This window comes from Hyla sarda, chromosome 5, assembly GCF_029499605.1.
Source record: "Hyla sarda isolate aHylSar1 chromosome 5, aHylSar1.hap1, whole genome shotgun sequence".
NCBI classification, from domain to species: Eukaryota; Metazoa; Chordata; class Amphibia; order Anura; family Hylidae; genus Hyla; species Hyla sarda.
The window spans coordinates 213,522,237-213,644,132 of record NC_079193.1 but is presented as its reverse complement, the minus strand read 5'-3'; the positions used below and the strand labels follow the sequence as shown (position 1 = coordinate 213,644,132).

General features: G+C 41.5%; 1 protein-coding gene across 1 annotated transcript; it reads right to left on the bottom strand.

The window, feature by feature from the left end:
• Positions 1–3,836: 3,836 nt before the first annotated feature.
• On the bottom strand, positions 3,837–80,551 carry CDYL (chromodomain Y like). Its single transcript, XM_056521076.1, has 7 exons — positions 78,607–80,551; positions 38,940–39,600; positions 24,524–24,777; positions 19,606–19,778; positions 16,088–16,298; positions 5,489–5,632; positions 3,837–5,401 (listed from the first exon to the last, which is right to left on the bottom strand). The coding sequence occupies exons 1-7, from the start codon at positions 78,628–78,630 to the stop codon at positions 5,243–5,245; spliced, it is 1,626 nt and encodes a 541-aa protein (XP_056377051.1). The 5' UTR covers positions 78,631–80,551; the 3' UTR covers positions 3,837–5,242.
• Between the last annotated feature and the right edge of the window lie 41,345 nt (positions 80,552–121,896).

Below are 121,896 nucleotides of genomic sequence, written 5' to 3'. Positions count from 1 at the left end.
ACATCCTTTAGTATGCCAATTACTCAAAGGCATTCGATTTCGTAGTCCTCCCCTACCAAAATATAATTCCACTTGGGATGTAAATAACATCCTAGACATGTTCACTTCTTGGGATGATAATGATTCATTATGATTAAAATATATTTCTTTTAAACCTACTACCCTCTTATGCCTAATTTCAGTTAAACGCATTTCAGATGTTAGATCTCTTGATATATGTCGTAGGCAATTTACTCCTCACGGAGTAATTTTTTCTGTCTATCGTCGTACTAAAACTAACCTTCATTCTGTTTTCTATCCTTCCTTTCCACACCATGAAAAACTCTGTGTAGTGAGATGTCTTCGTTCCTACGAATCAAGAACTGAATCTCTCAGAATTTCTTCATCTCAATTATTAATCTCGTTCTGTAAGCCTCACGCTCCTGTCTCTTTCACCCACACTCGCTAGATGGGTTAGACAGACTATGCATCTCGCTGGCATAGACATCTCTACATTTGGTGCTCATTCCACAAGAGGCGCGGTTTCCACTAAAGTTTTCCAATCTGGAGCATCACTTTCAGATCTAATGAAAGCAGCCAATTGGCCTTCGGATTCCACCTTTAAAACCGTTTACTTTTGACCTGAATCTCACGTTTCTGTTATTGTTATAAACTAATTTTCTATTGTATATTCTACATTACATGATACATATTGTTGATGATTAGCTTTAAACTAGCATAATACGAAGCGTCTTGCCTTGTTATGAAATTAAAATCCTAGATGACGGAAAATTTTGATTTTAATAAAGACAAGACACGAGTATTATCCCTCCCGGAACCCATCCCTGTAATTCTTTGTTTCTTTTTTTACAGTTCAACAATGATCATCATCTTTCTACTTCCTCTACCAGACCTTTAAGATGGGATGTCATGGATTACCTTTTTCCTACGATTCTCACAATTTTATTTTCGGTAGTTTACTTCGGTTGAATATGCATCTGATACACCTTTGCAAAGAAGAAGGAAGATTACCTGTTCGGCAGTTGCTGATATCACCTATGCTGCTTCCTGATTGGTTGATGATATGGACATCACACTAGGCTGCATCTAGATACATATGTTTATATACACATTTCATGTAAAAAAATGTCTTTAATACTTCCAATATGTAGTTGCTGCTGAGTTTCAGTAATGAAGTTGTTAAGCATAATACTCGCGTCTTGTCTTTATTAAAATCTAAATTTTCTGTCACCTAGGATAGGAAAATTCCCAATTTAAGCCTCAAATGCGAATGGGGCCGTCATATTTCAAGACAACAGTTTAGGGCCACATATGGGGTTTTTCTGTAGTCAGGAGAAATTGCATTAAAAATTTTGGGAGGCTTTTTCTCCTTTTACCCCTTATGAAAAGGTAAAGTTGGGGTCTACACCAGCATGTTAGTGTAAATTTTTTTTTTTTTACACTAACATGCTATTGTTGCCCCATACTTTTAATTTTCACAAGCGGTAAAAGGAAAAAAAGACCCCCAAAATTTGTACCGCAATTTCTCCTGAGTACGGAAATATCCCATATGTGGGTGTAAAATGCTCTGCTGGCGCACAACAAGGCTTAGAAGTGAGAGCGCACCATGTACATTTGAGGTCTAAATTGGTGATTTGCACAGGGGTGGCTGATTTTATAGCCATTCTGACATAAACGCAAAACAAATACCCACATGTGACCCCATTTTGGAAACTACACCCCTCAAGGAACGTAACAAGGGGTAAGGTGAGCCTGAACACCCCGCAGGTGTTTGACGAATTTTCGTTAAAGTTGAACGTAAAAATTAAAAAAAAAAAATGTTTTCACTAAAATGCCTAAAAAACCTACATCTTTCATTTTCACAAGGGAAAATAATAATATAGTAGAAGAAAACACAAGACAGAGCTTCTCATTGGGCAGTATGTTTGGTACTGTTGGTGTTACAGATGAGTAGTATGAATGAACCACTCACCTTGCTAGGTTGGGCGCACAGCAACCTTACAAGCCGGGTATTTCGAGTGGATCCTCTTCACACTCGAATGGTAAATGTTCCAATGTGGTGATAGAGAAAAAATCCGGATGATCGGTGCAAACTGTTTTGCATGGATAAATTCAAAGTCGAGGTGATTAAGATCCAAATGTTCCTTTATTTGCTTTGTCAGATGCATTTCACCAGTAAACACACTTATGTAAACACACTTGGCCCCCAATTTCTATTCCAACTGAGGTCTCACTCCAAAAGCTCAATTTCGCTCCTTCTCTTCTGAGTATTGTAGTTCACCGGCAGAGCACTTTACATCCACATATGGGGTATTTCCTTACTCAGAAGAAATTGCGTTAGAAATTTTGTGAGGTTTTTTCTCCTATTACCCCTTGTGAAAGTAAAAAATTTGGGGTCACACCAGCATTTTAGTGAAAAAAAATCTAATCTTTCGTTTTCATGTCCAACTTTAACGGAAATTTGTCAAACACCTGTGGGGTGTGAAGGTTCACTGTACCCCTTGTTACATGCCTTGAAGGGTGTAGTTTCCAAAATAGTATGCCATTTGTTTTTTTTGCTGTTCTGGCACCATAGGGGCTTCCTAAATGCGACATGCCCCCAAAAACCATTTCAGCAAAATTTGACTTCCAAAAGCCAAATGTGACTCCTCTTCTGAGCATTGTAGTTCGCCTGGAGTGCACTTGACGTCCAAACATGGGGTAGTTCCATACTCAGAAGAGATGGGGTTACAAATTTTGAGGGGCATTTTATCCTATTACGCCTTGTAAAAATGTAAAATTTGGGGGGAAAAAATGCATTTTAGTGAAAAAATAAAAATGTATTTACACATCCAAATTTAACGAAAAGTCATCAAACACCTGTGGGGTGTAAAGGCTCACTGGACCCCTTGTTAAGTTCCTTGAGGGGTGAGGTTTCCAAAATAGTGTGCCATGTGGTTTTTTCTTTGCTGTTCTGGCACCATAGGGGCTTCCTAAATGTGACATGCCCCGAAAACCGTTTCAGAAAAACTCACTCTCCAAAATCCCATCATCGCTCCTTCCCTTCTTAGCCCTCTAGTGCACCCACAGAGCACTTAAAATCCACATATTAGGTAAGTGTAAAAAAAAAGATTTTGAATTTTCTCCTTCCCTTTGCTGCTATTCCTGTGAAACACCTAAAGGGTTAACAAACTTTCTGAATGTCATTTTGACTACTTTGAAGGGTGCAGATTTTATAATGGGGTCATTTATGGGTTATTTCTAATATGAAGGCCATTCAAATCCACTTCAAAACTGAACTGGCCCTTGAAAAATTTCAATTTTGAAAATTGTGTGAAAAATTGCAAACTTGCTGCTGAACTTCCAAAAGTAAAAACATGTCAACTTTATGATGCAAACATAAAGTAGACATATTGTATATGTGAATCAATATATAATTTATTTGGGATGTCCATTTTCCTTATAAGCAGAGTTTCAAAGTAAACTATTTTGGAATTTTTCACCAAGAAATGATGCAAGTATCGACAAAAATTTACCACTAACATAAAGAAGAATATGTCACGAAAAAAAATCTCAGAATCAGAATGAAAAGTAAAAGCATCCCAGAGTTATTAATGTTTAAAGTGACAATGGTCAGATGTGCAAAAAATGCTTGGGTCCTTAAGGTGTTAAAAAACTGATTTTACTCTTCATACTGGCTGTACTAAGGATATGTGTTGATTTCATTTAAAATATGTACTAAATAAGTGTTATAACATTATTAAATCAACTTTCACACAAAAAAATATAACTTTTCATTAAAACATCTGGTCTTTATGACATAATGCTACGAACACTACTGGATGAAATGTTGTTACTTACTATAAAAAAACATGTTTATTTTAAAGTGACACATCAATAAACCAGGAAAGCCTGCCAGGACAGTATGAATTATGTTAAGAAAATTTTGTTTTATTTTAAGCCAATTTCACAGATGTATATTTTAGAAAACTTTACAGACTGTACAGTGTATATATTTTATCTTTAGAACAAAAGCATAGGTCCAATGAATGCAAATACTGTACCAACCCAAGCTACCAGGCAGATTTATGCTGTGAGCAATTTTCCGACAAGAATGGGAGATGGTCAGTTGGAAGTAAAAATGTAAAAACTGTACAAAAATAATGTGGATTACTTTTCTTCATACATTCAACTACATTGCAAGCACAGATATTTTAGTATCCAGAGTTATATACCTTTAGTCACAAGTCAATCATTGCTCTAGGTATTGATGTCACATTAGATATATTTACAAGACACTCCTAAACTATACAGAAGTAAAATATATATTTGGGACTTATAGTGTATCGATTAAAAAAAGGCAATAGAATAGAATAGCATACTCCTAATAAAAAAAAGGTAGTTTAGGGAGAGTATTTTGCAATTTAATAGTGTACCAAAATTAACTTATTAAATAAAATATATTCTAGTGAAACCTAACATTTATACATGTATGAACATAAAATTATTTTTGGTGTAATACATTACCTGCAAACAGCTAGGAAGTTTCACTCAGGAACTAAAAATCTATGTAAAATTGCCTCAGAAGAGTAAATGAACCTCACTCTTAAACATAAAATAAATCAGTGACCTGTTAATACTGCATCACACACAGGAAATAATCTTGACAGTGGTTTCATCATGCTAACGTAAAAGGAACTTAACTTGTTCCTGACAGTATATCAGATTTTTTTCCTCTTCCATTTAATTAGCATATGTCCTGAGTACCCACACACACACATTTTTTGCATCCGTACATAGTTATAGTCCTGTAGGAATTAAGTCCTTTAAAAAAAAAAAAAAAAATATCCATGTCTGAGGTATTTTACCTTCTTTTGAACTAAAGCGTTTCCACAGTCCAACCTCAGTGGGCAATGAATGTCAGGGCTCACTGCTACCCGTTTTTCATTTTAAATATATATTTATAGAATTTTATATATATATATATATATCTTATGAACAAAAAAAATATGCATTTTTCCATACTTCCTTGTCACAACATAGTCTTTTATTACAACGTCTGCAGACACCAAGATGTGATTTGCTAGATGTCCTGTAAATTCACTCCATATCTTACTTCTGCCTGGGAAGATTTGATGGCAGGCTTCAGATATTTGTTCAAAACTTAAAATTAAAAAAAAAATAAATAAGCTTGGGTATTGCACCTGGTGCAGATATCCCTTTAAGTGTTTCAAGGCTATTTCATAAAACAAGCAATGGATTTTTAGAATTCATCAATTTTCCTTTGCAAGTATTTCAACATGGAGTCCATTCCTTGTGCAGATCCCCAGATTTTCTTAAGCAATTCACACTCCCTTTCATTTGTTTGCTCCAAATCTACTTTCATGACGTTTCGGACTAAAGCTTTGGACTCTTCAAGTACCTGATAAAAAACAAACAAAATAAGATGTATTGCAACAAATCAATGACCAAGTAAGTAATAGAAAATATTCATAACAAATCCACATACAATGGGATTGCAGGTCACTAGTTCCTTAATGCGGACCATAACTTCCTGTGTGAAAGTCCCAGGCCAGAAAACCTGAGATACAAGGCCCTTCGCACATGCTTCTTGTGCAGTCAGTTTTCTTCCACTGAGTAACATCTCATTTGCCTAAAACAAGAGAACATTTCATGTTTGAATACAAGAAGTAATGGTCACTCAATTCAATACAATTTATTACAACAACAAAAAAACAGCTACCGTAGAAAGTTTAGTCTCATACTCAGAAAGTGTGAAGCTGTAATAATGAATTAGGGTGGTTATACAATCAGTAAAGTGTTTGAGTCATTGATTTAATTGCTTGTTAGACTAGTTTTTTTTCTTTACATGTGACAAATATTTGGTACAATGATAAAGCTGAAATTGTTGTCATATGGTAAAGAGGCATCGAGAAGCAAAATGATGCCCACTAATTTTTTAGAGAGCAGCACCCTTTAAATTGCACAACCATTGGGCAATGGCATTTACATAATGATCTGTGGATCTTATGATTACAATTATTGTAACTAACTACTGAAATTAGAAAAAACAAAAAAATATATTTTAAGCCACGCTTATATACAAGCGCAGCATTTTGCACAAAATTCCCAAAGGCATCTTTTCAAATCATTCAGTTGATCGAAAAGGAGCTAACATATGCTTCAGAAAAGATAATTAACATTTACAAAAATGCTTCAGAAGTAAGGAAGCTATGAAGGTTAGACACATTTCTGACTGCAAAAGACCTACTACACATATGCAGTTAACTAAAAAACAATTGGGACTTTTGTAATCATGGGAAGTCTCTAACTATAACCACTTAATTATTATTTTATTTTTGCACTTTTCTTTTTTCTTTCTCGCCTTCTAATAGCCAAAACATTCATGCAGTTTATAAACATTTTTTGGGTATTTAAGTGACCAATAATACTCAATACTGGACTTTTATTTACGTTTATGCCACTTACCTAATGTCATATGTTAATAATCCAGACATATCTGCACACGGCGATACAACATATGTTTATGTTGATTTTTGTTTACATTATTGTATTTTTTTTTTAATGGGAAACGGGGGGGGGGGGGGGGGGGGGGCGCTTTATGGATTGGGAGTGGTGGTAGAGTAAGGGGTGATTCAACCTTTACTAGTGATGGGGCTTATTCACATTAACTTTTTTTTCACATCTTATTCACTATTTTTTTTGTCTGCATAGCGGACAATTACTTGCAATATTTCAATTGCATACAATTAACAGTGCTGTGCTATAGCACAGCAGTGATCACTGTTATCGGTGCTCCATTAGTCCAGACTGTCTGCACTATTGGAGCACGGATCGAACGAGTCGGAGGAAGGTAGGAACCCTCCGCCTGTTCTCTGAGCTGATTAAAAAAAACACAATTTTGCCTCCGTGGTCCCGATCAGCTACCCTGATATAAACAGCTACAAAATAAAAACACATTTAGATACCACAATCTACTTTGATTCTAAAGGGTCAATGACAGACATCTCCCTGATTGGTGATGTCCAGCAATAGAACCAACCAGCTATGAAGTGCTTTCAGCTCATGAGAGCGCTTCATAGACCGGGAGTGGGCGCAGGGTGTACATTTACACCGTGTCCTTAAAGGGGTACTCTGGTGGAAAACTTTTTTTTTTATATATAAATCAACTGGTGCCAGAAAGTTAAACAGATTTGTAAATTAATTCTATTGAAAAATTCTTAATACTTCCAGTACTTATTAGGGTCTGCATACTACAGAGAAAAATTTTTTCTTTTGGGATTCCTTTTCTGTCATGACCAGTCATAATAATTTTCTCTGTAGTATACAGCTGCTAGTAAGTACTGGAAGGATTAAGAATTTTTAATAGAAGTAATTTACAAATCTGTTTCACTTTCTCGCACCAGTTGAGTTAAAAAAAATAAAATAAAAAATGTTTTCCACCGGAGTACCTTTTTAAGTTGATAATATATTTTTGCAAACTTTATGCAAACTAATGTAGGATTACTGTTCTCACCTTAAAGGTGCAGGTGTATATGTACGCCCTGCACAAGCTTCAGGAGCTAAGGAGCGTGCGTCATAGCTGGATGGTCTCGCCTAAAGCTGGACAAATGCTGAACGTCAGTGATCAGTTGATAGCGACATAAAAAGTAAAATATCTGATCCCTGGAGCTGATCAGGATACCCACAGAGAATTTGCTGGGCCCTAATCAGATGAGAGGACGGGCAGAGGGTCCCTACCTGCTTCCGTTCCACCTGATCGGCATGCCAGTGCTGCAGAAAGCCATGGCAGCCTGTGGCAATGGAGCGTCAATAACAATGATCAAGTCTGTGCTATGGCACAGAGTTGTTCAGCGTAAGCAATCAAAACATTGCATCTAATAGTCCCCTGACTATGCAGACTGAAAAATAGTGAAGAAAAGGTAAAAAAAAAAAAAAAGTTAAGTGTGAATAAGCACTTTTCCAAATAAAAGTATGCATCACTCTTCTTTTTTTCATATTTTTAAAAAAAATAAAATAATGTAAACACAAATTAACAAAAACATGTGGTATCAGTACATGCGTAAATGTCTGAACTATTAAAATATAATGTTAATTAAACTACAGGTCAATGGTGTATACGTTAAAAAATACCAAGGTCCAAAAGCTAATATTTTTAAAACATTTACTAAAAGCAATAAAAAAATCCCATCAAAGCAAAAATTTTGACAATAAAAACTACAGATCACGGCGCAAAAAATTAGCTCTTATACAGAAAAATAAAAGTTATAGGGTGAGAAGAGGACAATTTTAAGCATACTGATTTTCGTTTTAAAAAGTAGTAATACAGAATAAAACCTGCATACCGTATTTATCGGCGTATAAAACACACTTTTAAAACTTAAATTTAAGGCAAAAAGTCTGCCTGCGTGTTATACGCCGATAAGTCTTCTGGTCAATGATTTAAAGCGTCCGCAGCAGCGCCTGCTTGTTAAGTATTAACAGCACGGCTGCGGCCACTTTAAATCAGTGACCAGCGGCGTCTCCTCCCCGCTCTGTCACTTGTTTTCTCCCGCACTATCCACAGGTACTGGTGTGGTGGATAGTGCGGGAGACGCTGATTAAAATGAGCCCTACCTTGCCCGGATCTGCGCTACCTTTTAATCAGCGTCTCCCGCACTATCCACCAGTACCTGTGGATCTTGCGGGAGACAAGTGAGTTTTACTTTTCATTTTCCCTCCCTACCCCCTCCCTCCCTCATGATTCCCTGCTTTTTATAGTTTTGTTTATTTTCCTTACCTGTCTGCGCTTCGGCAGGTCAGGTCAGGCGGAGGGTCTTGCGGGGTCAGTGAAGCAGATGAGTTACGTCCTCTGCCGGCTTCTCTGTGCAGCATCACTCACGGCACTTTTCATTTCCTGTAGTCGCCGCCGAAAAGTGACATCCCTGATGCCGCACAGAGAAGCTGGGAGAGGACGTAACTCATCTGCTTCACTGACCCCGCAAGACAGCCGAAGCATAGACAAGTAAGGAAAGGGGAAGAGTGGTCTTCAACCTGCGGACTTCCTGATGTTGCAAAACTACAACTCCCAGCATGCCCAGACAGCAGTTGGCTGACCGGGCATGCTGGGAGTTGTAGTTTTGCAACATCTGGAGGTCCGCAGGTTGAAGACCACTGGATGCCATAGGAGGAACATGATGGGGGGGATGATGAGACAGGGGGAAATGATGAGGGGGGGGAGGGAATGATAGGGGGGGACAGTGGGAAATGATGAGGGGGGGGATGATGAGACAGGGTTGGGGGATGATGAGGGGGGAATGATGGGGGACATGGTGGGAGAGGCACTAAATGCTTAATGTCTGTATGGCTAGTGGTGGTCTATGACAGGGGGAGATGAGACATGGGGGGTGGTGATGAGAGGGGTAAATATGGCACAGGGACTGATAAAAGGGAAGGAATCATGTGGTACTGGAGGGGACAGGACCAAGCTGAGGTGCAGAAGAAACCGAAGTTGGGGGGATGATGTGGCATTTAGTCCAAGTCATTTATTTAACATTTTATTTTTTTTTATTTAAATTTCCCTGTTAAAATGGGGGTGCGTGTTATACGCCAGTGCGTGTTATACGCCGATAAATACGGTAAATTGAGTATTGTTGTGGTCGAATGGACCTACAGAATAACTATAATGTTTCATTTTTACCTTAAAGTGTACTGTAAAGAAACTGAAGCCCCAAAAGTTACAAAATGGAATTTTTTTTTCAATTTCCCCCCACAAATAATTTTTTTGGGTTACACCATAGCTTTGGTGGTAAAATGAGTGATGTCATTAAAAGTACAATTGGTGGCGCAAAAAATAAAAAGCCCTCATATGGGTCTGTAGGTGGAAAATTCAAAGTGTTATGGCTATTAGAATGTGAGGAGGAAAAAAAAAAAAAAAAAAGTGAAAAAATTAAAAATACCTGTGTTTTTAAAGGGGTTATCAACCATATGTTGATTTTAGTACTTACCTGCCAGACTGTAAAGGACATGCTTAGGAAGGATCCATGCTTGTCCTGGGGCTAAATTGCTATGTTGCAAAATTACCATAATGCTGTGGCTATCTTTTGGTGAACCGGCTATTTCCTGTTTGAGTTCCCTCCCCATAACTAGAAGTCCCACGATTCCTTGTTTGTAAGTGTGAGGTCACTTTTCTCCCTCCCCACATATTAACCTGTTGGGGACCACGGACTTATGGATACGCCCTTGCTTCCTGGTACGGGCGTACCTGTACGCCCAAGGGGAATTCCGATCCCCGCCGCTAGCCTGACAGAAATCATTCAGCAGGCATCCCATGCAAATGCCTGGGGGGGGGTCCTAAAGGATAGAAGTGAGGTGGCACCTCCTCCTATCCCCTGCGATTGGCCGATCAGCACTGAATGGATGTCGGGGCAGAGCGGGGGAAGATGGCGGGGACGGGCCGCCATTACCTCGATCGCGGCGTGGGGACCAGGGACGAGGACCGGCCTCTGACAGGAGGCGTCAGGCAAGTGGAGGCAGTGGCGTCCCAGATGCAGCAGTAAAGATTGCCGTAAAGTGATCTTCACTTCTAGAAGGTTCAAAACTACCACTCCCAGCATGCCTTTGGCTGTCTGGGCAAGCTGGGAGTTGTAGTTTTGCAACATCTGGAGGGCCACAGTTTGGAGACCACCGTCCTTCCAGATGTTGCAAAACTACAACTCTCAGCATGCCCAGACTGCCCAGGCATGCTGGGAGTTGTAGTTCTGTAACATCTGGCCATTCAGATGTTGCAGAACTACAACTCCCAACATGCCTGGGCAGTCTCAGCATGCTGGGAGTGGTAGTTTTGCAACATCTGGAAGGGCACTGTTTGGAGACCACTATACAGTGGTGTCCAAACTGTAGTGCTCCAGATGTCAATTCAAAGCATGTTGAGACTGTCCAGGCATGCTGAGAGTTATAGTTCTGTAACATCTGGCCCTTCAGATGTTGCCGAACTACAACACCCAGCATGCCGGGGCAGTCTGGGCATGCTTGGAGTTGAAGTCTTGCAACATCTGGAGAGCTACAGTTTGGAGACCACTACACAGTGGTCTCCAAACTGTTCTCCTCCAGTAGTTTCATAACTACAACTCCCAACATTCCCTTTGGCTGTCTGGGCATGTTGGGAGTTGTAGTATTGCAACAACTGGAGGCAAACTGGTTGGGAAACATTGTCTGTTTCCTAACTCAGTGTTTCCTAACCCGTGTGCCTCCTGCTGTTGCAAAACTAACTCCCAGCATGCACTGACAGACCATGCATGCTGGGAGTTGTAGTTTTTACACAGCTGGAGGCACATGGGTTGGGAAACACCGAGTTAGGAAACAGACAGTGGTGCAGAAACATTGCAATAGTCTGGTACTCAATTCAGTGTTTCTCAATCTCAACCAGTGTGCCTCTAGCTGTTGCATAACTACAACTCAGCATGCACTGACAGACCGTGCATGCTGGGAGTTGTAGTTTTACCCCCCCCCCCCCATGTGAATGCACTGGGTACATTCACATGGGCGGGGGATTACAGCAAGTTTCCCGCTTCAAGTTTGAAATGCAGCAAATTTTTCTCTGCAGCAAGAAACTCACTGTAAATCCCCGCCCATGTGAATGTACCCTAAAAACACTACACTAACCCCAAATAAAGAGTAAAACACTACATATACACTACACCCTAACACTGTCGCCGTCGCCCCCCAATAAAAATGCAAAAAAAAACTCTTGTACGTCAGTTTTTCCAAAAAGGAGCCTCCAACTGTTGCAATATAACAACTCCCAGTATTGCCGGACAGCCATTGACTGTCCAGGCTTGTTGGGGTTTTTGCAACAGCTGGAGGCACCCTGTTTGGGGAAAACTGATGCACAGTATTTTTTGGTGGAGGAGGCAAGTGTAACGCTTGCATATGGGTACACCCCTATGAAAATCCCTAATTTAGGCCTCAAATGTGCATGGCGCTCTCTCATTTCAGAGCTCTGTCGTATTTCAAGGCAACAGTTCAGAGCCCCATATGGGGTACTTCCGTACTTGGGAGAAATTGCACTACAATTTTGGGGGGCTTTTTCTCCCTTTTACCCCTTATGAAAAGGTAAAGTTGGGGTCTACACCAGCATATTATGTGAAAAAAATTAAATTTTTTTGGATGGTGGTGCCCCATACTTTCATTTTCATAAGAGGTAAAAGGAAATTTGTAACACAATTTCTCCCAAGTACGAAAATACCCCATAAGTAGATGTAAAATGCTCTGCGGGCACACAACAAGGTTCAGGAGTGAGAGCGCACTATGTACATTTGAGGCCAAGACTGGTCATTTGCACAAGGGTGGCTGCTGGTTACAGTGGTTCTGACATAAATGCAAAAAAAATTAATACCCACATGTGTCCCGATTTTGGAAACTACACCCCTCACAGAACGTAACAAGGGGTACAGTGAGCATTTACACCCCACAGGTGACTGACAGATTTTTGAAACAGTGGTCCGTGAAAATGAAGAATGTAATTTTTAATTTGCACAACCCACTGTTACAAAGATCTGTCAAACGCCAGTGGGGTGTAAATGCTCACTGCACCCCTTTTTACGTTCCGTGAGGGGTGTAGATTTCAAAATGGGGTCACATGTGGGTATACATTTTTTTGCGTAAAATTTTTTGTGTTTATGTCAGAACCACTGTAAGGGGTGTAGTTTCCCAAATAGTGTGCAATGTTTTTCGCTGTTCTGGCACCATGTGGGCTTCCTAAATGTGACATGACCCCCAAAAAGCATTTCAGAAAAATTCGCTTTACAAAAGACCACTGTCGCTCCTTCCCTTCTGAGCCCTCTAGTGCACCCGCAGATCACTTTACATCCACTAATGAGGTATTTCCTTACTCAAGAGAAATGGGGTTACATAATTTGGGGGGCTTTTCTCCTTTTACCCCTTGTCAAAATAAAAAAATATGGGTCTACAAGAACATGTTAGTGTAAAGATTTAGAATTTTCTCCTCCACTTTGCTCCTAATAATAATAATTCCTGTGAAACACCTAAAGGGTTACCAAACTTTCTGAATGTCATTTTGAATATGTTGAGGGGTCCAGTTTTTATAATGGGGTCCATTTATTGGGTATTTCTAACATAAAGAACCTCAAATTCACTTCAAAACTGAACTGGTCCCTGAAAAATTCTGATTTTGAAATTTACTTGAAAAATTGCTGCTATACTTTGAAGCCCTCTGATGTCTTCAAAAAGTAAAAACATTTCAACTTTATGATGCAAATATAAAGTAGACATATTGTATATGAGAATGAACATATAATTTATTTGGGATTTCAATTTTCCTTACAAGCAGAGAGCTTCAAAATTATAAAAATGCAAAATTTTCTAATTTTTCAGGAAATTTTCGCATTTTTCACCAAGAAATGAAGAAAGTATTGACGAAAATTTACCACTAACATAAAGTAGAATATGTCACGAAAAAAACTCTTGGAATCAAATTCATAAGTACAAGCATCCCAGAGTTATTATTGCTTAAAGTGACAGTGGTCAGAATCGCAAAAAATGGTCTGGTCCTTAGGGTCAAAATGGGCTCGGTTCCCAAGTGGTTTCAAACACACCTATGCTCCCTTCTAGGGATCGACCGATATCGATTTTTTTAGGGCCAATACCGATAATCTGTGGACTTTAAGGCCAATAACCGATAATTTATACCGATATTCTGGTATAAGTTATCGGCTATTTCAGCACACCCCCCTGACACCCCCGCCCGCTTCTCTCCCCCTGCAGGTCCTTAGTCCAACCACCGCACCGCACCCCCCCTGCATTATCGGATTATTGGCAAGGTAATTGCCGATACTGATAACGTCCAAAATCGTGATTATCGGTTGATAATATCGGCCAAACCGATAATCAGTCGATCCCTGCTCCCTTCAATGCTATAGGTTAGCGTTTTTTAACCAGGGTGAAAAAATACAATTACTTGCAGAATGATCTTCCTCCCACCCAGTGGGACAGGCTCCCTGTCATCACCTGACTAGTGACGTAATGCCGCACTGAAACCTGGGAAAACCTGAGACGACAGTCATTTTGTATGCTGTTAAAAATACTTTTGGGGCAAAAAACACAGAAGAATTGCGAGACCACCATCACACACAGGAACAGACATTATATTATGAACTACACTAACTTTACAGCCCCTGTAGCACATAAAAAAAAATTAAAAAAACTCCTGGAATACCCCGTCCACACTTAGTAATTCAAGACAAATTTACTCGAGTAATTCCTCTTGAATTCTCTGCTTAGAAATAATTAACACCTGCTTTGCCATTGACTTCTATGTATTTTACTCTGCACTGTTCACACTGCGTAAATTCCGCTCAAGGAATTCCACCATGGAATACTCTTCCGCTAGAAGAAAGAACATGTTCATTCTACTTGCAGAATACGTGAGCAGAAATCCATGGGGAAAAAAAATTCCGCTCTAGATCGTTTCAGCACAGAATTTGTGGGAAATTTGCACGGGAAATTTTTTTTTTTATAAAAAGGGAAATTCCAATTGGTGGTTGTAGTCCAGCAAAAAAAAAAAAAAAAAAAAAAAAAAAAAAAAGTTTTTTCCTAAATTACGCTCAGATTTTCAGCGTTAATTCCGAACGATTTTTGTGCAAATTTTGCACAAAAAAAATCCCCCATAAATTCCACTACAGAATTTTACGTGGGGATTACTCTCCTATTCCTCAGTGTGAATGCACCCTTAAGGGATTATTTCCAGAATTCATCAAAGTGGGGGGGGGGAAACATTTGAAAATTCAGACAAGCAGTCTATAGTAACAATTGTAAAACACAAATGGAGAAACATAGCCACACATCCACCAAACATAGCAGCACAATACAATTGGTGGACGTGCGGCTATGTTTCTCTATTTGTGTCATACATTTGTAGTCTCGCTCCTCTTTCATGGCCAGCATTCCACTCCACCCATTCGGCCCAGGAATTTTTAATTAGCAGGAGACTGCATAAGGGTTTACTCCTTCCATTCTCCCAGCCCTCTGGTAGGGAGCACATGGTAAGTGTTCACACTGGTGTGGTTCTCTGTGGCGGCCATTGTTTCTGTGATGCTTTGTCTGTGGGGTGGTGTGGCCCAAAGCCAGGGGATTGGTTGGGCAGCAGTGGGGCTGCCTGGCCACTATGTCGTTCCCCCTGAGGGCATGGTGTCTCGGAGGCAGTGGTCGCCACCCGGTGCTACGCCAGTGTTAGGTTAGGGACCCACTCTGACTAGGTGGCCTTGACGTGGCGAGTGGGCTTGTACTTTTTGACCAAAATGTATACTAACAACCTGTTGTATACTAACAACCTGTTTTTTAAATTAAGTTGAGAAGCAAGGAGATCAAAATACAATTGGAGGATGTGTGTCTGTGTTTCTCTATTTGTTTAGTCTATAGTAACAACGTTCTGGCAGGTTTAAAACATTTCTTGCAGCTACCTTTCCACTTTCTATCAGAAAACATTTACTTTAGAAAGGTTTTCTCACTTTGCACATAAAGCACATTTTAAATAATATTTATTTGGGGACAGAAAAGGCAATTCCTAAACCTTATTTTCTTTGCTTTACGTAAATGAAAGTCAACATAGAAAAAGGAATGGGATCAAATTCTTGTAATATTCAATGTATCCACTGTGACATTAGCTTCTTGGATTTTTATTGTATTTAGAAATCCCTTCTTTCCTTTAGCTACAAAATGTTTTCAAAGACAACGCCTGCCACAAATTATAACAGCATCACCCCCATGTTTAGCAGCTAATGGATTCCTGTCTTGAAAAACATTTTTTTATTTTTCAATGGAATTTGCAAGTAAATATCCTTCTGCTTTGTGGGAAAGTCTTTTTTCATACTTTCAGTCATCTGTATAGGGAAAGCCTAGGGTGTTAAGTTCAGTAAGGTTCAGAAACTTTCAAAACTTTTGCATCATTTTACTTTAATTCTGTTTTACTATAATAAGTTCAGCAAATTGTTACATCAACTTGTTAATTGAGAGAAAATCTGAAAGTGTTGATAGACTGAGTTTGACAATCAGTATTTTTAAATAAAATAACTGTAGAAATAAAACTTACTGATGCAATTCCCATTATTTTAGGAAACAATAATGATGAACACCCATCTGGGCTTTGTCCAAAAGTAGTGTAAGGTGTCTGAAACCATGCTTTCTCATTGGCCCAGATAACATCACAAAGAGGCAATATGGATGCACCAAGGCCGATTGCAGGTCCATTTACAGCAACGATAATTGGTTTCTTAAACTGTATGAAAGTATTCACAAACACTCTGCAAAATAATATATGCAACAAATATAAAAAACATGTATGATTACCATTTTTTGTCATACAGTAATTTCCAAAGCTTGTGACTGCTTGCAGTGACTGGGAGGCCTTCTTTTGGGAGGCAACATTAAATTACAAAAAAGTAATATAAAGGCTTGTAGCCAAGAGTGGAGTGATTTATCAAAATCTGTGCAAAAGGAAAAGTTGACCAGTTGCCCATAGCAACCAGATAAAAAAAAAAAAAAAGCAATCTAATTGGTTGCTATGGGCAACTGGTCCACTTTCTCTGCACAGGTTTTAAATTATCTCCCCCATTGAGTGGAATACTTTGTAGAATTCATAAAAGAACATTGAAATGTCCAATTTCTGTCCAAAGTGGCTGAAAAGAGATCCCCTACTGCTGAGTTTACAATAAACTAAAAATGCTTTCAGAAACCAAGAGGAAACATACCACGATATTCTAGGACTCCTATAATTTTTCTAGAATCTATTTTGTAATCTACTGATAAGTACTGGAAGGGTTAAGATTTCTAAAGGGAAGTAATTTACAAATCTGTTTAACTTTCTGGCACCAGTTGATAAAAAAAGAAAAGAAAAAAAAAACAGTTTACCACCGGAGTACCCCTTTAACCCCTTAAGGACCAGGCCCATTTTGGCTTTAAGGGCCAGGCCAATTTTATTTTTGCAGTTTCGTTTTTTCCTCCTCGCCTTCTAAAAATCATAACTCTTATATTTCCATCCATGGACCCATATGAGGGCTTGTTTTTTGTGTCACCAATTTTACTTTGTAATGACATCACTTATTTTACCATAAAATGTATGGCGCAACCAAAAAAATATTATTTATGTGGGACAATTGAAAAGAAAAATGCAATTTAGTAAAATTTTGGAAGGTTTTGTTTTCACGCTGTACACTTTATGGTAAAAATTACATGTTTTCTTTATTCTGTGGGTCAATACGATTTCTATAATTGTACCGCTTTAAAAAAAAATCTCAAACTATTTTAACAAAATTAGTATGTTTGAAATTGCCCTATTTTGACCACCCATAACTTTCAAATTTTTCCGTATACGGGGAGGTATGAGGGCTTATTTTTTTGCACCGTGATCTGTAGTTTTTATCGGTACCACTTTTGCTTAGGTTTTACTTTTTATAAATTTTTTAGGGAATAAAATGTGACAAAAAAAAACCTGCAACTTTGGACTTTATTTTTTTAAGTTTATGCCGTTCACCGTACTGGATAATTAACAATATATTGTGATAGTTCAGACTTTTACACATCAGGCAATACCAAATATGTTTATTAATGATTTTTTTAAGCTTGCGGTAAAATGTGAAAAACTGAAGATTTACATTTTTATTGGGGAAGGGGATTTTTTTTTTTTTTTTACTGTTCAGTGCTATGCATAGTGGTATGGTGATCTTCTGCTCTGGTCTGCTCGATCTCAGATCAGAGCAGAAGATCCCAGGAGACAGACGGAGGCAGGTGAGGGGACCTCCGTCCGCCATTATGGATGACTGGATGCCCGCAGCAGCGCTGAAGGTGATCCGATCATCCATTTAACCCCTTAAGGACCGGAGGTTTTTCCGTTTTTGCATTTTCGTTTTTTGCTCCTTGCTTTTAAAAAATCATAACTCTTTCAAATTTACACCTAAAAATCCATATGATGGCTTATTTTTTGCGCCACCAATTATACTTTGTAATGAATTCAGTCATTTTGCCCAAAAATCTATGGTGAAGCGGGAAAAAAAATCATTGTGCGACAAAATTGAAAAAAAAACGCTGTTTTGTAACTTTTGGGGGCTTCCGTTTCTACGTAGTACATTTTTCGGTAAAAATGACACCTGATATGTATTCTGTAGGTCCATACGATTAAAATGATACCCTACTTATATAGGTTTGATTTTGTCGGACTTCTGGAAAAAATCATAACTACATGCAGGAAAATTAATACGTTTAAAATTGTCATCTTCTGACCCCTATAACTTTTTTATTTTTCCGTTTATGGGGCGGTATGAGGGCTCATTTTTTGCGCCGTGATCTGAAGTTTTTAACGGTACCATTTTTGCATTGATAGGACTTATTGATCACTTTTTATTCATTTTTAAATGATATAAAAAGTGACCAAAAATGCACTATTTTGGACTTTGGAATTTTTTTGCGCGCACGCCATTGACCGAGCGGTTTAATTAATGATATATTTTTATAATTCGGACATTTCCGCACGCGGTGATACCACATATGTTTATTTTTATTTTTATTTACACTGTGTTTTTTTTTTTATTGGAAAAGGGGGGTGATTCAAACTTTTAATAGGGGAGGAGTTAAATGATCTTTATTCACTTTTTTTTTTCACTTTTTTTTTGCAGTGTTATAGGTCCCATAGGGACCTATAACACTGCACACACTGATCTTCTATGTTGATCACTGGTTTCTCATAAGAAACCAGTGATCAACGATTCTGCCGGATGACTGCTCATGCCTGGATCTCAGGCACTGAGCAGTCATTCGGCGATCGGACAGCGAGGAGGCAGGAAGGGGCCCTCCCGCTGTCCTGTCAGCTGTTCGGGATGCCGCGATTAGCCGCGGCTATCCCGAACAGCTCGACTGAGCTAGCCGGGAACTTTCACTTTCACTTTTAGCCGCGCGGCTCAGCTTTGAGCGCGCGGCTAAAGGGTTAATAGCGCGCGGCGCCGCGATCGGCGCTGCGCGCTATTAGAGGCGGGTCCCGGCTTCACTATGACGCCGGGCCCGCCATGATATGACGCGGGGTTACTGTGTAACCCCGCGTTATATCGGAAGAGCAGGACCAAGGACGTACCGGTACGTCCTTGGTCCTTAAGGGGTTAAAAGTACTGCAGATGCTGTGACCTGTATTGATCACGGCATCTGAGGGGGTTAATGGCGGACATCTGCTCGATCGCGGATGTCCGCCATTATCGGCGGGTCCCTGGCTGCTGATAGCAGCTGGGACCTGCTGTGCATGACGCGAGCGGTCATGGTGGAGCATAAATGTATGTCATGGTGCGTTAAGTACCATGGCACCATGACGTACATTTACGTCCATTGTCATTAAGGGGTTAACTATGCAACTGTGGATATAAAAATTTAAAATATTACTTTATTTATTTATTTTTACTATTTCCATACACTACTTGAAAATGTATTTAACACACATATCCAAAAACTGTACTGTAGATCAAATATGAAAAGGCAAATGTTTACCTTCCATTACTGCCTTCAATTTTGCACGGATAACCCCAAACTGTTGATATATAATGCAGCACAATTTAGAAAACACATACATACCTAATTGCATCAGCCATTTTAGTGCTCTCTTTCTTTCGATCGTCTGTCAAGCGTCTTATAAAATAAATGAAATCCAGCCCACAGCAAAACACACTCCCAACTGCACTGAAAAGAACGAGCTTGCTGTCATCAGCAGCTGCCGTGGCTAGTGCACCTTGGACCTCCTTCATTACCTACAAGACAGAGAGAGAATGTTCTATTTACAAAAGTAGATTACTCTTACCCAGGCAATAAGAAACTGCTAGGTCTTGTTATTGGCAAGATAGGGTGGTGGCTGCAGAAAAGTTTGTTTTAGAGTTGGATAGTCAAGCAATGCTCACAGATTTCTGAAGTCAAAGATATATATATTAAACTAAAGCTGAAAACTTGTGTCTGAATTAAATATTGAAGACAGTTATTTTGCCAGTTTCAGTCCCCGGTTTTATCTATCACATATAGTAGTAATTTTATCTATCATATATATCCACCACAACATGCGCTGTACAGGAAGTTAAATCAATGTTCTAGATATAGACCAGTATAACCGGTCTTTAAATTTCCTTTTCTAAAGGCTTTGTTGCATAATTTTTGGTAACTAGGTAAGTATGACATCTTTTTTTCTAGTTTGTATTAAATACAGCACATTACTTTTTCCACATCAGATGCCTCTCTGCATTCTTTAATTGTGTCAATTTTCACTATGCTACAGCAAAAATACTGTACAAGGGTTAACTCCACGTGGAAGCAGAACTTATACCATACTAGATGTATTCCTTTAAAAAAGCTAGTATCACTTTAAATAATCTTTAGCATACATTCACATGTACAGGATCTGCTGCAGATTTCAATGTAACGCAAATAATTGAACATCGCATCAAATCATATAAATGTTAAAGGGGACATCGTGGAATAGAAAAATGAAGCAAATTTTCCCCAATACAGCACCACACCTGTCCTCAGGTTGTGTGTGGAATTACAACTTGGCTCTATTCACTGCAATAACACACACACATACACACAGTGAAGAGAAGGGGAGTGGAATAACACCTTAGCTGCTTGCATGATTGAGATAAATGTTTTTTTTTTTTTGTGCCCGGGCAATGTCAAAAAGACTGGTGCTTCTTATGTGCCCAGAAAGTATCCCTGGCCCCGCCCCTCATGTTTGACTGACAGCTCTAGAAGTCTTGTGAGGACACTAGGCAGCAAGACCGAGACCTAAGGTGTCACACCACTTGACTTTATGGGACTATCAGCAGTTATGGTAGCTCAAAACTGCTCAGATTCCCTATAAAAATGGCATTTGGCAATGTTGGCCAAAAAGATTATATTTAATGCTATAAAAGGAAAATTGATTTTTGCAATATATTATTAGACTGATTTATGCTTTATCATTTCCTTTTTTAACTGACAGCCTTAGTCAAATTATAACTTATGTAGCTTTAAAAAGACCTATGAACAGATTTTTTTTTTTATTGACTAACAAATAATTCTCTAACTACAAATGATAATAAAATGTAGAAGGCTAGCTCCCCACATTACTGTTGCCCCATGACACCTATAGCATATAGAAAATAAAAAAAAACATGAAGTCTTGCTAGTTGTCATAAGATCTCAGGCTGTGAAAAAAAGAGCGCTATTAGATTTGAAATGGAGCATAATTTAATGTTAACAGCACACTCGCTGGGTCTTTAAATGGGATTCTGATTTGACTTTACACAAACAATGAACATCTGATTTGGTTATAAAGCTACAGACATTCTGCGGTACTAAATCTTGTATTTTTACAGTCCATGAAATATTAGTGCATAACTTTGTATCTTTTATGTAATGTCTAAAGTTTCTTACTTTTACTGAAATATTTCTTTACCACCCAATAAAAAAGTATGGAAAGGCTTAGGCTGGAATTCCACTTGGCAGTTTTTGAGCAGAAACGAATTCAAAATGATTAGGACATATAAAGGAAGGACTTTTCCCTTCATCATGGATTCACTTTTGGCCTGGTCTCAAAAACTAAAAACTGCAGTGGCAGTATTTAAAAAACAAACAAACAAACAAACAAACTGCCAAGTGAAAATGGAGCCTAAAAGCTGGCACTATCACCAATCACATTTGCTATTGCTTAGCACTGCAAGCACAGGCATATGACAAACCTGTCAGCAGGTAAAAGGGAGCTGGTAAATGACATCTACATTTATTTAAAAAAAAAAAAGCATGCCGATTTCCATGTAAAAAAACCAGCAGAGTCAGCTTTAAAAACCCCAATCCCATTGACTTCATTGGAAATAGGGAACCTTTCTTTTCTGTCTGGTTATGTGTGAATGCTCCCACTGTGGTCAATAGGAGATTCAGGGCTTCTCTCTTTGAGAAGCAATGTCTGTGTGCGTGCACATGGTCAAAGACTCACAAAATGTTAGCAGGTCCTTCAAATAAAGCTCAGTAAATAACTTATAAAGAAAATACTAAATACATAAAAACTGTGATGACAAAAATTCTCTGTTTTTTCCCATAACAACCAATCACAGCTCAGCTTTTATATCTTAACGAGCTGTGGTGAAATGAAAGCCGAGCTGTGATTTGTTGCTATGGGCAAAGCATATTGAGTTTTGTTTTTCACAATGGGGGACATTTATCATTGTTTGCTTTGGAGCAGTTCTAAAGAAAAAAATGTTTTTGTTTTTAGTTTTGCTTATGTGCTACATATTTATTATTGTAACACAGGGGGTTGATACATTTGCAAATTTAGTAAAACTTTATAAATTTAGTAAACCGTAGACTATTCTAAAGACAAAAAGATATTCTACTTCTGATGCACTACCATTTGTGTCATTTTTTGTCTTTAGTAAGGATAAACCTTTTAGAAACAGACTGGCCCCACCCCCTAGTTAACCCTGGGCACATCTCAAGATTTACAATTTCTTATTGCCAAAATACTGGTGCAAACTGGCACAAACTTATTTATAAAATACCCAAACTGTATTTTGGAGACAACCAAAAAGATGACTCCAGATGACTAACAGGGTATGAAGTGCTTCTGGAAATTTAGAAACTGTCTGAAATTTAAAAAAAATACATTTTTGCAGTACATAGCACATTTTCTTACTGAATATTGTTGCCATGAAGGGTATACTTTATCTTCAATAATGACTAAATATGTTATTTATATTGACATAACATCCACATAAATGCCAGGACCAAAGGCTTTCCAGCAAAACTTTTCTTAAAAAAAAAAAAATCACACTTCTTTCCATAGTTCTTCCTGGTGCAATCTCTTCATTATTTGGTAAAACATCAAGCCAGGACACCTTCCATTTTAGGCTACATTCACACTACCGTTGCGCCCAGTCAAGAACAGCCATCTCTCTCTCTTTCTCTCTCTCAGAACTCTTTCTCTCTTTTTTTTTCTGGTAGTTTGACGGGGCACAACGGGCAACAATGGGTCCCAATGGACCCTATTATAGTCAATGGGGTCAGACGGGCACTATTCTCCCCGGCGGTCCAGATGGTGTCATAACAATAGTGTTAAAGGGGCCTTAAGCATTTGTGGTGGACAAAGGGTCACCATGGTCACTGTGGCTATGCAACTCCCTCTGCACAGCAAACTCTGATGGATTCATATTCTGACACCCTAAACATCACAGAAGGCATTAAAGGGGTACTCTGGTGGAAAACTTCAACCGGTACCAGAAAGTTAAACAGATTTGTAAATTACTTCTATAAAAAAATCTTAATCCTTCCAGTACTTATTAGCTGCTGAATACTACAAAGGAAATGATTTTCTTTTTGGAACACAGAGCTTTCTGCTGAATCACGAGCACAGTGCTCTCTGCTGACATCTCTGTCCATTTTGAGAGCTGTCCAGAGTAGGAGAAAATCCCCATAGCAAACATATGCCACTCTGAACAGTTCCTAAAATGGACAGAGATGTCAGCAGAGAGCACTGTGCTCGTGATGTCAGCAGAGAGCTCTGTGTTCCAAAAAGAAAATAATTTTTTCTGTAGTATTCAGCAGCTAATAAGTACTGGAAGGATTAAGATTTTTTTAATAGAAGTGATTTACAAATCTGTTTAACTTTCTGGCACCAGTTGATAAAAAAAAAAAAAAAAAAAAAAAAAAAAAGTTTTCCACCGGAGTACCCCTTTAACTTCTTTAGTAGATTGTCACTGTTGCTCATCTGTAGAATCTAAATAGTTGGGGGCTAGATATCGCAAGGCATGGACAGACAAGACCGTGTCCCCAGTTCAACAGTTTTTCTTCACTGGACCCCTTTAATTAGGTTCTAACCACTGTATACTGGGAACACCCAACAAGACCTGCCATTTCGGAAATCCTCTGACCCAGTTGTCTGGCCATCACAACTGTGCCCTTTTGGAAGTTGCTCAAACCATTACACTTTTTCATGCATTCAATGCAACAACTTCACATCACAACAATTTACAGGTGTACTGAGATAATGATAATGTTATAACTGATCAGTATTTCCAAGGTTGTTTTGCCCTCATATTCTTAAAGGGGAACTCCGCTGGAAATTTTTTTTTTAAATCAACTGGTGTCAGAAAGTTAAACAGATTTGTAAATTACTTCTAAGCTTCTGTATGCTCCACAGGAAGTTTTTTCTTTTTGAACAAATCCCCATAGCCAACCTCTCCTGCTCTGGAGTCAGCAGAGAGCACTGTGGTCAGACAGAAAAGGAAATTCAAAAAGAACTTCTTGTGGATCATACAGCAGCTGATAAGTACTGGAAGGATTAAGATTTTTCAATAGAAGTAATTTACAAATCTTTTAAACTTTCGGTCATCAATTGATTTAAAAAAAAATGTTTTTCAGTGGAGCACCCCTTTAAACTTTAAAGGCAAGAAAATTAACATGTAGATTAGGAGACAAATCACATGATTATGTTAAGGCAAAGCTTGCAAATGTATAATTTGCTGATTAAACTAACCTCAGGATTCAGTGAATTATTCTCAGATGATTTTGTTGAAAGTAAGATATGTGTAAATCCATCCTGTTTGCGCACAACAATATCCCTGTATCGGTATGCACTTTCCGTTTGCCTTACACTGAATCGTAGCCTTTTATCAAAAGACTGGTCTCTCCGCTCATCAATAAACCTCCGCTTTCCCGTAACTCCTGCCACTGATGTCTGCAAAGTGTTGGTACCATTTGCAGTCAATGCCTGCATAAAAGTAGATGGTCCTGCAAATAGTTAAGATAGTTACATTTTGGTTAAATTACAGTTAGACTGATATATACAAAGACCATGAATCAAAATCAATACACAGTCAGCTCTCTCAGGCATAGTACACAGCCAGTACTCATAAAATGAGAAAATTGTGGATAAAATGCTCCCTGAAATACCTTGTAACTGACAAAAGTAATAATAAATAAACATATACTGAAAAGAAACTGAATTAAAATTAACATTGCTTTTGAATTACGGTTCAACAGAATCATTGGAAAAAAAAACATAAAAACAACATAATAAAAATGACCTGGACAAAAATGATGGACTTAATATTTTGTTGCACAACCTTTTGGGACAGTCAGTACAGTCAAGAGATTTCTGTAACTCTCCATGAGACTTCTGCACTTTTCTCCAGGTATCTTGGCCCACTCCTCATAAGATCCGGCTCCAGTGTGAAGGATGTCTTCTCCAGACTGTACGTTACAGCTCCACGGCAGAAGTTCAATAGGATTCAGATCAGGGTTCATAGAAGGCCACTTCAGAATAGTCCTCCAATATTTTGCTCTTCACAGTAGGTACAGTGTTCCTTTTTTTTGTATGCTTCATTTTCATGTCCACAAACATAGAGCTCATGTGACTTGTCAATAAGCTCCAGTTTTGTCTCATCTGTCCAAAGGATGTTCTCCCAGAAGCTTTGTGGCCTGTCCTCCTGATGTGACAATACTGGAGCTTTCTGGCAAGTCACATAAAAATGAAGCATACAAGGAAAAAGCACAGTGACTGTCCCTACTTTGAGGCATGGGAGAGGCTCAGATATGTTTTGGGGCTGTTTTGCTGCATCTGGCACCGGTTGTCTTGAATCTATACAGGGTACAATGAAATGTCAAGACTATCAAGGAATTCTGGAGAAAAATGTGCTGCTCAGTGTCAGGACTGGTCCTGCTGTCAGTTGTGGGTCATGAGTCCTCCCACAGGATTATGACCTAACACACATCTAAAACACCCAAGAATGGTTAAAACATTGGACTATTCTAAAGTGGCCTTCTGTGAGCCCCGATCTGACTCCTATCGAACATATGTGGAAGGAGCTGTAACATGCAGTCTGGAGGAGACACCTTCACACCTGAGACAGCTGGAGCCGGATCTTATGAGGAGTGGGCCAAGATACCTGGAGACAAGTGCAGAAGTCTCATTAAGAGTCTAATTGTAGTGACTTTGTGATACAAAATATTACATTCAGGTAGCACAATTTTTGTCCAGACCAGTTTTTTTTTTTTTACTTTATTTCATTCATTCATTCATTCATTCATTCTTTTTTTTTTTTTTTTTTTTTAAAGGATTCTGAAACACAATTTAAAAGCAATGTCTGATTCTCATGTTAATTTTCAATAAATTTTTATTAAATTACTTCTTTTGCAGTTATTTCAGGAAGCACTGTGTTTTTTTTTTAGTCTTTATTGGAAGGGTACCATCAATTTTGTCCATGTCTGTATACAAAGTCTAACAGCCAGCATGCTGAAAATAATTTTTTAATCGAAGAAAGGTAGAAAACAAGTGAACAAAATAGGACACAGTTGCAGTATAACTATGAGCTGATCTAGGAAAAATGCAAGATGTTGAGGTGTTTTGGATTAGCTGATCATTTCTCATAACCTATATAGTTGGAATACAGACTGGCTTCAATATCATAGCTTTTGGGAGGATTAAAGAGGATGGAAAAAGCTTTTGACCGCTTCTCTCTTCACATGGCCTTGTAAAGGGCAACAGAGGGTAAGAACCATGTACAGCAGGATAAAGGTAGCGTAGTCACTTTTCTTACCACCTTTAGTGTGGAGCATAGAGACATAAGAGATATCATACATAATAATCCATATTGAGACAAGACCACCGTGTAAATTAAATTCTAGAGGAGAAGGTTTAATTTCTCCACTAAAAGGGCACCAAATTTAGTTAGTTTATTGTCTCATAGAATGCTTTACACACAAGGCAGAGGAGGGAGCGATAACTGGCATTATCCCACGGACAATCCATCTAGAGGAGTGTAAACTATAAAGAATGTGAAAGTGTCAAAACGCTTTTGAGATATTTCCAAGCAAGATACTTCTGCCTTACAGTTTCTGGGTATAGAAAAGGTTAAAAAGCCTAGGAGAGAAGGTGATTGGCACTCCGATATAGAGATATATTTTTTGACTACTCTCCACCTTAAAGGTCTTAAAGGGGTTCTCTGCTGAACACATCTTATCCCCTATACAAAGGACTCCCCTCGATCTCCAGGCTGGTAGCTGCGGTGTCCGGAATACGGAAGCTTGAGGCTTCTGGGTTTGTGACGTCTAGCCATGTCCCCTCCATTCATGTCTATGGGAGGGAGCGTGACAGCTAGAACAGAGCGGTCACGCTTCCTCCCATATACTTGAATGGAGGGGGCATGGAGGGGGCGTGGCGGCCTGCATCCCAGTCATCGGGCACAGAGCGGAGTTTGCACAGTGACCAGAATGACAGGGGTGCCAGCCCAGAGACCGCGGGGGTCCCCAGCGGCGGGACCCTCGCAATCTAACATCTTATCCCCTTATCCTTTGGATAGGAGATAAGATGTGTGCAGCGGAGTAGCCCTTTAAGCCTAAACTACAGACAGACCTTCTACATATATATATATATATATATATATATATTTATTTTATAATAAATAGATCTCTGTGGAGAGATAAGGGGTTTCAAGCTTTACGCAGGATACCATATAAAAGCCAGTCTGTATTCTAACTATGCAGATTACAAGGAAGGATCAGCAGATCCGGAATGAGTTTTGCGTTTTTCCTTTATCAGCTCACCAGCTCATGGCTTTACTGCGTCACATTTTGCTTGCTTGTTTTTTTTTTACCTTTCTGCAATAAAAGAAGATTCTCAGAGTGCTGGCTGTTGGACTTTGTATATACACAGGCCACATTGCAAATGTTCCAGGTTTTTTTCTGGGATGAAATTAATTAATGTGGCACTAACTGTAGTCAAAAGAACTTATTTATTTATTGTGTATGTGATAAGGGAACATTATACTGCACATCTCTATTAGGTTACAAATTCATTTGGATTTCTATCAAAAGGAAGCCCAGACCTCAAGGAGAGTAGAGTATTAAATATATTTTGGAATCATATATCTCTAAGACCGTGCTTCAAATTAACATGTTTTTTTTTAATGAAATATATAATGCACAAATTCCCCACACAGAGCCTCTGATTGTCCGGATAATGGTCAGATATATATATATTATATAGTAAAATGTTATTCAATGTCCATATACGCGTTTCAGCCTGATACATACAAAGACGCACTGAAAGCCATTGTGGTGTGCCAGCTACTGTGAGCCCGGAATTTGTGTACTATGTGTCATTCAACCTGCCCTGCCGTTCCTGTGATTCATCTGTATGGAGATCTACCTGCCGTAAGATCCACCTGCATAGAGATCCACCTGCCGTGCTGTTCCCATCTCCTGTTGCCATTACCGCTCCTACGATCCATCTACTGGTGTTACTCTCTCCTGACTGACATCAGACGCCGCCACCACGAGGACTTGCTATTGTGCGACATCCACCGGGTCCAGCGCAGTCTGGACCAGCAGCACCAAGCGCCTGCCAGCGCCCACTGACCAGCCGGAGTCTTGGACATCAGCACCACCGCGCAGGAGCCGGTATCAGGAACGGGTAACAAGTATCATTATATCAAGTCACTATTGCAATAGTATATACGGACATTGAATAACATATATATATATATATATATATATATATATACATACATACACACACACACACACACACACATGCATATACACACACACACACACACTAGCTGAGTACCCGGCGTTGCCCAGTTTTTCCTTCCTAATCCTTGTTGCCATATCCGACCTCCTATCCCAATCTGTAATATGTGTACCAGGTATTGAAATATCTCCAGCTGTACAGAAGTTATGTGGGAACATACATTTCCCATTGATTTGCATGGGACTTTAAACAAAAACCCTGACCCTCACAAATGGGGGTAGTTAAGGGTTAAATTAACTATCCTATATTTTAAGTGGACATATAAGCAACATGTGACCAAGTGTTATCTAAATATCTCCAGCCGTTTGGAAGTTATGCAGTAACATATATTTCCCATAGACTTGTATGGGGCTGAGTAAGGGTAAACCACCTATCCTATGTTTGTTGTTGACATATAAGTAACATGTGTGCCAAGTTTCATGTTCATATCTTTAGCCGTTTGGACGTGATGCTGGAACATACACACATACATACACATTGAGTTTTATATATATAAATAAACTGACCATTATCCGGACGAACAGAGGCCAAATAAGTAACACAATCCACTATTACCTATGGCTGAAATGTTTCTGATTTTTTTTTTTTATGTTTATTGATTTTTTTTTATATTTTGTATGTTATATGCATATTCATCTATTTGCCAATTAATTTATTCCTCCCGCAAGGGCCCTGAGAGGGGAATTTGTGCATTATATAATTTATTAATAAAAAAAACATGTTTATTTGAAGCACGGTCTTAGAGATATATGATTCCAAAATATATTTAATACTCTACTCTCCTTGAGGTCTGGGCTTCCTTTTCACATAAATCCCCAAAAATTACCGTATTCACCTTGGGTATAGGTGATTGCCTGGTTCTACCTCGGACAGTAGCCAATTGTGAGCTGCACCAATTCTTTACAAGTTACAAATTCAGTCAACACAAAAACTGATAATCAGATGTTACTACTCACCGATGACAAGACACTGAACTCCTTCTGCCAGATAAAAGCCAAAGTAATATTGTGTTGTAAACATAAAAGCAGCCCATCACAAATAAACACAACCTGTGTGTGTTCATGCCATCTGAACTTTAGTCACAGCATGCTATGGTTAAAAAAGTATCGGTCAGATGGCTTTATATAGTGTAACTAGTCAGAGTGCAGGGTAGAGGTTAAATGCACCTTAATGGGCATAGCTTTAGATTTGTGAATTTCTGCTTGTGAGCCAAGCAACATGCATTTTTTTCTAAAACATATGCACATGAGTGTTAAGTTCCCATGAGGCCAAATTTCAATCCCTAATCCCTGCTTCACTCCTCCTCCAACATTTGAATGACAGACTCTGTGCTGTTTACTGTAGGGTATAGAAATGTTAGGCACTTGGGTCATTGCCTCCCCTCCTTCTGTGGGCACGTGCTGCTCATTTGCATATATGACAACAAATAAATAAAACTGCTATACTCACAAACCAAAGTTTACAAACATGAAGCTATGCCTGTAAAGAGGTTTCAAACCCCTACCTAAAGCTGTGAGTTGTTACACTATGTGAAACCATCTAGGATAGAACAGGACAAAACATATACAGTGTTTCTTGTGATTGGCTACTTTTAGGATATATTTACACTGAATAAAATGACAAAGAAATGAAAAAGAACATTTCCTTGTTGAAACCAGTGCACACTGACCAAGTGCTCTTTCACGTGACAGAATTTCCTAGCGGAATCTTGCTAGGAAATTCTGTATGCAGCGGCGGCTGCCCATATCAGTTGGCACTAGGACTGCTTGGACATGCAACATCTCCATTGACCGCTATGCATTTCAAAGCAGATTCTGCTTAAGTAGTAGAGGATTTCAGCTCGAAAATTTTAACATTTTCCACCTTATTTCCTCGTAATTTTCCTCAGAGTGAACCCACCCTTATAATGTCAACATTTAAGTGTGTCTTACTCTGGATTCAAGTGCCAACATTGCCTTGGCTCTTATGTAAGCATCAATAGTTGTGCCATCTCCTTGGCATATGAAAGCATGCACAGAGACAGTGAATAAGAGTGGCTAACCCTGAGCTCTTGCTGTGCTGGGCTATACCCAAATCAAGTGAACCAGCCCTATCTAACCATTTGTCTATTGTGTAAGTAGGTAAGTAACTGGCTCAGTGATATGAAACAGAGGGTGGTTTTTTAACCCCTTAAGGACTCAGGGTTGTTCCGTTTTTGTACTTTCTTTTTTTCCCTCTTACAATCATAAGCCTTTCAATTTTGCACCTACAGAGCCATAAGAGGGCTTGTTTTTTTTTTTGCGCCACCAATTGTACTTTGTAATGACATCATTTTACCAAAAAATCTATGACGAAAGAAAAAAATAAAAATTTGTGGGACAGAATTGAAAAAAAAAAACCACGCCATTTTGTAAATTTTGGGGGCTTCTGTTTCTATGCAGTGCAGTTTTCGGTAAAAATTACACCTTATCTGTATTCTGTAGTTCCATGCGATTAAAATGATACCCTACTTATATAGGTTTGATTTTGTTTTACTTCTAGTGAAAATCATAACTACATGCACGAAAATTAGTACGTTTCAAAAAAGTCATTTTCTGACCCCTATAACTTTTTTTTTTCTGCATACAGGGCAGTATGAATGCTAATTTTTTGCACCCTGATCTGTTTTTATCGGTACCAGTTTTGTTTTGATGGGTCTTTTTGATCGCTTTTTATACATTTTTTTTATGATATGGAAAGTGACCAAAAATACGCAAATTTGGACATTGGAGTTTTTTTTACGAGTCCTATTGACTGTGGTTTAATTAACATTTTTATAGTTTGGACATTTACGCACGCGGCGATATCTCAAAAAAATTTTGTTTAGATATTTAGTTTTTTAAATGAGAAAAGGGAGGTGATTCAAACTTTTATTAGGGAAGGGGGTTAAATCACATTAACCCCTTAACGACCATGGATGTGTATACACGTCCAGGCAGGATGAACGTTCCCGCACCAGCACGTGTATACTCGTCGATGGTTCTCGTGGGTGCTGCCCAGTGCACCCACGAGATCGCAGCAGGGACTCGGCTGTAACACACAGCCGGGACCCTGCCGCACTGCCGGGACCAAAGTAAACTTCGGTCCCGGCAGTTTAACCCTTACAGACGCGGTCGGAAGTGACCGCTGGCTGTAAGTGTTATGACAGAGGGAGGGAGCTCCCTCTGTCCCCCCTGCAGCACCCCGCAGCGCGATCGCGGGGTGCTGTGTGTAATCCCCAGCGGGCGGGGACCTGCCGCACTGCCGGGACCGAAGACAACTTCGGTCCCAGCAGTTTAACCCTTACAGCCGCGGTCGGAAGCGACCGGGAGCTGCAAGGAGTTTTGACAGAGGGAGGGGGCTCCCTCTGTCTCTCTCCTGTAGCACCCTGCAATGATCGCGGGGTGCTGCTGCTTACCTGGGCAGCCGAGGGTCTTTACAAGGACCCCCAGGTCTGCCCCGGTTATTGCCTGTGAGGACAAATAAAATGAATAAAAGTGTATAAAAACAAGAAGTATAAAAAAAAGTGTAAACAAATTAATTAAAAAAAGCGTTAATAAAAAGTGTGAAAAAAGTGTAAAAAATTATAAAAACACATTAAATAAATATAGTAAAAAATAAAAAAGTATAATGTGTAGGATCACACGGCACACATCCGCAGCATATTACATGTCACATTAATGAGCTCCCTGCTGCGGCTGGGTAGCTTTGTGTGTCCACTAATAGTGGCAGATTTCCCGCCCGCAGTCATGAACGGACACACTGAGCTACCCAGCCACAGCAGTGATCTCGCCCTTGTGACTGCCGGGGGGCATCCGCGGGTTGAAATATGCTGCGGATGCGCTCTATGTGACCCTACACTGCGTCCCATTCATACTGCGTTTCCGCAGTGTTAGAGGTATCCGTCAGCATCATGTCAAAAAGAGTGATGCTGACGTATACTGTAGCAGCTCCAGTCATTTCTGAATGAGACGGTACAATATACATTGGCATCCCTTTTTTGACATGACAACGGACACCTATACTGCAGAAACGCAGTATGAATGGGGACTATTCATATAATGATGCCCTGAAAGCCAAAGGGGGCTTTGGGGTCCTACCACGCATCCAAGGAGCCAAATATGGCCTAAGCGGGGGTATTTCCAAACACGGGCCGAGCAGCTTAATAAAATATAGGGTGCATTTCTTGCAATATCAGAAGTGATGTACAAAAAATATGCCCCACAAATGATGCATTCGTGAAAAAAGGCAAATTTCACATTTTTAACACTGACATTGTAATAATTCCTGCCAAAAAACGATTGTGTTAAAATACTCACTGTACCCCCTAGCGAATACCTTGAGGGGTCTAGTTTTTAAAATTGGGTAATTTGAGGGGTGTTCCTATGTTCTACTACCTTAAAATTTCTGCAAACCTTGCATAGCACACAAAAAAGATGTACTTTTCAAATTTTCTAAATTTCAAGTTCAATTGTTAGGCTTCTAATTAATTTAAAATGTTAATTAAAAACAAAAAAAATGCTGTCAAAATAAAGTAGACATCTGAAAGTATAAGTTTCATAAACTATTTGGTCAGTATGTATAAATATATGCAACCTATTAGTGTTAAAATAGCAAAAAATCATATTTTTTTGTAAAAAATGTCATGATTTTTTGCATTGTAAAAAAAAAAAAATACAAATGATATCGGCTTACTTTTACTATGTACATGAAGGACAACTTGTGACAAAAAAACAATGTCAGAATTATCGTGATTGGCAAAACGTTACCAGAGTTATTCTCTAATAAAGACAGACATCTCCGATTTGAAAAATCAGGCCTGGTCTTTTATTTTATTTATTTTTTGAAATCAACTGGTGCCAAAAAGTTAAACAGAAAATGTAAATTACTTCTATTAAAAATTCTTAATCCTTTCAGTACTTATTAGCGACTGTATACTACAGAGGAAATTCTTTTCTTTTTTGGATTTTTTTTTTCTATCACGACCACAGTGCTCTCTGCTGACACCTCTGTCCATTTCAGGAACTGTCCAGAGCAGCATATGTTTTCTATTGGGATTTTCTTCTGCTCTGGACAGTTCCTGGTGTCAACAGAGAGAACTGTGCTTTTCTGATGGACGTCTATAACGGACCTTTTAACGGATGAATTTTATAGTGTGAAAGCAGCCTAAGTCTTTTTCCAGGTCAGTTGTTCCCAGTGTTTTCTCATTTAATACATATCCCCATTCTAGATTTTTCCTTCCCATGTGCATAACCTTATATTTATGTGTTGCCCCTCATCTGGTTCTCAGCCCAAGCCTACAACCTATCCAGATCCATTTGTAACAGTGCACTGTACTCTATTGTGTTAACCACCTTACACAGTTTAGTATCATCTGCAAAGATCGACGCTTTACCATCCATTCCCTCTACAAGGTAATTATTTAGTATAATAAAAAGTATAGGGCTCAAAACCAAGCCCTGAGGTACCCCACTAGTAACAGTCCCCCAATAAGAGTATGTACCATTAACCTCTTAAGGACGCAGGGCGTACCTGTATGCCCTGCGTCCGCTTCCGTGCTATAACTTGGGGTCACACGCTGACCCCGTGTCATAGCGGGGTGGTCCTGGCACCTAGCAAGAGCCGGGACCCGTGGCTAATACTGGACATCATCGATCGCGGTGATGCCCGGTATTAACCCCTTAGACGCTGCCATCAAATTTGGGTAAAAAAATGCATCCCAGCGATGTCCCGATCAGCTGAGAAAACATGAAGAGGGTCCCTACCTTCCTCCTCTGTGTCCGATCGGCGATCTACTGCTCCATGCCTGAGATCCAGGCTGGAGCACAAGAGCGCCGAAAATACTGATCAATGCTATGCTTTGGCATAACATTGATCAGTGTATGCAATCAGAAGATTGTATGTTAGAGTCCCCTATTGGGGCTATACAAGTGTACAAAAAAAGTGAAAAAAATACCTTTGCAGCGCTATGAATGAAAAGTATTCTACAGCAGCGCATCTGGCCAGCCAGATGCACTGCTGTAGAATACTTTTCATTCATAGCACTGCCAAGGCATTTGTTTATAGAAGCGCTGGGGTCCAGACATATGGATATATGTCTGACCCCTGCAGTGCATCTATATACAGATGCCATTGCAGCGCTATGAATGACAAGTATTCTTTCAGCAGCACATCGTGCCGGCCAGATGCGCTGCTGTAGAATACTTTTCATTCACAGCACTCCTGGGGGCTTATGATAGTACTGCGGGAGGAACATATATTAATGCGCTGCGGCGCGGGGAACATATATAAATGCGCTGCAGGGGGAACAAATATAAATGCGCTGCAGGGCCCAAGATATATAGAAGAGCTTAGGGGGCCAGATATATACCCCCCCCCCCCCCCCCAGCGATTCTACATATCTTTCCCCACCGCAGCGATTCTATTTGAAAACCCTGCCAGGAGCCCTGAATGACTACTCAGTACCGGCCATTCAGGGCTCCCGGAGGGGAATTTAAAAATTAAGTAAAGTAAATACATTGTACATTGCAGGGGAGCCCTGAATGGCCAGTACTGAGGAGTCATTCAGCGGGGTTTTCAAATAGAAGTGCTGCGGTGGGGAAAGATTAATAACTTCTAATCGCATCCGGAATCAGAATTGAGACCGGTGCGATAAATCCCTCAGCCTCTGTACTACAACCCCCATCATGGAACAGAGTATGTTCCGTGATGGGGGTTGTAGTACAAACACAAATATAGCCTCCACAGCCACCGGCAGACTCCCGCAGGCGGGGAACTACTACTCCCATCATGGATAGAAGTCTGTTCCATGATGGGAGTAGTAGTAGTCCTGGCTGTGGGAGTCTGTAGGCAGAGGTGTTAAAATGGCCATACAGGAGGGATGTTATAATGGGTCTTAAGGGAAACACGGTTTTACACGGAAAACGGACGTTTAATAATGGTATGCTCATAGTGTGAAAGGAGCCTTAGAAGTTTAAGTTAACAGTAAGTTTAACTGTAGCGACCAGTATATACATTAAATAATATATGTGTAATATAATGATAAGATATAGTGGCCTGGAAAGGGTTCAAAGACTGGCAACCAGAGTAATACAGGGAACTGAAGGACTACAGTACCCAGGAAGATAATCAGAATAAGGGTTATTTCGTTTAGATTTAAAAATAAATGTTCAGGGGTGTCCTAATAACTATGTATGCCAGGGGGTAGTACAGAGCTCTCTCCCATGACCTATTTATACCCAGGACTGTATTTATAGCAAGGGGGCAACCTCTATGACAAGAGGGAAGAAGGTTTCTACACCACTGCAGCATCCAGGGACCCGCCGGTAATGCCGGACATCAGCGATCACGCTGATGACTGCCATTAACCCCTCAGATGCTGTGATCAATACAGATGACGGCATCTGCGGCAGTGCAGGACTTAAAATGGATGATTGGATTGCCCGCTGCCGTGGGGATCCGATCATCCAGCATGGCGGACAAAGGTCCCCTTACCTGCCTCCGGCAGTCTCCAGTGGTCTTCTGCTCTAGTCTGAGATAGAGCAGACCAGAGCAAAAGATCACAGATAACACTGATTAGTGCTATGCCTATGCATAGCACTGAACAGTATTAGCAATCAAATGATTGCTACAAATAGTCCCCTTGGGGGGCATAAAAAGGAAAAAAAGGAAAAAAAAAGGAAAAAAAAAAGTTAAATGTGTGAAAAATCCCCTCTCCCAATAAAAATGTAAAGCGTTCCTTTTCCCCCCATTTTACCCCCCAAAAAGCATAAAAAATAAATAAACATATTTGGTATTGCTGCATGCGTAAATGTCCAAACTATTAAAATATATGGTGAACGGTGTAAACGTAAAAAAAAAAAAAGTCCAAAATTGCTGCTTTTTTGTCACAATTTATAAAAGAAAAATATGTATAAAAAGTTAAATATAAGCAAAAGTGATCTACAGCAGGAAAGGTTTGCTCTGGACAGTTCCTGACATGGACAGAGGTGTCAGTATAGAGCACTGTGGTCAGACAGAAAAGAACTATACAACTTCCTCTGCAGCATACAGCAGCTGATAAGTACTGGAAAGATTAAGATTTTTATATAGAAGTAATTTACAAATCTGTTACTTTTTCACCAGACTACCCATTTAAAATAATATTTGATTCTGTTCTGACATGCAGAATGCAGATAACATCGTAAATTTACTTAGCAAATTTAAATTTACAGACATTATTTTGTGACGGAAGATAGTAATGGGAGAAATAGCGCATGCACTATTTCTTCTGTTCATTCTCCCGTCAGAAATTAACGTCCGTTAATAATGGGCTATAACGGGTTAAAACGGATAATGTAAAAATCCCATCGACTATATGGGATTTTGTAACGGCCGTATAGGATTTTGTAACGGCCGTTTAACGGATGATTTTCATAACGGAACATCAAACGGATCTTTAAAACGGATGAATTTTAAAGTGTGAAAGCAGCCTAAACTGGCCAGAAAATGGTGATACCTTGGCCTCACAATTAGGTGCCAAAATATTTAAAAATTATCTAAATGTATCTTTATTTATATTGTTAAACACAATTTACCACATGGTAACAGTTACCCTATTTTCCCATTTACCTACATTTTACCTAATCAAAATTAGAACTTTATTTTCATTTTTTTTAAAGTTAAAGGACCCAGAAATAATGAATTGTTCCTAGATTTTGCAATCCAAAATGGAAATGTGAAAAAATAGTAATAGAACTTTAAAGAGGCACATATTGTGGCAAATTTCAAGGACTTTGTGCACACAGTTCTGCTATGTGAATAAAGCCTAAAGACTCTTTCGGGGTGCATTCACACCACGTTTTGCAGTTACGGTCACCAGATCCGGCTGGGAAATGTAAAAACCAGGCGCTCCCGTATCCAAGCCGAACCCGGCTCATATCTCATTCAGATAGTGTCTCCGGTTAGCTCATTTCGGCCCGTATCTAATTTTCTGACCAGACTGAAAACCATGGTATGCTAAGAGTGTTGATAACATGATCGGCATTCCTTAACAACACTTTGGTCATCAAATTCGGCCCTGTTCACACATAACAGAAACATTGCAGATTGTTTATGCAGACTTGCATGTTTAAAATGTAAAGCGGATAAAAGGTTGCTGGCAACTGCATGCGATTTCATGAAATGTCATCCACAAGTTGTGGAAATTTTCTCCAGTGCAGAAATTGATCAGCAACGTGGATCTTTAAATGGTCACTATCAGATTCCAAAACTTCTTTTATGTTGTACATCTTGGAAAAACAGTAACCTTTCTAATATACTTCATAAGAAAATGTTATTTCCTTTTTATAAAAATTATGGCTTATAGAACCATGGCTTTGTCCAAGCTGAAGCACCGGCATGGACAAAGTCCAGTAAGTGAGGGTGGGCTAGCACTCCTCTGTCTGATAGGACAGGAGAGAGCTCAGAGGAGTGCTATCAGACAGGAGAGAACACAGGAGTACTAGCCCACCCTCACTTACTAGACAAGATTTTATAAGCCATGATTTCTATACAAAGGAAATAAAGTATATATTAAAAAAGGTTAATGTTTTGCCATATATAAAAAGTTTTTGTATTTGACAGTACCCATTTAAATCAGCAGCATGTCACTTTCAATGTGGAAAAGAGGCTAAATTTGTTGTAGATTTTTCCTTTTGAATTCAATCAGTAAGAAAAATTCTTCAGTCAAATCCTAGCATTGTGGATTGCGCTGCAGTTTATCTTCAGATCAGCAGTCAAATACACATCTTAATTAATACTCACCTTATCAATCTCCTGGGGCTCCTATGGTAAGACTTCCCTGGTCCTTCAAATGTCTGTTTTTAGACCTCCAGTTGCTGCAGCAGTCACACTGGATCACAACTTACATCATCATTGAAGATCAGAATACAGAACTTTAGAGGACGAGGAAAGTCTCACTAAAGTAGAGCCAGGCGATTGGTAAGCTAAGTATACTATTTTTATTTATTTATAAATATAAATATTTTATTTTACAGATATATAAAATTAAATATTTATTTATTTAGCAAATCCATTACATGTGAACTTACCCTAAAAAAAATACAACTTACAATGAAATGATGTTTAGGCAAAACGAATACTTCAGTGATATGCCTAGTGAAGAGCATAAGTATGTGGTACAAAACACTGGAATACAATGATAGAAAACAACATAGATAACAACTCTCAGGCTCTGTAGTACAATGTTCTAAAAGTTATGTAACTCTAGCGACTAACAGGTTGATACAGTACATTCAATCCAAAAATAAGTATACATGAAAATTTGATATCTACAAACTTCATATTTTCATTTCATGCAGATTTGTTAAGCTTAATGACTTACCTTTTCCATTAACTGCTAATGCTGATGCTGTTGTAACAGTCAACGGCAGCTGTATTTGTGGCACTAGTGATGGTGGTCTTGGTCTACTTCCCATTCGAGCCCTTTCAGCACCAGGTCCCAGTAAAGCTCCAACTGGTTTCTCAGCAGTTACTTCTGGTGCTACGGAGTCCTGCTCTTGTTCAATATGGTTTAGCTTTTCCCCAGGTTCATTTTGAAATCCATCTACTGAATTCCTGTTTTTCATGGGACTTTTTGGTACAAGAATTTTGATACCTGATCTAGAAAGGTCCATATTTTTCCTTAGTGGAATTAATTGAGGAGGACTTTTGCGTAGTTTTGGACTGGTAGAAAGTTGAGTATTTTTTGAGTCACTATCCTTACTAACAGTCAAAGTTTTAGGTGAAGTTCTTGAAAAAGAACTATTTGTTGACCTCGAGATTTGTTTTCTGGCATTATTGGGTGAGGTCCTATTTGTTTTTGATATTGTGTTGTCTTTTGGCTTTTCATTGAGTCTTCTATTAAATTCAAGAATATATTCCTCACAGTTTACTAGATGTTGCTCTGGTTCCCAAGTGTCATCACCACTGGCATATCCTTTCCAGTGCACCAAATATTCAATTTTGCCTTTTTTATTTTTTCTTTTGTCAACAATTCTTTCTACCTGAAGAAGAAAATATAAAACTATTAATTGAGAACATACATAAAAGCTTCTGTACATTAATAGACTACAATAATATTTATATACAAAAAAATCTTTGGAAGTCAGTTTATCATCAGTCTTGGTCACTCTACAGGGAACCTTAGTGGAAGGTGTCACAAAATTATGGAAGTTGAAGGTCATGTCTCCAGTTTCAACAAACGTGAAAGGTTACTATTCATCCCTGTTTCTAGTACCAAAACCTAATGGCAGCTACCAGAAAATAATAAACCTAAAATCTCTAAACAAATGTACTTCTTGGATGCTTCAAGTTAGAATCCTTATAAACATCCATAGATCCTCTCAAGAGGCATAGTATCATATTCCAATGCATGCAAAATATCAACATTTCTGAACCCTGGAAGAAAGATCATTATTTATTTGTTCAGTATCAAATAAAATAATTGGCTGATAGAAGGTTAAAAGTATCAATAAATAGTACTTAACACATTATTAGAAACATAAAACTGGCAACAGAAACAAACAAACCAACCAAAAAAGCTATTAACTGGAATACTAATCCAAAACTCCGGTTCCAGTAGGAAAATCTAGCTTTTATGCCATGAGAAAAATGATTAAGCTGATTCTATACATGTCCACATTTGTGTTCTCTGATTTTATACATATATAACAAAGGTTATTTAATAAAACTTTTATTTGTTCTTTAGAACCCAAGTGCTGAATTCTGGATGCTGTAGTATTTTGCATGCTACCAGTGAGGTATACTCGAGGAATGTGCAGAAGAATAGGTAAGGCTGCATTCACAAAATGTTTCTTACATATGGGGACTGGATCCGTCTGGGAGATGGGAAAACTGGGCGCTCCCGTATCCCAGCCGACCCCGGCCCCCATCTCATTCGTTTGAATGAGCCGACCAGAGTCAGTGACTCCGGTCAGCTCATTTTTGCCCTGTATCCAGTATGGTGACCGGACTAAAAACCGTATACTACAATGGCATACTACAATTTTAAGTCTGGTCACAAAACCGTATACAGGGCAAAAATGAGCCGACCGGATATCAGCATTCTGGCAAGGCTATGCTGCTACCAGAAAGAGGCGTCAAAGTAGAATCCGCCATCAGCACATTGAGTTCCTCACTCCTCATAACTGCTTCAGAGGCTCTCCAGACACTGGGGACATGTTACATATATGGTGGACTTTCCCCAAGCTAGTTCACTTCCGATCTAAGGCTCCTTTCACACTAGTGATTTCTCCGTTATTGAACTTCCGTCGCATGTTCCGTCACGATTTTCGGCGAAAACCGGCCGCTACAAAACCCCTGACGGCCGCGACTAAATCGCATTGCAGCCTATGGGGTTTTGTAACTGCATGCAGTAATTTTTCCGCCACGGTGTCCAGTCACTGTATCACGTCCGTAATGAATTACGGGCATATACGGGTGCAAACGGGCAGTTACAAAACCCCATAGGCTGCAATGTGATTTAGTCGCGACCGTCAGGGGTTTTGTAACGTCTGGTTTTCGCCGAAAATCGTGACAGAACATGCGACGGAACTTCAATAACGGAGAAATCACTAGTGTGAAAGGAGCCTTGTCACAATGCTTGGGTTGCTCTCATGCACTATGAAGTCCTGGACCTAATATGATCCCAGTTTCGCCTCCTTACATATCTATTCCTGCTAGCTTAGCAAAAGATGCCCATTCATGAAAGAAAACTTTCATGAATGTCCTTTTTATGAGGACAAGGCTGAAACGAATGGCTTCTTTATAAATGAACAACTTTTTAGCATCCTTTTAGAGAAAATATAATACATTTAAAAATAATTCGGAAGCCCTGGATAATGCTCATCCTCATTTATCTCATTTTCACTCTTTTTTTTCTTGGGGGAGAGGGGGTTTTCTGTTTTGTTTTTTCATTCTCTATAAATTCCCTTCTTTACCCCTTTAGCCTTCCTTTTAGTGTGTCTCATGTTCCCCATGTTTGTTATTGCCAAGTTCAGATTATTTTTTCTCTCCAAATTAGTCTACACAGTGTTCTCCAGGAAATTCAGTGGTCTTGGCAACCCTGCCTAGAGAAATCATATACCATTTGTTGAGGGCTCAGGGTACGTTGGAAAAACATACATATTTGGAGATCCGAAACACAAGAGACAAACAAGAGAGGGGCTTATACAAATGGACCAAAATGACAGCTGTATAAGTAAATTATTCCAGGAGTGGGCTTGGGGGCTAGGTAGTGAAACTCGCACCGTTACACCAAAAACAAAAGCTATATCTAAAGATAAAGAAAGGTGTCCAGCACTATAGAATATAGAAATGGGGATTATAAAAAATTAAAAGTAATTGACAGCTTTCAGCACTAAGCAAAAGAAGACAGTACTTCTGAATGGCAAAATGGGTAGATGACCAGCAGTGAACAGTCAGACAGTTGCAGGGAAGAAAGGCAAGATCAATATTTGCCTAGACACTGTCAAGTAAAAAAAAAAAAAAAAAAAAAAAACTACAAGTACCGTATATACTCGAGTATAAGCCGACCCGAGTATAAGCAGAGACCCCTAATTTCAACCCAAAATCCCAGGAAAAGTTATTGACTCGAGTATAAGCCTAGGGTGGGAAATACATCATCCCCCCCCTGTCATCATCCAGACCCCCGTCATTAACATCCTCATCATCACCGCCTGTCATCATCCAGACCCTCATCATTATCACCTGTCATCATCCCATTGTCATCATCCCGCCCCCCCTTCATCATCCCCTTGTCATCATCCCCACCCCCCTTCATCATCATCCTACACCCCCCCTTCATCATCCCCACCCCCCTTCATCATCCCCTTGTCATCATCCCCACCCCCTTCATCATCCCCTTGTAATCATCCCACACCCCCCCTTCATCATCCCCTTGTCATCATCCCACACCTCCCCTTCATCATCCCCCCCCTGTCATCATCCAGACCCCCGTCATTAACATCCTCATCATCATCACCGCCTGTCATCATCCAGACCCTCATCATTATCACCTGTCATCATCCCATTGTCATCATCCCGCCCCCCCTTCATCATCCCCTTGTCATCATCCCCACCCCCCTTCATCATCATCCTACACCCCCCCTTCATCATCCCCACCCCCCTTCATCATCCCCTTGTCATCATCCCCACCCCCTTCATCATCCCCTTGTAATCATCCCACACCCCCCCTTCATCATCCCCTTGTCATCATCCCACACCTCCCCTTCATCATCCCACACACCCCCCTTCATCATCCCACACCCCCCCTTCATCATCCCCTTGTCATCATCCCACACACCCCCCTTCATCATCCCACAGGGGGGCTTCATCATCCTCTTGTCATCATCCCACACCCCCCTTCATCATCCTCTTGTCATCATCCGCCCTCAGTGGTCTTCAACCTGCGAACCTCCAGAGGTTTCAAAACTACAACTCCCAGCAAGCCCGGGCAGCCATCGGCTGTCCGGGCTTGCTGGGAGTTGTAGTTTTGAAACCTCCGGAGGTCCGCAGGTTGAAGACCACTGCGGCCTTCGACATCATCCAGCCCCCTCTCACCCCCTTTAGTTCTGTACAGTACTCACCTCCGCTCGGTGCTGGTCCGGTGCTGCAGGACTGTCCGGTGGGGAGGTCGTCCGGTGGGATAGTGGTTCCGGGCTGCTATCTTCACTGGGGAGGCCTCTTCTCCGCGCTGCGGGCCCGGAATAGAGGCGTTGCCTGGACGATGACGCAGAAGTACGTTGGCAATGAACGCACCTCTGCGTCGTTGTCAAGGCAACGTGACTATTCTGGGGCCGGGCCCGAAGCGCTTAGAAGAGGCCTCCCCGGTGAAGATAGCAGCCCGGAACCACTATCCCACCGGACGACCTCTTCACCGGACAGCCCTGCAGCACCGGACCAGCGCCGAGCGGAGGCGAGTAATGTACAGAACTAAAGGGGGTGAGAGGGGGCTGGATGATGTCGAAGGCCGCAGTGGTCTTCAACCTGCGGACCTCCGGAGGTTTCAAAACTACAACTCCCAGCAAGCCCGGACAGCCGATGGCTGCCCGGGCTTGCTGGGAGTTGTAGTTTTGAAACCTCTGGAGGTCCGCAGGTTGAAGACCACTGCGGGTGGAGAGTTCACTCGAGTATAAGCCGAGGGGGGGGGGTTTCAGCACGAAAAATCGTGCTGAAAACCTCGGCTTATACTAGAGTATATACGGTATTATAAAAAATTGATGCGCCACTGCACAAGCTCTGGATCTTCGCTGACAAGCAGTTTTGTAGTAATTTGCTTGGACTAGTGTGCAGTGAACAGAGGATCACTACACCAAGAAAAGGAATGAGGAGCTGGTAGTGGGAAGAGTCCTGAGCATGCGTGCTCAGTCTTCGATAGAGGGTTTTTAAGGGCTCATGCCAGTTTGCTAAATCCGTTCCAGACTTGCCAACAGATGTAAAAGGATCCTATTGATGTCAATGGGATTGTTTTATCATTTGTTGGCATCAGTTTGCATTCGTTTAAGTTCTATTCCAATTTTTGATGGGGAAATAGACTGTCAAAAATGGAAGAGAAAAGGTTAAAATAAATTTAACACTGAAGCCAATAGGAAATGAAGGATTCCTTAACACCTTAAGGACGCAGGGCATACCTGTACACCCTGCGCCTGCTCCCCTGCTATGACGAGGGCTCAGGGGCTGACCCCGCATCATAGCCTGGTGGTCCCGGTGGCCATGTCTAATGGCAGACATCACCGATCGCAGTGATGCCCGGCATTAACCCCTTAGACTAAAGTGAAAGTAAAACCATTCCCGGCAGCTCAGACGGGCTGTTCGGGACCGGTGAAATCGTGGCGTCCTGAACAGCTGAGAGGACGGGGGGAGGGTCCCTACCTGCCTCCTCGCCGTCTGACTGTTGCTAGGTTACTCCAGCCAGCCTCAGCAGGCTGGAGCAATCAAGCACAGATTACTCTTTTAAATGTAAAAGTTCCCTATGGGAACTAAAAAATGGTGTGAAAAAAGATTTTTTTTTAATAAATGTGATTTAACCCCTTCCCTAGGAAGAGTTTGAATCACTCCCCTTTTCCCATTAAAAAATTTATAAAAATGTAACAAAAATAAAAATTTGGTATCGATGCAAGCGTAAATGTTCGAACTGCAAAAGTATAATGTTAATTAAATGCCGTATACATAAAAAAACAATTCCAAAGTCCAAAATTGCGTGTTTTTGGTAATTTTGTATACCCTAAAAAAATGTTAAGTTATCAAAAAGTCCCATTATAACAAAAAGGGGTACTGATAAAAACTACAGACCACGGCACAAAAAATTAGCCCTCATAAAAAGTTATAGGGGTCAGAACATGACAAGTTTAAACATACAAATTTTGGTGCATGTAGTTATAATTAGTATAATAAAATAAAACCTACATAAATTGGGTATCTTCTTAATCGTATGGACCTACAGAATAAATATAAGGTGTCAATTTTACTGAAAAGTGCACTGTGTAGAAATGGAAGCCACTAAAAATTACAAAATGTCTTTTTATTTTTTTTATTTTGTCCCACAAATCATTTTTCTTTTTAGAGTTTGTGGTGAAATAACCGATGTCATTACAAAGCAAGATTGGTAGGTCATAAAAACAAGCCCTCATATAGGTCTGTAAAAACAAAAAGAAAAATAGCCACCTACCTAATACATGGGTGCATGCTGCTGTGGCAAATACAGAGTATAAAAAAATAGAAGGTTGCAGCAGCACTCTGTCAAAAAATGGAGGCTCTTAGCGCAATTTTTGATCAAAACGTGTCCCCCATCCACCACGTGGAGGTGTCCTCATTTCGGATGGGACCCTAACACTCATTTCACTCCCCTCTGCTGGGCATATGGCATCTGACTGGGTGACATGCTGGATCCACTGTCAATTTAAAATACCTCCTGTGAAACAGGGAGGGGTGCATAGCTAGAGAGGGTGCCACTCCCCCTAAATTTGTTGTGCAAGAGCTTGCATTTTTTTGACAGAGTGCTGCTGCAACCTCTTTTTTTTGTACACTCTGTATTTGCCACCGCAGTGTGCATCCGTGTATTAGGAAGTTGTGCTGGCTATTTTTCTTTTTGCATGTAGGTCTATAGGTGGAAAACGGAAAGCGTTATGATTTTTAAAGCGTACCCTTCAGATCCAACAAAAAAAAAAAACAATTTTTTTTAAATATATTACTCAGTACCTAATCCTGACCATGTTTTAGCACTTTTATTTATTTTATTACACTTTTAATTTAGCTCACTAGTCTGAATTCCTCTCAAAGGGAGGGGGCGTGGCCTCACTGTGCAGGTCTCCGCCCCCTCCCTCAGTATGCTGTCTACTCACATCTCCCCTAGCATTAGCAAAACTACAACTCCCAGCATGTCCTCACTGACAGTAGCGGGACACAAGGTGACAGTGGGAGGATTTTTCCTCTAGCTATGAGCCCTGCGCTCACAGCTGTCAGTCAAGGAAGTGTGACATGGTTGATGATGCATGGACACAGCAGGACTAGTATGTGTCCAAGCAGGCAGGGGGGCAGCTGTTTGACTGGCTTTTTCAGTATGAAATACTGAAAATTTTCTAATGAAAGTAATTGCAAAAGCTATTGGTTTTACATTCTTTACAACATATCAAAAGTTTTGGTATCTGACAGTGCCCATTTAAAGGTGAGGAGGAAAAAAACGAAAGTGCAAAAACTGAAAAACCCTGAGTCCTTAACCCATTTTAATGTTTTCGTTTTTTCCTCCTTGCCTTCTAAAAATCATAACTCTTATATTTTCATCCACAGACTTGTATAAGGGCTTGTTTTTTTTGTCCTTTGTAATGACATCACACATTTTACCATGAAATGTATGGCGCAACAAAAAAATACTATTTGTGTGGGGAAATTGATAAGAAAACCGGAATTTTGCAAATATTGGAAGGTTTTGTTTTCATGCTGTACACTTTACGGTAAAATAAACATGTTTTCTTTATTCTGTGGGTCAATACGATTAAAATGATACCCATGATTACATATTTTTCTATTATTACCTCTTAAAAATAAAAAAAATTGCAAACTTTTTAACCAAATTAGTGCATTTAAAACGCCTCTGTTTTGCTGACCTATAACTTTTTCATTTTTCCATATACGCAGCGGTATAAGGGCTCATTTTTTGCGCCGTGATCTGTAATTTTTTTTATACCACATTTGCATATATAAAACTTTTAATACATTTTTCGATGAAATTTTTTTGGGGGGAATAAAAGGTTATAAAAAAGCAGCAATTTTGGACTTTTTTTTTTACTTTCACGCTGTTCACCGTATGGGATAATTAACATTATATTTTAATAGTTTAGATATTTACACTTTTTGGGCGTAAAATGGGGAAAAACTGACAATTTACATTTGTATTGGGGGAGGGGATTTTTCAAATTTCTTTTATTTTTTACTTTTATTTTTACACTTTAATAGTTCCCATAGGGGACTATCTATAGCAATCATTCGATTGCTAATACTGTTCAGTGCTATGAATAGGACATAGCACTGATCAGTGTTATCGGTCATCTTCTGCTCTGGTCTGCTCGATCTCAGACCAGAGCAGAAGACGCCGGGAGACGAACGGAGGCAGGTGAGGGGAACGCAGGGGCAGCGCTGCGGGCGATCCGATCGTCCACATTAAGTGCCGCACTTCTGCAGATGCTGTGATCTGTATTGATCACGGCATCTGAGGGGTTAATGGCGGACATCCGTACGATTGCGGATGTCTGCCATTACCAGCGGGTCCCTGCTGCTATCAGCAACGGGACCTGCCGCGCATGTCCCGAGCATCGCTCCGATGCTCGCGGTTATGTATAGGATGTAAATGTACGTCCTGGTGCGTTAAGTACCACCTCACCAGGACGTACATTTACGACCTGCGTCGTTAAGGGCTTAAGGGGCTAAAGTCATCGGTTTGACTCAGTTTACGTCCGTTTTATACAATCATTTTTTTTTTAAATTCATTTTACTTCTGAGCAAGCTCAGAAGAGGTGGGAGAACCAGGGAGTAAATGGACAATGAAGAATTCAAAGGGATGATAAACCGGACGCAAACGGATTCCATTTGTCTGTTATTTTAAGAGACCTATGAAAATAGTCAGTTTAAATAATGGCATCCGTTTGTATCAGTTTGTTTGTCTGTTAAAATTCTGGCCTGTTGTGTAACAATAGCAGAGAATAGCGGGATTGAAGACAACAGCCATGTGAACGTAGCCTTAATAGAAAATATATTTACTGTACAGAGCACACAAAATTAACCATAACATTCTTTTTCATATCACACTTTGGTTCTCCCCCAACCAACATGTACAAGATAGAGAGCAGGTCCAGGTCAAAGACAACATGCAACAGCAGTGACTGCCTGACAAGGACCTCCTACATGCTTGAAATGTAGGACCCAAGATGACCAGTACATGTAGAGGTAGAACTCAGTGGTGCAGGATAGAAGAGAAAGCGGCTGAAGGACCTGTAATGATTATGATGAGTGGAGGTCACATGTTCCCTTTATAGAGCTGAAAAGGTAAAGGGAGTGTACCAAGGGTCTGGGAACGCATAACCCAGGAATGGGGCCACTTAAAAAATAAAATAATTCATAAATGAAGAAATGCTAAATATAAGTGATGTTTTTATACTTTATATATTACCAAAATATGTCTTATTTGGTGTTTTTACAAACTTTATTTAAGGGTTTTCTGGGACATTTGAATAAATGCTTGTACATAGGATAGCAGCAAGATTCATGTGGTGTTGACGGACCCAGATGAGACACAGCAGGAACCATAAAAAGGATTAATTCACCAAGATGCAATGCGTTTCTCTGCGCATTCGCAGCTTCCTCAGGCATTATGCCTAAGGAAGCTGCGCATGTGCAGCGAAACACGTTGCATCTTGGTGAATAAATCATTTTTATGGCTCCCACTGTGTCTCATCTGGATCCATCAGCGCCACATGAATCTTGCTGCTAACCACATAGAAACCTACACCACTTGATTGCTGAATTGAAAGCTTGAGGGCTGCAGACTGTTCTACATCTGTTATTTAGATATATGCTCATCATTGTTGTGTATGATTTACAAAACTACTCAGGGTTAACGGTTGTGAGCCATTAGAGCCTTACCCACCCTCCGGTATTGTTTTACACCATGGAGTGCGCCTCTTTTCTCTTTTAAATTATGCAAAGGATAGGCCACACTAACACCCAGTGCTAAACAACTCTACACAGTGAGCGGCTCCCCCATGGAGGTAGAGGGAGGTGGGGGCGTTGGCCGCCACTTTGCGCAGAGTTTGATACGCTCCCTTCCTGGGAACTGCCAGGGTGCCATGCAGGAAATGGGGGGTCCCAACAGTTGGACCCCCCCGCAATCTGAAACTTATAGGTTTTACTGCAATAAAGAACTCTTTTACATAAAGTCTACAAGGGGTAAGACATAAAAATCTAATATTTAATTGAATGTTGCTATACTGCAAGTGGGATATTGGCTGTGTACCTGCCTTTCATTTGCTATCACTTTGCTATTTGTAAACATAAAGTTAATAAAAGAAATTCAAAGGGGGTCACCTTTGATATATATCTGAGGCATGACACACCACAACGAACATTCTGTTAACCTGACTTTTCACATGATTTTCTGTATATGCCTCATTTAAAACCTGATATTACTTGGCTCAAAGCATCAGTGTAACTAGCTTTTAATGTTCAGCCTTGAGTATTGGCTTCTTAAATAAAAGAACAGTTCCAAAAACCTTAGAAAGGGACAAGAATTTTACTGGCACACATAATATCTTAGCCAAATAATCGCATTATTCCAATTTATAAATTAGGGACCTTCAATGTAATAGAATGAACTAAACAGAGAATTAAAATTTAGAATACAACATAGTTTCATATTATTATATAGTTCATTATCTCTTAACCCCTTAAGGAAACAGCCCACTTTGGCTTGAAAAAGAAACTGAAAGCTAGTTCACCCCCAACTAAACTCAATATACTGGGTTATAGTGAGTATAGTAAATAGCTGTAAAAAAAAAAAAAAAAATCGCTCACTCCCCCTCCCCTGCAGGCTCTCAAGTCACAGAACGGTGCAGGCCAGGAAATGTCTATTGATGAGGCAGGGCAGCCAGGCAAGCCGACTCCCTGCCTCTATTGCATGCTGGAGTAATGGCAACGATATTAGTAACGAGCATAACTCAGAAAATACCTAACCTAAATATGTAAGTAATCCCTCTTTTTACAGTTATTCACCCACATTATATTTCAGTATATAGTGTTTAGTGCTGGTGAACTAGCTGTCAATTTCTCTTTAAAGGCACAACCTATTCTGATCCCCTATAACTTACTTATTTTTTCATGTACAGTGGGGTAAAAAAGAATTTAGTCAGCCACCAATTGTGCAAGTTGTCCCACTTAAAAAGATGAGAGAGGCCTGAAATTTTCATCATAGGTATACCTCAACTAAGGGAGGCAGAATGGGGGAAAATAATACAGGAAATCACATTGTAGAATTTCTAATGAATTAATTGGTAAATTCCTCGGTAAAATAAGTATCTGGTCACCTACATACAAGCAAGATTTCTGGCTCTCACAGACCTGTAATTTCTTCTTTAAGAGTCTCCTCTGTCCTCCGCTCATTACCTGTACCAATGGCTCCTGTTTAACCCCTTAAGGACTCAGCCAATTTTATTTTTATGTTTTCGTTTTTTCACAGTGGGAGAACTTGCACAATTGGTGGCTGACTAAATACTTTTTTACCCCACTGTACAGGGGGTTGTATGAGGGCTCATTTTTTGCGCCATGATGCGTATATGAGACTTTTATAATCCTTTTTAATTATTTTCTGGGATGTGACTGTTTATGGCAATCTTTAGATTGCAAATACTGATCAGTGCTATGCATAGGCATAGCACTGATCAGTTGTATCTGCAAACTACTTCTCTGGTCCGCTAGAAGGCAGACCAGAGAAAAAGACTGAAGGAGCTGTCCAGGAGCTAGTAGGTGGAGCTCCAGCAGCCAGCTTTACTGATCGGAGTAGCACAAATTCACTGCGGGTGGTTCGATCAGTCTCAGTACAGATCTGTATTAATCACACCATATAAAGGGTTCGCCACTGCCTGTAATCTGCATGGAGTGTCTGGCTACTGATCAAAGCCGGCACTTACTGCTCTGAAGCGAGCGCAGCTCTGGCGCTTACTTTAACCCCTTAAGGACATTAGCAGTAAATGTACGTCCTGATCCACTGAGACTGATACATTTGCATCCTGTACATGAGGCGAGCAACAGAGGGGTGCTCACATCATGCACGAGAGGTCCATGCTGCTGTCAGCAGCCAGGGACCCACAGTTAATGGCAGACATCAGCAATGGCAATGATGTCCGCCATGAACCCCTCAGGTGCAGTGATCAATATAGATCACGCCGCACTCCCTGGGGTCTTCTACTGACATCGAGCAGACCAGAGAAGTAGATTGCTAATAATACTGATCAGTGCTATGCCTATGCATAGCACTAAACAGTAATAGCAACCTGAGGCTAAGTTTCCACTTGTTTTTTTTTCTGGCAGTTTTTGGAAAACTGCCACTGCAGTTTCTGAGCCAAAGTTAGAAGTGGATCCATAAGGGAGAAGAAGTATAAGTCCTTCCTTTATATGTCCTATTCCTTTTGAATACATTTCTGACTTTGGCTCAAATACTGCAGTGGCAGTATTCCAAAAACTGCCAGAAAAAAAACAAGTGGAAACTTAGCCTCATGATTGCTGTAAGATAGTCCCCTATGTGGACATAAAAAGTGTAAAATAAATGTGGATTTTTTTTTTAAATGTGAAAAAGCCCATCCCCCAATAAATATTAAATCGGCCCTTTTCTCCATTTTATACATGGGTATAATTTTAATAGTATTGACCCACAGAATAGGTACTGACCCAGAGAATAAAGAAAACATGTCATTTTTACCGTAAAGTGTACAGTGTGAAAACGATTGGTCACATAAAAAACAAGCCCTCACATGGGTCTGTGGATGGAAATATAAAAGAGTTATGGCTCTTAAAAGTAGAGGAGGAAAAAAAAGGAAAATGCTAAAATAAAATTGGCTGTGTCCTTAAGGCCAAAATGGGCTGTGTCTTTAATGGGTTAAATGGGTAAGAGAAAGTGTGTTTTCTTTTATTTTGCAGCCCGGATGGGATAAAAGGAAAAAAGTGCGCACCGGAGTACTCCTTTAATGCACCTTTTTTAAATGTAACATATTTTTTTTTTCTGTCTGCTCTGATACAAAAATGTCTTTTTTTTAACGCGAACCAAGCACATCCATCAGATAATCAAATGGCTTGAGATTTTGAAAACAAAGTCAACACACTCTTTTTATGCTCCATTAACTATTTCTGAACTATTTTTGTCATAAAGTGTCATATTTGATCTGCAACAATGTAATATCCGCATGAATGTCAAGGTCTTGCACAATGCACTGAGCATTATACACCCTCTGTAGCTTGCCTTCTTCCCATAGTGAATATTGGAATCATCTCTACCCCAGGTGAGAGATGCACATACCCCCATTGTGTACATGATATTAAAGAAAGCATGACTTAACCCCTTAAGGACCGGGGGTTTTTCCGTTTTTGCATTTTCGTTTTTTGCTCCTTGGCTTTAAAAAATCATGACTCTTAAATTTTGCACCTAAAAATCCATATGATGGCTTAATTTTTGCGCCACCAATTCTACTTTGTAATGACGTTAGTCATTTTGCCCAAAAATCTACGGTGAAACGGAAAAAATAATCATTGTGAGACAAAATTGAAAAAAAAAAAACGCAGTTTTGAAACTTTTGGGGGCTTCCGTTTCTACGTATTAAATTTTTCGGTAAAAATGACACCTGATATTTATTCTGTAGGTCCATATGGTTAAAATGATACCCTATTTATATAGTTTTGATTTTGTCGTACTTCTGGAAAAAATCATAACTTCATGCAGGAAAATTAATACGTTTAAAATTGTCATTTCTGACCCCTATAACTTTTTTATGTTTCCGCGTATGGGGCGGTATGAGGGCTAATTTTTTGCGCCGTGATCTGAACTTTTTAACGGTACCATTTTTGCATTGATCAGACTTATTGGTCACTTTTTATTCATTTTTTCATGATATAAAAAGTGACCAAAAATGCACTATTTTGGACTCTGGAATTTTTTTGCGCGCACGCCATTGACCGAGCAGTTTAGTTAATGATATATTTTTATAATTCGGACATTTCCGCACGCGGCGATACCATATATGTTTATTTTTATTTACACTGTGTTTTTTTTTTTTTTATGGGAAAAGGGGGGTGATTTAAACTTAATAGGGAAGGGGTTAAATGATCTTTATTCACTTTTTTTTTTGCAGTGTTATAGGTCCCATAGGGACCTATAACACTGCACACACTGATCTTTCACATTGATCACTGATTTCTCATAAGAAACCAGTGATCAATGATTCTGCTGCTTGACTGCTCATGCCTGGATCTCAGGCACTGAGCAGTCATTCGGCGATCGGACAGTGAGGAGGCAGGTAGGGACCCTCCTGCTGTCTTGTAAGCTGTTCGGGATGCCGCGATTTGACCGCGGCTATCCCGAACAGCCCACTGAGCTAACCGGCACACTTTCACTTTAGACGCGGCGTTCAACTTTGAACGCCGCGTCTAAAGGGTTAATAGCGCGCGGCACTGCAACCAATGCCGCGTGCTATTAGCCACGGGTCCCGGCCATTGTTAGACGCCGGGCCTGACCCGCTATGACGCGGGGCCACGCCATGGCCCCGCGTTATAGATTGGGAGCCGACACATGACGTTCCAGTACGTCATGTGTCCTTAAGGGGTTATCCAGGAAAAAACTTTTTTTTTATATATCAATTGGCTCCAGAAAGTTAAACAGATTTGTAAATGACTTCTATTAAAAAATCTTAATCCTTTCAGTACTTATGAGCTTCTGAAGTTAAGGTTGTTCTTTTCTGTCTAAGTGCTCTCTGATGACACGTGTCTCGGGAACCACCCAGTTTAGAAGCAACCTCTTCTAAACTGGGCGGTTCCAAAGACACGTGTCATCAGAGAGCACTTAGACAGAAAAGAACAACCTTAACTTCAGAAACTCATAAGTACTGAAAGGATTAAGATTTTTTAATAGAAGTCATTTACAAATCTGTTTAACTTTCTGGAGCCAGTTGATATATAAAAAAAAATGTTTTTTTCCTGGATAACCCCTTTAAGAAACCAGGCCACCTTCCAAGCTTCATGGATCAGTTCTGATATGCACATTCCCATTATAGATAGTTTGAAGGTGGACAGGGGTCAGTTTGGCAGCAATAAAGCCGCAAGTTGTGATGTATTCTGTTCTAATAACCTATCATAACAAGCACAACTGAACTACAGTAGCTGTTTTGTAGGACCATACCAGATAGGCTAGTCTTTACTCTCCCCCCCCCCCCATGCACAGCAATGAACAATGGCCTTAACCCTGTTGATAATTCAGAAGTTGTCCATCCATGTCCATCCAACTCAGTTGCTGAGTTGCAAAACAGCAACTTTTCCTCTGGACAGATTTTATTAAATCTCCCCCTAAGATCCTAAAGGCCCTTTTAGATGGTGCTCATTTACTGAGCCTTCATACTGCTCAAATAATTATGCGGCCCTTAAAAATCATTACTGTAGACTACAAGTTTTATTTAAACGGGCGATATGAGGCCGATAATTACATTTTTCACACAAAGGATGCAAACAGCAGACATAACAATGTTTCCTTGTTTGTAGGTTGATCGCTGGCTCTTTTACACAAATCAATTATCAGGTTCCAATGTTTCTGAAGGACACCCATTCATCTGAAAATCAGTCGGTGTAAGGGGGCTTTTCCACTTACCCAATGTTTTCTGGAGAGTTTCACTGCTTCAGTAGGGACATAAAACAATATAGAAACAGCATAAACACTCCCAACTTCCCATATTATTAATACCTTAAGGATCAAGGGCATAGGGGTATAGCCTTAGTCTTTGGGGATGGAGCCCATTATAACCCTAAGGACGGGAGCATTTTTTGAAATTCTGACCACTGTCACTTTAAGCATTAATAACTCAGGGATGCTTTTACTTTTCATTTTGATTCCGAGATTGTTTTTTCGTGACATATTCTACTTTATGTTAGTGGTAAATTTTTGTCGATACTTGTATCATTTCTTGGTGAAAAATTCAAAAATTTGATGAAAAAAATTGAAAATTATAATATCTCATATCCTACCTACATACAGTACATGTGACCTGTTATTCTGGTACCTTCCTACACCAACGTATAGACTCTATGACAAATGAACACTTGACTTGTTTTTTGTTTGACAATATTTTTACACTAAAGTAAACTAGAAATGTTTGAATTTCATTATTTTAAAAACACACAAGTTCTTGCAAAGCTTAGCGACTGCTCATATTTGTTTGTGACTCATTATATAGGGATTGTTCAACATCAGGAGTTTATTACTGTTTTCTAAATGTAAAATAAACAAACTTATTTATATATTTTTCATATCATTATAATAATTACTCTATCATGTCTGACGTGCAAAAAAAAAAAAAAAAAGAAAAGTGCCCTGGCTTAGCTTATAAATTAAGCCAGACAAGTCACAGAATACACAGGGAAAAACTAGATGAACTAAAATTGGAAATTAAGGAAAATGAGTATGTTTATTTTACATTTGGAAATAGTAATGCACTTTTTTGGGGCTGGATAACCATTGAATTAACTATAACTTCCATGCTGGAAGTGGCGTAAAAATATGAAACCTGGAGGATAAAAAAAAACATTTAATACAAAATTTATGGCAAAAGTTTCAACACAGAGTGATAAACATATACCATAAGACTGGTTTGTCCACTATAACTGCAAAGCAAAGCAACCCCTTAAAGGGGTATTCCGGCCCTAAGAAATCTTATACCCTATCCAAAGGATAGGGAGATAAGATGTCTGATTGTGGGAGTCCCGCCGCTGGGGACCCCCGTAATCTGTCATTCCGTACCCACCTTTGTGAGCTCTCCGCAGCGCTGGAGGCTCTGAGTGTGAAGCGTTACGACCACCGGGCTGGAGTATCGTGACATCACGACTCTGGCCCTGTGTGATGCTACGCCCCCTCAATGTAAGTCTGTGGGAGGGGGTGTGACTACTTTAACCCTTTAAAGGGTTTGTGTCATTAATACTGGATACACTTTTGACATGTTGATTATTAAATGCACCAACGCTTAAAATGTTCCCAAAACATAGTAGTTGTAGGGCTCCAACAAGTAATATTATTGATTAAAATAGATAATGGAAATCGTTGTCAAAGATTTAAATGATTGATTCATTGGTATTTAGAGCCTCTGTCATTAGGGGGTTTGGTCTAGTAAGCACTAGTAAACCTACTATTACTGCATTAATTCTGCAGTGTACCTTCAGCACTGAGGCCGCAGCCTGGAGTACGGTCCAGAAGCCCCCATTTACAATAAGCCTTTGGTCCTGATATCTCTGGAGATGCCCCCTTTGGATAGGGGATGTTATGTTGCGCTGGAGTACTCCTTTAACTCTTCAGGTGCTGTCCCGTCTTTTCCCGTTAACTCTTCCCGATGCAGTCCCCACTTCTTCCCGTCCTCCTGTTACCTATTCTCTGGTCCTCTAATCCATTTTTCTTTTTTAATCCGATTAATCATAGAAATAGTCAGCCAAATAATCATTTATGATAATATTCATTAGTTGCAGCCCTAAGTCAATGCCAATTACATTTTTAGCAGCTCAGCAAAAATAAGTTTCATAATTAAACATCAATAGAAAAGAAATGTTGGGCACCAGTAGCAAATTTTTGGGGCAAGCATCCAGGCATTTGCCACATACTAGATTAAAGAGATATCAATGATAATTTTTCATGTATTTGAAACAATCATAGGATTATGTGAGTCATTTATTCGGTTCTATGTGATAATTATTTACTTACATTAATTTACACTGTAGCTATCTGAAACTGTATCTATATGTTATCATCAAAATGGTTCCTAATAAATATTCATTTGGCTCTTTGTCCTTGTCTAGCTTTCTTAAAAGGGTATTCCACGATTCTTTTTTTATTTGGCTACAATGGCTATAAAGTTAGTGTAGTTCATAATATACTGTCTCTACCTGTGTGTGAGGGTGGTCTCGCAATTCTTCGGTGATTTTGCCCCAATATTTATATTAAAATTACTAATTTCTTGTGTTTTCCAAGGTTGCAGTGCGGCCGAGACATCACATCACTAGTCAGGTGTGCAAAGGGAGCCTGTCCTGTTAAAATGGGTGGAGCGACCGCTGGATGGGAGAGAAATAATTTTGCAACAGGTGTAGGCATCCTGGGAAGAAACACTGGTCTTTTGAATGGAATGCAACTCATCTGTGCTTGAATGGGTGGGGAGACTGATGTGTGGGAGGGAGGAAAAAGAACAACTCCAACAAAAAATACCCAGTTCACAAAAAGATAGCCACAGCGTTATGGTAATCTCAAAACATAGCCATTTAGCCCCAAGACAACCACAGATTCTTCCAAAGCATGTCCATTACTGGCTGGCAGGTGCATACTACAATACCCTTTTTGTGGATAACCCCTTTAAAAAGTTTTTGACACCAAATTGGTCCCATTAACTGCTAACCAATCCTAAATCTTATTTCTCAGTGCTCTTAATGAATGACTAGTCTAAAGACTCAAACACCAGCAGAACCCTCAGACCAATTTGCTTCAAAGTGAGAGTGAGAACTAAGACTGAATTACAAACTGTCTGTTCAGCAAACTTTCTAGCTAATAAAGTTCTTTCATGACATAGGTATTGGCTCTCTGTACCGAAAGACTGGTTAACAGAGATGCAGCAATCTTAGTGTAAACTAGAAGGCCTGTAGATGGAGTGACTAAGACTAAGTATAAGCTATACAGCAACTGTAACATGGAAGACAACAATAATTTCCTGTTTGTCACAGAGGAAGAAATAGAGGTTGAGAACAAAAGCAATTATCTCCATATGGAAGAGTGTGTAACAGTAACTAAACTTCTCAGAAACAGCCAGCCCAAAGAATTGAAGTGTCAAAACATTTAAAGAAATGTAGGTATCTCTAGCCTCATCAGGGGGCAACGTTCATGATTCCACACTGAGAAAAACTAAATGTAATCCATAGAAAAGCAGTGCAAAGGCATATACTGTGACATTACAGTAACATCGGATTGTCTTACATTTGAGTAAAACAAAGGGAAATCACAACGTAGTAAAACTTACAACGATTTATATAGCACTTGCCTGGTATTAATCAAGCAGAGTATACTACACTATGTCATCACATCAACTGTCAACCATAAGAGTGGTAATGTGATGTGTGAAGTATTTTTCATTGTACAAATTTTTTGTCTTATTTATCTCATACTGCTGAGTGTTCAGCTCAATTCCTCCCTTCCACAGGTTTCAGTGGTCTATTAAGTTCATAATTATGTAAGCTGTGATCAGTGACAGCTATTCTGTGCACTACAATTGACTAGCCATGAAAAGCCAAAGTTCCAAGATGGTTCTGTGTCACTGCATCAGCTTGGAGAATAGGCTCTGAAGAAATTTCAGGTTAAAATAAAATTATTTAAAAGAATAATAATTATTACGTTTTCTGTAACAATTTATTATTTTGTTGAATAAAGACAAATGCTAAGAATAAATCCCATCCCAACTGACACACTGTACTACCCCAAATAAACATTTCCTCTTAAGTACTCTTAGGCTATCTTCACGCGTCAAAATTGACGCAGGTTGATCCACTATAAAGGTAGCCGGAGGGCTTACCTCTGCTTCCCTGGTGTCCCGTGGCTCTGTCATTGGCTGGACCAGGCTCTATCAATGGATCGCAGAGCACACAGATCAATGAGTTCAATAGAACTCTATTCATCTGTATGAGGAATCTAATGATTCCTCCTAAAAGTCTAATAAGGTGTCAATAAAAAATAAAAAAGTTTTAATAAAAGTTTAAAAGACACCCCTTAACCCCTTTTATGTTAAAAGTTCAAATCACCCCCTTTTCCTATATAAAAACATGCAAACATAATAAAAATATTTGGTAAATGTACGACCTATTAAAATATAACATTAAGTATCCCGTATGGTAAATGTAAAAAAAAATTCCAAACCACAGATTTGCTATTTTTATAATATCCCCCAAAAAAAAGTAAAAAGGTATCATTATAGTAGGTAGTTATGGCTGTTATAGGGCGAGGAGGAAAAAATCAGAGCGTAAATGCGAAAATTGGCCTGGACAAGTGGATCATCATGAGGGACAAGTAGATTTTGCTCCATTTTAGTCCTGTGGGCAAGTAGTTTTTGTATAAAATGTCCACACCCCTGAATTTATTGTGAGAGTTCACAATAAGGTAAAATTGACATGCAACCATTATTCTGTGGGATTGTACAATTCCAATAATACCAAAATTAGATAATTTTTGGTTCATTTTGTGGAATTAATGCCGATGACCAAGAAGGATTAGGAATGTAATAAAGTAATATAATAATTTAGACAATTACCCACATGGCGATACCAAATATGTACATTTTTTTTTTCAGTGTTTTATTCAGAAAATTTGAAAAGGGAATGATTTAAACCTATGGCTTACGTAGATCAATGATATGCTATTGCATTACATTGATACATTTTATCTGCCCTTGATTGTTAGGGGCTGCTTAAGGCAGCCTTTAGCAATCACAGAGCCAGGGAAGACACCAAAGGAACCGGTAAATCTCCGGGCTTCCCCAGCAACCCATTCTCACTCTTCGGTGGGGGTAGTGGAAATGGGACCACTAGATACCAGGGATTACCGGCATTTAGTGCTAAACCAGTTGCTGTCTAAGGACAAGCCGGCTTAACCTGAGACAGCAACCGTTGGTATGACGCGGGCTCCCGACTCGAGCCCATGTGATACCGGCCGGCCCCCAGCTGATTCCTATAGCTGAGGGCCGGCGTTAATAGCCGACATGCGGCGATTGCCACGGGCGGATATTAACCCTTTAGATCGCCGCTGTCAAAGTTGACAGCGGCCTCTAAAGGGACATTTAAACCATCCCTGGTGGTCCAGTGGGGTGGATCGACCCTTTAGGCTTTATCAATTGAGCGAGATGTCTCATCTGTGTTCTGAATGAACTTTGAATAAACCGTTGCAGGATTTCCAGGTGTGTGCTCCGTCTCTTTTCTCCATATTGTCTATTAAAAAGTTAGATCAATACCAAAGTGGTAACGAAAAAAAACAGATTATGGCACAAAAAGTGAGCCCTTTTACAGCCTGGAATTGGGAATTTTTTTTTTTTTTTAAAGCTACAGGGGTCAGAAAATTGCAATTAAAAAAAAATAAGGTAAGTAAGGTAGGGCTAGTTTTAATCAGCGTCTCCCGCACTATCCACCAGGAGAGTGCAGGAGAAAATATCTGACAGCTTTCCTTTAATCGTTTCCAGGGCCGCAGCCGTTACTGTTAAATACCGTGGAACCGTCATAAATTACTAAAATACCGTGATATGCATTTTTGGTCATACTGCCCAGTACTACGGTAATCTATCTTCTTAGGGGGCATAATTGTTTAAATAGGAGCCCTACATGCGGGGTAATATCTATCTGGCGGCCTGTACACCTATTGGGAACCCCTACATGATCATCATGTAGGGCTCCCCAGTAGGTAGACAGGCCCCCAGATAGATATTACCCTCATCAGTGATGGTGGCTTTATATATGTGAGGGGCACATGATGGGGGCATTATATATGTGAGGGGCGCATGATGGGGGCATTATATGTGAGGGTGCATTATATGTGAGGGGCGAATGATGGGGGCATTATATATGTGAGTGGCGCACAATGAAGATTATATCACAGAGAGGGAATACTTAGTCCGGAAATCAATCATTCAAAGAAAAGGACCTAAAATCATACTTTATTACGTGCCCCTAAAAAGAAATCATTCAGATTTCAAAAAGTTGCTCCAAGAGCCACACAAACAAAAAATACAGCAAACACTCTGGAGCAGCCAGCTCCCAGATATAGTAGGACTGATAAAGCATATAACACAGTGCGTGCTGAATGATGAACAGACCAAAAAAAGTCAAATAATAATAATAAATACAAGAGTACCACGGTAGAGTATTCTATTGCACCCTAACCCCAATGGCTCAGGTAGTGGCTCGGGGCGGGACAACAGAGAGGGAGGGGGCAGGGATCTGATAATCCCTATTCCTAGGTCTACACTAGTACCTAGGCGGAATTGTCATCCTAATAAGGATGGTCCCGCTCTGGAACCTCCCCTACACTGCTATTCTTCCCCAAAGTAAACACTACCTCACTTGCTAATATAATTACTAGCTCTCTACCCGGACATATCCCTATTGCTAATAATGCAATATATGTACAGAGGGATGTCCTAGATTAATTAGGAAAGTAGTAGGCAGATATCACTAGAGATAGGAAGATATATTTGTATACAGTGTAATCCCGGCAGATAGCACTAGGGATAGGAAGATATATTTGCATGCAGTGTAATCCCACTATTCAATCACAGATACTTAAGATAGTATCAATGACCCTATCATATATGGCTACTGTAGAGATGGTACCAGCGTATAATGCCTTTACAATGAAACAGTTAATTACAACCTAGATGATATCCTTATCAATATTCACCAGGCACCAAACAGCAGAAATTATTATAATTCTCAGATATACAGAGACTATCATACTTCTTAGATATGCTGATACTACGAGACCATGCTGTCATCTCCAGGGTTCCCCCAATCAGGGCACAATAATTGTACATACAAAGGACAGCCGTGCCGCAAAACTATAGATCAACTTAAAGACACATATACCATCTCATTCTGAATTAGTTATGCAATTATTAGCAGTAGCAAATAGTAGGATAAATAAGGTGGATACTCAAGTGAGCAAAGGATGCATCTAGATATTCAATCGCTCTCAACGCGTTTCTCCCGGTTACGGATCATCAGGAGAGAGATATAACCGATCAGGCTCGATCCACCGGAGCTCCTGTACTCATGGTCCAGCTAGGGGTGGCGGCGATACAACGCTATAAAGCGTTCTTTATGAACATACCGGTCTAATGACACGCCTCCTTCTTCCCTATTGGTCATAGCTGGACCGCATACATACAACGTCCTCCAGCGTGCGTATCAACTGCCGGAAGTGACCCCCTACATCACTTCCGGTAATCGACGATTTGTCTGCTGTGGGTAACTAGGGAAACCAGGTACGCAGACTTGTAATAGGCTTATATTATAGCCAATCAGAGCGGCGCACAATCCTCGCTGTTGGTATCAGGCCAGTGATAGATGGATTGGTATTTACTCATAGCACGCCCCATAACGGTAAAATAGATAAACCGCTGGGCTATAATAACACCAATCCCTCATTCTAAACAAATTATAGGGCTGGTCATGAGGATTAATTAAGCTGAAGATAAATAAATATATATTGATTCCAACACACGGAGAACATAATACATGGGGCAAAAAGGATATATAATGATAAATATGGTCAGCAATCGATGAAGCTATATTGCTACCATATATATGACACAGATAATGCACTATCATGTGCAGATGAAACCAGGACTGGACCGTACTCATAGACAGGAAAAACGTAATAGTGATCGGAGACCCTAATAACTAAATCTAACAAAAGACAGCTCTCCAAAATAGATAACAAAATAAGGCACCACTACAATAGGAAATTTCCTATGGAATCAACCCTAGGAGCTCAAATAAAACAGTTAAAGGCCAATGCCTCATTAAGACCGTGTGGGGCAAATGACCTCACCCGAAATATCCATTGTAGTTCTTTCTGCAACAGAATCTTATCAAAATTCCCCTTTCGAGGGGACGGACACACAATTTCCAAAACAAAAAACTTAAGACCAGTGTACTCGCCCCCATGATGTTCATGCATATGTTTGGATATGGAGGTATTCCTTCTATGGCGAATGTCGCCCAGGTGCTCACCCACTCGCCGTCTGAGCTCCCTCAGGGTCTTCCCCACATAGTCCTTAGGACAAGGACACTGGCATATATAGATCAGGCCTTTTGATCTGCAATTAGCGAATTCCCTAGAAGTGAAAAGCTGTCCTTTGTTGGAACTGACGACCCCATTCCGTTTAGCCACATGAGGACACGCAATACACGCACCGCACGGGAACGTCCCAGAGGGTTTAGATGTAAGCCATGTTCCTGCGGGTTTAGGTCTAGTGTAGTGGCTATGAACTAGCCTATCGCGGATGCTTTGGCCCTTCCGATATGTTATCAGGGGTCTCTCTGAGATCACCCTGTCTAATAAAGGATCTGCCTGTAAGACCTTCCAATGCTTGGCAATGATATTATACACCATATGTGACTTATCATACCTGCCAATAATTCGGGTCAGGCCATCCAATGTTTTTTCAGGCTTCGGGGATAAAAGTGACTCTCGATTAGTTTGTATAGCATGCGAAAATGCCGGTCTCAAGGTTTCCATTGGATATCCCCTTTCCTCAAACCGTCGGCGTAATGTATTAGCGGTAAGCCTAAAATCTTCATCGGAGGAGCAGTTTCTTCGCAGTCTCATGTACTGCCCTTTAGGAATACCTCCTTTTAGAGCTGTGGGATGGCGACTAGTCCAATGAAGTAAGGAATTCGTTGAGGTTGCTTTTCTATATAGAGTGGTAGAAATACCTCCTTCGTTGTTCTTGAAAACCTTTACATCCAGGTATGATAATTCCTGCAGATGTATTTCAGATGTAAAGAAAAGGCCGATCTGATTATTATTCAGAGTATTCATGAATTCTTGGAATTCACTAATACTACAACCCCAGAGGATAAAGATGTCGTCTATATACCTCATCCATAAATGGATGTGGGAGGACCAGACAGTCTCCTCTGGGGGAAACACCGTCTTGTCCTCCCACCAACCCGGGAGTAGATTTGCGTATGTGGCGGCGCAGGGGCTCCCCATTGCAGTACCCCTGAGTTGGTGGAAGAAGAGACGGTCAAACAAAAAGAAATTATGTGTAAGGATAAATTGTAACAACTTGATGACAAATGCATTATGAGATCTAAAGAAATTTCCTCTTGATTGCAGAAAAAAATTCCACAGCTTCGATCCCTTTATCATGAGGGATCGAGCTATAGAGGGATTTGACATTGATACTGGCTAGATACATGGAATCATCCACTGGGACATTCTTTAACCTCCTCAGAAAGTCCATAGTGTCCCTGACAAAGGACGGTAAGGTCGTTACAAATTCCCTGAGAATTTTATCTACATACAAGCTAATGATGGAGGCATTATATGTGAGGGGCGCATGATGTGGGCATTATATATGTGAGGGGCGCATGATGTGGGCTTTATATATGTGAGGGGCGCATGATGTGGGCTTTATATATGTGAGGGGCGCATGATGGGGGCTTTATATATGTGAGGGGCGCATGATGGGGGCTTTATATATGTGAGGGGCGCATGATGGGGGCTTTATATATGTGAGGGGCGCATGATGGGGGCTTTATATATGTGAGGGGCGCATGATGGGGGCTTTATATATGTGAGGGGCGCATGATGGGGGCTTTATATATGTGAGGGGCGCATGATGGGGGCTTTGTATATGTGAGGGGCGCATGATGGGGGCTTTGTATATGTGAGGGGCGCATGATGGGGGCTTTGTATATGTGAGGGGCGCATGATGGGGGCTTTGTATATGTGAGGGGCGTATGATGGAGGCATTATATGTGAGGGGCGCATGATGGGGGGGTTATACGTGAGGGGCGCATGATGGGGGCGTTATACGTGAGGGGCGCATGATGGGGGCATTATACGTGAGGGGCGCATGATGGGGGCATTATACGTGAGGGGCGCATGATGGGGGCATTATACGTGAGGGGCGCATGATGGGGGCATTATACGTGAGGGGCGCATGATGGGGCATTATAAGTGAGGGGCGCATGATGGGGCAGTATACGTGAGGGGCGCATGATGGGGGCATTATACGTGAGGGGCGCATGATGGGGCATTATAAGTGAGGGGCGCATGATGGGGCAGTATACGTGAGGGGCGCATGATGGGGGCATTGTATGTGAGGGGCACATGATGGGGGCATTATATGTGAGGGGCGCATGCGGCCCAGCCTCACCCAGCCGCTATCTCCAGTGGCCCCCAGATAATTTGAGACCCCTGTGTTGGACCCTGAAACACAAGGGCACCTGAAAAGGGCTGAGAAAGAGGCTGTGAGGATATCCCAAAAAAAAGTGAATTCCATGCAGCTTTTTGTGGGAAACAAATATAAAGACAGTGGACTTAAAATGAATGTAACAAAAGAGACATCATCAGAAGGGTCAGCCCTCCGAATATGAGCATAGGGCCCATTGGGACTAAAAAAATATTGGACTGCAGCCTGAGGCAGACTCTGCCATAGCCCAGCATCGATCTGTATTATCGGCACTCCACTATATAGGCTGCTATGGCTTTCTGCATGGAAGGAGAGCAGATTAGACTGGACAATGGCAGGTGGAGACCCTCTCTGTCCACTCAAGCTGGACCCCAAAATTTTGTTGAAGTGGAAGCACATGGAGCCAGATCTTTGGCCATTATTGGTCTGCAATTTTCTCTAGTGATATTGTCAACCACCGTAATATTCAATAGTAATCTCCTCTACTTGGAATTTTGTGTTTAAAATGGGAGCTTAAAGGGGCATTTCTCCCTTAGACATCTCATCCTCTATCCAAAGGATAGGGGTTAAGATGTCTGATCGTGGGGGTTATGCCACATGGACCCCCACGATCTCCGTTCAACACCTGGCATTCTGTGCCGGGTGCTGCTCCAGTCTCGGAAACGCTGAGTTTCTGAGACATGACGTCACGCCACACCCCCTCTATTTATGTCTACATTCATGTGTATGTCAAGTCCTTTGGATAGGGGATAAGATGTCTAAAGGCGGAATACCTCTTTAAAGTGGACAAGTGTCAAGGCTAGTGCTGGGCGGTATGACCAAAAATGCATTTCACTGTATTTTTGTAAGTTATGGTGGTTCCACGGTATTTAGCGGTATACCCCCCCAGTTGCCAGCCGCTGCACCTTAAATGGTTAAGTTGCCGGGCTCCTGCGCTTTAAATGAATGAGATGCCGGCGTGAGGTTGCAAAATTCCACCTCACACCGGCCGCGGTGCTAGAAACGATTAAGTTGCGAGCCGGAAGCTATCACCTCCTCCTGCAAACGCTAAAAGCCAGGCTTTTAGCGCTTACAGGGGGATGTGACAGCTTTCCGCTGCTCGCATGTCATTCATTTAAAGCGCCGCAGCCAGAAACCTAACCATTTAAAGCGCAGGCGGACGGCAACCTAACCATTTGAAGTGCAGGCAGCTGGCACCTTAACCATTTAAAGCGCAGCGGCCGGCATCTCATTAATTTATAGCGCCAACAGCTCACAGGAGGACGGGGAGAACATATAATTATTTCCCCGATGTGGGGACAGCCGCTGCAGCTGATAATTTATTCATTTGAGGGGGGAGGGACCTGACCGGTATTGCGGTATAGTAAAAATGTATATTGTGCAGGAAAAAAATTTCGGTATTCGATATGAAGCGGTATACCGCCCAGCACTAGTCAACGCTCTGTTATTTTACAAGCACCAGACATGTTTTCTCCAGAGATTTACTAAGCAAAATGTACTAGATTTGTACCAAAAAATTTAATTGAAATATGCAATGCTTAATGTGAGCCAAACAGAACCCTATCAATTTTTACTCCTACAGTACCTTGAAAGCTTTAAAGAGAAAGTAGCAGCTAAGAAGAGCCATATAACAGGCCAAAATCTGAAGTATTGCTCTAGATTACTGGCATACACATAGACCAACCATGAGGTGGTGTAACGAAGAAACATTTGACTAACAAGCCTAGTAAATTGTGCCAAATATATTTTGCTATGTGCAGAATTCTAATAAATTTGCCAGCAGTTGCATTATGATTGCCACTATTGATAAATGTTCTCATTGAACAAAGGGATCTTTATGATATGACCTGCAAATGTCTGCAGAAATAAGTAAATAATGGTTGCTTATACGGCATTGCATATGTAACAGAATACTTTCCGGATCATTATTAACAATACAGAGGCTAGGACTGCTATCTTTGCAAACCCTTGTTAGCACCTTTTCTTTCCAGTGTTGTCAAGAACTGGTGACTGACCACGTGGACTAAAAGGTAATTTTTTTGGTATTTTAACCCCTTAACGACGAAGGACGTATATTTACGTCCTCCGCCGGCTCCCGCGATATGCCTCGGGGTCACGCGGTGACCCCCCGTCATATCACGGCGGTCCAAGAGGCCATCAACGGCCGGAACCCGCGGCTAATACAGGACATCAACAATCGCGGTGATGCCCTGTATTAACCCTTCAGACTCGGCGATCAAAGCTGACCTCCGCGTCTGAAGCGAAAGTGAAACTATCCCGGCTGAAACTATCCCGGCATCCCCAACTAGTTTTAAAAAAAAGTGTAAAAATAGATAAATAAATGTGAGTTAATTCCTTCCCTAATAAAAGTTTGAATCCCCCATTTTTCAAAAAGTTTTTAGTAAAAAACTTTTTTTTTTTATAGAAAAAAGCTCTTCCTCTAATAATAACTTAAAAAATGCCACACTTTTTCCCCTTAAAAAAAAAAATAAATAAATAAAAAAACCATATCCGTATTGGTAATTGGTATCGACAAGTACTTAAAAAAATAATTTTCTTAAGACCGAGTAAGAGTTCCGATCGGGACATCCCAGGGCTTTTTTTTTTTGCGTCACCAATTGTACTTTGTAATGACGTCAATCATTTAATAACAAAATCTACTGCAAAACCAAGAAAATATATTTGTGGGGTGAAATTGAAAAACTCCATTTTGTACATTTTGGGGGCTTCCGTTTCTACACAGTGCAATTTTCGGTAAAACTGACACTTTATCTTTATTCTGTAGGTCCATATGATTACAAGGATAACCAATTTATGTAGGATTTATTTTACTACTTTAAAAAAATTATAACTACAGAAGAAACTTAAAAAAAAAATGTAATATCGAACAAGGTTCATTTTATTTCAGTAATGCAACTTAAAAGGTGAAACTAATATATGAGTCTCATTACATGCAAAGCAACATAGTTCAACCTGTGATTTGTCAATTGTGATGATAATGACTTACAGCTCATGAACCCCCCCCCCCCCCCCCAAATTACTATGATTTGGGGAGCCATGTCATCTGCTGGTGTTGAGCCACTGTGCTTTATTAAGTCCAGAGTCAACGCATCCGTCTACCAGGAGATTTTGGAGCACTTCATGCTTCCTTTTCCTTTAACCCCTTAAGGACGCAGGACGTAAATGTACGTCCTGGTGAGGTGGTACTTAACGCACCAGGACGTACATTTACGTCCTAAGCATAACCGCGGGCATCGGAGCGATGCCCGTGTCATGCGCGGCTGATCCCGGCTGCTGATCGCAGCCAGGGACCTGCCGGCAATGGCCGACGCCCGCGATCTCGCGGGCGTCCGCCATTAACCCCTCAGGTGCCGGGATCAATACAGATCCCGGCATCTGCGGCAGTTCGCGATTAAAATGAACGATCGGATCGCCCGCAGCGCTGCTGCGGGGATCCGATCATTCATAACGCCGCACGGAGGTCCCCTCTCCTTCCTCCGTGCGGCTCCCGGCGTCTCCTGCTCTGGTCTGTGATCGAGCAGACCAGAGCAGGAGATGACCGATAATACTGATCTGTTCTATGTCCTATACATAGAACAGATCAGTATTAGCAATCATGGTATTGCTATGAATAGTCCCCTATGGGGACTATTCAAGTGTAAAAAAAAATGTAAAAAAATGTAAAAGTAAAAAAAAAGTGAAAAATCCCCTCCCCCAATAAAAAAGTAAAACGTCCGTTTTTTCCTATTTTACCCCCAAAAAGCGTAAAAAACATTTTTTATAGACATATTTGGTATCGCCGCATGCGTAAATGTGCGAACTATTAAAATAAAATGTTAATGATCCCGTACGGTGAACGGCGTGAACGAAAAAAAATTTAAAAAGTCCAAAATTCCTACTTTTTTAATACATTTTATTAAAAAAAAAAATTATAAAAAATGTATTAAAAGTTTTTTATATACAAATGTGGTATCAAAAAAAAGTACAGATCATGGCGCAAAAAATGAGCCCCCATACCGCCGCTTATACGGAAAAATAAAAAAGTTATAGGTCATCAAAATAAAGGGATTATAAACGTACTAATTTGGTTAAAAAGTTTGTGATTTTTTTTAAGCGCAACAATAATATAAAAGTATATAATAATGGTTATCATTTTAATCGTATTGACCCTCAGAATAAAGAACACATGTCATTTTTACCAGAAATTGTACGGCGTGAAAACAAAACCTTCCAAAATTAGCAAAATTGCGTTTTTCGTTTTAATTTCCCCACAAAAATAGTGTTTTTTGGTTGCGCCATACATTTTATGATATAATGAGTGATGTCATTACAAAGGACAACTGGTCGCGCAAAAAACAAGCCCTCATACTAGTCTGTGGATGAAAATATAAAAGAGTTATGATTTTTAGAAGGCGAGGAGGAAAAAATGAAAACGTAAAAATTAAATTGTCTGAGTCCTTAAGGCCAAAATGGGCTGAGTCCTTAAGGGGTTAAGTTGCATTAAAGGGGTATTCCAGGATTCGTTTTAATTTGGCTATGCTACAGGGGCTGTAAAGTTAGTGTAGCTCATAATATAGTGTCTGTACCTGTGTGTGATGGTTTTCTCACAATTCTTCTGTGATTTTCACTCCAATATTTATTTTTAACAGCATACAAAATGACTGCTGTCTGATTTTTCCAAGGTTGCAATGCGGTCGAGACCTGACTCACTAGTCAGCTGATGACCGGGAGCCTGTCTGCTTCAATGGGTGGAGGGATCGCTTGGTGGGAGAGAGATCAATCTGCAACTAATGCAACAGCTTTAGGCATCCTGATTGAAAACCACAGGTCTTTTGTTTCAATGGGTGGGGTGGCTGATGTGTGGGAGGGAGGAAAATGGAATTGTGGGATTTGTAGTCAAAAAAAGAAAATTCTAACAGGAAATACAAGTTCACAGAAAGCTAGCCACAGTGTTTTGGTAATCTCATGATATAACCATTTAGCCCCAAGACAAGCGCAGATCCTTCCTAAGCATGTCCATTACTGTCTGCCAGGTACATACTAAAATCCCCTTATGGTGGATAACCCCTTTAACCCCTTAAGGACTCAGGGTTTTTCAGTTTTTGCACTTTCGTTTTTTCCTCCTTACCTTTTAAAAATCATAACCCTTTCAATTTTCCACCTAAAAATCCATATTATGGCTTATTTTTTGCGTCACCAATTCTACCCAAAAATGCACGTCGAAATGGGAAAAAAAATCATTGTGCGGCAAAATCGACGAAAAAACGCCATTTTGTAAATTTTGGGGGCTTCCATTCCTAAGCAGTGCATATTTCAGTAAAAATGACACCTTATTATTCTGTAGGTCCATATGGTTAAAATGATACCCTACTTATATAGGTTTGATTTTGTCATACTCCTGGAAAAAATCATAACTACATGCAGGAAAATTTATACGTTTAAAAATGTCATCTTCTGACCCATATAACTTTTTTATTTTTCCACGTACAGGGGGGTATGAGGACTCATTTTTTGCGCCGTGATCTGAAGTTTTTATCAGTCCGATTTTTGTTTTGATCGGACTTTTTGATCACTTTTTATTCATTTTTTAATGGTATAAAAAGTGACAAAAAATAAGCTTTTTTGGACTTTGAATTTTTTTTTTGCGCGTACGCTATTGACCGTGCGGTTTAATTAATGATATATTTTTATAGTTCGGACATTTACGCACACGGTGATACCACATATGTTTTTTTTATTTACACTTATTTTTTTTATGGGAAAAGGGGGGTGATTCAAACTTTATTAGGGAAGGGGTTAAATGACCTTTATTAAACACTTTTCCCCCCTTTTTTTTGCAGTGTTATAGCTCCCATAGGGGGCTATAACACTGCACACACTGATCTCTCATGCTGATCACTGGCGTGTATTAACAAGCCTGTGATCAGTGTTATCGGCGCTTGACTGCTCCTGCCTGGCACGGCACGGAGCAGTCATTCGTCGATCGGACACCGATGAGGCAGGTAAGGTCCCTCCCGGTGTCCTGTAAGCTGTTCGGGACGACGCGATTTCACCGCGGCGGTCCCGAACAGCCCGACTGAGCAGCCGGGATACTTTCACTTCAAACGCGGCGGTCAGCTTTGATCGCCGCGTCTGAAGGGTTAATACAGGGCATCACCGCGATCGGTGATGTCCTGTATTAGCCGCGGGTCCCGGCCGTTGATAGCCGCCAGGACCGACCCGATATGATGCGGGGACACCGCGTGACCCCGCGGCATATCGCGGGAGCCGGCGGAAATATACGTCCTGCGTCGTTAAGGAGTTAATGAAATACAATGGACTTTTGCACAATATTCAAATTGTTCAAGTTTCACCTGCAAATGCACAAAAATTTGTATATTTAAAATTGTCCTCTTCTGACCTCTATAATTTTTTTTTTATTATTCCGCATACAGGGCTATATGAGGGCTCAATCTTTGCGCCGTGATCTGTAGATTTTAATGGTACCATTTTTATATTGATGAAACTTTTTGATTGCTTTTTTTTTTTTTATGGTATATGAAGTGATCAAAAATGCACAGTTTTCCACCGAGCGGTTTAACTAACCTTATATTTTAATAGGTTGGACATTTACACATGCGGCGGTACCACATGATTATGTTTATTTTTGATTACATTATTTTATTTTTAAAAATGGGAAAAGGGGGGTGATTTAAACTTTTATTAGGGAAGGGGTTAATTCACATTTACAATTTTTTTTTTTTAGCCCCTATAATGGGCTATAACATGCAATCTGAAGATAGCCATAGCATAGCAGTGATCAGTGTTATCTGTGCTCTGCTGCTCCAGCCTTCCATGGCTGGCTGGGAGGATCAGAGCACCGATCGGACAGCTAGGAGGCAGGTAAGGGCCCTACCACCATCCACTCAGCTGATCAGGACCCACGATTTAATTGCGATGGTCCTGATCAGCCCTGCTGAGCTGCCAGGATAATTTTACTTTTATTTTAGACGCCGGCATCAGCTATGATTGTGGCGTCTGAAGGGTTAATGCCGGGCATCGTCCCCATCGGTGATGCCCTGCATTAACCCTGGGTCCTGGCTACTGAAAGCAGTTGGGACCCACAGGGTTTGAAGCATGCTCAGGACACAAGGGTGTACCCATACGCCCTGCATCCTGAACAGGTTAAGGCCAAAATATGCTTGGACCTTAAAGGACATCTGCAGCGTGATTAACACTTATCCCTTATCCACAGGATAGGGGATAAGTGTAGATGTTACAGTTTTTTTTCCCCCATTTCCATCACACAAATCAAACATCTCTAGTAAACACATAAGCCATCGCCTCCGAATTTTTTTTTTAGGAAAAGCCCTGCCTGGGTGAAACTTCACCTGGCAGGAACCCTGACCCCAGTCAGGACCTCACCTGAAGCAACAAATGCATAAAATTTCTTTTAGGAGGCTAGTCACCTGTACCCAAAAGCTGTTGCTGTCCTTTTCCTAGAGAAAATGTAGTTTGCAGGTAGTCTGCACAGTATGTATTGTGATAACAAGACTCTTACTACAGGCTACCAAATCATGACATACTCAATATACAGATATATGGGGGTACATCACTAAGTTTTCATTACCTAATTGCTCTGAATAGAAGTATAGGATCACTTCTACAACTCTAAGGAGGACCTGCCATAATATTACAAGGCAATTCCTATTAAACCCCAGGGGTGTGAAAATGTAATAAAAAAACTAAAACAGTGCAAAATCTACTTGACCCTCATGATTATCCAAGTGTCCGGGCCATTTTTTGCTTTTACACTCTCGTTTTTTTCCTTCTCGCGCAATAATAGCCATAAATAACTACCTTTTCATTTTTCCATAACACATGCTCCAAAGCTAAAAAAATATTGGTGAAGTGAAATTGAAATAGTAGAAGATAATTTAGCAAATTTGGTGGTTTTCCTTTCTTCGCCATTTACCTTGTGGTTGAGCTAAAATGTTATTTTGATACTTTAGACTGGCCTGGTTACAGCAATACCAGAATTGTATAGTTTCCGTCATGTTTTACTAATTTAAAAAAAATTCTGAACTTTTTTGAAAATGTTTTACCTGCCATTTTCTGACCACTGTAGCTTTGCTTTTCTCTACAAGACCCCCCCCCCCGCATAAGAGGCTATATGAGGGCTCATTTTTTTGCACCTTAATTTGCTTTTTGTAGCTGTACCATTTTGGTATTGACCTGACTTTTTAAAATCGCGTTTAACTTTTTTTCTGGGATATTATAAAAATTGCAATTCTGTGGTTTGGTATTTTTTTTATATATTTATGTCATTTACCGTACGGGATACATAATGTTATATTTTAATAGTTTGTACAATTACGCACGCAGTGATACCAAATACATGTATCTTTATTATGTTAACATGTTTTTATATAGGAAAAGGGGTTTATTTAAACTTTTAATATGGAAGGGGTTAATATGTGTCTTTTATAGGTGGAATCATTAGATTCCTCATACAGATCAATAGAGTTCTATTGAACTCCGTAGATAGAACCTAGTCCAGCCAGGATCTATCAATGACAGAGCCACAGACACCAGGGAACAGAGGTAAGCCCTCCGGCTACCTCTATAGTGGGATCCACCCCAATAGCCCACCAGGGAGCATTCACATGTCCTTTTAGACGCCGCTGTCAGCTTTTGCAGCGGCAATCTAAAGGGTTAATAGTCAGCCGCAGCAATTGTCGCATGCTGGCCATTAGCGGCAGTCCCCAGCGGAGTAGGGAGCAGGCACAAGTCCGGAGCCTTCTCCATACTCCCCTCTGAGCGTCGCCGTGCCTGTTGGGTGCTTTCAGATCCGGTCCTACTTGCCTGAAGCAGGGGATAAGGGCCTGAAAAATTCCCCTGCCCGGCACCCGGAACTGCATGACCCGGGTGTCGGGCGATAGGAATTCCACATCCCTGAACCCCTTCCCCAATCAGCGTTTTTTCCATGTTTGTAACTGTATCATTTAAGAGAAATATACAGAGCCCCATGAGGGCAAATTTTTTTCTCGTCATTTTACCAGAATATGTTCTGCACCTTTTTAAACATATTTTTTTTCAAAATTTTCTTCTGAGATTCTGGAATTTATTTTTGTTTATGCTGTGCAAGATCAATAACACTATATTTCATAGTTAGACATTTCCACAATGTGGCAATCCCAAATATGTTTAATTTTATTTTAAAAATAGAATATGGTGGTCATTAGAATTTTTATAACTGCCATTATACATATATTCATTTATTAAATTTTCTTGTCCCTCAAGGGGATTTCTATAAGCAGTCATTTGTACAAGATGATTTCCCTATGGCAGGCACAGAGGCCTTCAGAAGGTCTTTGGCTGCCCTGGTAACCAATGGACACCACGCGATTGTGTCGCAGGGATGTCAGTTCGACCACTGACAGTTTACTCTCTGCATGCCACAATCATTATTGATTGTTGCAGGTTCAGGTGTTGGCTGTAGATACAGTTAACACCCACAGTATATTGAGCACTCAACTCCTCTATATACAATGACCACCCATTGACACTAAAAGGGGTATCGGCTGTCATTAAGAGGTAAAAAAAAAATGCTTAAAAAGTCAGTGGCCCAGATTTATAAATCTATCTTGCTTTCTCATAATAACCAATCACAGCTCATGTTTCATATCGTAAAAATCTCTGGTAAACTGAAAGCTGGGCATTAGTTGGTTGCTATGAGAAAACCAGACAGATTCTGTCCTGACAAATTGGTAAACCTGGGCCCACGTGATATAAAATCCATTCATTTTTAAGCTTTTAGCCCCATCTGGTCTTGCTGGTATCTACTTGTGGGTCAAAAGATTTATCAAAACCTGTCCAGAGGAAACGTTGCCCATAGCAACCAATCAGATAGCTTCTTTCATTTTTAACATTAACAAGGCCTCTTAAAAATTAAAGCGATCCGATTGGTTGCTATGGGCAACTTTTCCTCTGGACAGGTTTTGATAAATCTCCCCCAATAAGACCCCATTCACTGATTCTTACACGGCAATTACATGCACAGCAACATGGCTATTTTTTGCTAACACAACCCTTGTCACAGCCACAGTTGCCTTTTAACCGAAGCTGTATTAAAAAAAAAAAAAAAAAAGGGGGGGGGGCAGGCTTTTCCAGCCCCCTTCATACATGTTCTCTACATAGAAAACAGGCAGGAAGTGCTCTGATATGTTTAGGCAAATCCAGGATCAAAGCTTTTGAGAAGGAAGCAGCTTTCATGATTCCAGTATATTAGTAAGACCCCAATCATATCATGCTGAGGTATAGCACAACATGTTGCCAACGGGCTCATAGACTTCAATGGGTCGCACATTTCCAGAATGTGCTTTCTGTGTAGGACTTAAAAAACAAGTTTTTTTTTAGTGTTGCACAACGTATGCAATTGGGTAATGGATTTAAAGTAGCAACAATAAGACTACATCTGACTCATTGGCAATACATTGACGGGATGCTGGCTCATTGCCCAACGTAATGCAAAACCATAGAGGGAGATTTACCAAAACATGGTTGTTATGGGCAACTGCTCCACTCTTCCTCTTCACGGGTTATTTATCATCTCTTCCTCTTCACGGGTTATTTATCTCTTATAATGTGAATGCAGCCATAGTCTCAGGAAATCTTTTTTTAAACTAACGTGAATAACTTTTTCTCACGATGGACAACGCCTTTCATCTTATATCAAGCCTGCATTATGTGCCGCACGCTCCTTGAAATTTCTGATATCTTTGCATTACTTTCTATGGATGTTTAAGCAAGCTCTTGCTACATAGCTGCCAAGGCTTAGTTCACAATGTGTTAAAGGAGAATTTTTATTTTGCCATTATGCCTAAGCTGCTGCAACTAAAATAATAAAGCTTAATTTACCTCCCACACTCCCCCAATGCTGCTGGAATTGATCCCCTATCAACCAGCCCTGGTCTTCTCCCTGCTTTTGATGCCTGGCACATCACACTGCACTCAGCTAATCGCCGCTCACAGCGATGTCCCAACTTGGCCAGTGATTGTGCGGCAGTGCGATGTATTTAGCATGGGCCTGGCCTTCTTCCTGGTGCCTACATCCGTAACATCACACTGCTGCTCAGCCAATCACCACCCAAGTTGGGAAATCATTGTGGTTGGCGAGTTGCTGAACAGGCATCAAAAGCAGAAAGAAGACCAGGGCATGAGGAATGGTAGAGCAATATCGGTGGCACCAGGGGAGAAAGATCAGTTAAAAGAGAACTGTGGTGCAAATCTTTTAACTTTCCCTGTGCCCAGGCTGCAAAGAAAAATAAAAAAACAAAACTTTAAAGGGGGTACTCCACCCCTAGACATCTTATCCCCTATCCAAAGGATAGGGGATAAGATGTCTTATCGGGGGTCCCGCCGCAATATAGCATGCGGCACCCACCTGTTTCTTGTCCGGAAGCGCTGGAGGGTCTGGGTCCCAACCACGGGAACGGAAGTTCGTGACGTCACGACTCCAGGGATAAGATGTCTAGGGGGTGGAGTACCCCTTTAACTCACCTTCCTACATTACCCTGTTGCGCCGATATCAGCGTCCAATTCCCTCGCTGCTGCTCACTCAGCCTATCACCGGCCAGGGCGGGACATCGCTGCGGCCGGCGATATGCTGGTTGTAGTGTGACATTCCGAGCCTAGGAAGCAGGGAGCAGAGCTGCAGCGGAGGAATGGGATGCCGATATCGGCGCAACGGGGGAGCGTAGGAAGGTGAGTTAAAAAGTTAGTTTTTTTGTTTTTGCAGCCCGGGCACAGGAAACATTAAAAGATTTGTGCTGCAGTTCTCCTTTAAAGTTTATAAAAGTTTAGTTGCGGTAGCCTCGGCATAATGGCAAAATAAGTTTTTTTGCTGGGGTTTTCGTCTAAGCAGTGCCTGTCATACGTATTTGTTGATTGGAGTCACTGATGTATAGATCCGAAGTAAAAAAAAACACATGGAACAAGTTTGTTTTTTTAACAAAATGAAATAGTGCACCATTCCACCCTGCAAACCAAGACGCATAAGTCCCGAATAGAGGGCAAATTACACTTTCTGCCTCTGTTGGGTAAATGGGGGCTCTATGGATCCAACTAGTATATTCACAGAGGCATATCACTTATGTTAAACGGACCCTGCTAATTGCAGTGTGAACCCAGCCTGATTGCTGGAAGGGTCTTAAAGAGGACCTGTCACCAAATAAAACTTTTAATATAGTGTTCCTGGTGTAATTAGCAGACACTTTTCCATTCACTTGCTAATAAAATTATCAACATAAATAAGTTTAAAATTGAATATTAAAAACAGCCACTAGGTGGCTCTGTTCTATTCCCTGTCAAATTTAATACAGTGAGTTTGGTCTCCTCCTGGCCTGGCAGGAGTCCAAATTCAGGAAGTGCTTCTCTGCACTGAACTTGATTGAGAGCGGCACAGAAAGTGAAAGCTCCACAGATTCTCACAGAAAGCTGCACAGACTGAAAGCTGCAGGAGAGCCTCACTGATAGCAACAGACTGAAACATGCACAGAGCCTGAGGTCTTCTATTCATCACAGCGCTGCAACCATGTGAGGGCGGAAGTGGTCCCCCAGCAGGCTTCAGTGATATCATGCCTGCTGGGAAATACCAACTTTCTCCTGCTGGGAAATTGCACTGTGTGAGCAAGAATAAAATGTAACATATACAGCTTTTTAAAGCTCTGAATTTTTTTTAAGGGTGGGAGGAGTGTTAGGAGTAGTTAGGGAAGATAGCCTGAGTTAGTTTAGAACTGTTTATTTGGTGACAGGTACTTTTTAATGTCTCCTGAAGTCTTCAGTACTCCATCCATCCCTGCTCTATATGGATACAGTGAATTAACACGTTTGATGAATAGAAACTCTTTATTTCCTGTGGGATATTTTGAGTAACAATGGCTCAACATCTACTGTGGCCTGTACATGACATCCAGGATGCCCTTGTGCTACAATAAAGAAGCCAAATGCTGCTATATACTTTGTATCAACAAGTGTCCACTTGTTGGTCATCTGCTTGCCAAGGGATGAACTGATGCTGGGCATTTCCCCACCATTACAGCTATCTGGGGAAAGTACTGGGAAGCACCCATGCCATGGTGGGCTCACCATAATTACCACGTGACTAGTGAGGAGATGGAGGGAGTGCCACTACAAGTCCCAGCAGCAGGTAGAGACTTGGCCAGTAGTTTGACCCCGCAGCTAGTCACACGTGTCTGCCCTCCCTCCCGCACACGCTACGTGCCTGCTGCTGCCTCAGCACATTCACAAGGATGACTGCTCCTCCAGCCCGGGACAGCGGCCGGCTCCTGCACCCAGATGTCGTGCAAGGAGTTTACAAAGTGTTCAGCCAACTCGTAGCCCCTGCGGGAGCCATGGCAGCCACACTCACACAGCAAAGTCACTGTCACGGCTGCTCCCCTCATCTTCCTCATCACAGGAGGAGGAGAAGGAAGGCCGGGCCACCACTTGGCTCTCCTCACGATTTCTGTCCAGCAAACTGCTTGCTGATGAGTGCTGATCTGGGCGCACATAGTACGAGGAAGAGGAAGGTGCAGCTGCCGGTGGGAGGAAGCAGGGACGGGACTAACTCCTCACACAACTACCGGGATACACACTCCCCGGAATGTGGGGACACGAGAGGAGGAGGAGGAGGGGGGGAGAGAGTGAGGAGAAAAAGGGAAGAAGAGCTGCCTGCCTGCAAGGGTCAACGTCTGCCCACCCTCCTCCTAACCGCCCCCGGCCGGGCTCCCCGGGTTACTGTACCTCATAGAGTTCCTCGGAAGCCATGCTGGTGGGGTCCGGGGGTCTGGGAGCCGCCGCCGGGCTGAGCACAGTACTTTCTCTCAGTTGTGTGTGCTTGGCCTCCTCTGAAATGCCAGTGTGCTAGTAGTGTGCGCACAGGAGCTGCGCAGCCGCCTCACACACTCACTCGGGCACACTCACACGGGCACACCGAGCGCTCTATGTGTATACACTCAGCGCTCCGGCGGATTCCCGGCTCTCCACAGGATCCACAATCGAGCGCAGATAGGGAGGGGGAGGGCGGGTGGAAAAGCGCGATCCGAGCTCAGCGATCTTCTTCTTCTTCAGTGTATCCTTCAGCACCAAACACCGAACCGCCCACCTTCATTATTACACCCTCCCTCCTTCCTCTTCGTCGGAGTCGCTAGGTCGCTGTTTCTCCCCTCCTCCTGCCCCCTCCCATTGTCCTTCCAACTCGCACCCACCCCCCGTATTTTACACCCACTTTCCCTCCGCTGGGGAGCGGGGCTTGAGTGGTGGGGAGTCTTCTGGTGGCACCTCCAAGCCCACAGCTGCCACATGGCTTCCCCAAGCTCATGGCACTGGACGTGTCTAAAGGGTGACCTCATCTGTGACACCAAGCACACCTAAGCCCCTGCCAGGCACCCTGTTGCTTCCCTCAACTAGCAGTAGGACAGCTCCTAACTTTGTCGTGTTTCCAGAGGTATCCAAGTGGTGGAAACTGATTGGTTACATATATAGTGTAAAACTCCATGTTTTTCTTGACTTAAAGACATCTCAGTAGTGTTGTGTCTTGTGCTGCAAGATGGCTCCGCTTCACCTGACCATACAGTTTATGGGGAGCTAGTGAATGTTCCCAAAGAAAACAGGTGTTTCCTATCAAACAGAGATCTTCCACCGGGTTGAAAAATTGTTGGGAATGTGTTGATCGTAGGAAAGATCGGACTTCAAATGGCACAAAATGGTTTGCTATTGTATAGGGATGAGGAGGAGCTCTGGGGATTCATGTTAGCTTCGTTTTTAGCAGGGAGGTGATTTTGGTCGGCGTGTTTAAACTATGACCAGCTATAGAATTTTTCAGCTATTGGGAGATCCATGTTGGCCAATGCGTGTGATACTTTAAGGAGCTGTAGCGTTTCCTAATAATCAGGTGATCAATGTTGGCCAGCGTGTGCGGACTATAAAGAACTATTGAGTTTGATCAGAAAATCACATTGGTCTGCACTTGTAGACTATGAGGCGATAGACTTTTTGAGATATGAGAAGAACCACTTTGACCGGCAGTTGTGGACTATAATGGGCTGCAGAATTTTCTCCCATAAACACCGCAGAGGAGAAAGGTACATCTGTCGGTTCTGGGAGAATACGAGTCGTAGACTACGAACATGCTTATTTTGCACTTTGGATCGTTATATAATTCCTATGCCATTCTTTCTAAGCTAGATATGTAGCCGCTGATGCAAACATGGCCCTTTATGTGCAGGACTTCCAAGATGGAGAATTTTATTGCATAAGGTACTAGGTGTTTCAACCTAGTCAGGTATAGTTAATGCAATAACCAAGAAGGGAAGGCATCTTGCTTTTGGTGATTTAACTGTTAGAGGTGTTGATTTGACAGGATGTGGATGTGCTAAAGGAGGTAAGATGTGTCCTAAGTGCCAAAGTCAACAAAGATAAAGAGACGAATTGCAAATATTTGGAGCATTCAGGGTCGACAAACCTACATCAATTAAACACTCAAAATCGTATCCAATACTGGCTACTAGAACCTTCGTCTTATTTTGATGCCAAATTGGTACTAGTTATAGACAGACTTCACCAAAGGTGTTCTAATAAAAAATAAAAATAAAAAACTTTCTAGTTAAAAAAATTCCAAATTTTATCATCTGTCAAAATAATATTGAAAGTCCCCAACTCTAACCTGCCCTACTAAATCACTATATAGACGTATAACAGCAGCAGTTTGCGTTGAAGTTAGAATCATATTTAACGCGTACTTGTCACCAGTAATATACTTGTGAAGCTGCGCACACAGTGGTCTAGGGCTTCACAAGCATATCCTAGGCATACTGTTATATATATATATATATATATATATATATATATATAAAGGCTTCTTTATACTTACAAAAAAAAAAAAACAGCTATATAATTGCTTATTGAGTCACACTAATAGCCGGAGAGACTGAGTCCAGGATCTGCTCTGGCACCGAATGGCCTCTCTGCTAATGTCTCAACGTTGAATACCTGCAGCAGAGCTACACAGGGCCGCCACAGGTAGGCGAGCCCTGTTTGCGCCACAGGTAGGCGAGCCCTGTTTGTCAATCAACTATGTGACATAGCTGGAGAGAGATGGTGCTGCCCTGGAGCAGAGCTCCGCATCTCTGTTGGCCTGACTCCCGGAGGTATTATAAAACTGGTATTTGTAAGAATAAAGCAGCATAATTTATTTATAACAGTATGCCTAAAATATGTTTGTGAACCCCTAGTGCGCTGCTTGCGCAGCTTCACAAACATACTTTTGATGACAGTTGCACTTTAAAAGATATTCCCAATATTAAATCTAGTTAATGACTGTACCTGAAAACCAACCTACGTAGGCTACCCTTGACATCACCTTTTTTATACTCCAATATAGATATTTACACTATAGACATCATTAACACCTGATTTCCTCATGTCTAACAAACAATATAACTTCATAGTCAACAGGCATAAAGTGATTGAGTCAATATTTTAATATTTAAAAATGCTTATAGTCAAAAGGTCAAAATAAAAAGAACACGCTTGCCAGCTTAAATTTCTTTACGGGTACTGTTATGATGGTCGCAGTGGTGACCAATTAGCCAGCGGCTGACTGGGCATTTTCTATACAGTATGTCAAAGACAGAGAATAAGGACCTATTTGAGGAGCAGTTTATTCTATCCCAGCACAGGTAGCCCTGTAATATCATTTTGTACAAAAGGTATATAGATGGCCTCTTGCATACATTATTTCGGAGGGGACATCAGAAGATGTCAGTTCTTTCACCTGTTATTTAAACTTAAGCAAAAGGAACCTCTTCACTTACTAAAAATGCCATAACACATCTGTAGATTATTTAGACCTCATCCTGTCCTCCTAAGAAAGACAGAATTATTACAAAAACTACTTTAAAACAGTTATTGCTTAATAGACTACAAGAACTCTCACTATATGAAGTGGAAGAAGAATATCCGGCAAGCATTCTCCTGTTCTTCTGCATGAAACTTTGCTTTGTCCCTACTCAGCAATAAAGCGTTAGTGTCATGTCATACAGACATGTCAAAAGTTTAGATTGAATCGGGTCTCAGTTCTGAGACCCACTGTGATCGTGAGTAATAGCTGAAGTACATGGGAGCACGCTTTACTGCCTTGCCGGCTGCCCGATCCGACTCATTTTTGTCATATACTTATACAGTGAATTAGTCCGATTTTACTGACAGCCATTGAGCCACACACTTAAATTGGCTATTTCTCACAATCTCATCAAATCTCAGTACCGAGAGCAGGTGTGATCTAAACTTTTGGCGTGTTTAGGTGACAAAAAAGTTTATATTAATGCCAATAATGCTTTAAGACCATTTTCAGAAGAACATGTCTGTTAAAATATCTGGTAGCACCCAACTTCCTCAATGACTCCATGTACACTACTAGCAGTGCATCTAGACAAATTACCACCAACAAAGGCAGCTAAAGTTGCAATCCAGGATAAACTGTTCCTCTATGTTTGTAATATACCTTTTAGAATGCACAGGTAAACTCTGGCCACATTATTTGTTTATCCAAGCAAAGAAATTCCACCCACAGTACATAATAGATTTTTGACAACGATGGGTTGAAACATTACACTTTGACCACGATGGGTTGGAACCTAACTCTTGACAATATTTTTTTACTAATCCTTGGGCAATTTCATGGGCAATTTCCCCCTATGGTTTTTAATTGAAAGTATAAACTCAAATATATGGATTTTTTACACCGATTTCTGCTTTTGCACTTTGTATTACAAATATTGTCATGGCTGAAAGGATAGCGAAGATGATCTTCTGGTGAACCCTGGCACCAAAGATTTGTCTCAGAAATATTTACTTTCACTACAAAGAGAATTCAAAAATTTAAATGGTATTCCAGGAGTTTTTTTTATTTGACTATGCTACAGGGGCTGTGAAGTTAGTGTAGTTCATAATATAGTGTCTGTACCTGTGTGTGACGGTTTTCTCACTATTCTTCTGTGATTTTCTCCCCACTATTTATTTTTACCAGCATCAAAAATTACTTTTATCTCGGATTTTTCCCAGCTTGAAATACGGCCCAGACCTGACTCACTAGTCAGCTGATAACAGGGAGCCTGTCTGCTTCAATGGGTGGAGGGATCAATCTGAAACTAATGCAACAGCTGTAGACACCCTGATTGAAAACCACAGGTCTTTTGTTTCAATGGGTGGGGTGGCTGATGTGTGAGAGGGAGGAAAATTGCATTGTGAGATTTGTAGTAAAAAAAACATAAGTCAAACAGGAAATACAAGTTCACAAAAAGCTAGCCACAGTGTTATGGTAATCTCATGACATAGCCATTTAGCCCCAAGACAAGCGCAGATCCTTCCTAAGCATGTCCATTACTGTCTGCCAGGTACGTACTAAAATCACCTTATAGTGGATAACCCCTTTAAGTCAGGAGTTAGGCAAAAGAAATGGATTCAGTTACTTCTCCAGTTGTTTTGTACATATGTCTAACTATTATTTATGATGGATACCACTAAGTGGCTTCCATCATACATACCATCTCATAGTAAAAATTTTTATACCCTTTGAGAGACCTACTTAATGTCTCTACAGCTGAAACTTTTCTGAGATGTAAATACAAATCCTATGCACAAGGAGATAAATGGTCTAAAGTGGATTCTGCTTTACTAAAAAAGGGGCGAGATGTTGACACATACAAGGGACATAGCCAGAGCATTCCATATATTTTATTTAGACTTGACCTCGCCAAAAATAACACTGCACTGCATCCTACACAAAGGGCTTCCCTGATCAATACATATTTATCTACTAAATTCCTTACCTACGCTGACTAGTGAAGAGAGGGAGTCATTAATGTCCCCCTTATCCATTTAAGAATTACATGACGATCTATCATCTATACCTTCAGGAAAGATTCCAGGCCCAGATGGACTTCACATCCTCTATTACAAAAAGTTTTCTGACATTTTGTTGTTGTAATTACTCAAAACTTGTAACTTTCTGTTCCAAGGGGGTCATATCCTACCTCAAATAATGGAGGCATACATAACTATGTTCGCAAAGGAGGGTAATGACCCAACTAAATGTAGCAGTTACCTCTCTGTTGAATGCAGACGTTAAGTGGTGGGCAAAATTGTTGGCAAACAAAATAAAGTACCTTCTTCCTAAATTGATAGGCTTGGAACAAACTGGTAAATTCAATACCACTAGGGTGCTTAATTCCACAGCTTGGGCAAAACATTCAAAAACACCTTTAGTTTTTTAGATACGGATGCTGAAAAGGCCTTTGACTGCATAGCCCCGAACTTCATGGTCACACCTGATGTTATGAGAAAGCTCATGCCCAGATACGTGTCAATAGCACAAAATTAAAAATCAGAATATGCATTCCCTGACACACTCTAAACCCTCATATCTCGGGAATGGAAAGGTATATAAGGAAACTGTGAAAAAGTGTGTGATCAGAGCATTCTACGCTATTTATTAATAATGCAATCTAACTTTTTGGGATTGGCCACAGGTCCTCTATAAACATAACACATTCCTGGATCACTAAGTTAGAAAATCTGATCCCAATAGGATTCAACAAAGCATGTAGTTCTAAATATTTCTGATTAGTGATTCATATGGCTGTAACTAACAATTATTGTCAGAATTGATTAGTTGGTCTATTATATTTATTATTAATAAGCTAATCAGATATAAAAAAACAGTAGTGGAGAAGATCATTTGTAAATTAGATTAGAAAGGGAGTCAATGAGGGATCTGTACCGAAGGGTGAGAGTTAATGGGGGGAACCATGTACCAGAGGTTGGGGAGGGGGTATTGAGAGGAGGGGATAGGACAAGATCAGAGGTATTCTGTGTGTTTGTGTGCAAGAGATGGATTGATTGTCTAGGGCTAGTCATGGGCTAGGCTAGAGGTTGACTTTTGCGGAGGCTGAGAGGAGTTAGATTTTTAGTATTTGTATATGTTTAATATATTTTTTTAACCTCTTTACGACCATTGTATACACATCAATGTGCTGTAAAGAGTGTATGGCGCGAGCTCCTGACTCATGCCTGCACCATACCGGGCAGCCCCAGCTGATTTCAGTAATTGGGGGCTGCAGCTAATAGCCGACATGCAGCGATCGCTGCAGCCGACTATTAAAGGGGTACTCCGGTGCTAAGACATCTTAGCCCCTATGCAAAGGATAGGGGATAAGATGCCTGACCGCGGGGGTCCCGCCGCTGGGGACCCCCGTGATCTTCCATGCCGCACCCCGTTAGAATCAGCCCCCGGAGCGTGCTCGCCCCGGGTCTGATTACTAGCGATCACAGGGACGGAGCATAGTGACGTCACGGCTCCGCCCCCGTGTGACGTCACGCTCCGCCGCCTCAATGCAAGCCTACGGAGGGGGCGTGACAGCTGATTCTAATGGGGTGCGACGTGGAAGATCACTGGGGTCCCCAGCTGCGGGACCCCCGCGGTCATGCATCTTATACCGTATCCTTTGGAATAGGGGATAAGAGGTCTTAGCGCCGGAGTACCCCTTTAAGCCTTTAGATCGCTGCTGTCAAACAATCCCTGGTGGTTTAGTGGGGAGTATCCCCCCCACCCACAGCACGATCGCCAGGGGGAGTTAGCCGGAGGACTTGCCTCTCCTTCACTGTGGTCAGTGGCTCTGTGATTGAACTGCATTGATCTGTATGAGAAATCTAATAATTCCTCCTAAAAGTCCCCTAAGGTGACTAATAAAGTGTAAAAAAAAATATATATATATATATATATATATATATATATATATTGTTTATAAAGGTTTAACCAACATACATTAACCCCTTCCATATTAAAAGTTTAAATCACCCCCCTTTTCCCATTTTCCACATGAAAAATGCGTAAACATAAAAATAAACATTTGTTATCGTCATGTGCGTAATTGTCTGAACTATTAAAATATAGCATTATTTATACAGTACTGTGGACAGCAAGAATGTAACAATACCAAACCCCAGAATTGTGTTTTTTTTTATATCACTCCTGACACTCGATGCAATCGTCCTATTTATTGCAAAGATGTGGAGCGGAAAGATCACAGGGGATGTCACACCCACTGTGATCCTCCAGTATAATGAATAGATTCGGGCGGCCGGCCGCTCTTCTATGGTCCCCTGCACTGACGTATATATACATCTACTCATATTTCCCATAGAGAGTTGTGATTGGCTGGAACCATTTGGCCAATCACAGCTCTCTGCAAGAAGTATGAACAGGGGTATATATACAGCAGTGCAGGGGACCATAGAAGACCGGCCGGCTGCTTCTATAAATTATACAGAAGGATCGCAACGGACCCGGTGTGATCTGTCAATTAGTACAGGTACTACTACTCCCATCACGGAACAGTGTGTTCCATGCTGGGAGTAGTACTACCTAAAAAAAATTAAAAATAAAGAATAAAAAGTGAAAAACACACACACTACATTTTTATTATTGTAGGCATTTTTCTTGGCTTTTTTTTACGCCCATAGACTTCTATGGGAGATAAAGTTCATGATTTCAGGGAAAAAAAACTCCATAGGCTCAACATGCTGCAATTTTGCAAAACCGCCAAGGAGCTGAAAAAGAGTGAAAAAACGCCAAAATGATTGAAAATAACGCAAAAATGAAAAAGGCAAAGTGTAAAAAGAATTTTGCGTTTTTTCATTGATTTACAGCTATCATCTGGCCGCAGCATTTTTTGGTCGAAAAAACGCCACGCGGCAGAATTGGCGTTTTTTTGGGCGTTTTTCCCTAGTGGAATTCCAGCCTAACAAATACATTTTTTCCATTTTGGAGCATATGTTATGGGGAAAAAATGAAGACATTACAAAGTGCAATTGGTACTGAAAAAATACAAGCCCTTATATGGGTCTCTACAGGGTGGGCCATTTATATGGATACACCTTAATAAAATGGGAATGGTTGGTGATATTAACTTCCTGTTTGTGGCACATTAGTACATATAAGGGTGGATTTGCCATTTTGAATCCAACTTTAGTTTTTTCAATAGGAAGAGGGTCATGTGACACATCAATCTTATTGGGAATTTCACAAGAAAAACAATGATGTGCTTGATTTTAACGTTATTTACAAGTTTCTGACCACTTATAAAATGTGTTCAATGTGCTGCCCATTGTGTTGGATTGTCAATGCAACCCTCTTCTCCCACTCTTCACACACGGATAGCAAGACCGCAGGAGAAATGCTAGCACAGGCTTCCAGCATCCGTAGTTTCAGGTGCTGCAGAATGGGCAAAACAAAAATTGGAACAGGACCCTCAGTTTACTCAGAAGATTTTGTTCAGTGATGAGGCAAACTTTTATGTGAATGGTGAAGTTAACAAACAAAACCACTGCAATTGGTCTGACACTAATCCACATTGGATAGATCCCTTGAAGACTGTTGGAACACAAAAATGTATGGTATGGTGTGGTATTTGGGGTACAAAGATGGTGGGGCCATTCTTCATCAATGGAAACCTCAAGGCCACTGGATATGCGAAATTGTTACATGATGATGTGTTTCCTTCTTTATGCACTGAAGCTGGCACGTTCCCTGAGTTTTTCCAGCAAGATGGTGCACCATCACATTATGGGTGTCAGGTCCGAGCATTCCTAGATGGACAGTTTCCTGGAAAGTGGATTGGTCGTCGTTGGCCAGTTGAATGGCCCCCAAGGTCTCCCGATCTGACCCCCTTAGACTTTTATCTTTGGGATCATCTGAAGGCAATTGTCTATGCTGTGAAGATACAAGATGTGCAGCACCTGAAACTACGGATACTGGAAGCCTGTGCTAGAATTTCTCCTGCGGTCTTGCTATCAGTGTGTGAAGAGTGGGAGAAGAGGGTTGCATTGACAATCCAACACAATGGGCAGCACATTGAACACATTTTATAAGTGGTCAGAAACGTGTAAATAACTAATGAAAGAATAAAGTTACATTAAAACCAAGTACCTCATTGTTTTTCTTGTGAAATTCCCAATAAGTTTGATGTGTCACATGACCCTCTTCCTATTGAAAAAACAAAAGTTGGATTCAAAATGTCCGACTTCAAAATGGCCGCCATGGTCACCACCCATCTTGAAAAGTTTCCCCCCTCACATATACTAATGTGCCACAAACAGGAATTTAATATCACCAACCATTCCCATTTTATTAAGGTGTATCGCTATAAATGGCCCATCCTGTAGATAAAAACATAACAGAGTTATGGTTATTAACGTGTGAGGAGGAAAAAGTTCATGATTTCCTTTGTTCTTTCTTTGTAAGGTCTGTTACCTCCTCCCTATAGTTACCCCTTCACAACAGTTGCAGAGAGGAGCTGCAGGAAGCGACAGTTGACAACTATTTTTATAGTTAATCAGATGTTTCAGCCCTAATAATTAATACAACTATGCCTTCCATTAGTGATTGTGTGTTAATATGCACATTACAGTTAATATATGTGCATTTGAAGTAAGTTGTTTAATAGTAACTTTTTTTTTTTTATTATTGATAATCTTTCATCTGTTGGTTTATTCTGTGTATATAAGTTACGTTCACTCGGGCGAATTTATTTGCGGGTTTCCCATTGCATATTTGAAAGGTGGCGGGCTCTTCTCGGCTGTCCGCAGCAGATTTTCCGTGGCGGAATTTCCACTGCGGAAAATCCACTGCAGACCCTGCTTACATCAATGGGACTTGCAGCTGATTTTCCGCAGCATAAATTCCGCCGCGGAAAATCTGCTGCGGACAGCCCAGACGACCCTGCACCCTTTCAAATGCGCCAGGGGAAACCCGCAAATAAATCCACATGTGTTAACTTACCCTAACAATGGAGACCACACCTGCAGGGGGTATGGTTTTCCTGAAATATTGCAGGGCATCACCTGGAGTGTGAGGTGGAAGCATCCAGCCTTTTTCTTAGGACATTCATGCTTGCTGTACAAATGAATAAATTATTGACTTTGAATAAATTGAATTGTTACATGCATTTTAAAGACCAACATGGTTAAAGTGTGTAACAGCTATTGGGGAATGGTTGGTCTGAGGTTTCTCTCTGATTTTGCATGATGTGGTAGAGTTAGTTGATGTTGGTGTTAAGAATATAACATGACTTAAAGGGGTATTTCTGATCGCGGGGGTCCCGCAGCTGTCACACCTCCTCCCATAGGCTTGCATTGAGGGGCAGAGCGTGACGTCACACGGGGGTGGAGGCGTGACGTCACACGCCGCTGTCCCTGTGGTCGCCGGTAATCAGACCCGGAGCGTACATGCTCTGGGGACTGATTTTAACTGGGGTGCTGCGCGCCAGATCACGGGGGTCCCCAGCGGCGGTTAGGGGATAAGATGTCTAAGCGCCGGAGTACCCCTTTAATAATAATGTTATTCACATAATGTGCATTAATGCTTGTAGCTTAGGTGACAAGCTCTGCATGGTGATGACTATTAGGGATGAGCGAATCGAATCTGACAAATCCGAATTTGTTACGAATTTCAGGAAAATTCGATTCACTATGAAAGCGAATATGGCCGCGATTCGAACACTACAATGTGAGCGGGCTCAGCTATATCAATTAGAGAAGGGGTGCTGCTATACGTATCAACGTAATACAATATCCAAAAAGAAAAAGAAACACGCAAAACAGCGCACACCCATAGATATCAAAAGAGTACTTTTATTAATACATGAATCAAAGAGACAGACAAGATTGTTTTAAAAACATTTAAAACAGGCCTAAGCAGCCAAAGCACAAAAAACGGGGTGCCCTGGGTGGGGATACCTTTGTTGAGGGAGCTCACCCCGTTTTTTGTGCTTTGGCTGCTTAGGCCTGTTTTAAATGTTTTTAAAACAATCTTGTCTGTCTCTTTGATTCATGTATTAATAAAAGTACTCTTTTGATATCTATGGGTGTGCGCTGTTTTGCGTGTTTCTTTTTCATTTTGGATATGGCCGCGATTCGATCGCACTAATCACTTCATTAAACTCCATTTAGTGCGGTCCAGGCTCCAAGTCATCTAAAATGGCAGATCCACAGCCTATCAGCAGCCAGCCACCCCTGTGATGTCACAGCCCTATATAATTGGCAGCCATCTTGCGGACACTCACATCAGCGTTCTATTGCAGAGAGAGGAACAGAAAGCAGTGTGTTGCACAGAAAAGCTGTTTTTACAGCAGTGATTCACCTCAAGCTCAAATCCAGCCTAGAAGCACTGATAGGGAAGGGAGTGAGATTGAGAGATAAAGTGCAATTGCAGGTGTATTACAACAGCGATTCACCTCAAACCCAAATCCAGCCTAGAAGCACTGACAGGGACAGGAGTGAGATTGAGAGAGAAAGTGTAATTTTGGGTGTATTACAGCAGTGATCAACCTTAAAGGGGTATTCCGGGATTTTTTTTATTTGACTATGCTACAGGAGCTGTAAAGTTAGTGTAGTTCATAATATAGTGTCTTTACCTGTGTGTGACGGTTTTCTCAAAATTTTTATGTGATTTTCATCCCAATATTTATTTTTAACAGCATACAAAATGACTGCTGTCTCGGAATTTTCACAGCTTGCAATGTGGTCGAGACCTGACTCACCAGTCAGCTGATGATAGGGAGCCTGTCTGCTTGAATGGGTGGAGAGAGAAATCTGCAAGTAATGCAACAGCTGGAGGCACTCTGATTGAAAACCACAGGTCTGCAGCTCATTTATGTTTCAATGGGTGGGGTGGCTGATGTATTGGGAAGGAGAAAATTGGTATCATGGGATTTGTAGGCAAACAAGAAAACTGAAAACAGGAAATACAAGTTCAGAGAAAGCTAGCCACAGTGTTCTGGTAATCTCACAGCATAGCCATTTAGCCCAAGACAAGCGCAGATCCTTCCTAAGCATGTCCATTACTGTCTGCCAGGTACGTACTAAAATCACCTTAGGCTGGATAACCCCTTTAAGCCCAAATCCAGCTTAGAAGCACTGATACGGAAGGGAGTGAGATTGAGAGAGAAAGTGCAATTTTGAGTGTAGTACACAGTGACTGTGTGCTGCAGCATTGTTGTGTACAACAACTGAAAAGCTAATAGTAGCCAGCCAGTTAGGGTGAGCAGAGCACTATTGTCCTTTATTAAGTGTAACCTGTGTGTACCATTTTGTTCCTGTTAAATTCTCAAAGGCCTATTTACTGTGAAAGGCCAGGCTACACACCTGCTGATGAAAGGCCAGGCTACACACCTGCTGATGTTGTAGACAAATACTGTTTTAAGCGTACTGGAGCGCATTGAACTCCCCTCATAAGTGCATACCACATACGCACATCTAAGTGATGTACCATTTTGTTCCTGTTAAAGTGTTAAGGGCCTACTTACTGTGAAAGGCCATCCAAAAGTACACACCTGCTGGTGTTGTAGACAAATACTGTTTTAGCCACTTAAGGACGCAGCTCATTTTCACCTTAACCCCTTAAGAATGAGCGCAGTAAATGTACGGCGCTGCTAAGAAGTACTTAGCGCACAGCGCCGTACATTTACGGCACAGCTTTCCTGGATCACTGCGTCTCCGGACACTGTGATCGGAACGGGATGACTGCTGATATCTATTTTGACTGATGATATCTATTTTGGAAACTGCACACCTCACGGAATGTAACAAGGGGTATAGTGAGCCTTAACACCCCACAGGTGTTTGACAAATTTTCGTTAAAGTTGGATGTGAAAATGAAAAAAAAAAAAAAATTTCACTAAAATGTTTTTGTTACCCTACATTTTTCATTTTCACAAGGGAGAATAGGAAAAAAGACTGAGTAAGAAAATACCCCATATGTGAATGTAAAGTGCTCTACGGGCAACCTACAATGCTCAGAAGAGGAGCGCCATTGGGATTTTGGAGAGAGAATGTGTCCGAAATTGAAGCCCATGTGTGTTTACAAAGCCCCCATAGTGCCAGAACAGTGGACCCCCCACATGTGACCCCATTTTGGAAACTACACCCGTCACGTAATATAATTAGGGGTACAATGAGCATTTATGCCCCACAGGTGTCTGACAGATTTTTGGAACAGTGGTCCGTGAAAATGAAAAATTTTATTTTTCATTTGCACAGCCCACTGTTCCAAAGATCTGTCAAACGCCAGTGGGGTGTAAATGTTCACTGCACCCCTTATTAAATTCTGTGAGGGGTGTAGTTTCCAAAATGGGGTCACGTGTTGGGGGTCCACTGTTCTGGCACCACGGGGGGGCTTTGTAAACGCACATGGCCCCCGACTTCTATTCCAACCAAATTCGCTCACCAAACACTCAATGGCGCTCCTTCTCTTCTGAGCATTGTAGTTCGCCCGCAGAGCTCTTTACATCCACATATGGGGTATTTCCATACTCAGAAGAAATAGGGTTACACATTTTGAGAGGCTTTTTCTCCAATTACCCCTTGTGAAAATTTGGGGTAACATCAGCATTTTTGTGAAAAAAAATCTAATTTTTCATTTACACATCCGACTTTAACGAAAATTTGTCAAACACCTGTGGGGTGTTAAGGCTCACTGGACCCCTTGTTACGTTCCTTGAGGGGTGTAGTTTCCAAAATAGTATGCCATGTTGGAGTTTTTTTGCTGTTCTGGCACCATATGGGCTTCCTAAATGTGACATGCCCCCCAAAAACCATTTCACTTCCCTTCCCTACTGAGCCTTGTAGTGCACCCACAGAGCACTTGACATCCACCTATGAGGTATTTCCTTACTCAAGAGAAATTGGGTTACAAATTTTGGGGGGCTTTTTCTCCTTTTACCCCTTGTAAAATTTCAAAAACTGGGTCCACAAGAACATGCGAGTGTAAAAAATGAAGATTTTGAATTTTCTCCTTAATTTTGCTGCTATTCCTATGAAACACTTAAAGGGTTAACACACTTACTGAATGTCATTTTGGATACTTTGAGGGTGCAGTTTTTATAATGGGGTAATTTATGGGGTATTTCTAATATGAAGACCCCCTCAAATCCACTTCAAAAGTGAACTGGTCCCTGAATAATTCCGATTTTGAAAATTTTGTGAAAAATTGGAAAATTGCTGCTGAACTTTGAAGCCCTCTGATGTCTTCCAAAAGTAAAAACATGTCAACTTTATGATGCAAACATAAAGTAGACATATTGGCCCACATTTATCATTGTCTTTAGACTGTTTTTTGTGTCTAAAAACGGGGCAAAAAAGGCGCAAGCAGGGTTTTTTGCACCTTTTTTGCCCCTTTTTGTTTACACATTTCTGCTGATTTTGAGTTGCAATCCACTGATTTTGGCAATAGACATGATATGGAAGGGATTTATCATTGCGCCTTTTTGTAAAAAGGAGCAAAAAAGGCACAAAGCCACTGAAAAGTCTCTAAAACTACACCAACCCAGACTTAGCTTAGCTTTTTGGTGTATGTGTAGACAGACATTTCAGAAAATGTGGACCTGCACAAAATTTATCAAAGCTCTTTTAATAAATTTGGTGCTCCTACACATTATCAGCACACAAAAAAAAAAGGTGTAAAGAAATGCTTCACTTGCACTGCAATGATAAATGTGGGCCATTGTATTTGTGAATCAATATATCATTTATTTGGAATATCTATTTTCCTTACAAGCAGAGAGTTTCAAAGTTAGAAAAATGCAACATTTTAAAAATTTTCATGAAATTTTGGGATTTTTCACCAAGAAAGCATGCAAGTAATGACGAAAATTTACCACTGTGTTAATGTAGATTATGCCATGAAAAAACAATCTCGGAATCAGAATAATCGGTAAAAGCATCCCAGAGTTATTAATGCATAAAGTGATAGTGGTCAGAATTGCAAAAAAGGGTTGCGTCCTTAAAGAGGCACTGTCATTGTTAAAAACTTTTCATATATTGCAGGACTCATTATATTATAATATGACATTTCACAATATACACCAGTTAAAAAAAATGTAAATTTTCACCTGAAATTCAAGCTCAAAATAGCCGCCACTAGGGGTCGCCTGTCTTTTAGCCAGACAGACTAGTCTAGATTTTACAGCATACTGGATACCTGCCGTAAAGCATACCGGTATCCAGTATAGGAGATTTCGATTGAGTGTATGCAAAACTACAGATACAGCTGGGAGCTGTAGTTTTACAACAGCTGGAGGCAACACTGCTCTAGCACAGTTATTTACAAACCTTGCAGCTTCAGTTGTTACTAAACTACAACTCCCAGCATGCTGAAATAGTCAAAGCTTTCTCGGACTCCTGAATGACAAAGAAGTTGATCAGACATTCAGGAGTCAGTGAAAGATGAATGACACACATAGTGACAGCTATGCTGATTAGCATCCAGCTTTACTAGGAGAAGATAAAACAGATAGAACATGTATTCATAAAAATGCTGTACTTTTATGTAAAAAATACTTGAACTAATTTTATAAAGATCTATTCTTATATTTATAAATTTTATCCTGTCATGAATTCACCATAATGTCTTCTGATTACTGCAGGCAAGCTCCAAGTATCTTTCTCTGTGTAACATGACACAGCATAAAACCAGAGAGGAAAGGGTTACAGAGTAGAGAGTACTGATTGGCTGACTGCCCAGGCTTGCTCTTGTGAGGGAGACAGACTGACACGCCCCCTCCAGCCTGCACAATGAAAAAGTAACTCACTAGATGATAAATGCTTAGATCTCTGGATATATAGCTCCGAGACACATAAAAATTATATGCACATGATCAGGATTGGGTCCCGAGTAACATATCACTTTTTTTCTTTTTTTTGCACTATGACAGGTATGCTTTAAGGTGAAAAAGGGCTCAGTCCGTAAGGGGTTAAGGACGCAGCCCTTTTCTGCAAATCTGACCACTGTCACTTTTAGCATTAATAACTCTGGGATGCTTATACCTTTCATTCTGATTCTGAGATTGTTTTTTCGAGACATATTCTACTTTAACATAGTGGTAAACTTTTGTCTTTACTTGCATCCTTTCTTGGTGAAAAATCCCAAAATTTCATGAAAAGTTAGAAAATTTTGCATTTTTCTAACATTGAAACTCTGCTTGTAAGGAAAATGGATATTCCAAATAAATTATATATTAATTCACAAATATAATGTCTACTTTATGTTAACATTCCAAAGTTGACATGTATTTATTTTTTAAAGACATTAGAGGGCTTCAAAGTATAGCAGCAATTTTCTAAATTTTAACGAAAATTTCAAAATCTAAATTTTTCAGGGACCAGTTAAAGGGGTATTCCAGGCCAAAACTTTTTTATATATATCAACTGGCTCCAGAAAGTTAAACAGATTTGTAAATGACTTCTATTAAAAAATCTTAATCCTTCCAATAGTTATTAGCTTCTGAAGTTGAGTTGTTGTTTTCTGTCTAACTGCTCTCTGATGACTCACGTCCCGGGAGCTGTGCAGTTCCTATGGGGATATTCTCCCATCATGCACAGCTCCCGGGACGTGACATCATCATTGAGCAGTTAGACAGAAAACTTCAGAAGCTAATAACTATTGGAAGGATTAAGATTTTTTAATAGAAGTCATTTTCAAATCTGTTTAACTTTCCGGAGCCAGTTGATATATATAAAATAAAGGTTTTGCCTGAAATACCCATTTAAGTTTGAAGTGGATTGGTGGGGCCTTTCTGTGAGAAATACTCCATAAATGACCCCATTATAGAAACTACACCCCTCAAAGTGTTCAAAATGACATTCAGAAAGTTTGTTAACCCTTCAAGTGTTTCACAAGAATGGCAGCAAAATGGAGAAGAAAAATGTAAATCTGCATTTTTTACACTAACATGTTCTTGTAGCCCCCTTTTTTTTTTCATTTTTAAAAGTAGTATAAGGAGAAAAAAAAAGCCCCCAAAATTTGTAGCCCAATTTCTCTTGAGTATGGAAATACCTCATATGTTGACATAAAGTGCTCTGCAGGCTCTCAACATGGCTCAAGAGGGAAAGAGCAACTGTTGGATTTTTGAAAATGAATTTTGCTGTCATGGTTTTTGGGGGGCCATTTTGCATTTAGGAAGCTCCCATGGTGCCAGAACAGCAAAAAAACAAAAAAAAAAATCAGAACCCCCCACATGTGACACTATTTTGGAAACGACACCCCTCCAGGAACGTAACAAGGGTTACAGTGAGTACTTACACCTCATAGGGTTTTTGAACAGTGGGCCGTAAAAGTGAAAGAATTGATTTTTAACACTGAAATGCTGGTATTAAAGGGGTACTCCGGTGGAAAACTTTTTTTTTTTTTTAATCGACTGGTGCCAGAAAGTTAAACAGATTTGTAACTTACTTCTATTAAAAAATCTTAATCCTTCCATTACTTGTTAGCTTCTGAATACTACAGAGGAAATTATTTTCTTTTTGGAATACAGAGCTCTCTCCTTCATCATGACCACAGTGCTCTCTGCTGACATATCTGTCCATTTTAGGAACAACCCAGAGCAGTATATGTTTGCAGTGGGATTTTCTCCTACTCTGGACAGTTCTTAAAATGGACCGAGATGTCAGCAGAGAGCACAGTGCTCATGATCCAGCAGAGAGCTATGTGTTCCAAAAAGCTAATAAGTACTGGAAGGATTAATATTTTTTAATAGAAGTAATTTAGAAATCTGTTTAACTTTCTGCCACCAGTAGATTTAAAATATATATATAAAAGTTTTCCACCAGAGTACCCCTTTAACCAAAATTCTTTTTGTTTTAAAAGTAGTAAGAGAAAAAAAGCTCCACAAAATTTGTAGCCCAATTTCTCCAGAATAAGGAAATACCCCATATATGGCAGTAAAGCCCTATGCGGGTGCAAAACAGGGCTTAAGAGTGAGATAGCACCAATGAGATTTGAGGCCTAAAGTGGTGCTTCGCACTGCAATGGTTGAGGTTCTGACATAAAAGCTAAAAAAAACAAAAAACCCTGGCAAGTGAACATAATTTGAAACTACATCCGTCAAGGAAGGTAACAAGGGGTACAGTGAGTACTTACACCTCCCAGGTTTTTTGAAAAGTGAGCCATTAACTTAAATGTTTTTTTACACTAAAATGCTGGGGTTACCCATTTTTTTACATTTTCACAAGGGGTAATGGGAGAAATTGTGTTACAAATTTTGGAGGGCTTTTTCTCCTGACTATGGAAATACATCCACATATGGGGTGATGTGCTGGACGGGCGCACAACAAGGCTCAGAAGTCATAGAGGTCTGTTTGCATTTGAGGCCTATGGCATATCAGTAGCTGATGGTTACATACATTCAGAGGAAAATACAAAAATGAAACACCCACATGTGACACCATTAAAGAAATGATCCACCCTGAGGAATGGGTATAGGGGTAAAGAGGACATTTTGAACGCACAGGTGTTTCCTAAATTTATTTTCCAAGAATGGATGAAGGGCAGCTTTTGAAAATTGCAATTTTCAACCTATGCTCTGCTTCATCTTTCTGGGAACAACTAACATGTGACTCCGAATTGTCACCTGGAACTACGACAGAGCTCATGAGCGAGAACTCTTCGCATTTGAGTCCGATGTTTCTTACGGACCTAACAGTTACATACATTCAGAGGAAAATACAAGAAAGGAACACCAACATGTGAGAATATTACAAACAGTACACCCCTTAGGGAAGGTGTATAGGGATGAAGTGGAGATTTGGAACAGACGGTGGTCCATAAATTTATTTCCCAGGAATGGATGAAGTGTACTATGGAGGGAGGAATGAAAATTGCAATTTTAATACTGATATTCCAATTCCCAGAATGATGACCCAGAGTATAGCCGAAAGTAAAAATAATGCCCGCCCCAAACCCTATTCCTTCTGGGAATGTGATGTGTGTGGCCGTCTCTATTCTGTTACCTCAAATGCACACCCCGCTCAGGTGGGGAGAGAGCGCTGCGCATTTGAGACAACTGCAAACCCCCAATGCTGTTGACTCTGTGGCCCATGACCCATTTTTTTTTTGTGAAAAAAAAAATATATATCGTGTGTGTGTGAGGGGGGGGGGGGTTTGTTTTGGTTTTAAATTTGGAAGACAATGTACTCTTGACTGCTACATTGGGATCGAATTCTGGGGAAGGAAAATCAGGTGGAAGGATTAAAAATTTAAATCTCGATGGAAGTGTGATACTCCCTGAAGCAGTTTTGAATGCAGAGGCCCGGGCAAGTGTCACACTGAGTACTGGTGTCCTTCCGAATCTCCCTCTTGCAACACCCTCTGCATTTTTTCTGTGATCATCCCTTCTTTCCAGTGTGGCCGGTGACGAACAGTTCCAGAGGTGCTCTGACCCGCTCTTCGGCAGTCACCAAAGATGAGGGCCTTTAGAACTTCCTGTTGAAATTGCAGGAATGTCCCTGTGTTGCCAGCGCGTTGGGACAGTACAAAAGAGTTATACATGGCAACCTGTACCATGTAGACCGCAGCTTTTTTGTACCATGCCCGTGTTTTGCGCATGGCATTATATGGCTTGAGGACTTGATCAGAAACATCAACTCCCCCCATATACTGATTGTAGTCCAAAATACAATCAGGCTTAAGGACCGGTACCTCGCATAGGGACAGGGTGCTGCCGTTCCCATGAATTGTGGACAGCATAAGGACATCCCTCTTGTCCTTATACCAGACCAGCAACAGATTTTTATTGGAAAAGGCATGGGACTCACCCTGGGGGATAGGAATTTGGAGGGTTTAGGAAGGAAGGCCTCTTTGATTCTTCCGGACTGTCCCACAAGCGAGCGTGGATCTGGCGGCAAGGGATGTGAAGAGAGGAATACTAGTATAAAAGTTATCCACGTAAAGGTGGTAACCTTTATCTAGAAATGGGTGCAAAAGGCCCCAAATGATTTTCCCGCTAACACCAAGAGTGGGGGGACATTCTGGGGGTTCAATACGGGAATCTCATACACCATAAAACACCATAAAATCTCAAACCTCATACACCATAAACTTGCAAGTGTTCCTGGAGGTACTCTCGCAAAGTTTATACATCTTCACGCCATACAGCTCTCGCTTGGTTGGGATGTATTGCCGGAAGCTGAGTCTCCCCTTAAAGCTGATGAGAGAATCATCCAGGGACATTGGCCTCCCAAAATTTGGCCGCATTATCAGCATAATTATTACATGCCGCATTATCAGCATAATGCAAACATTTACGAATGGCCTCGAACCGGGGACTTGCCATTGCCATATTGTAGAGCGGGGTCTGGTAAAGGACATCCCCACTCCAATATTGCCTGTCACTGTATTTTGGACCAGGCCCATATGCGGCACGAGGCCCCAAAATGTCCTCATTTCAGCTGCATCGACTGGGAACTAGCAATTGGGCCTAGCCAAAAGTGAGCCCGGGTTTGCAGCGATGAACTGTTGGGCATACAGGTTCGTCTGGTCAATCAGTTTGACAAAGTCGTCACTGAAATAAAATACAGAAATAGTCCATTTCAGTGAACCAGACAATGTCAATCTTGATTCCTGAGTCGCCAACAAACTCAGGAATCACGGGCTTGTTGTCCACACAATGAACTTGGCTGGGGGGATTGACTAGTATGAGCGCCAGGGGGACTTATACTAGCATGGGGTACAGTGTCAGGAGCAAAGGAGGTTTGCGGTTCCGCATGGCGCGTCTACACCGCCTTGGTGGCTCATCATCAGAATTAGATGATGAGGAGGACGAGGAAATAAGGAAGCTGGGGTCTTCCTGGTCCTCTGAGGTGATTTCAGGGTCGGAGGCAAGTATGGCATATGCATCCTCCGCTGAAAACGTCCTTCGGGCCATTTCCCTACGCTAATGGGGGGTGAAGTGTATATATGTGGGGGTAAAAACTTTATTTCTGTATCTGCTGTGTGTGGTGTAGTGCAATACTACCTCCCTAGTCCAACATTACTTAACTAACTAAACCCGCCCTAACAGAAAAAATATAAACTAAAAAGGAAAAAAAAACTTGGACTTCTAGCGCAAAAAAAGCCCTGCACAAAAAAAAAGCATGTACCTAATCAGTGGTATGCACACTGATTAGCGCTTGGTGGCGGCAGGGGGTGCAGAAGTCAGTGGGGGGTCTCGCCACTCAGCCCAGAACAGACACAGACCCCCACACAAAATACCCGAAAAATTAAATAATAAAACGCTTAACCCCCAAAAAATGCACCTGAACCCAAAAAAACACTGCTCTGACAGCGGTGGGGCAGGCCGCACACAGAGGTATAGGTGCAAAAATGTAAATAAAAAAGCCACTATAACCCGAAAAAGTGCCTGCACCACAAGAAAAAAACGCTGATCTGTAATACGGGACAGATCAGCGGCGGGTGGGCTTTAGCTAACGGTGGCGTACCGGTCTTTTATAGCTAAGAGGCCACACATTTAGCAAATTAAAAAAAGGTCTGCGCCGAAAAAAAAAAATGCTGGCAGCATACCGCAGCGACCCAGTAGGGCCAGGGTCACGCAGCTAAAGGTGATATGGATCCGCGGACACCTACGGATGGTACGCTGAAATTTTTTTTTTATAAATAAATAACTCCTAACTATCCCTACCTAATCTAATGCTTTCCTTGGCTGCTTTCTGTGCCAAGGGGCCACAGAAAGGGGGCACTTTTTTTTTTTTTTTTACACTTTTTTTAACACTGAAGGGGGAGATGGCAGCAGGGGGCTGGGTCCTGCACACCAGATGTCTCAGAAATAGTGGGCAGAATGGAGCAACATGTTTCTACATCCACCTCCCCCCATCCCATGCTGCTGTGATTGGTGTGGTCACTACAGCCACCGAATCACAATTGTACTGGGGGTGGCAACACTGCCACATCCCAGTACTTTACGGATGATGATTGGTGGTGTATTTTACACCACTGACCATCATCCTTATCCGGATCATGGGGTCACATGTGACCCACGCACCCGGAAGCGCCGCAGATCACCGCTACCAGACCCCACTCTACAGTATGACTGTGGCACGTCCCCGGTTAGAGGCCATTTGAAAATGTTTGCATTATGCTGATAATGCAGCATGTCCCCCCCAAATTTTGGGAGGCCTATGTCCCTAGGTCGCTATTGATGAGTATCTCATCAGCTTTAAGGGGAGACTCAGCTTCCAGCAATACATCCCAACCAAGTGAATGCAGTAAGGCGTGAAGATGTATAAACTATGCGAGAGTACCTCAGGGTACACTTGCAAGTTTATGGTGTATGTGGGACGAGATTCACGTATTGAACCCCCAGAATGTCCCCCCCACTCTGGGTGTTAGCGGGAAAATCGTTTGGGGCCTTTTGCACCCAATTCTAGATAAAGATTATCACCTTTACATGGATAACTTTTATACTGGTATCCCTCTCTTCACATCCCTTGCCACCAGATCCACGCTCGCTTGTGGAACAGTTCGGAAGAATCAAAGAGGCCTTCCTTCCTATCCCCTCCAAATTCCTATCCCCCGGGGGGGAGTTCCATGCCTTTTTCCATGAAAACCTGTTGCTGGTCTGGTATAAGGACAAGAGGGATGTCCTTATGCTGTCCACAATTCATGGAAACGGCAGCACCCCTGTCCCTGTGCGAGGTACCGAGGGACCGGTCCTCAAGCCTGATTGTATTCTAGACTACAATCAGTATATGGGGGCATTTGATGTTTCTGATCAAGTCCTCAAGTCATATATTGCCATGCCCAAAACACGGGCATGGTACAAAAAAGTTGCGGTCTACATGGTACAGGTTGCCATGTCTAACTCTTTTGTACTGTCCCAGCTCGCTGGCAACACAGGGACATTCCTGCAGTTTCATGAGGAAGTTCTAAACGCCCTCATCTTTGGTGACCACCGAAGAGCGGGTTAGAGCACCTCTGTAACTGTGGGCCCCCGGATCGTCCCCGGCCAACACTTTCCAGGTGAGGTCCCCCATACTGGAAAGAAGGGACGATCCCAGAAAAAATGCAGAGTGTGTTGTCCGGGCTTCTGCATTAAAAACTGACACTATATGTTCTCCTTGTGCTGATGCCACCTCCAGGCTGTCTCATTCTGCCACCATATGTTCTCCTCATGCTGATGCCAGCTCCAGGCTGTCTCATTCTGCCACCAAATGTTCTCCTCTTGCAGAAGCCAACTCCAGGCTGTCTCATTCTGCCACCATATGTTCTCCTCATGCTGATACCAGCTCAAGGCTGTCTCATTCTGCCACCATATGTTCTCCTCATACTGGTGCCAGCTCTAAGCTGTCTCATACTGCCACCATATGATCTCATACTGCCGCCACCTCCAGGCTGTGTCATTCAGCCCCTTTATGGTCACCTCATGCTTCCGCCACCTCCAGGCTGTGTCATTCAGCCACTATATGTTCTCCTCATGCTGCCGCCATCTCCAGGCTGTGTCATGAAGCCACTAAATGATGTCCTCCTGCTGCCGCCACCACCAGGCTATGTCATTCAACCATTATATGTTCTCCTCATGCTGCCGCCAACTCCAGGCTGTGTCATTCAGCCACTATATGCTGCGTCCAACTCCAGGGTGTGTCATTCAGCCACTAAATGGTTTCCTCTTTCTGCCGCCAACTCCAGGCTGTGCCATTCAGCCACTATATGGTCTCCTCATGCTGCCGCCAACTCCAGGCTGTGTCATTCAGCCACTATATGGTCTCCTCATGTTGCCGCCCCCTCCACGCTGTTTCATTCAGGCACTATATGTTCTCCTCATGTTGCCAACACCTCCATGCTCGGTCATTTCGCCACTATTTGGTCTCCTAATGCTGCCGTCAACTCCAGGCTGTGCAATTCAGCCACTATACGGTCACCTCTTACTGCTGCCAACTCCAGGCTGTGCCATTCAGCAACTAGATGGTCCCTGTTGATGCCGCCAACTACAGGCTATGTCGTTCAGCCACTATATGGTCTCCTCATGCTGCCTCCACCTCCGCACTGTGTCATTCAGCAACTATAAGGTCTCCTCATGCTGCTGCCACCTCCACACTGTGTAATTCAGCCACTATATGGTCTCCTCATGCTGCCGACACCTCCACGCTGTGTCATTCAGCCACCATATAGTCTCATGCTGCTGCCACCTCCATGCTGTGTCATTTAGCCACTATATGGTCTCCTAATGCTGCCGCCACCTCCACACTGTCATTCAGGAACTACGTGGTATCCTCATGCTGCCGACACCTCCACGCTGAGTCAGTCAGCCACTATTTGGTTTCCTCATGCTGCCGCCAACTCCAGGCTGTGTCATTAAGCCACTATATGGTCTCCTCATGCTTCCACCACCTCCAGGCTATGTCATTCAGCCACTATATGTTCTCATGCTGCCACAAACTCCAGGCTGTTTCATTCAGCCACTATATGCTGCCGCCAATTCCAGTCTGTGTCATTCAGGCACTATATGGTCTCCTCATGCTGCCCCCACCTCCACGCTTGGTCATTCAGCCACTATATGGTCTTCTCATGCAGCCGCCACCTCCATGCTGGTTCATTCAGCCACTATATGGTCTCCTCATGCTGCCGCCACCTTCATGCTGGGTCATTCAACCACTATATGGTCTCCTCATGCTGCCACCACCTCCATGCTGGGTCATTCAGCCACTATATGGTCTCCTCATGCTGATGCCAATTCCAGTCTGTGTCACTCAGGCACTATATGGTCTCCTCATGCTCCCACCAGCTCCACGCTGTGTCATTCAGCCACTATATGTTCTCATGGTGCCGCCACCTCCACGCTGTGTCATTCAGCCACTGTATTGTCTCCTCATGCGGCTGCCACCTTCACGCTGGGTCATTCAGCCACTATATGGTCTCCTCATACTGATGCCACCTCCAGGCTCTGTCATTGTGCCACTCTGCAAAGTGATTCTAATAGCGATGCCTCTGATCTGCATGTCATACTGAATAAAAGTATTATTTCACTAACCCAGCACACACCCTATGCGTGTTACATAAAGGCAAAGTGTTCTACACCCCTATTTAGGCTCTCTGTAGGCCAGAAATAGCTGTTTTTAATAGTGATTCGCAACAAATAAATTCAGACTGAAACAAATTTTTTGGTAATCAGTCGAATTGAATTTTTCAAAAATTCGCTCATCTCTAATGACTATCTTATTCAACAAAACAGCAGCACACCGGGTAAGATGAAAGCGTGTCAGGCTTTATTCATCAAATGCCACGACGTTTCAACCGTCTCACACGGTCTTTGTCAAGGCTTGACAAAGACCGTGTGAGACGATTGAAACGTTGTGGCATCTGATGAATAAAGCCTGACACGCTTTCATGTTATCTGGAGTGCTGCTGTTTTGTTGAATTGGCTATCTGTGGGGGCCCCTGACCCATGCCTGACCAGCTTGCACCTGTGTACACCTTTGGGAGTGCGGTCCTTTTTTGAGAATAATGACTATCTTATCTAGACATAATTTGGATCTGGTTGTGACAATAGACTTTGCTCAAAGATGGTAACTGGGAAATAACCCTGCCTGGAAACACATTTACAGGAAAGACAATAAAAGAAGGGATGGTAAAACAACTATTTATCTCCAGCTCTCCAATAGAGATACTTGGAGGGGGCGTGTCAGTTGCCACTTTATGTGGGGGTCAACACGAATGTTGCTGGGGACTGCCAGGGTGCTGTGCAGTGTAACACTCAAGTTTCAGAAGACAGGAACCCCAGTCGATGTGGATCCACTGGACCTGTGTGACAATGACTCGGACCGTACCAGGGAATGGAGTCTAAGGTGCCGCTGGTTTTAACCAGAGCCCGCTGCAAAGCTGGATGGACTTGCTGCGGCAGGCAGCACCCAGGTCGCTACCCCTGGCACGGCTCGAATACACAGACAGCTGAGGAGATGCAAGGCACAGGAGGGATAAGACAGCTAGTAGTCCGGATAGCAGAAGGTCAGGGCAGGCGGCACAGTAGCATAGTCAGGTCACAGAGCAAAGGATCAGATACACAGCAAGGCAATAACAGGAATGTTTTCTCTCAGGCTCAAGGCAACAGAGAGGCAGAGGCGGGGGCAGGAGAAGCATCAGGTGAGTGACGGGCTGGGGCTCGCATGCGGGCACGTCCCACTTTGCGAGACCCAGCTCCGCCAGCAGCAGCAGGCAATGGGACCATGCGCTCATGGCCAAGGTGTGTGGCCAGAGCACATAACGTAACATGCAGGAGATCGCGGGGCATCCCAGCGGTCAGATCCAAAGGATAGGTGTTAAATTGACCTGCATGATTGTTCTCCTTTAAATCAGAACTCCACTGGAAATTTTTTTTTACATCAACTGGTGCCAGAAAGTTAAACAGATTTGTAACTTACTTCTATTAAAAAATCTTAATCCTTCAAGTACTTATCAGCTGCTGTATGAGCCACAGGAAGTTCCTTTCTTTTTGAATTTCCTTTTGGCCTGACCACAGTGCTCTCTTCTGTCACCTCTGTCCATTTTAGGAATTGTCCAGAGTAGGAACAGATCCCTATAGAAAACCTATCCTGCTTTGGAGATATCAGCAGAGAGTACTGTGGTCAGGCAAAAAGCAAATACAAAAAAAGAAAAGAACTTCCTGTGGATCGCTAATAAGTACTGGAAGGATTAAGGCCCCTTTCACACTACAAAATTACTCTGTTTTAAAGATCCGTACGAAGTTCCGTTTGAAAATCAGCTGTAAAACGGCAGTTACAAAATCCTATACGGCCGTTAGAAAATCCCATTATAGCCTATGGGATTTTTCTAATAGGCGTTTTAACCCGTTATAGCCTGTTATTAATAACGGCCGTTATTTTGTGACGGAAGATAGTAACGGGAGAAATAGTGCATGCACTATTTCTCCCGTTACTATCTTCCATTCCTTGTGAACTCCGGCCTGCTCTTTTCCGGTCACCAAAGATCAGGACCTTTAGGACTTCTTCTTGGAACTGGAGGTATGTCCCTGTGTTTCCAGCGTACTGGGACAGTACAAAAGAGTTGTACATGGAAACCTGTACCAAGTAGACTGCAACTTTTTTGTACCATACCCGTGTTTTCCGCATGGAGTTGTATGGCTTGAGAGAGATCAACTCTCCCTATATACCTATTGTAGTCCAGAATGCAATCGGGCTTGAGGACCGTTGTTGTGGTACCTCACACAGGGACAGGTGAGCTGCCGTTACCATGAATTGTGGTCAACATAAGGACATCCCTCTTATCTTTATACCTGACCAGCAACAGGTTTTCATGGGTAAGGGCACAGGACTCACCCTTGGGCATAGGTGTCTGGATCAAATTTAGAGGGAGGCCTCTCTGATTCTCCTGCATGGTCCCACAAGCAGACGTGGATCTCGCAGCAAGGGGTGTGAACAAAGGGATGCTGGTATAAAAGTTATCCACGTAAAGCAATTGGTGCACAAGGTCCCAAACGATTTTCCCACTAACACCCAGAGTGGGGGGGACGGGGACATTCTGGGGGTTCAATACGGGAATCTCGTCCCTCATATGCTCTAAACTTGCAAGTGTACCCGGAGGTACTCTCACAAAGTTTGTAGAATTTCACGCCATACTGCGCCCATTTCAAGGTAATACGCCATGTGTCCCTAAGTGGTTAATAGCATAGTTTACTAGGCATGCTATATGACCTGTGCAAACAAATGGAGGGAAAGGCTGACCTCCATGCTTTAGCTACCATGAATAGTGGTAGATACTGTCTTATCTATCTACTGATGTCTTAAAAGAGTACTCTGGCAAAAATTTACTTATCCCCTAGCTGATCACGGGGGGTCCGACCACTGGGGCCCTCCACGATCCGGAGGACCCTGGAACTCTTAGTGAGGAGCGTGTGTTGTCTATCTGTTGATGGCACGCAATCCATTCATTTCTATGGGCATGCCGGTAATACCCGAGTGCTGTACTCCCTATATGCTGCCGCCAATTCCAGGCTGTGCCATTCAGCCACTATATGGTCTCCTCTTGCTGCCGCCAACTCCAGGCTGTGCCATTCAGTCACTATATGGTCTCCTCTTGCTGCCGCCAACTCCAGGCTGTTTCATTCAGCCACTATATGGTCTCCTCATGCTGCCGCCAACTCCAGGCTGTGTCATTCAGGCACTATATGGTCTCCTCATGCTGCCGCCACCTCCAAGCTGTGTCATTCAGCCTCAGCCACTATATGGTCTCCTCATGCTGCTGCCAACTCCACCCTGTGTCATTCAGCCACTATATGGTCTCCTCATGCTGCCGCCACCTCCACGCTGTGTCATTCAGCCACTATATTTTCTCCTCATACTGCCGCAAACTCCAGGCTGTGTCATTCAGCCACTTTATGCTGCCTGCAACTCTAGGCTGTGTCATTCAGCCACTCTATGGTCTTTTCATGCTGCCACCACCTCCACACTGTGTCATTCAGCCACTATATGGTCTCCTCAATCTGCCGCCAACTCCAGGCTGTTTCATTCAGCCACTATATGGTCTCCTCATGGTGCTGCCACCTCCACGCTGGGTTATTCAGCCACTATATGGTCTCTTCATGCTGCTGCCAACTCCAGGCTGTGTCATTCAGGCACTATATGCTCTCCTCATGCTGCCGCCAGGTCCACGCTTTTTAATTCAGCCACTATATGTTCTCATCATGCTGCCGACACCTCCATGCTGTGTCATTCAGGCACTATATGATCTCCTCATGCTGCTGCCACCTCTACGCTGTGTCGTTCAGCCACTATATGGTCTCCTCATACTGATGCCACCTCCAGGCTCAGTCATTGTGCCGCTCTGCGACAGTGATTCTAATAGCAACGCCTCTGATCTGCATGTCATACTGAATAACAATATTATTTCACTAACCCAGCACACATCTTATGCGTGTTACACCCCTATTGAGGCTCTCTGTAGGCCATAAATAGCTGTTTTTAATAGCGATTCACCACGAAGAAATTCAGACCGAAACTAATTTTTTGGGAAAATTCTGCTAATCGGCCAAATCGAATTTTTCTAAAATTCGCTCATCTCTAATGACTATCTTATCTAGGCATAATTTGGATCTGGTTGTGACAACAGACTTTGCTCAAAGTGGTAACTGGGAAATAACTCTGCCTGGAAACACATTTACAGGAAAGACAATAAAAGAAGGAGTGGTAAAACAACTACCGTATTTATCGGCATATAACGCACACTGGCGTATAACAGGCACCCCCATTTTAACAGGGAAGTTTAAGTAAAAAAAATTAAATGTAAAATAAATGACTTGGACTAAATGCCACATCATCCCCCATTTTCTTTTGCACCTCAGTTTGGTCCTGTCCCCTCCAGTGCCACATCATTCCTTCCCTTTTATGAGTCCCTGTGCCACATTTACCCCTCTCATTGCCACCCCCATGTCTCATCATCCCCCCATGTCTCAATAGATCCCCCTGTCATAGACCACCACTAGCCATACAGACATTAAGCATTTAGTGCCTCCCCCCACCATCATTTCCCCCTGTCTCATAATCCCCCACCCTGTTTCATCATGTCCCCCATCATTCCCCCCTCATCATTTCCCCCTGTCTCATCATCCCCCACCCTGTCTCATCATGTCCCCCATCATTCCACCCTCATCATTTCCCCCTGTCTCATCATCCCCCCACCCTGTCTCATCATGTCCCCCATCGTTCCCCCCTCATCATTTCCCCCTGTCTCATCATCCCCCCACCCTGTCTCATCATGTCCCCCCAACATTCCCCCCTCATCATTTCCCCCTGTCTCATCATCCCCCCACCCTGTCTCATCATCCCCCCATCATGTTCCTCCTATGCTATTCTTCCCCTCCCTCATCATTCCCCCTTTTCCCTGCTTTTCATAGTTTTTTTTTTATTTTCCTTACCTGGCTGTGCTTCGGCTGTCTTGCAGGCTGTGGTCAGTGAAACAGATAAGGGACGTCCTCTCCGGGCTCCTCTGAGCGGCATCAGGGACATCACTTTTCATTTCCTGTAACCGCCGCTAGTTAGAGTTTGGATTGCGTCGACTACAGGAAATGAAAAGTGACGTCACTGATGCCGCGCAGAGAAGCCGGGAGAGGACGTCACTCATCTGCTTCACTGACCACAGCCCACATGACCCCCGCCTGACCTGGCCTGCCGAAGCACAGCCAGGTAAAGAAAATAAAAAAAAACTATGAAAAGCAGGGAAAAGGGGGAATGATAGGGGGGGGGGGGTAAGAAAAATTAAAAGCCTAGCGGGGAGGAGCCGCCGCTGGTCACTGATTTAAAGTGTCCGCAGCCGTGCTGCTAATACTGAACAAGCAGCCGCTGCTGCGGCCGCTTTAAATCAGTGACCAGAAGATTTATCGGCGTATAACACACAGGCAGGCTTTTTGCCTTAAATTTAAGTTTTAAAAGTGTGTGTTATACGCCGATAAATACGATATTTATCCTATTTATCTACAGCTCTCCTATAGAGATACTTGGGTGGGTGTCAGTGGCCACTTTATGTGGGGGTCAACACAAATGTTCCTGGGGGCTGTTAGGGTGCTGTGCAGGAGATTGCGGGGCATTCCAGTGGTCAGATCCAAAGGATAGGGGGTAAATTGTCCTGCATGATAGTTCTCCTTTAACCTCTTAAGGACCATGGACGTGTATACACGTCCAATGGCCCTTAACCGGGTATGACGCAGGCTCCTGACTCGAGCCCGCGTCATACTGCCCGGCCCCCAGCTGATTTCTGCAGCTGGGGGCCGGCGTTAATAGCCGACATGCGGCGATCGCCGCGGGCGGCTATTAACCCTTAAGATCGCTGCTGTCAAAGTTGACAGCGGCGTCTAAAGGTGCCTGTATTCAGTCCCTGGTGGTGCAGTGGGCCTGAGGGCTTACCTCTCCTTCCACGGTGGCTCCGGCTCTCTGAATGATACAGCCTGGCAGGGCTAAGCTTTATCATTCGAGCGCAGAGCACACTGATCACTATGGTTCTATACAACCATAGTGATCTGTATGAGGAATCTAATGATTCCTCCTAAAAGTCCCCTAAGGGTACTAAAAGTGTAAAAAAAAAAAAAAAGGTTAAAAAAAGTTATGACACACACACACATTAACCCCTTCCTTATTAAAAGTTTAAGTCACGCCCCTTTTCCCAAATTCCATATAAATAATATATAAACATAATAAAAATAAACATATGTGGTATCGCCGCGTGCGTAAATGACCGAAATATACAAAATATATCATTAATTAAACCACACGGTCAATGGCGTACATGCAAAAAAATTCCAAAGTCCAAAATAGCGTATTTTGGGTCACTTTTTATATCATGAAAAAATTAATAAAAAGCGATCAAAAAGTCCAATCAATACAAAAATGGTACCAATAAAAACTTCAGATCACGTCGCAAAAGATTAGCCCTCGTTCCGCCCCATACACAGAAAAAATAAAAAAGTTATAGGGGTCAGAAGATGACAATTTTAAACGTATACATTTTCCTGCATGTAGTTATGATTTTTTCCAGAAGTACGACAAAATCAAACCTATATAAGTAGGTTTTAACCGTATGGACCTACAGAATAAAGAGAAGGTGTAATTTTTACCGAAAAATGTACTGCGTTGATACGGAAGCACCCAAAATTACAAAATGGAATTTTTTCTTCAATTTCGTCGCACAATGATTTTTTTTTCCCTTTTCGCCGTAGATTTTGGGGTACAATGACTGATGTTCCTGCAAAGTAGAATTGGTGGCGAAAAAAATAAGCCATCATATGGATTTTTAGGTGCAAAATTGAAGTGGTTATGATTTTTAACCCCTTAAGGACTCAGCCCATTTGGACCTTAAGGACTAAGACAATTTTATTTTTACGTTTTAGTTTTTTCTCCTCTCCTTCAAAAAATCATAACTCTTTTATATTTTCATCCACAGACTAGTATGTGGGCTTGTTTTTTGCGCGACCAGTTGTCCGTTGTAATGCCATCACTCACTTTACCATAAAATGTATGGCGACACCAAAAAAATACTATTTGTGTGGGGAAATTAAAAAGAAAACCGCAATTTTGCAAATTTTGGAAGTTTTGTTTTCACGCCGTACAATTTATGGTAAAAATGACAGGTGTTATTTATTCTCTGGGTCAATACGATTAAAATGATTCCCATTATTATACAGTTTTCTATCACTTTTGCGCTTAAAAAAAATCGCAAACTTTTAACCAAATTAGTACGTTTAAAATACCCCTATTTTAAAGACCTATAACTTTTTCATTTTTCCGTATAAGCGGTGGGTGGTATGAGGGCTCATTCGCGGTGATACCAAATATGTATATAAAATTTTTTTTACACTTTTTGGCGGTAAAGGGAAAATGGGACAATTTACGTTTTTATTGGGGGAGGGGGTTTTTCACTTTTTTTTTACTTAATTTTTTTACTTTTTTTACTTTTGTTTTTACACTCTTATAGTCCCCAAAAGGAACTATTTATAGCAACCATTCGATTGCTAATGCTGTTCAGGGCTATGTATAGGACGATCCGATCATCCTGTTAAGTGACCGCGATGCTGCAGATGCCGTGATCTGTATTGATCATGGCATCTGGGGGGTTAATGGCGGACATCCGCGGGATAGCGGGTGTCCGCCATTACCTGCGGGTCCCTGGCTGAGATCCACAGCCGGGACCTGCCGCGCATGATGCCTGCATCGCTCCGATGCCCGTGGTTATGCTCAGGAAGTAAATATACGTCCTGGTGCGTTAAATACCACATCGCTAGGACGTACATTTACATCCTGCTTTGTTAAGGGGTTAAAAGGTGAGGAGGAAAAAATGAAAGTGAAAAAACGGAAAAACCCGTGGTTCCTAAGGGGTTAAAGGGGTACTCCACTGGAAAACATTTTTTTTTTAAATAAACTTTACCCCATTAAGAACGGACCCATTTTTTTACCTTAAAGGGGTACTCCGCCACTAGACATCTCCAAAGGATAGGGATAAGATGTCAGATCGCAGGGGTCCTGCCTCTGGGGACCCCCGCAATATAGCAGCACCCACCTGTAACTGCTCCCGTAAGGTTCTCTGGCTAATTCCTCTCGACCATGGGGACGGAAGATCTTGACATCACGACTCTGCCCCCGTGTGATGATATGGCCCACCCCCGCAATGCAAGTCTATGGGAGGGGGCGTGGCGGCCCCCTCACTGCAAGCCTATGGGAGGGGGCGTGACAGCTGCCACGTCCCCTCCCATAGACTTGCATTGAGGGGGCGGGCATGATGTCACACAGGGCAGAGTCGTGACGTCACGATCTTCCGTCCCTATGGTCGGGAGGAGTTAGCCAGAGAACCTCCAGCGCTCCCGTAAGCAGCTACAGGTGGGTGCTGCTTGCTATATTACGGAGTACGGTAAACGTTACAAAAAAAAGTACAGCTCATCCCGCAAAACATAAGCGCTCACTCAATGACGTCGGACAAAAAATAAAAAAGTTATGACTCTTGGAAAATTATTGGCAGAAAAAGAATTTCAGAAAAGGAAAAAGCTGTATAAAATGGGTATCGCCATGATCGTACTGACCCACAGAATAAATATAACATTACTTTCACTGAACAGTGAACACCATAGAAAAATTATTTTAAAAAACGGCAGAAATTTTCCAGTTTTTCACAATATTTTTGAGTTTTTCACAGAAAAGGCTGCATGTGTCAACAAAAATGCACCACTTATATAAAGTACAGTATGTCACAAAAAACTATTTCAGAATCGTTCCGCTCAGAAAAAGCATACTAAAGTTATTACCTTTTAAAGGTAACCAGTCAAATAAAATTGAAAGAGCCTGGTCATTAAAGGGGTACTCCGCCCCTAGACATCTTATCCCCTATCCAAAGGATAAGAGATGCTACTAAAACACAGAATGATATAAGAGGTGACCAAACTTGTAAAGAAGGTAGATAAATCTTTTTTTAGGTAAATTAGTAAAAGAAAAGAAAACTGAAATAAAAAAAATGGTTAAAATAACGATATTCATTTTGATAAGGCTATTTGTGTAGTAGTTTGGAAACAGAATTAAGTCTAGTAAGGGTTCAGCTCTAGTATTTTAGAGGCCCATGGTTTAGGTCCACTTGCATGTTGAATAAGACAGTGGTTTCTGATGTAGTCAACACTAGCATTCTTAACTCAAATTTGCTGTACCTCTGATTTTTGTAACTGGTCCCTTCTATCGTGATGTGGAACTAGAGAATGCCCAACATTGTAGCCATGCACAAGAAGGGTAGTTGAGAAGAAGCCAGTAGCTACATGTGTAGTAATAAAATAATGGAGACTTCCTGAAGAGAAACTTGACCATTTAAAAAACAACATGTTGGTCCTAAAACAGCATGCCTTTGTTTGTTAAATGTGCATTGTCATAAAAAATTTTTTTGCTATTGCACTCCTTATGATAAAAAAATCTTTCTAATGTACTTTGTTTTTTTTTTAATCAAGTTTTCTGTTTTATTTGTGTTTAAAAAAAGCCACCACTAGGTGTCTCCCTACTTGTCCAGAGCACATTTCCCCCATCACTTGCACAGATTTTGGACTCCTGCTGGCCAGCTTTAGGTCCTGCGATTACAATCCCGCTTCGTAGCTGCCCCCCTTCCCAGGACATACCCATACGCTCTGAGGAGGGAAGGGGTTAGACAACATAAAAGCAATGCTACCCATTGCTAAGCCCTAAAAGAAGGTTGGCTCTAAAATGTGCAGAGGGGTGGTATAATCCCAGGGTCCCCATGTAAAGCTTATCAGTCTGCATTTTGTCTATCAGGGATTATATGAGCACCTTTCTGGTACTTTGTATCAGTGTCTGTCATCTATAATATGTGTGGTATTGGAACATAGTGCTTCATAAATAGTGATATATTTGTTTACCAGGACGTAGTGCAATATTGGACACTATACAGTCCACTCTATCATTGCACTTTATACTGTTTATTTATGAGATATGTTGCAGCCCTGTATTTATTTACATTTTGTTGGCATACATACATTTCTAACATGCCCATTCCATTTTCTCTCTCTCTCTCTCTCTCTCTCTCTCTCTCTCTCTATATATATATATATATATATATATATATATATGTGTGTACAGGTGTATACAGGTGTGTCACTTTTATGTTCCATCATCTGCTTGTTTTTACAAAAATGTTTACATCTTATTTAGATTTAATAAAGATTGTACATGTTTTACATACAGTAGTGACTCCTATTGATTCTTTTTTGGTTTTGCAAATACTAACCATTTATACGTAAACTTATAAGCCACTGGGAATATGATGAAAGCAATAAAAGCTGAAATAAATAATTGCTTCTAGTATTATTCTGACATTTCACATTCCTGAAATATAGTTGTCACTAAAGAAAAGAAATGTGTACTTGGATTAAATGTCAGGAATTGTAGAAGACTGAGTTTTAATAAATATGACTAAGGTGTATGTTAACTTCAACTGTACTGACTACATATGTGGCAGCTATTAGTTTGCATAAAGAGGATAAATGTGCCTAGCATGCGTTACAAGTTGCACAACATTTATCATGCCCCTTACCACATTTTTAAATGTGGCTCCATTTACATCACCTTGGGGGAGATTTATTAAAACTTGTGGAGAGGCAAAGTTGCCCAGTTGCCCATAGCAACCAATCAGATCGCTTCTTTCATTTTTCAGAGCCCTTGTTAAGAATGTAAGAAGCGAGCTGATTGGTTGCTATGGGCAACTGAGCAACTTTGCCTCTCCACAAGTTTTAATAAATCTCCCCCCTTGTGAATAGATGCACCCTTTACCAGTATTAATAAATTTACTTTTTATATTCATAGTAAAAAAACTACTTTGTTTCTTGTATTTCCACCGTTGCCAATGGATGTTTATCAATCTCTTCTGTGTTCTTTTGTAATATAATAGCTTTTACCCATGGCTTTGCTCGTGTTAAATTTGGGAGTAACATAGATCTACTTTTTACGATCCTATAGTAATGAGGCCATTCTGCGGCAAGGGTTTAATTCATACAAACTTTGAACCCCCGTTTCACCCCTTCATTGTGGAATTTTGCAAAACGTTAAAACACGTGTTTCTTTATCTCTAATTGTTATTCTAAAAACAAAGTTTCATGCTCCTATCTTCAAAAATGACAGACTTCCATACCCCCTTTTTCACCCCCTTAAGGGTTGAATTTCGAAAAATCCTTTCTTATTCCTCGTCTACGTCTTAAAAACAACACCTGTGAAAAAATTCAGCTTTCTAGGTCCAAGGGTTTAGGCTGGGCGTTGATGAGTCAGTGAGTCAGGCCTTCTCTTTTTATATTTATAGATTTGCAGATATTCATTAGCTCTGTTTTGTACCGTATAAATTAAGTCAAAATTTGACTTAAGGGCTTGGTCACATTGCCTCTGGGATCCGTTTTACTAAGCTCCATGGGCAAGTCCGTCAGAACAACAGGAGTTTAGTGGAGAAAAAAAATAGTGCATGCACTATTTTCTTTCTCCGCTAAACTCTGGTAAACTACCAGATCCCCAGTGCGCCAATGAAAGTCCGTGGAGACCCGGTAAAGTCAGTTGTGATCTGACCTGTTTTGGGACCATTTGGTGCGAAAAAAAGAGCCTAATGGACCCAGAGCGGGACAGATCACAAAGGCATTGTGAACCTAGTCTTTTATTTTAAATACTATCACTAATTTGTTTTACATTTTACACCATTCTACAGTGGGTAAAGTAGTCAATAGATCACTTTAATAGACTATACAGTACTGCCAACTTAGAGGCCTTAAACCTGCAGCAACTCATTTGTGCACATGGAAATACTTCCTGTTTTATGCTCTGGGCTTTATTGATTATCTATTAGAACTGTTGTGTAAATATTGGGTAGGATGTGGCTACTGATATAGATAGTGATTTGGACTGACAGTGACAATTCCAAAGAATCCCAGAGCACAAATAGAAAGAAGTGAGTCATGCAGCAAAACGTAGTACAGCTACAGGCTTCAGGCCTACATATTCACCACTGATAACACCACAAAAATAGGCTATTGAAACCTTTTACATTTTTGGGACATCAGGGTACCTCCACATAGGCGATTTACCTGCAAGTAACCCGCAAGAGGAGTCTGAAGAAGTGCACCTCGCGCATGAAATAGCTATCACCCGGGGGCGTGGCCTGGCTGCTGGACTAGATGGCCGCACTGTAGTGGAGCTCCGCTACACTGAGCCCTTTTGAGCGACTTTACAGCGACGCCGGAGTCAGCGCGACACCCACAGCCATGGGAAACATTGCCCGACATGCCGGCACGCAGAAAAAAGGGCAACAAGCATGTGGTGCTGGCCAAATTTTACTTTACTGAGCGGCGGTCAGCCGCGCAAGATGGCACCGGTGGCCTCACAGACATGGCTCTCCTGCTGCACATAGGAGATCATCCTCGGACCCAGAGCTACGTGGTCCGCTCCTCCAGCTTACCTCTGAGCCACCGATGTCTGCACCGTCCTCCCCGAGCGCCTCGCAGCACTACAGCTCCCAGCTACAGTCACCTCTCCCTGCGCACGGGCCTCCCTCTCCCTTCATAGCAGGGAGAGCTCCTCCTTACAGCCCCATGTTGCAGCAGCGGCAGCGCAGCTCTCCCCTACCCACGTCTAAGGTGCCTGCTGACTGGAGCTCTGCCCCTGCATTCCCCACTGCTGAAGAAGATGAGCTGCGGCTATTTTCTGTCACTAATACAGATACTCAAATGAAATCTATGCTGCTCACCTTGCAGAAATCCTTCAGGAAGATTTTAACTATGATTAACCCCTTGCACGCCACAGTGGAGGACCTGGGGGTTAGAGTTGACCACATTGAGGTGAAATTTGGAGAGTTTGCTGCTCTCATAACAAAATTATAGACTCTCACAATACCGTGGAAGACGACATTGCTGCACTTAAAGCGAAAGTCGCCGATTTAGAGGACCGCAGCAGACGCAATAACATTAAACTCCTTGGCATACCTGAATCGGTGGCGGCTGCTAATATACCATCCTATGTCCACTCCCTCATGAAAGCTGCGCTGCCCACTTGCTCCCCACAAGAGCTTGAGATTGATCGGGTGCACCGCATACCTCGCCCTAACCCCCAGGACGAATCTGTTCCTAGGGATGTTCTAGCAAGGGTGCATTTCTTCACCGTAAAGGAGAGACTAATGAACTTTGCCCGCACAAATGGCGGTCTTCCGGCCCCATACCACCAGGTGGCTATTTATACTGACCAGGCTCCGCCGGGCGTTACAACCGGTTACCTCTAGCTTCGGTCAGCTAACATCCAATACCACTGGGGTTTTCCGGTTCGTCTCCTCATTCGCCACGAGGACAAGACCCATGTGATCCACTCACCTAAAGAGGGCGAAGCTCTCCTGGGATCATGGCACCTCTTGGTGGATGCTCAAAAAGGACCACCTCGAACGTCGCCTCGCAGAATGCGGGAGGACTGGTCCTCTAATCGCTGACTCTGGACTACCAGGCCTACACTCCTTTAAGGGCTATCTAGCTCACCACTCTGGTCTGGCTTCGACATGGACATTACCCCACCCAGGAAGATAGGCTTCGGTCTTCACCTGCAGTATCCTTTACTAATTCTGCTACTTTTTTGGTTCGCAATGTTGAGTGTTGTTTTATGTTTCGTGAAACTGTGCAGTAATCTTTTGTCTTTTGTGCATTGTTCACTTAATTTTGACACAATCGTGCTGGCTGGGAGGTGCTTGTGGTCTTCCCCATACATACCATGCTTAATTATTATGCTGTTCTTCTTGTTGCTTTATGGTACTTAAACTGTTTAGCCAAGTCAATGGTCTAAATAGCCCACATAAACGTGCATTTTTGTGGAGAGAGGCTTTAGCGCTGGGAGCTGATGTACTATGTGCCCAAGAAACTCACATTTTAGATAAAGACACTTTTAGGATAAAACACCGGTCCTTCCTGTAAATTTTTCATTCACATCATATAACAAAATCTAGAGGGGTGTTGCTGGCGGTTAGGAACACTGTGGCCTTCACCCTGATTGAGCAAGTTTGTGACCCCAGAGGGCGATATATCATTCTCTCCTGCATAATCAACAACACCCCGTACACATTAGTAGCATTATATGCACCCAATTTGGGGCAGAATCGCTTTTTGCGTAGTAAACTCGCTAATCGCATTAAAAAAGGTCCACTTATAATATGTGGGGATTTTAATCTGTTTAGAGACCCTTCCCTGGACTCCACATCCACCGCACGCTTATCACCTCCTTCTTTAGCTCACTTCCTCTGGTCTGAAGAACTATATGACACATGGCGTATACAACAACCTGATGAGAGGGATTTCACCCATCACTCTTTAACACAACACATACTCTCATTTGGATATGTTCCTGGTGGAGCAGCCCCTGCTCGCTGCTTTAGTGGCTTCTTCTATTGAAGTCATATCGTGGTCTGACCATGCGGCCATATCTCTGTCCTTAAATGACAATTCTAACGCCTCTCCTGTGTACCTCTGGAGGGCGAGCCCTTTTTTGTTATCCCACCCGGAGCATGTCCAGAAACTACAAAAAGATCTCACTGATTTATTTTCTACTAATGCACTTCCAGGGGTGGATGCCTTTAACCTCTGGAATTGTCATAAAGCATTGATTAGAGTTTTTTTTTTTTTTTTTTCGCAAATAGTTTTTATTACAGATTTTTCAAGCAATGTACATGCATTACAGCTGAAAAAACAAAGTATATAGAACACAGGTCATATCCACTCTTGTATGCATATATATTAACATAACAGATCCACTAAACTGTATGTGAACCAACAAGGGGGGGGGGGGGGGGAGAAGGGAAACATTGACAAACAAAATGTCTTGAGCGTTTATGAATAAAGCGGTTCCGGTCAAATGAACCATGATCTATAACATTACATTGTAGGACACGTTCGGCATCAGCTCTGCTAATTGCGAGGTTTTGTTACTTTAGTATAATAAAACTTTACTGAGAGTGTTTGTGGGTGAATGGTCAGTCTCCAATATCGAATAAGAGTTGGTGTGTTAGGGGATGATTGTTATTATACATCTCGACAATGGTGGGAAGATTGCCAAAGTTCCCAACGTTGTTTAAACTTTTGAAAGCGCCCAGAACCCAAAGCAATAATTTTTTCAAAGGAATATGTAGTGTTAATTTTGTTAATCAGGTATTCAATAGTTGGAATTTGATCAGTCTTCCAATGGGTGACCACATCGATTTTAGCTAGGATGCAAATGATACAGTAGAGATCTCTAATATGGCGTGGTATTGTTTGTAGACTGAGAAACAACAACACTGAGTATGGGGTCCACAGGACAGAGTGTCGTAGAACACTGGTTATTAGGTTTCTACATGATTTCCAAAAAATTAGAAGTTTAGGGCAAGTCCACAATATGTGGTATAATGTTCCTATAGAGTTAGTGCATCGCCAGCAAGAGTGTGATACCCCGGGATATATGTATGCTAGACGGTCCGGGGTGTAATACCACCTTAAGATAGTTTTTAGAGCTGATTCTCTGTGGGTAGAGCATTGGAAAGTAGAGTGTATAGATTTAAATGCTGTCTGCCATTCTACCGCGGAGAAGGAACAACTCAAATCCTTCTCCCAAAGGCGTATAGGGTAAGTTTTGGTGAAGTTGGTAGAGTACAGCAAACCATTATATAAGGGCTTCAAACCTTTCATCGGTGTGGCTAGATGTTTGATGGCTATCCCATTAAGTGGATTCATGGTAGGAGTCAATGAGTGTATAAAATGTCTGATTTGGAGAAACTTATAAAATTCCCGAGGTGGCAAGTTAAAACTGGAGCATATCGTTTGAAAGGAGGTGAGGTGTGCAGATTCCATTATTGTTTTCACTTGTGTTATACCTTGTTTTATCCATAATTACAAATCTAAGTTGGGAATGATAGATTGTATTAACGTAAGAGGTATGTCTCCAATCGTAGGGGGAGTAGAGGGGGTGGAGTTACGGATATAATTTACAAAAGCTAAGTAGCTTGCTTTCACAAGCGGGTTCAACAGAATGGGGGGGGGGGGGGGGGAGTTCCCAGTATGGTAAGTATAATAAGTCCTTAGTGGTAAACGGTGAGAGATCTGTCCGATTGCCCCACCAATGCCGCTACATGGACACCAAAGTGGCCGTGTAATACATTTTTAAATCTGGAGATCCTAGACCTCCTATTGTAGGTTTTTTCAATATATTCACTGATAATCTTGGTCGCTTGCCCGCCCAAATGAAAGAAGAAAGCAGTTTTTCAGCTGCAGAAAAGAAAGAGGGTGGCAATAAGATAGGGAGGGTACGGAACAGGTAAAGAAAGCGGGGAAGCAGAAACATCTTAAAAGTAGCTATTCGTCCTACCCATGATATCTCAGAGTTTGTTAATCTATCAGTTTCCACCAGAATGGAAGACAGTAAAGGGGCGTAATTTTCTGTGTAAAGTGTAGCGTGAGGGTATGATAGACGTATACCTAAATATTGTAAAGAGGTAGACTGCCAATCGAAAGAGTATGATGTTTTCAGAGATGAGATCAGACAAAGGGGGAGGTTGATAGGTAAGGCTTGTGTCTTTGACTGATTAAGATGGTAGTAAGATATGTCTCCAAATATCGAGATATTATGCATGATTGCTGGCAAGGAGACTTCAGGCCTCGTCAATGATAGAATCACATCATCCGCATATAGCGAGATGACATGTGATCTACCGCCAACCACAACCCCTGATACGTTACCATCTAGTCTGATAGTCTGGCCCAAAGGTTCCATAGATAATATATATATATGAGGGGAGATAATGGGCACCCCTGCCTTGACCCGTTTGTGATCTTGAATGAGTCTGACAGAGAGCCATTGGCTAATACTCTGGCAGAAGGAGAAGAATAGAGAGATTGAAGCACCGAGAGAATCCCCCCGGAGAAACCCATATGTTGAAGGACCGAGAAGGCGTACGACCACCTAAGGCGGTCGAAGGCCTTCTCGGCGTCCAGGGCTAAAATGAGGGCGGAACTGTTAGTTTTCTCAAGGTGATGGAATATATTTAATAGCCGTCTTGTATTATCAGAAGCCTGTCTACCAGTAACAAATCCTGATTGGTCAGTGTTGACCAAAAAGGGGAGAGTTGGTGAAATACGGGATGCAAGTAACTTTGCAAATATTTTAATGTCCTGGTTTAGTAAAGAGATTGGACGAAAATTTTGGGGACGATCAGGCGACTTCCCTGGTTTTGGTAAGGTGGTAATTGTCGTCTGAAGGTTCTCCATGGGGAGCTTACCAGAGTTCATGGCAGTCTGGCAGAACGCTGCTAAATGAGGGGCTAGAATTGTTTTAAATGATTTGTAATAGGAATTAATAAATCCATCTGGGCCAGGGGCTTTGTCAGCAGGAAGGGAAGTTGTAATGTGTGAAACCTCCTCGGGGGATATCTCAGCGTATAGAGTAGAAAGTTGAGAGGAGGAAAGCGTAGGTAGGTGTAAACGAGATAAATAGGCATTAGTCAAATCAACCAGATCAGGGGGGGAGGGGACAGAATCACGTAGGTTATACAGTTGAGAATAGAAGGCTTGAAAACCATTAGCAATGGTAGAAGGGGTATATAGTTTTTCGTTTGTGATCGGATGCAACAAGTATGGTATGCGACGTAATTGACGTTTTTTAAGCCGGTTGGCCAGTAACCTACCGGCTTTATTATTTTGAGAATAATATCTGGCTTGTAGCTTGCGGTAAGACTTTTCATATGTAGCTAAGAGAAGGCAGCGTAGATCCCTACGTAGACCAGCTACGAGGCTAGCTGCTTGACTAGATGGCGTAGCTTTGTTAGATTGTTCTGCCGAGCGCAGGAGAGTCAGTGTCTCCTCCAGCTTTTTCTCTCGCTCTTTTTTCAAGATGGAGCCATACTTGATGCATTGACCTCTAATAACTGCTTTATGGCAGTTCCAGAGAGTCACTGGATCAGAAACAGAAGGGCAAATTGTAGTGAAGTATTCATTCAAATCGCGTTGTAATAGAGGGGCATATGTAGGGTTGGACCACAGGAAAGGGTTGCTTCGCCAGGTATGTGATGGGGGTGACGATGTGGCATCCCTAAGCCGCAAAGTAATGGCAGCATGATCAGACCACTTGATTCCCTCAATGGAAGTGTGGAGTGTATTGGTCAGTAGGGACATGTCTAGTAAAAACATGTCAATT

Excerpts from the sequence above, each read along its gene's own strand:
- CDYL (XM_056521076.1), bottom strand. The coding sequence starts at position 78,630 with ATGGCTTCCGAGGAACTCTATGAG. Across the intron at positions 24,778-38,939 it reads ATTAGCAGTTAATGGAAAAG|GACCATCTACTTTTATGCAG; the intron begins GTAAGTCATTAA and ends AACTATTTGCAG. Across the intron at positions 5,402-5,488 it reads TAGTGACCTGCAATCCCATT|GTACTTGAAGAGTCCAAAGC; the intron begins GTATGTGGATTT and ends GTTTTTTATCAG.